The sequence below is a fragment of the Sabethes cyaneus genome, chromosome 3 (genome assembly GCF_943734655.1).
Source record: "Sabethes cyaneus chromosome 3, idSabCyanKW18_F2, whole genome shotgun sequence".
In the NCBI taxonomy this organism is placed as follows: Eukaryota; Metazoa; Arthropoda; class Insecta; order Diptera; family Culicidae; genus Sabethes; species Sabethes cyaneus.
In genome coordinates, this window is record NC_071355.1 from 17,042,380 (window position 1) to 17,186,558 (window position 144,179).

The following is a 144,179-nucleotide window of genomic DNA, read 5'->3' on the forward strand; positions in this document are numbered from 1 at the left end:
CCCTTGTGTATTTTATATCTTTACCCGATTTCATTATCTCTTTTTATTTTTGCTCGCGTGCATAGTGTCTAATATTTTCTATGCACCGGCCTTCGCGTTTTTCGCGGATATATTTATTATTTACTTACTATCTCTTCCCCGTTTCAATCTGTTTTATATTTCCCGCTCCTTCACGTAGTGTCCTATGTTTTCTATGTGGGGCGTTCGTTCTGAAATTTTTGTAAGTTGTCATATGCCCTTTCGGTCGTGACAGTCTTCCATGTTTATTGCCTTTTTGCAGAGAGAGAGAGAGAGAGAGAGAGAGAGAAAAAAAAGGTAAAATTTGGTAGTTCTTTGCTGCTTATATATCATATTAAAAGGGAGGAGTTTTTCCACACTCTTTCGTCTGTCCGTTTGACTTGTTATATTGTCAAATTTCTTTTTTTCTAATGAGGGTACTCGTATTTTTCCTCCTTATTTATTACTTTTCTTTCCATTTTCTCAAGTGAATAAAAAGTTATTTAGTATTTACCCTACGTGTACTTTGAGTTTTGAATTAAAATTATTAACCAACATCTTTCCTATGAAATAAAAGAGAACATTTTTTTTTGTATAAAGTAGGTATCCCTAGTACTAATAGACATCAGTCAGAGTCTGCAGCATGGTTAAAATCGCTGCTTGTGCATACACATATGCTGCTGGATGCCGCTGGCTGTCTCCACCGCCGCTGCCAGCTTATCAGTTAATCACCTCAACTTAGCATCCCTACTCGGTTTCACTTGAAGCAACACAAGTATTAGCTGCATTCTTATTTGGTTGCGTTTATGCGGCCCATGACCGGGCAGTAGCACAATAAAAGCACAATCATCATTTATCATTTCCCCATAAGCTGATCATTTACATGTACTGATACCTTACTTAGGTCACCCAACTGCTGATCAAAATGTCAGGCTGTGTGTGTCTGTTTGTTGTTTGAATGGCAATCTTGGCAGGGTACTCATTCTCAGTCACCCCACTGCAATTAATTCATTTGTAGAACAGGATAGTTCAAAATTCTATCTACTGCTGGTTTTTTCGCTCTCCAGCCATTGATTGTATTTTATTAACTCACACCACGTCATTAACGCCGCGGTGTGGATCTAAATTACTAATTACTTTTGAAATTTCTAACGGCTGCGCGCCCGTGTGTTAAAATGAAGGACCGTGCGGTACGGCCACCGCTGTCACCATAAATCGAGGGCCCCCTCGATCCTAAAACACCCGCGCGGAAGGAAAAATGAAAGAAATAATAACACGCGGATTAACCTGTTCCACCGAACTTAGCCGGTCGGTGGTCAAGTCAGAGTTCTCCCGTAAAATTGACAACGGTTTCTTCGTCTGATTCGTCGTCAAATTCTAATTCTTGGTTATTAATATGCTTTTTGTTTAATGTTAAACGACTCTTAATTAAAGGGTCGATTTCCCCTGGTTTCGGGAATTGTTTCTGATTTTGTTCGTTAGACTTGATTTCCGACGATGTGGTGGCCTGGTTGAAGTTTTTAAATTGTTTAAATTGGGGGTTGGTTTTCTTTGATTTATCTGCCATACACGCGGCAGTTACTTCTTTTGACTTACATTTACAGAGAATAGCATTCGAGTCTTCTATATCTGTGGGTCGCGCAGCTTGCGTGAGCCACATTATTTCGTTATTTCGTTATTATTAATAATTTTTCTATTTAGTGTTAATCTGCTTCTTATGGATGGATCCACTTCCATAGGCTTTGTAATTGGCTGTTAAGAATTTGGAGAATTTATTAATTTATTGCTAGTAAATTTTTGAGTGGATTGTTTGTTATCAGTTTGTTGTTTAGTAAACATTTTATTAAACTGTGCCGTCTCGTTAGATGGTTTTTTGAATTGTTTAGATTTTTCTCTATTAGCGGTAACATTCCTAGTTACTTCGGTGGACATAAACTTGCACAGGAAGACGTAAGCGTCTTCAATGCTTTTTGGTCCTCTCGCTTGAGCGTATCCGAAGCATGGTTTTTGTAAACCACTCATGTATGCAGCGAGTGTATATTCATCTATGAAGCTATTAATTGCTTCTCAGTGAGCGTTGTAAAGGCTGTTTTGTTTGGCCAGTGTTTTAAGGGGGAACTTTTTAAAAAATAACTATTAGCTACAATTACGTGGTATACACTACACGGTCTACACCTGACTGACTATCCAAATTTCTTCACTGGCTCAACTGACCCTACTTGATTGGTCCCGACGTCTCCCATAGATCGTGGATCCATGAGAACCCACGGTAAAAATACCGCACGGCGCTGCACTCCCAGTCTAAGCACATTGAAACAACGGTTCGATCCTCCACATGTGGCTGGCCCGGCTACTCCAGCGAGGAGGTGTCCGAATTCGACCGGGGATTCGAAACATCTCCAGAATTATTGTAACAGAAAGAAAAAAATCCCACCGCTGTCACCACGATGAACTACAACTCCCGGCGATGGAGCGCAACTTCTGATTTTCTTTTAAGAAAAAAATAAAAGATATGAATACACTACAGACAATCGACCATACGGGATGACGGGTTTATGCAGGCAACCGTTAGACGCCAATTCCTAGCGACTTGGTTGCGATTTTGTTACAGCGTGTTTAAATTTCGTCAACCCCAAAGGTGCGCTAAATCAGCACTCTGATGGCTTACGTTTATCAACAGTACGAACGCTAAGTCGTTCGCCGTTCTGAGAAATGTAAATTACCGCCTTAATTCCGCATGCGCATTTGATCGTTCTACTTTTCCGAACCAACGCGGCTGGTTTAATTTTACCTTAGCCTGACTCATCCGGGATTTCGCATCTGGATCGGGAAAGGTAGCGGGCAGGGTCGCTACAATAGATTGACAACTTGCACATCGACCGGCTAAGTACGGAAGAAAACTCGAACCAGAAATATCCTCCAAAGAACGGAATGGTTCTCTGTCTCAGTCAACTCCACACTGCTCAAGCTATAAGCTTCAGGTGGATTGCTGTTACTGCTTGACCAACAATGTTGAAAACGAAACTTTAACTACTGTTCATGGTGCAATTAAAAATTCTAACTAAGTTGTGTTTAAATGGTGATTCCTTAGAATTAAAATAAAAGAAAGACATGACCTTCATTATCTAAGATCTGAAACAGACCAACTATTGGTGGAATTGGTGAAATGGTTCGAAGCGTTCATAAATGAAACGGGAAATAGTTTACACACACCTCCCCTCTTAAGAAGAATGACGTTCCGCAATGAATTAATTAGTGGACGGCATTCTTATGTTTCCTGAACAGCTAATCTATTCTTATCTCCTATTCTTTCAGTTTATGGTAAAAATATCAGTGGGTTTTGTCTCCAATTTTCTATGTAATTATATGTTGCCATTCGCAACTCGGAACTTTTCTGGAGAAAAAAACTGACCCAACCCAATGGTACTATCGAGGTCATTTCTCACCGCTGTGCCACCACTGTGAACTTTTTCGGCAGCACATCTCGCGAACGCCGAACCAATCTCAAGTACCTCAATGATACTGTGGTGAACGTGTCTCCTCACGCCAAGTCAGCTAAAGCCTCACGCCAAGTCAGCCTCTTACTTAAAAAAACATAACTTGCTTGTGTTGACGAAACATTACATTTAAAAAATGAAACATGTGGTATTGGTCATATTCCCTACATATGGGAATGTTTCATTTCCTTCTTAGTGCAATTTTAAGCAACAAAATGCGCACAGACAAAATACCTGCAGGATCGCCATTGTGGGATTTTCAGTGTAATGTTTCTATAATACGCTTCTTATATTCTTGGTTGGTATTTATATTAATTTACTCAATATTGCTAACACAATTCACACTGAACGACCTTCGCAAGGACCATAAAGTTACCATGTATTCGTTGAAGAATGCATAAGTTGCATTCATTACATCCGTCTGATGTTGGATCGCGTTTTTCTCTAGTTCTTGATTCGATTGTAGACGGTCCATGTCACCATCGATTCTTTGTCGGTCGGCGGAGTCCATTGCGCCTAGCGCGGATCATTCGCCTCTACGCGATCTCCGTTTGTGCAGGTTTTTTAGCAACCTGTTTTTGCTTTCTATCTGCTGAATTTTTTATTGTAAATGTTGTGTGGATTGTGTACAGTGAAGCGGGTTTATCATACCTTGTAATTCTTCCTAGTGAAGGTGCCTTAAGGGCCGACTGGTGGTCAAGTCAAAGAACCCCGTATATTTTTCGTACATTCGTGAAAAGTAGATGTGCCACCCTTTCTACTGGGCAACCTTTTCTTTTCCTTTTTGAAAATAAAAATCCGTATTTATTCCCACTACCGACCAGACGGGTCGGCGTGTCATAGCGGAATCCTCTAATTTATTCAACTTATCTTACAAAGTTATTTCTTACTTCCTAAAAACGCTCTTCGCCCTAAGGAAACTCCTCCTTCTTGAGGTAGTTCCGTCCTATTCTGCCTAGCGGCAGACCCTCTCACGCATACATTTTGGCCCCTCGCGCGGGGACTTTGTTTCGTCAACAAATGACATATTCATATGAGCGAGTCTGGCACGTTCCGAGCATATAGCTTCGCTGAGCGGCCAACCCTTTCATGCCCATACGCCACCACTTAAGTCATGTGGCTTTAGTACCTCGAACAGTTCCGCGCTCCATTGTTTACCTTAGTCGGCAAAATGCAACGGCGCATTTGTTTTGGAAACTGTTCGTTGCCGCAGGTTAAGAAACCTGCGCGTTCGTTCACCTAGAATGTGGTGCAAACGCAACGCTTTTAATGTAGGTATTTCTCCCTACCGACGTTTCCGTCACATCGTGAATCCATGTGAATCCACGATATAGGTATCATACAATTCAACAGCTCCGCCTGGATGTCCGGTATGAATCCATGCACATAACCCCACAGGGTCAAAACTAAACGGCGATAACTCGCCAAGTACGATGACGGCGCTGCCGGACAAAAGTGCGCCATGGTCATAGCCCCACGTCGCTGGCTGTTAACGAGCCAGATGCTGCACTCAACGTTTTCCAGCCAGTCTGTGTTGAGGGGAATGAAAACGGTGGAGTCCGACGGTCGGAGGGTTTTGAAGCACGAAGAAGTGTGTACGTGGTTTAGCAAGAGCGACTGTGTCCTTATTGTATCGGACCAGATGGTTCCAAACTACTTCTTTAGACTGGTTTGCGTACATACCCAATGAGTATCCATGAGTTGCTGCGGCATCATTAGGAGGGCTCTCATTACAAACGTTGAATATTTATTATGAAACATGGAGTATTTTTTTTAATATAAAAGTTGCAATATTCAACGCAGGCCGGGCTTTATGTCCCAGGTATTAGCCCGTAGCTGGCGACGAACTTCGTAGGGGTCGGAGACTCGTAGATACCTAGCTAAAGCCACGGTATACGTAGCGCTGCAGGCGGCGGAAAAAACCAACCGGCCGGTAGTTAGTCTAGAATATCATCTATCCTACGTAAAGGGAATTTGTCCGCAAGAATCTTCTTGTATGATTGTACTAAAGTCCACCTAAACGCCGTTTTTTTTGCATTTCTGCGTTGTTGACTACAATGTTTGCGTTAGTTAATTATTTGTTAAACATACATTGTCGTTGGGTCCATTGCGGAGCTGGGGCAAATGTATAAATCTTTGATTTTAGAGCACGGAATCTTTGATATGTAGGATACATGTGCGTCGAGGTAATAATTTGCCTCGAGTTGGCTCTTAAGATCCTTTGAAATTAATGGTTCAAGGTAGTGTAGTTTGTACGGCGTAGTTTTGATTCTTGCAATTTTCAATGTGTATGTGATCGTCTCTTTACTGTAGATGGCATACACACTGGCAATATCGAGAGCAGTATCGACAGTAAAACCCTCTAGGGTTTCTGAAGTTATATTCTGTTGGTAGTTTATTAAGTAATGAAGATTCTTAGTTCTGTTACTAATTATTCTGGCGTCTCCTAAAAGTATTATTGCTAGAGGGTTTCTGTTTAGATTATGGATTGAAATTTGGCAATTACCGGTCGTCAGAATCAGTACTGCCATCACGAACAGCCATGGTCTGTAAATATACATGGCCCTCTACTATCTTTCTGCCTAGTTTCTTTGAGTCAAAGCCTCTATCTGCTCACACCAGAGTTGCTCCGGTTTTAAGAATTCGATGAGCTTCTCCAGTGTGAGCGTTGTGCTGTTCAACCCGCTGATGAAATGCCATTTTAAATTCTTCGAAGTGATCGACTCTCTGTCATCCTTCGAGGGGTCAAAATTTTCGACCTGCTCTTGTAGGTGTAGTGCTCTACTAGCAAAGGCTCGGAATGATTCTCCTTCTTCTTGTTCTAAATTGTCTAATTTAGCGATTATTTCATCCAGTTTGATGGTGAACCCGAAAACATTATTTAGATTTAGATTTTCCTTGACGTCTTCTTATTTTTCGGCTTTAATACGCGCCGTTTCTAACACCGCTTTCTTCTTTAACTTTATTAATTATAAGGCGATGGTGCGTTACAAAAAGGCACGCAAGTGTCCACTAGTGCGGCGGCCGGGTCGCCTGGGCGATCCCACCGCTGTCACCATAAATGTAACGATCTAAATTCACCGTTCTAAACTTCGATATAAAGTAAACGAACGTTTGAATATTACAACAATGCTGAAAAATAATCTTCAATCGCGCGCAGACTTTTTGACCGATTGAGCGATCGTCTCACTGGCTTTTTGGAGCGGCACAAATGTGCGTGCTCCGTTAGCGTAAGCCATGAGAACATGGCTGCGCGAAAACCAAGATACCCAGCTTGGTGTCTTGTCTTCTCCGTGTGCCGTGGGTGCCTTCTGCGTTCCTTATTTATTAGGCAGCAAAAAGATTGACTACTGCTAACGCGTCTTTCTTGCGGCGGCCTCATCTTCCGGGGTTATCTGTTCGTCTATTGGTATCAGGTTACGTTGTATCTCCATAAATCTCGTTTTCTTTTTGAAGCCACGACTTATCCCTTTGCGATTTGCCAGCTTGCGCAAGCTCACTGTCCTGCAACCCCCCTAAGAAATGTCTTTTAAGGGCTGCCTTTGGATAAGATTCTTCGTTTTCGTCCTGACTATGTACCCATTCGTACATCTCTTCTGCCCTGTGTTTATATTTTACAAAAGACTCATTCGAACCTTGAGCCAGTGTTTCCATTTCCTTAATTAGATTGCCAATGTTTCGTTTTGCACTGAATTCCTTCAGTAAATTTGTTTGGCCTCCGGCCATGTGTTCGCTCTTCATTGCGGAAATCGCAGTAAAGCTTTTCCTTTTAATTTGGTGTCCTTTTAATTTTACGGTCCCTTCTAATATACCCAATGAAACCCCGACTAACCTTTTTAGGTGTATTAAGGTGTCAGTTAAATTGTTCCATGGTTTATTTTCGAGAACTTGTTCAAGAGATTCCGTCAAATGTTCGAACTCTTGCAGGCTTTCTTCGAGGAATTGCCTTTTTAATGCTATTCCCTCCGCAGTCCTAACTCTATATTTGCTTTTTATTAAGTTCGTGTATTCCCGTTCTATGTTTTCTTATAACTCCTCTAGCCTTGACAGTTATGCTAAGCAAGGAGCTAGAGTGTTTCGTAGAGAAAAAAAAGTATTAACTTAATTACTTTGATTGACTCGTATGCCGACGGTGTTTCATTTTCACTCGAACGGCTAAGTCCAAATTAGTTTCCTCCGACGGGTGTATAATATTTTCGCCGACGGCAATTTTTTGCTTAACTTGCGTTGCAAGTACCTTTAGCCAGTTCTAGCAATCACAATTGCCTCGTAGGCATAGTAAACACAAGCAAAAGCCCATCAATCATGGCCGCTAAATCGACAACGCCCCTAAAGCGCGCTTCGTGTTACTTTGACGCCGCCGCGTGTAAACAAATACCGCACCCTGTTGTGCGCTCGAGTTTGCTAATACGCTAACTTCTCGCAATTATTCTCTAAAATTCGTGTTGAACTTATGTCGCTCTTTCTATTTCAAGCCCCTGGTCTCAAAAAAAACTTCCTAAGGCTAATATAACGCCTTACGGTGAAACGTGAAACTCAATTGTACACAGGTATCATTAATAGTAATGAACTAAAATGTATTGGTTTATGTATGTATGTAAAAAAAACATCCGTGTACGTATTTTATCGTTTCGATTTTTCCTCTTTAATTCATGTGTCATTCTCTTTGTCACATGTTAAACCCCCCCGATAATCAGCATAATTTTTCGTTTTCCCTCACACCTCACTCTGCATTAGCAACGAGTGAATGATAATTAAGCACATGACCGTATGGCCACTGTTATTGCTTTCTACTGCGCTTCACCTTACCGCTGCGATTACGGCCGGTGTAACTGGCGCCAATTCTATTCCAAAGAAAATTCTAAACAAAAATCCATATATACTTCATAAAAATACGTAGTACGTAGCCGCAGTATACGTAGCGCTGCAGGCCGCGGAAAAAGCCGATCAGACGGTAGTTAGTCTAGAATATCATCTATCCTAGGTAAGGGGAACTTGTCCGCGAGAATCTTCTTGTTTAATTGTACTAAAGTCCACAACTAAATGCCGTTTTTCTGCATTTCTGCGTTGTTGATAAATCTTTGATTTTAGAGCACGGAGTCTTTGATATGTAGGATACAGGTGCATCGAGGTAATAATTTGCCTCGAATTGGATCTTAAGATCCTTTAAAATTATTGGTTCGAGGTAGTGTAGTTTGTACGGCGTAGTTTACTGTAGATGACACACACACTGGCAATATCAAAAGCAGTTTCGATAACGTTGGATCCTAGACCATTAAGTGAAAGGAACTGCTTGGCGATGCTCAACTCATTACAACTGATAATGATGGGTATGTTAATAGCTCCCTCTATAACTTCTAATTGATAAATTAATTCATCTAAGTTGAAAATTATGTTTACCGAATCAAAACCCTCTAGGGTTTCTGAAGTTATATTCTGTTGGTAGTTTATTAAGTAATGAAGATTCTTAGTTCTGTTACTAATTATTCTGGCGTCTCCTAAAGGTATTATTGCTATAGGGTTTCTGTTGAGATCATGGATTGAAATTTGGCAATTACCGGTCGACAGAATCAGTACTGCCATCACGAACAGCCATGGTCTGCAAATATATATGGCCCTCTACTATCTTTCTGCCCAGTTTCTTCGAGTCCAAAGCCTCTATCTGCTCACACCAGTGTTGCTCCGGTTCTAGGAATTCGATGAGCTTCTCTAGTGTGAGCGTTGTGCTGTTCAACCCGCTGATGAAATGCCATTTTAAATTCCTCGAGGTGATCGACTCTCTGTTATCCTTCGAGGGGTCAAATTTTTCTTGTAGGTGTTGTGCTCTACTGGCATAGGCACTGAATGATTCTCCTTCTTCTTGTTCTAAATTGTCTAATTTGGCGATTATTTCATCCAGTTTGATGGTGAACCCGAAAACATTATTTAGATTTAGATTTTCCTTGACGTCTTCTTATTTTTCGGCTTTAATACGCGCCGTTTCTAACGCCGCTTTCTTCTTTAACTTTATTAATTATAAGGCGATGGTGCGTTACAAAAAGGCACGCAAGTGTCCACTAGTGCAGCGGCCGGGTCGCCTAGGCGATCCCACCGCTGTCACCATAAATGTAACGATCTAAATTCACCGTTCTAAACTTCGATATAAAGTAAACGAACGTTTGAATATTACAACAATGCTGAAAAATAATCTTCAATCGCGCGCAGACTTCTTGACCGATTGAGCGATCGTCCCACTGGCTTTTTGGAGCGGCACAAATGTGCGTGCTCCTTTAGCGTAAGCCTTCTCATGGCTGCGCGGAAACCAAGATACCCAGCTTGGTGTCTTGTCTTCTCCGTGTGCCATGGGTGCCTTCTGCGTTCCTTATTTATTAGGCAGCAAAAAGATTGACTACTGCCAACTCGTCTTTCTTGCGGCGGCCTCATCTTCCGGGGTTATCTGTTCGTCTATTGGTATCAGGTTACGTTGTATCTCCATAAATCTCGTTTTCTTTTTGAAGCCACGACTTATCCCTTTGCGATTTGCCAGCTTGCGCAAGCTCACTGTCCTGCAACCTCCCTAAGAAATGTCTTTTAAGGGCTGCCTTTGGATAAGATTCTTCGTTTTCGTCCTGACTATGTACCCATTCGTACATCTCTTCTGCCCTGTGTTTATATTTTACAAAAGACTCATTCGAACCTTGAGCCAGTGTCTCCATTTCTTTAATTAAATTGCCGAGCTTTCTTTTTGCACTGAATTCCTTCAGCAAATTTTGTTTGACCTATTCGATACGGTCACTCGACTACGCGTGCCCGAGCGGTTCAGGCTTTCCGCTTGTCACCACGATGTAGGGGGTAAATAATAAAACGGTTAATTAAATCGCACTACCGACCAGACGGGTCGGCGTGCCAAATCAGAATCGCTTTATTCAAAAATCACCAAGTTCGTTCTTACTTGCTAAAGACTATTTTCCCTAAGGAAACTCCTCCTCCTCGAGGTAGTTCCGTCCTATTCTGCCTAGCGGCAGACCTCACGCTGTCCGTTGAGCTTCTCTCTCGCGCATACATTTTAGCCCCTCGCGCGGGAACTTTGTTTTTTTGTCAACGAACCGTTCCGCGCTTCGTTGTTTGCCTTAGTCGGCAAAACGTTCGTTACGGCAGGTTAAGAAACTTGCGCGTTCATTAACCTAGAATGGTGCAAAATGCGCTGTTTTTCATTGAAGTATTTTGCCCTACCGGCGCCGTCGCTCGATCGAGTCACTGGCCGGCGCGGGTAATCGGATAGAATGCGGAATTTATGTTCTTAGCCGACCGGGGTTGATTCATCCGGGCTCGGCTAGATGAAAATGCGTAAATATAGCGTTACAGCGGGAAATGAGGGTCGCTTCACATGTGTTCGCTCTTAATTGCGGAAATCGCAGTAAAACTTTTCCTTTTAATTTGGTGTACACTACATTTAACAATGGGGTGTGATCACCGTTTTCTGGTATCTCGTTTGCGAAATACTTAACCTGCATGAGGAACGGTTCTAGTTCTTCATGTCTCCCCGAAAAGTCTGGTATGCACTGAATTGCAGTGACCATAGGGAATACATAGCCGTTTGCCATGTCTTGACTTTCCTCTCGCTGAGTTATCATTTTTACTTTGTCGATTGCTTCTTGTATTTTGAAACTGCTGTCTTTGAAATCTTTAATTTCCTCAGACCTGCTCGTAATCAATGAATTATTTTTCAAGCTTTTGTCGCGTATTTCTAATATCTCTGATGCTTGACCGGCCTCTTCGGGATTTATAAATGTCGAGCTGTCTTCCAACTTTGTTTTCTCTAACGATTTTGCCCCTTCTTCGGGTAAATTCACTTCTACGTGGTAGTCAGAGTTCAGCCTTTTTCGCCTTTTATCTCTGACTACTACGGTCCCTTCTAACATACCTAATGAAACCCCGACTAACCTTTTTAGGTGTATTAAGGTGTCAGTTAAATTATTCCATGGTTTATTTTCGAGAACTTGTTCAAGAGATTCCGTCAAATGTTCGAACTCTTGCAGGCTTTCTTCGAGGAATTGCCTTTTTAATGCTATTCCCTCCGCAGTCCTAACTCTATATTTGCTTTTTATTAAGTTCGTGTATTCCCGTTCTATGTTTTCTTTTAACTCTTCTAGCCTTGACAGTTATGCTAAGCAAGGAGCTAGAGTTTTTCGTAGAGAAAAAAAAGGATTAACTTAATTACTTTGATTGACTCGTATGCCGACGGTGTTTCATTTTCACTCAAATGGCTAAGTCCAAATTAGTTTCCTCCGACGGGTGTATAATTACGGCCGGTGTAACTGGCGCCAATTCTATTCCAAAGAAAATTCTTAACAAAAATCCATATATTCTTCATTCAGTCAATATTAGGTAGGTATTTGTACTTAAAAAAAATCACTATAAGACAATTAATATATTTGTGGGAAAAGAAAATTCAAGTTCAACTCAATGAACTGTTTTTGGTAAATATTACTTCAATATTAGGTAGGTGGGTATTTAAAAATATTCCCTATTAGGTAGATGTATAAAAAAATTTCTTTAGGTAGGTGTTTATACAAAAATTTCAAAATAAGGGTTTATTTCTAATTTTGCACGTGTCGATTATTTCTAGTAGGTCAATTTCGTTCATTTAACGAACAAGTGACAGATGGGGAGTGAGAAAAAATAAGGAATAAAATTGACTCACCCTATGATCCCACCGCTGTCACCATATGTAGCTTATTGCACCGTTAAACTTTATTTAACTACTAAAACTCTACTTACATCACTAATAAACTAATCAACCTTTTTCACACTAAAAGAACTACGTTAACTCTACGTTTTCAACACTGAAACCCTGATCTTAAAACGAAACGAACGAACAACTCCCTTTCTACATTTTAACACTTATCTCTCCCCCACCGGGGGATAAACTTTCTGCATTTTGAATCTGAATCTCCCCTGCTCGTGGCATTGCCGCCTGTATTTATAACAGCTTTTAATTGTTCGTAGTAAGAAGTACTAGAACAGCTGCTGAGGAAAACAAAGAGAGAGTAGAGCGGAACTTAAGTTCTATGAGAGTTTCAGTTGGCGCGCGAAACCTCTCACACATGTGCTAAGCTAACTCCCATCGCACGTTCGACGTACAATGTTTGTTATGTTCCATGTGCAAACGTTTGCGCTTGCCCCTGAAACGGTCAGAGAAATAAACTTTACAAAAACCGCACCGAAAGGTAAAACTTTCCCTGTCGCGGAAGCTTCGGTCAATGTTAACCGTCAATGCTAGCGTTTGTCAATGTTACCCGTACGGGCACGCTTCTGGGCACTGACGTTGCACTCCCATTGACTCCGGCCATCATGCCAGATGCGTGTCGGCCCTTACTTACTAGAGGACGCTTTGAATATCCGTAAGAATCACCGGATCGGATTCACCGGATCCCACCGCTGTCACCAGATGAAGTGCGGACGTAAATAAAATACAGTATTTATTCTCCACTACCGACCAGACGGGTCGGCGTGTCAAATCCGAATCACTTAATTTATTCAACCTCTTTTACAAAGTTATTTCTTACTTGCTAGAAAAGGTTCTTTGCCCTAAGGAAACTCCTCCTTCTTGAGGTAGTTCCGTCCTATTCTGCCTAGCGGCAGACCTCACGCTGTCCGTCGAGCTTCCCTCTCGCGCATACATTTTGGCTCCTCGCGCGGGGACTTTGTTTTGTCAACTCGAACAGTTCCACGCTCCATTGTTTGCCTTAGTCGGCAAAATGCAACGGTGCATTTGTTTTGGAAACTGTTCGTTACCGCAGGTTAAGAAACCTGCGCGTTCGTTCACCTAGAATATGGTGCAAACACAACGCTTTTAATGTAGGTATTTCTCCCTACCGACGTTTCCGCCACAAGCCGACAGGCTGGTAGCGCACAACTGCGCACTCCCAACCCAGTGTCATCGAGAGAAGAGCTCGGTCTTCTAGAGTGGCCGGTCCTGGTGTCCCCGCGAGACGCCAACGCCGCAAGTGCCACATAAACAGCTCCGCCTGGATGTCCGGTATGGATCCGTGCACAAAACCCCACAGGGTCAAAACTAAACGGCGATAACTCGCCAAGTACGATGACGGCGCCGCCCGACAAAAGTGGGCCATAGTCATTGCCCCACAACGCTGGCTGTTAACGAGCCAGTTGCTGCACTCAACGTTTTCCAGCCAGCCTGTGTTTAGGGGAATGAAAACAGTGGAGTCCGACATCGGAGGGTTGGTGGCGCGAAGAATTCTATTCTAGCTCCTAATGTGCTCCGATACTTTTCATTTTGTTTTTAAATAACAACTGTTTATATGGTTGGTATGCGGCTTCTGTTTCCCGCGATTTACTTCTACTCCCTTCGATTTGACATCCATTTTCTTCCCCAAGTCTTTAAGTTCTGTCTCCTGCGAGGCGCCAACGGCGCAGGTGCCACAGGAATACCTCTGTCTCGAAGTCCGCCATGGATCCACGCACGCACCCCCACAGGGTGGGCCATCGTCATGGCCCCACGTTGCTGGCTTTATTTCTTGTATCACTGCCAGGGTGTCGTCCTCGTGAACAGGACGTGGTTTTCTGCAGTGCTTGCATTTCTATTTCTATGGTTTACTCTGCTCTGGCGCTTGTTGCCACTGTATGGGTTCCTCATACAGTGCATCATTCACCCTGACAATGTTACTTTTTGTGACATTTTGTCTAAAGATATTCTAACTTGTGGTGCGATTATTAACGTTGATTTATAGTATCAAACAAGTTTCTCCCAAGGATTCGCCTCCGGGTGATTTTGTATGACTGTTTTCTGTCTTGTTGCCTTTTCGATATGTTTTCAACATACACTCATTCAGCCTGTTCCGAACGGCTGCACCAAATACACGTGCGAGTTATAAAACAAAACTGCAGTTGCTTTTTATACCATGCACCACACCACCCCCTTTTTGAGAGAATGATGCAATCATTCTGACTTCTCTAGCTTTACACTAATATTACTCCATAAATATTGAATATGGTGTTTTAAGTTTGCTTAGTACCGTTTGACTCTGCGACGATTAGTTTGAGCAATTTGTCTACGAATGTCTATGAAGCGAGCTTTTTCTGGATTCTATCCAGAATCACCTGTATTGCTATATTGGTCCGTGATCACATGAATGACACTGTCCTACCACCCTTATTAGTAGCTTCAGGTTCTTGTTCGCTCGTTGACAATATATTGATCAACTTAGGTAAAGCTTCTCGTTAGCCGTGCTGAAACTAGATTTGGGGCTTGGAGCCATCGTTTACGGGTAGAATGAGCATTTCTTCGAAAGAGCATGGTGTGCTTGACGACAGTTTTCAGATTCGATTTCCTCTGCAGTTTTCCTTCCTTGCTGTGACCGAACTGAAGACAGTTAAAACATCTCAAAGGAGATGGAATCTATATTGTTTCACTCTACAGTTGTAGACAACGACGTTGATCGGTAACGGCAATCGTCCGAGGTTAAAAGTTAGCTGCGGCATTTAACCTACGGTCCTTGCTGTGTTCCTCGATTCGTCTGATATCAACCACTCAGATCTCTTCGTCCTTGTGGTACTTGAAGTTTCGACTGTTAATTACGTCCTCGATGAAATAAGGGATTGGATGTTTCTCGATCTTCATACTACACTTGAGTCCTTTCATTTCTACCACCCGTTGAGATCGAAGCTCTTCTAACAAACACAATCACTTTGGGTTCCAATGAGGTCATCAGTCAACTTCTCCACATGTATGCAACCATCCACACATGTGTCGTGGATGTCTCCAATGCAAACCAAAAATTTCACAACCATTGCGTGTATCCAGGATGCCCGGCAGTAACTTGTGACAACTGTTTAAGCGTTTAAGCTTTCTGACATGTCACGTTCAAATTTAGAGGAACAGACCGATACCAACTTCGCGTACGTCCACTGAAGAATCAACACAAATACGTATATCGTAATGCTTATCGACATTAAATTGTGTTAACTTTTCGTCTATTGATTTACTAATGTTCTTCATAACATTCAATTTCTTCATCGAATGAACTCTTACATTTCACTAATGTTCCTATTGAACTATAATGTTACTTTCTTATTTCTCTAAACGCAAATCGCTCACTTTTCGTGGGTTTCGATTTACTATCGGGAGTCATTCCTGTTACTCTCCCTCCTTTAATTATTTCTTTAACTTCCAATGTTTTTAATTTATGCTAACCTTCTAATTTTTTGCCAAAACTACCAAACAAAAAAATAAATTGAAAAACTAAAAAAGAAACAAATTTAGCTTAAAAAATTATACTTTAACTGACTATTACTCTATCCATAAACACAGTTTAAACAAACAAAACTATAAGGGTTCGGAGAAAAATAAATCTATTTGTATTAAAAAGTTCGATTATCGTACTGTGAGTTTTTTCGATTTGACCATTAGACTCGGATGAAGATGAATATTCTATTTGGATTCCCAAATTAGCTAAAAACCCTTTCAATTGGATGCTGGCAAATGATGCTTCGTGATCACATACGCTTGTGCGAGACGTACCGAAATTAGCGAAGTATGTGGTAAGCACATTCTGTACCTATATCTATTGTGTTTCTAGTTTCGATTTTTACAAGTTGATAATGTTTGGAGAACGGACAGATAAGGGACAGCCCACATAATTTCCAAGGCTTCTTTCTCTGTTGTGGAATAATTAACCTCGTGTTTATTTAAAGTCGTTGATGCAACTGGATCACTGGGTGGTCCTTTCCTTCATGAATTTGGGATAGTACTGCTACGACAGCAAAATTTGATGCATCCGTCGTGAGTACAAATGGTTTTTCAAAGTCTGGGTAAATAAGTATAGGGTCGGTTGTTAGAATCTTTTTGCATTTTCACATATTGCGGTTCATTCAGGTTGAGTTCTTTGTCTTTATAGTTACTCATTGGTTGTGCTAGTTTTGAATAATCTTTTATGAACTTTCTGTAGTAACCCAAGAGGCCCAGGAATTGTTTAATTTCTTTTTGTGATTTAGGCAGGTTCCATTTTTCGATTTCTTTTATTTTCTCTGGGTTTGGTTTGATGCCATTTCCCGTTATGATGTGCCCTAAAAATTCGCAATCTCTCTTCAGGAACTCGGACTTGTCCAATTGAATCTTCAAATTAGACGAGGCCAACCTATCAAGAACTAAGTGCTCGGCAAATAAATTTCGATTACGAAGTTGCCGAGTAGGTTTATAAAAGTTCAGTTTTGATAAAAGTGTTGCTGAGTCAATATGCTGCGAAACGATATCGTTTACAAATAGGACCATTGCATATTTACGACGCTCTTTTAATGATTGTATATTTATAAGCATGCAGCGTGCTTCGTATGATGGAAGAGGAAATGTTGTCCAACCTATTTTACGAAGGGCATATAAGAGAAATTGTTTTTGTACTGATTCTATTCTCTCTTCGTGCGTGATGGAAAAAGGTGACCATACAATGCTGCAGTATTCCAATATTGACCTCACATAGGCAATGTATAATGTTTTGATTGTGTATGGATCCAAAAAATTGTAACTAAAACGTTTAATGAAACCTAGCATGTTATTTGACTTGTGTATTATTGCGTTATAATGGTCGATAAAATTTAGCTTGGAGTCTAAGATAATTCCTAAATCCCTAACTTTTTCACATTTTTCTACTGTTTGATTTCCTAATCTGATTGAGACTTCCGGTGTAGTTCTTCTTCGGGTAAATGATATTAGATTGCATTTTTTACATGAAGTTCTAATAGGCTTTTTTTACACCATGTGTAGAATTTGTGTATTTCATTCTGGAATACATTGATGTCTTCTTCGTTTCTTACTTTCAAAAAGAGCTTCATGTCATCGGCATATATTAGCACTTTAAGTTTCTTGAGAATGAAGGAAATGTCGTTTACATACAAAATAAAAAGAAGAGGTCCCAAATGAGAGCCTTGAGGGACCCCAGAAGTAACTTGAATTGGATTCGAGTTCTTTCCGTTAAATTTAATTATTTGTTGACGATTAGATAAATACGATTCAAGCCATTTCAGGAGCCCTGGTTGAATTTCATTTTTTTGCAATTTGAATTAGTAGCATTGGTATGTCAATGCGATCAAATGCTTTGCTAAAGTCCGTATAAAGTGCTTCTACGTGGTTTCCATTATCCATTGCATTCAATAAATAGTCAATAAATTCCAGTAAATTTGTCGTAGTCGAACGTCCTTTGAAGAAACCGTGTTGCATTTCTGTAATTCTGTTTTTAATTTGCAGGAATAATTTTTCATTAATAATTGCTTCGAAAAGTTTTGGAATGCATGAGATTGTGGCAATGCCACGATAATCACGTACGTCAGATTTCCGACCTGATTTAAAGATAGGTACTAGAAAAGAGCTTTTCCATATTTTTGGAAAGATTCCGGATTCCAGTGATAAGTTAAATTGCTTCCTGTAACATGTTTATTTCAACAGACAGCTCAACATGATGTTCTAGACAACATTTTGCACATAAAAGAGGAACATTTTTGCTCACGACTGTTTTGCTTTTTCTGCATTCATTAATAAGATACAACTGTTTTTAGGTTAAAAACCGTCTGATGAAAAATGTGTATATTTCCTAGGGTGGTGTCTTCGGAGAAGTAAAATAATAAAATATAGCGCATCTTCCTGTACTATTAGGGTGACCATGAATTCACCTATTAGAGTGATACAAACTTTTGTTTTCTCAAATAATTTTAAAAAAAGTTTTTTTCTCCAAAAGTTACAGAACATACTAAAATAAGCAACTTTGCTGAATAAAGTAACTATCTATCTCTTACCGGTTGCGAAATAAAATGATGTGAAAAAGAGCACTTAAATATCAATTACACTCAATAACTTTGCACATTATTATTTTATTGCTTTCAAATGTTCTACAAAGTTGTTCAGTATGTTGAAATACATATTTTCTGTGAAGATCGTTTGACGCTAGGACGCATATTTATTTAGTTATAAAATGTATGAAAAAATCCGCACTATTCCAAGGTATTCCCAGGTATTCTCTGAAATACACATTTGGGCAAATAGCATTAATAATTCCCTACAAATTGGTGTGCAAACTAATTTCAGATACTTGCAGATGGCTAAGATATTCGGATTTTTCATCAGACGGTTTTTAACCTAAAATTACTTATATCTTATTAATTACTGCATATAAAGCAAAACAGTCTTCAGCAAAAGTATTCCTCTTTTATGTGCAAAATATTTTCTAGAACATCACATTAATCTGTCTGGTGAAATAAACATGGTACAAGAAAAAATGTGATTTGAGGGGTCGTTTATAAACAAAGGTCTATTGCTGAAAATGGGTAAAAGGTAGCAGTTTTATATCTTCAGAAAAATTACTTGAAATTGGTTTATCTTTAATATTTTGAAACCAAAAAGATGAAAAAAAGTTTACTCAAAAAGTTATTACTTAAATTGTTGTTTAAGTAGCGCTTAAATATTGGACGACTCCTTCAAAATATGCATCAATTTTTTATTCAAAAAGTGGCCGAAGACTACATTGTGCTGAGACATGCCGTTTAACCGTAAATATTTTTGTCCCGAAATTTTAATTTCTGGCCCATAGTGCATTGTGTGCTTGTGTGATTTGGCGTAAGTTGCTTTGACACTCTCAAATTTCATTTATTATTGCTATTCATTCATTCATTAGTTTTACTTTCACTTTTAAAAAAAGCACCGGATTCGATAAAATTTTGCCGAAATCTCAACAGCAGACATTACTTTTCGGCCAAACCCTGTACCCATGTTGAGTTGCACTCCACGTCCGACGATTATCCGGCAACTCCTCCGCAAGACATTCTTGATTGAACCCAACGACTTTTTGATTTATTTGCTCCGGAAATGACGTGGATTGTCAAGAAAGTGACTTCCGAATCACGGCCCAAAGCCTTCATCCGAAATTTTAATTAAAACTACCTTGATAGCTTTATTTACTGTTTTCAAAAGTATTTCTCACTCAATCTAACCGACAATTATATTCCGCTCCCAAATAGATTAGAAACCAATCAACAGTTACTTAGTTTACAAAGCAAGCACAAACGACCATCTCAACATTTCATTGTCAGTTAAAGCTACCGAAATTAAAGCTCACTCCGCTCTTCATCCGAGCGTCCGATTTGAATTCTTATTCTCAAACCGATTCCCTTCAGCACAGGAATCGTTTTGTAGCAAATGTAAAATGTCGCGAATGTTTTCCTCGGAAAAAGGCTCGTAATTTTTGAAGGGGGAATTGATTGAGAATGAAAGTTCAATTCAAGCACCTGTACAATTCCTTGGTGGCGAAACCAAAGAATTGAACGCGACTAGTCGTGCTGAATCGCACATACAAACACTTACAACACATATAAACACACACACACACACCAAAAGCACATTAACACCACAGGTAATCAATGAATATACATAACTAAGTAGGTATTGTGATGGAAAGTTCGTTTCGTAAAAGCAGGCTGGTTTCAAAATTGTGAAAAGAAAAAAAAAGATTAACTGTAATTTGCCGCAATATATCAAAGACACTTAACGCAGTAAGCGTAGCATAGAAATCGAACTGTTCTCCTGTTGAGATTCAGATCAGATATGATATTTAAAAAAACATCAATGTATCTCTTGTTATCTTTAAAGCATTTCGATGTGCGTTTTTTTTTGTTGCTAAATAGTTTTGCGGGAATAGATGAAAAGAAAGCCAATGTAGAAATATATATAGAGAACTATAGTTTATTTAGTTTAGTTAGTTCGCTGATGCTAAAACATCTGATCTTAGTCTTAACCTGGTATTTATTCTTTGCGTTATGTTATGTCACGTCACGTTTCCCTCAGTTTGATATGAGTGTAGAAAAGTGACCGGACTGGTTCATTGACCCTCAAAAAAACCCAGGTTAAAAACTGGACCCTTGCTGAGGATAAATGTCAACCTTTGTACGATTAAGTTGGCAATCATTAATTCAAGTGAACTTGGAAAAAACATGGCAAACGAAGCGCTTGATGGCTCAAGGCAACAGGTAAGTGGACTTTACATCGAACTTCAATCCTACCTACCTACCGGGAGAAACTTTTTCAATAACCGACCAACAACCCAAACGATTTATTTTCCGGTCAATGGAGCTAATATTCCGTCGAAGAGCTTGACCCGCAAACTTGACCAAACCGCGTAGGTCAGCGATGTCCCTAGCTTGCTCAATCAAAAGTTTTTCTCTTTCCAGTGAACTACGGCGACCGATTTGATTTATTTCGCAGTAACGGTCAGTGACGTGAAGCGAGCAGCGTGAGAAAAATCAGTCAGGTTTAGTTCGACGGGCTAACCAGCGACGATGCTCGAAAGGTATGTACGCAGGTCACGTTACCAACAATTGGTTATTTTCACTATTGGCACCTGAAGTTGGTCACCCTATTGTGGTGGTTATTTTTATTCGTTCCAATTGTAATCTATGCCAATAGACTGGTCAGAGTAGCGTTATTGATGACGAAAGAGCATGTAGCGGGTTGATTGCCCAATATTTTCGGATCTCAATTGGTACCACGAGTAGGTAGCCTGTTCGGTAGCTAAAGAGGTGAAGTTCACTTAGTGGGAACTACATTGCGCCTTGAATCCTGTCATTCGCCAACAAAATTTATACGCATTGTCCCTTACCATAGCAAATATTTAGAAATATAGCATGCTACTGGTAATACAATAAAACTTAATAATATTGAAACATAAAAAAATAAGAAATAAAACAAAAAAAATTAGAAACAAAACAAAAAAAATTAAAATCGAAAAGAACGAAAAAACATTCAAAATACAAGAATATAAATTTTTTGAAGAAAAAAAATCAGAGGGGTTGTGTATAAGACACGACCGCATATTCAACGTAGGACTACGCAAAGTTAATGTAAAGGTGCGTTTAGAATGGGCAATTTTGGCTACGTTTTTGCTCAATGTTGCTTCTATCGCCACCTGCACGTTTGTGGTACGTCGCCATATTTACTTGGAAACATCAGCAACTGTTGGGAACAATTGCATACCACTAGTTGTCAATCTTACTAAATTACCTTACTTACACCTTACTAAAAACACTTATGAGAAAATTGATTGCTAATGGAAATTACAATACTCTTCATTGACAGTTATGATGGTTCTGAAAAGAACCATTTTGAAAGTTTAAAATTAACTGAAACGATTGGATTGGCTACTTTATGCTGTAGAGAAAAAGCATAGTGTTAGCATTACAAAAGCATTACATTACATATTGCAGAACTTCGCATCGTGTAAATTATAAGCAATCTGGCACATGCTAAACCGTTATTTAGAGCTTCTACATGCGCCAGAGCGGTCACCTCACGCAGCACTTCTACGTTGGAGGGACCAGCTATTTCGTGCGATGCACCATCTAACGATGTATTGCCCACTTCAGAATACATTGAATCACTACGATTTTCTTTTCTTCTCAAATGGTAGAATTTACAGTGCTCTGCCACCGTCAACCTGGCCTCTTGCTGGTCCAGTTAATAATGCCTGCTCACGGACTCGCTTGCGGTATTTATTTACGCATATATTTGGCTTGAAGCAATTGACACATTGTAGAATCAGATGCACAAAATCACTCACTTCTCACTTAAATTGATTGTATGTTATTATTAACAATTTCATATGGTAACTATGGCGACGATTGAACGAATACTGTTGGGAATTTGGAAAAATTGTTCAACTTTACGTGAAAATTCCAGAAGTTACATACAAAATACAATCTTCTAATAAAAACTATACAAAATGCTGATATTTTGTGATTCGAATGGTATGCAAGCCATAAAAATATATTCCGAATTGGCTGAGCTATAAGCGTTCAAAATCTATCACTTTGTCGTGTCGCGGTCATTTTTGCTTCTTCAACGTGCCACCCTATTAAAGTAAGACGTAGTCCTATGTCAAAAACACAAAATAAAACGAAAATACATATAAAGGGTGAACACGGAATTATTGCAACACCTTATTTCCTATATGACCTCATCACTGCTATTGAATGAGCTTATTAAATTATTGCTTATGAATTGCTTATAGTCATCATATAGAATTCGGCATGCAGAAAGGGTAATGAAGGCCTGAGAATCAACCCTTGCTATGGTCACTTGACATCGAATGGTCTGATCCTACCAAGATTCGCACCAACGACCACTCGCTTATCAAAGCGGACTCGGTAACCTTGCGACTACGTAGCTCCCCCACTACCGTTGCAACTGGTCATAACTTTTTAACCAAATTTGGTACAGTTTCTCTTTAAAGTGTATTGTGTACCTCCTGCAAATTTCGTGCTTTGAAAAAATAACTGGAGATCTGTAATTTAACCATCTCTAGAGTGTTGAAAAGGTTCAAGAACGGAGAACGGATTGACATTGGATTGCAAACCGGGAGCTGGAAGAAAACCAGCAGCAGCTTGCAGGAAGACGGATGGAAAGGTCGAGGCTTATTTCGCCCGAAATTCCAATATTTGCTGAAATAATTACATGCATACCTACTTGCTTTATTTTTCAGTGACTTATCGAATCTAAGCCGAATTAAGGAGTCGTCTCCACGCTTCTCGGTCCTGGGCTGCCACTCTCTAGTCGCTTCTTATACCCGCTGTTCTAGCATTCTCGTCAACAGCACTCATCCAACCGGGACGGGGTCTGTTTCGAAGTCGCCGGCCTCTGTTGGGTTCTCTGGTGAATATATTTTTCGTTGGTCTATCATCCGGCATCCTTGCTACGTGGCCAGCCCACTGTAGTCTGTCGTGTTTTAAACTTGGTAAATCTTGTGGTTCATGCGCCTGCACCACACTCTCTTCTAATATGTCACCAATATTTGATCTTACGCTCGAAAGCACCTCGTCGGTCGCTCCCTTTCAACGTCTACGCTTCGTAGAGTTCCAGCGAAAGAACTAGCATCTTATAGAGCGCGAGTTCCGTACGAAGTTGTAGGCTATGGAACCTTAGCTTGCTTCAAACTAACACTCTGAAAAAATCGACGTCCCATCCACGTGAAAAATCATGTAAACTTCTGTATAGCAGTTTACATGGACATCAGGTGCTAGTTAATGTGAAAATTGATCAAATTTACTGGGATCGCACGTAAACGGGTCAGTATGCGTGCAAACCACCAACAATTCACCTGAACGTTGCATAGAAAGTACGGTTGGATGGGAAATACCTATGCTTTCACATAAACTGGGCGTACCGATTTTATTGAGTGTGCCTAATCAGCCCTATTAGCAGTCGCTTTCCGATTTTTTACTTCACCGCACACATCGTTTTCACATATGTTACTAACGTACCAAGTTAAACAAATTAGTCGACCACTTCAAAAGTATCTCCAGTTATCACCACCGCAGTTCCAACACCCGAAGTAACTTCGCAACCACCGTGAGTGAAAAATTTATTCTCTACTGGACTACCATAGAAACCCTCACCACTTGGTTTTTTTTTACATTTTTCCAGCTACGCCCTTTAAAAAGTCGGTGATTGAATCATTGAATATCAAATCAAGGAAACAAGAAAGGAGAGGAACTACTCGAAAATTACTGAACCGATCGGCGTGAACATTTGCAAATAGGGGTTTTTGGGGCCTGGAAAGGTTCTTATGATGGTTTGAGACCCCTCCCCCACTAAGAGGGGGGTTTCTGCATAACTCGAGAACTAATCAAGCAAATGGAACCAAATTTGGCATGTGAAGGTTTTTGGAGGCAAGAATTTTTTGTATGGTAAATTATGACCCTTGCCCACTTTGGGAGAGGGGGGGGGGGCTCCTATACAAATGAAATACAAATTTCCTCATAACTCGATAACTAATCAATCAAATGGAACTAAATTTCGCATGGGAAGCCCCAGGTAACAATTCTAAAGCCACTTGGTTTTATTAAGGTATTGATCATTACCTCTGGGTTTATTGTGGTATTGCGCAATACCAAGAGGATACGAGTCCAAACACAATTATAGCTAGCTAGAAAACTATAATAAAACTGCTAATAAAGCAAATTTATTATGGTTACTTATAGGTATTACCACGTTAAAACTTGTTGGCTGCATTACGTCTCTTATAAACTTACCATAAGTGTGGCGTGGCAATACAAAATGGCACACCAATCAAAATTGATCTTATCGCGGTTACTTGTCAAACTTGTCAATCTGTTAGTTTTATAGAGCTATTGAAACGGTAACACCCTAACCAAACAGTTTTTTTGCTGCTATTATGAAGAATACCAAAGTTCAACACCAAAAACATTTTTATGCGATGCTATATTGCCATATTGTAGTATTTTGTTTTAGCTCGCAAAGTTCATCAAAGCAAAGGGTTTTGCAGAAAGAAAGTTATTATCAATCGGATTTCCTGTCAGAGGAAGTAACTAAAATGATTTGGCTAGAAATTGAGATTGACTAACTGAATATTTTCAATTTGTTGAAACAACCAGTTTTCGAAAATTGCAAAATTTCAATGGCGCGCTGATTATATCGACCTATCATATCATTATGCACGATGAAATTAAATGCGCACATGCTGGAAATCAAAGAAAGTGCTTAAAATTTAATAAATATTCTATGGGATATTTTATTCTGGTCGCTATAAACCAAATCGTTCAGAATGATCTGGCAGTAAAATTTAAACTTTTCTACTCACGGATATATTTTCAAGTCGACAACTTATTTAGCTTTTGCCAGAAACGTGAAAAGCGAAAAACTTTTTTAAATTATCGCGATGGCTGTCAAGCATCGAAAGCTTAATAGGATTTATTGCTGCCTTCAGCAGAGTATGATACGACTACTTGAGCTTATAATCTGATTCTAATAGCGGTTATGAAAACATTCTGAGGAGTGGGCCACTTGGTCAGAAAGCAGTTTTATAGTGGTCATCAGAAAGTTCTGGTGGAGCTCATAGTTTTATTAGTGGTTTTATGAAACTGGTCATGAAAACCTCTATACGAACGTAATAAAACTTGGAATTGTTACTCGGGGGTTTTTGGAGGCCAGTTTTTTTTTCTATGATGAATTAGGGCCCCTCCCCTTTTTAGGACGGGGGGCTCCCATACAAATGAAATACAAATTTTCTCATAATTCCAGATCTAATCAAGCAAATGGAACCAAATTTGGCATGTGGGTGTTTTTGGAGGCGTACTTCCTGATACGGCACGAGCGACCTTGGCACTTCCTCCAAAAGTGCCGCTAATACAAAGTTCCCACGCATCATTAATTCGTGGACTTCAAAGTTAGAGGTAGTCGATGAATCTGTCTACCTTGGCTTACTGGTAACGGCAGAAATGACACCAGCCATTAGCCATAAGATAAATACAAACGTTTAGACTTATTTTCGTTTTTTTAATCCATTCTATTAACGTTAAAATTGTAATTTAGGTAAGTGAAACGGCAATTTTTACTTCATTATTCACTATGGTCTAGCAAAAAAGGACCGACCTGGACCGATGCGATCTCAATTATTTTGGTGGCCAATATATTACGAAACACCTATTCAAAATTTGTGGCAAGATTTGTGAGAAATAAACACAAAAGTAGATATTAAGAAAAAACGGATTTTTAGGTCCACCCCGTAAAAAAAACTTTAAATTACTCCATCCTATCAGCCATTTCTTCAGCAAAGTAATTTAAAATTTAATGTTCTTTAACTTTGCTGAACATTTTATTCAACTAACTTAAGCCATAAAAAAGTTTATATTTTGCACTCGCCTACTAAGATGGCCACCCTACTGTCATATACACCAAAAAATGCAGAAGTTGAAATAACAAATTTTCTCCGAAGATACTATATATCTAGGACTAACGGTTTTAACGTAATTACTTTTGTCCACCTAGATTTGGGTTTCATCCCACGGTACGCCGGCCGTGGCAGAGTTTGTACATGATTCTTTCAAAACTGCTAAAATATAGGGGTGAACGGTGCAAAATGGGCTACTTCCCGTCGGATCCGTGCGTTAAGACCATCACCAATCGGTTTCTCGTAACTTTTTACATAGGGAAAGTCACGTTTTACCCCTTTAAAACAGCGGCAACAAAAAGTTCCGTTTTTTCGGTCGATTTTGCCCACTGTGCACTAATAGACGTCAAAGAAGCGAGGTTATGTTCGCCCGTGCAAAACTTTATTAATTCAGATGCAGATAAAATATCATTATTTTTGACGTAGAACTACGTCTTATCGCAGGGTGTCAATCCAAAATTTGGATAGAAGCCAGCGTCACGAAAGAATGAGCATTTCGAACCCTAATGACTCTTCCAATTTAGAACGGCTTTTGATGGTTCGCTTACCATTCGATTCATAGAAGATGTAGCAATTTTATAGCTTTCTTGAAAATATTGTTTTACAATCGCTACATAGTGAAAATTAACGAAAACTTTCAAGTCAAAAATTTCCCATGCATTTTCCGTGTCGACAAACGATAATTATATTCACCAAGCTTGTGGTTGTGGCTGCTGCTGCTGCTTGCAGACAGAGAAGCAGAATAAACTTGCGGCGGTTGCGTAGTTCTGCCTTTTAAAGACATGTAAAGACTATTGAAATGATCTAAAAAGAAAAGCATTGCCATTATCGTTTGGCCTTTCGCTAGCTGGCGTTGGCTAATGTAAATCAATTTTCGTGCCTTAACGGTTGTAACCGATGAATGAGAGACTCGAGAAGTTTGTGGTTTATTTGTTGTTTATTTAAAATTTTCCATCTGACAATGATGTCTTAATGAATAAAATTAGCTAATATCTACGACTAATTATCAACGACCTAATTCTATTAATAAAATTCCTACTGTGTGACCTGACTCAACTGCGAATATGCGTTGTGTTCGCGGGGTCGTGTTGGTTTGAAAGGTTTCGAAAAATATCGCTCTTGTATCGAAAATATCGGTAATTTTGATCACTAAAAATAACGTTCTTAAACGTTATATTTCAAGTGCCAGTAGTACGCAATGATTGTATTGTGAAACTGAATTGTTATTTAAGCAACTTTTTACAAATTAAATTCACTAACAAAAGCACAACTTATAAAAAATCGTTTGTTATCGATATTAGCTGCATATGTGTAATAAACGAATAAAACGTATGGTTACGTTTTATTTCAATAATACGTATAGTCGCGGTGAGTCAGGTAAAACAGTTTTTTCACGATCAACCGGTATTTTTTGCATGATCATACTCAAAACAACTCAAAAAACTTAAATCACTGATAACACTTTTAAATTATGGGGCGAACTAAATTTCATGATTGAAGATTCTACAAATAATAACTCAATTATGTAATTCTTTCAAAGAGAAACCCCCGAAATACCCCACCGCTGTAGAGCCGGAGTGCTTTGAGCTTTTTAAGCAGTCGTCTCCATTTAACTCGGTCCACTTCATGGCCCACTCATCGCCAACTTCCCAGACGTCTCAGACGTCACAAGTCGCTTTTGATCTGTTCGAGCCATCTTGCACGTCGATCCCACCGGGTGCCGGAGGGCTTGTTGAGAACCACTTTTGTCGCACTGTCATTCGGCATCCTTACGATATGTCCGACCCACCGTAGCCTACCGACTTAAGTCAGCTGTACGATAGCAATTTCTCCAAGAAGTGTATGCAGCTCGTGATTCATAAAACATTTCCGCCATTCCCCGCTTTCAGTTTGTACTCCACCAAATATCATCCGCAGCATTTTCTGGTCAAACATGACAGGGGCGCATATTTCCACCCTGAACGACATCACAGCTTCAACTCCGTAAAGAACTATCGGTTAAATAAGGGTTTTGTACATTGTCAGCTTCGTACGGCGGAGTATGCTTCTTGTTCTTAGCGTTTTGCGAGCGTTAGGTCCGGTTTCATGCTTAAATGCACCAATTAATTAAGAATATTGCGCAATATACGAAATGTGCGATATACAGTTCAGCTGTTCAGAAAATCTTCAGTTAAAATTAACGGATTACTCTAGAGAAATGTCAGAACACACCACGGGAGAAGAATTAGTTCAGTTGCTAGTACAAACTGGAATAAAAATTTGGTTAGTTAGAATAGCCTGTTGGCAGGGCTAAGCCAATTATACAGGCTCTAATCATCGCTTCGAACGTCTCTGTCCGATCTTAGAAACAAGCATACGCTTTACTTAAGCGAACAAAGATTTTCCTACGCCACATATCAAATTTACCGGTGGGAATTGCACTTCCTTTTTCTGTGGACACAGAATTCTCTACCTCCGGAAGTTTATCTTTAAAATTTAAGATTGCACAATAAATTCTCTTCGCGTTCCTGAATATTATTTTTTTTATTAAACTAATCAATTAGTTATGTCAAAAGAAATTGAATACCATTGATTATAGAGAGATTTTCTTCAAATCATATACCTAATTTGTAAATGTTGTTTTTAAGAATTAACTTTTACCGGTTTTTACCGGTATTGCATTTATCAGTACCGAAAAACCGGTTTTCGAGATACCCCCCGGTATTAGCATCTCCTCTAGTCATAGCGAATTGCGAAAATATCTAGTGAATTTCATGTTCAATTATTTTAGCGTTGCCGTGGTTACGTGTTAACAACTAGTGCCGTGAATTCGAGATAGCAATCGAAATGAATTTAAGTTTTTTTTTCGATAATTCAGGTGCAGACAGATAAAATATCATTATTAACATAAACAACTCGGACGATAAGTTGAGCTTTTATGTGGATCAAGAAAACATTTGAGAGTGATTCGATAAGTGGAAGATTTAAAAAAATCTTTAAGAAAACCGTCGTGAGTGGTGAATTTTATCTGATCAACAGCACTTAGTGAACCTGGTGAACTAAACAGCAATGCAACCTGAAGGTCTTATTATGAAATCCGAAATTTTTCTGTTTGTACCAGATTAGTTGTCTTAATTTTTAGTTTTTTTTGTGGTGACTTTTTGAGGCAAAGTGAGTATGTTGGTAAGCGGAAAAAGGGAAGGAAAGGAACGGGAAGGGTGAAATTGGATGACGTCCTTGTCTTAATAAAATTACGATCATTTCTCTTACTTTAATATATAATTTTCACTGGTCCGAATTAAGAGTGCAAGTGGTTCACTATTGCAAGTTTAGAACAAATGCCGAGGCCGTTCGGAGACGACTTTACCCGTTAGAAGATTAATGGTTGTTTGATTTTACAATTGATGGTTATTAAATATGCAAACAGACCACGTGTGAAGTTGTGTAGCAACACATCGGATACAGCAACACGTGCGTCGACTCCAATCCACACGCAGCCAACAGAAGTGACAATTTGAACGTAATGATAGAGTATCTCTATGTCAGTTGGTATTATATGTGCAGCAAAAATACGACTGCGATTTGCGAATCCCGTTTATTTCACACGAGTACAAGAAACGTTTGCAAGGATTTTCCGGCAACGTTTACACGTGTGACACATTGCTTATTCATGATTTGTCAACAAAGAGCCGAAAGCTCTGAGGGTACAAATATCGGATATACAACCCCGACCGAACGAGTCTCATCATCGTCCGCATCATCGGTGCAATTTTACAAAATGGTGCTGCACAAATCCATCACGTGGGAGGACAACATTGCCATGCGTAGCAATTTACGAATCCTTAACGTTTACGGAATGATCGGCCGCAGTGGCCCACAAACGGTTTTGGCAATGGTCAGTATGACCGTGATTACGGTTCAGATGTTTTTGCAAATAGTGGTGAATCCCGAAAACTTGCAGGTCTTGTGTTCTCTAGACTAGTTTTCAGTCACGTACCGAAAATCGGGCCTCTCTTTGCAGACTGCCATATTTGATGCCCTGTTTGCTATTACGGCGCTTAGCGTGCTCATCAAAGCTGCCATAGTGCTATGCTTCGAAGCAGAATATCGTACCTTCTATGTACAGGTCCAGCAGATGACAGATGACATTAATAGGGAAAAGATCGACGCATTCACGGCTCACCTGGAACGTTCGGTGCGATTCGGTGTCATTAATGGACACGTTTTTAAACAATTTTTGCAATCATTCTAGAAACGATCCGGACTTCTGTACTCGAAGCTGATGAATATTTGTTGCATTATTGGTGCTTTAGTCTTCTGTTCCTTCTGTTTCCTGTTCCCTAACGAAGACGGCAGTCGTCGGATGATCTACGATACGTGGGCCCCATTTGATCAGCAGATATCGCCAAACTTCGAACTAAGCTGTGCGTTCCAAGTCTACGTAACGGGAGTGTGTTTATTTTTTCATTTGGCCACTAACAACCTATCCATTCAGACACTGATGTTTTGCGGTGCATTGTTTAGTATTCTAATCGAGAGACTTTCGATGGTTTTTGAAGACGTCGAAAAGCTGTTCAAACTTCGACAGTCGTCTACGGCTGATGAAGCAGAAATGATTCAATTAGCGGAGGATATTGACGTTAAAATGGGTAATCTAATTGCGGAGCATATTAGTGCGATGCATTTTTTGAACCTAGCAGCACCGAATCTATCCTACATCTTGGGAACAGACTTTGTTTGCTACACTTTAGTCATCTGTACACAAATGTTTACGTTCTCGCTAATGGAAGAAGTCGGCCAGCAAATCACCATACTGTTTATAGCCGGACTTTCCTGCGCTTCGGCTTTTCTGTGGAATTACCACGCCGAATTGGTCCGTACCAAAGTAGGTACCAACTAGACCAACTTTGGAACACCAACTAAATTTGGATTTGTTTTTACGGCAGAGTGAAGACTTTTGCCGCCAGCTGTATGCAGTCCGGTGGGAGTTGGCTAACCGGAAGGTACGAAAGGCGATTCAGTTTATGATTGCCCGCGCTCAGCAACCAATTCAGCTCAACTTGCTGCATATTCTGCCCATCGGAATGGGTCGAATTGTGCAAATGATGAACACTTCGTATACTTATTTTACGCTACTGAGGACACTTTACGATTAGTTTTGTCTGCGGATTTGGCCGTAAACTCCGTATCAGTGCTGAAAATCATTTTAACGTAGAATTACGTTGTTGTTGCTGGATTGGAATGCACTTTGCAAGCACATAAATTTAAATATGTAACGAAAATTGGTTAGATTTTGCACGCTTGTAGCCCAGCAGTTTCTTAATAGATTTTTGACATATTTGCAACGATTAATTCAATTTATTTTTACGTACTGAGAAAAAATTTCATCGTTTAAGGCTTTATGTGTTTGTCATCAATTCACATGAATCTGATAAAAACATGATAAACGAAGTTAGAGCAACGTAACAGGTAAGTGTACCTCAGCGCGAACTTCGTTCGTGCCTAAAATCTACCGTTCCAATAACCAACCAACGCAAACGATTTATTTTCCAGTCAATAGCAAACCGTTTCATCGAAGAACTTGACCCAAAAACTGAACCAAACCGAAGCTCAGTGAAGTCCCTAACTTGCCCAATCAGAAGTTCTTTTTTATCTCACCAGTGAACCTCAGGGGGCCAATAAGGTTTATTTGACTGTTTTCCGTCGATAAACTTTTACCAGACAGCCAGAGAGTTGAACGTGACGGAACGAGCGACGCTCGAAAGGTACGCAGATCACGTTCACATCAGTCGGTTATTTTCACTATCGACACCTGATATTTATTGGACAGACTTTCAGTACGTGGGGGTTATTTTTCTTCCTTCCCGCTTGTAATGGATGCTATGAGACTGTTCAGGATAGTGTTATAGATGCGGAACGTAACCAAAACACAGTCAAAGAGTGTAACAAAAGCTGTGAGAAGATGCAAAATGATTAAGGTCGGGATACAGTGTTGTACGTGTCACAGTTACAGGTTTATTGAATAACTAGGTTGACCCGTTGTGGCTAGCCACGATACCAAAAGCTTTGAAACTGTAATTTAGCCTCATAATTTGAATAAGAAATAGCTGCAAATTTGTAACTTTCTGCTATTTAAAACATATAAAAGAAATTTTTTTTGTTGTAGAACGTGCTACTCGAGGGAGAACATTTTGAAGTATTCAATTTTAGATCCGAAACAAAATTTGGATTCGGTCTCGCCAAAGCTATGGTTGCAGAAAAGGTTCATTGCATTATACTGAGCAGACGCGTGTTGTCTGACCCGCTACCGCTCGCTACAGCTACAAAAAAACCTTCGTTTCGATAACCCGAATCAGTGATTTGCATGGACTCTGCCATCTGCCATCGATTTAATGCAACGGAAATACTTCGTATATTGGAGATCTTGACGGCTTTTCTCGTCCCAGTCTCTTATAAAAAATACTTTACCGGAAATGTCTACTTAACTCTTAAATTCAGAACCTAAAATCTGGAAGATTCACGCCGCATGACTCTTCGTTAAAAATTATTGTAGTTCACGGCATCCGACTTTAATTTGCAGACTTCAAGTTCTTATATTCATTTGTAGATTTTTAATAATTTGGCATTTTTTTCTCCTCGCACCTGAAAAAAAGCTTTTATTGCTTGGACTTGTTCAGGTTTATATTACAATTAAAGGTTTAACGAAACCTTTGTTTCACGAAACAAAAATCAAAGCAACAAATCAGAAAAAAGCATGCATTCGTAAGTCAAATTAGCAACAAAATCATAAAATAACACGTTCCGCGTAAAACAAATTTGGATGAATTCTTTTTTTATCATCAAAGTTCTACATACAATTGAGTGTGTCCTTGATAAAACAAGAAAACACGCTACATCACCACTATGTGATTCAGATATTATCCCACATCTGACTCGGGATGGGCTTTAACTTTAACGCACCAGGATATGCGTTTTCGCACGTTATGTTGATTCTGTGCTACTTTGGCAGTTCCTGTTCTCCTTCTTTCTTCCTCTGTTGGGTACTCTCACCACTGCGTCCATTATTTTGAACTATTGTGGTATGCCCCATTGTCTCTTTTGCTGTACGCTTCAGGCTTACCTATCACTTATTGAAGAAGTGGTAGGCTGGAAGCTGGAGCGAGACAGGTGCCAATCAGGGATGACTTGGTTTATAAACCTTATAGTCCTGATCGGCGACGCAAACCAGATCTCCCTAGGCTCTAGTAGGGCCTTTTTGAGATACTGCAGTCTGCGTCCTATTAGTGCTCCACAATTGCAGAGTAAGTGTTCCGAGGTTTCGCTCTCGGTATTGCACAGGCGACAAATATCTTCTTGCACGAAACCGAGATTCCGAAGATGATATTTACTCGGGCAATGTCCTGTCACCAGACCGGTAAACGTGCTGAGGTCTCTCTTATTGAGACTCAGTAGCTTCTGAGTAACCTTAATACTAGGCATTATAAATTTCTTTGATTGTTTGAGCGACTGTACAGCCATCCAATTGGCCATAATCATTCGGCTCTCCCATTGTTTCAACCCACTTTTCATCACACAGTCCGAGATACCGCAGAATGGATCCGGACCTGTGAATGGAGAGTTAGAACCACATTTGGCTAGTTCGTCTGCGACTTCATTTCCATCTATTCCGCAATGACCAGGGATCCAGTACAGGTTTACCGAGTTTACCTGGCTCAGTTGCCGTAAGAGACAAATGCAATCCCAGACAAGTTTTGAGAAACACTTAAAAGCTTTAAGCGCTTTTAGTGCCGCTTGACTGTCAGAGAAAATGCAGATATTGGCATGTCTGTATTTCCTTTTGAGACAGACGTTTGCACATTCTATTATAGCTGCTATCTCAGCCTGGAAAACTGTTGGCCAATCTCCCATTGCTATAGATATTCTAGTTCTGGGGCCGTACACTCCAGCACCCGTTTTGACTCCCACCTTTGATCCGTCGGTATAGAACTTGATTGAACCACTGCGGACGCTAGGTCCCCCCTCGTCCCAGACCGAACGTGATGGTTCGTTCACCGTGTATGGGATGTCGTAGTTGGTTCTAGCTTCCATCCAATCACTGTTCATTTCCGCAACTGGGCCAACAGGTAGAAGTTTCAGGATACTCAAGTGTCCGATTTTATCCCCGTCGAGTATTGTTTTCCATCGTTTAAGTGTTAGGGCGCTTTTCTTAGCCTCTAACTGAACGTGTTGATTCAGAGGTAGCAGGTGGAGAATAGCTTCTAGAGCCTTCGAAGGTGTGCTTTTCATTGCTCCGGTTATGGCCATGCATGCTAATCGTTGAAGTTTGTTTAACTTTTTAATAGCCGTGGCTTCTGAGGTTTTTGGCCACCATACCAACGAAGCATAAGCTATCCTAGGTCTCACAATGGCGGTGTAGACCCACAACACCATTTTTGGTTTGAGGCCCCATGTTTTTCCCACCATTTTTTAACATACCCATAGGGCAGTGTTTGCCTTGCTGATTATTGAATCTAAGTGTGCGTTCCAAGATAATTTAGCGTCTAGGATTACTCCCAGATATTTAACTGAGACGCTGCATTTAATTTCTTCTTTCCCAAGGTGCAGAGACTGTAACTCCAGTTTTCTCTTCCTAGTGAAAGGAACAATGGTTGTTTTTGAAGGATTAATGCCCAGGCCTTCTTTACTACACCAAGATAGTGTAAGGTTTAAGGCCCTTTGCATTCTATCCGATATCACGTCGTCGAATTTTCCACGAACCATGATGACTAAATCATCAGCAAAGCCCACAACTTCGAAACCTTTTGCCTCTAAGCTTCTCAGAAGATCATCAACTACTAATGACCAAAGAAGGGGTGAAAGAACCCCTCCTTGTGGGCAACCTTTGGTTGCAGTCACCGTTGTTGAGAGCCCTCCTAGCTCCGAGGTGATTTGCCTATGTGTGAGCATACTGTGGATCCATTCGACTATACAGTTATCAAACTGTCTTTTCTTCATCGCATTTACCATTGATAAATGAGAAGCATTATCAAACGCCCCTTCGATGTCGAGAAACGCGCCTAATGCTGTTTCTTTCGTTGAAAGAGACTTTTCAATTTTTGTCACGAGCGTGTGTAGTGCTGTGATTGTAGATTTCTCAGCTTGGTAAGCAAACTGGTGTTTCGATAATGGATATCTGATCATGTATTCAGACTTAATGTATTCATATAATACCTTCTCCATAATTTTCAACAATATTGATGATAAACTAATTGGTCTGAAGGCTTTTGGATGTGATTTGTCACGTTTTCCTGGTTTTGGTATAAATACAACTTTTACCAATCTCCATGTAGACGGAATATGATTTAGTATCAGACTTGCCTTAAAAATCTCGATTAGAGATGGAATTAGCGCTGATTCTCCATTTTGAATCTGCGCTGGGAAAATCCCATCTGCACCTGCCGATTTAAAAGGTTGAAAGGATCTCACTGCGTTTTCCATCCTAGCCCTAGTGAAAGCCATCCCTGCGACTCTGGTTGCAATCTCTTTTGTTCTCTCAGATCCCGAAGAGTTTCTTTGAGAACATCCTATGTCACAATCAGAGTCCGAGCTGGCAGCAGCATGAGCTGAGGAAGATCCCGGAAAGTGAGTCCCCATCATTAAGTCTAGTACTTCAGTCGGAGATTTTGTGAACGAACCGTCATCTTTCTTGAGAGTACCGAGTCCGTTCGAATGATCCTTAGCAAGAGTCTTGTTAAGTCTTGCCACAATTGGAGTACTTTCAATGCTTTCACAATTGTGTACCCAAGATTTCCTTTTTGATCGTCTTAGTTCTTTGCTATATTCGGTTAGAGCTCTCCTATATTGAGTCCAGTCCGAAGTAATCTTTGCTCTATTGAACAGTTTTCGCGCCATTTTGCGAAGCCGTTCGAGCCTTCTGTTCCACCAGGGAACATTCCTAGTTGAAGTAACCCTTTTAAGTGGACAATTACTGTTATAAGCAGAGACTATCGTTTGGTTTAAGACCTTTGAGGCCGACTCAAGTTGTTGAACAGTTCCTGTTAACTATATAGGTATAGCTTGATTAAATCGCTATTTTTATTATCACGTGCCAAATCACTCGTTTAGAGAGGTCTATCAATCAGAAGCAAATTGATGTTTGCTTCAAATATTGTTTTAAAATCAAGTACTTCTCGCATATCTTTTCGAAAGGACCTAAGTAACAATGAGAGATTCGTTTTGTGCCTCCTCTTTTTCACTTGCCACAGCGATGCAAATGCACTTTAAGACATCAGCTTCGCATAAATCGGTTGCTAACGTCACTGTTCACCCGAGCAGGAACGAAGAGTAAAATAATACAAAAACAATATCAAACTGTGTTATAATGGTATATTTTGTTATTGAATAGATATGGAAATACATTGATAACGCATTTTGTTATTGAGTAGATATTTAAAACAGTGGTTGTAAGATGAGTTTAGTAACTGATTTTGTTATCATATCTTATTTCGGTCTTAAAATGACATTCGTTATATTTCATATAATTTTTTTTATTGATTGAAGAAATTTTAGATTATAAATATTTTTAAAAAGGATTTTTTAATATCTCATATACTACTGCATTTGTCATTCATTACCTTAATAATACTAAAACATGGTATTCTAAATTTTGAATACAGTCATGTTATTGCTTTGTTAATCAAATAACACAAGTAGTTATTCTTTTAGCCTTAAGGACAAGATCGTCAGAGTCCATTTATGGCAGTCAGTATGACACCGAATATCACCCTTACCTTCCCTTCTTCAGTGTATCAACATGCTCCCATAAACTCGGGAAACCAACACATAAAATGAAATAAGTTCAACTAACCTGCTAGCCGTAATCAGATCTTGCAACTCGAAGCACTAAACATTGCATTCTATAAGTTCTATTACTTTTTGGGGCATAAATTACACTAAATATTGAGATGTCTGCCCAACTAAAATTCATCACTATATTTTCACTTTTCCGCCGTCGATTTTTCATTAAATTTTTTCGGCCGTTCCATTCGTCACATCACTCGCGAAACTTAACTTGAGGCTCAAAAAACTTGAATTTACCATCCGAACAGTTATCTGGTAAGATATTATAATGATTTTGCCCAAACTGTTCACTTGAATTGATAGGAAAAACCCGAATTAATCCACCTAGCGGCGTGACCTAGCCTTTCTACTGTCACAATAATCATCATTTAATTTCTCAGGAACATCTATGTATAATTAACTTGACTATATTTTAAAATATCCGTTCCGTATTCCTCAAAATCCTTATTTGCCAGTAAAATTCACAACGTATTGCGTAGAATAATTAAATTTTCTTTCCTTGTGTGCGTAGATACTTGTAACACCTTATTTAGTTTTATAATCGGTCGGCCTAAACTTTCGGGCTTCAGAGCCACATAGGAAACTTGTTTTGAATTGACAATATGAAATATGTGTTCAGAACAGATTTGTTGCTAATTAATTAATACCATGTGTTCAAACGTTAGCATCTTTGAAAAACAAGAGTTCAGAAAAATTATTATTATACTTCGCCTTTGAAGACAAAGAATATCGACAATAAAATGATTAATCTCAAAATTTTACTATTAGTTTGCTTGGCTTCAATTTTGCAATATATCTGAATTAGAAAAAATAACTGAATAGAGCATTAGATATGAAAAAGAGAAATTGAACTTTTTCTTAGCTGGCGCTCCTTCAGATAATTATTTTTGCATGAAAATCAAAACTTATGCTTTTTTTGAATGTACTTTCATGAAAAGATAGTCATTAGCTTGATCGCATCGTTTTTACAATGTTGGAGGGTTAGGAAAACAAGAGGGTTGCAAAAGCTGCGCCTTAAACATGCTTGAGAATGGGAAATATGATCGATATGATTTTCAGTGTTTGTCATTTTTGATTTATTTGTTGAAACATGATACATGACATAAGACATCTGTCCTTTAAAATGTCATTAACGAAAACAAATCTTACAAAATTACTACCGTGCATCGTTTACTTCCTATTTTTCATATAACATTTCTAAGCTCTAGTATCTATTGATTGAAAAGAGCATCTATTGATGCGCAAAAATTGTTTGAAATTTGTATAAATTTATTTGGAAAAATCAACTCATTTTTAATCCTATACACCACTATACCTACATGCTTAAATTAACTGCTTTTCTTCGCTGTTTGCTTTTCGTGTACAATTGTGAGTAACAGCAAGTGAACAAAATGACAATTGAAATCTGAAATCAAAGAAAAGAAAAAGCTTTTCGATTGAATCCCACTATTTAATATTTATTTGCAACAGATACGTAGTTCGCCTACGACGTGCAGGCTTCATCAGTGTCTTATTTCAAAGCGTATACGTATCTGTCGCGAATAAATATTAAATAGTGGAATTTAGTCGTAAAAGTTTTTTCTTTTCTTTAATTTCAAATTTCGTATTCCACTGAGAGGCTTCAAAAATTTCAGACAATTGATTCAGAAAAGTGAGAAACATCTTTTCTTGAATTTCAATGCAAATTTAAAAATTGCAAATTGTCATCCCAAGTAACAATTTGAATTTTATTAAACTCTTATGATGGTATTCAAGACCAAAATTGGTCATGAAAACCACCATAAGAGTACAATCAAACTCACATTGTTGCTTGGGATCACATACACACACATACATACATACATATATACATACATATATACATACATATATACATACATACATACATGCATACATACATACATACATACATACATACATACATACATACATACATACATACATACATACATACATACATACACACATACATCACACACATTGAATACAATCAACATTTGTTTTGAATTCACACGTTTTAACGGTTTAATATACGGTGCTTAAATGTTAAAGTTTAAATAACTTTTGAATGAACCGTCCGATTTTAAATAACTCGGTTCCGTTTGATAGATCTCAGTAGTAATTTTCAAATAATAATAAAATGTGTGATGTTTTTCATTGAATTAATGCTTATATGTTACAAAAATATGTTTTAAATACTATTTTTTCACATTTCTTTATGTAACTTTCAAATTACAAGCCCAATCGTCATGAAATTTGGAAGTTAAGGGTTTGCAATGCTCCTCTTTCATATGCAATCAATTTTGTTCAAATCGGCTAAGGGACCTATGAGATAATGAAGTCCCATATTTTTCATATTTTTATACATAACTTTTGAACTAAAAGCCCAATTAGTATGAAATTCAATAGCGACCAATGGGACACCTAGACCTTTCATTTGACACTAAGAACATTAAAATCGGTCCAGCCATCTCCGAGAAAAGTGAGTGAGATTAAAAGCGTCACATACACACACACACACATACACACACACACACATACATACACACACACAGAAAATGCTCAGTTTTCGAAACTGAGTCGAATGGTATATGACATTCGGCCTGCAGGACCTTCTTTCCATTTCCGGTTTTCCAAGTGATTTCTATACCTTTATACTATATATTTATATAGTAGAAAGGCAAAAAGACAAGCACTGGGAATCATATCGATCGTATTTCCCATTCTCAAGCATGTTTGTGGCGCAGCTTTGGCACTATTTTTCGACCTCATCTTGTTTTCCTAACCCTCTAACATTGTAAAAACGATGCGATCAAGCTAATGACTATCGTTTCATGAAAGTACATTCAAAAGAAGCTCAAGTTTTGATTTTCATGCAAAAATAATTATCTGAAGGAGCGCTAGCTAAGAAATAGTTCCATTTCTCATTTTCATATCTAATGCTCTATTCAGTAATTTTTTTCTAATTCAGATATATTGCAAAATTGAAGCCAAGCAAACCAATAGTAAAATTTTGAGATCAATCATTTTGTTGTAGATATCCTTTTTCTTCAAAAGCGAAATATAATAATAATTTTTCTGATCTCTTGTTTTTCAAAGATGCTAACTTTTGAATGCATGGTATTAATATCAAAATATCAAAAAATCTGCTATGAACAAATACTTCATATTGTCAATTCAAAACAAGTTTCGTATGTGGCTCTGAAGCCCGAAAGTTAAGGCCGTCTGTAGACCCGTTAGAGGGTTAATTTCTAATTTTCTATACATATTCATTCAAGTCTGTAAAAATTATCTTTTGTGTTTACATTATTTTTCTATAAATATTATAAAACTAAATAAGGTGTTCATCAAGTAACATAAATGACGCTTACATATATTTACGCACCCAAGGAAAGAAAATATAATTATTCTACACAATACGTTGTGAATTTTACTGACAAATAAGGATTTTGAGGAATACGGAACGGATATTTAAAAATATAGTCTAATATAACATCTATACATCTACAATTAAGTTCCTGAGAAATTAAATAATGATTATTGTGGCAGTAGAAAGGCTAGGTCACGCCGCTAGGTGGATTAATTCGGGTTTTTTCTGGAGAACGACACAACTGAACATTTGCTAATGTTGAGCATCATTCTATTTCCGTTACACCACCTAGATAAGTTCTCTAGTTGCTGTTGCGGAAACATGGCGTCTTCTACTTTTTTGACCTCGTGATAGATCTTGAGATCATCAGCAAAAGAAAGCCGGGGTCCTCGTAACGAAAAGTTTACATCGTTGAAGTATAGCACGAAGATGAGCGAACCTAGATGACTGCCTTGTGGAATACCGGACGTAGTAATAAACTCGCTGGATAACGATTCTCCGATTTTAACAGCCACTCGCAATTTCGGCATGGTATCCGTAGCATAAGCAGTAAATCAAAGAACATTCGTCGTGGTTGATCGTCGTGGCATGAATCCATGTTGAGAATCGTCGATAAATTGCTAACAATGGAAGAACACTGGTCCATGCCAACTGCGAGTTGAAGGTCATTCGCGAAGTCAAGGTTGATCCCAACATCACGGATTATGCTTTGGCGAAAGAACTGAATACTGACTGCTGTACTATGTTGTGACTTGTGAATCCGGAATGGCCCGAAATGTAGGGAAATTCCGCAAGATTCGTAGCACATTCGAGTTTCTTATCGTGGATAAGTTCGCAAAAAAGTCATGATTTAGCGAGGAATCTATTCCTGTTGGAAGAAAACCAGTGTTTTTGTCACGGATAAAAGAATGAACTCGAAAGTATACAAAAATGAGTGTCTCAACATAAAAGTTTTTTTTTTTCAATTTGAGCGGACGCGAGTTGTCATTACAGCAAGAACGTAATAGGATGGTACAACGACAATGGAATCCACTGCGTCGCAAAAGTCCACCGAACTGTCGCTATGTCCTTCTATTTGGTGATAATGTAGAGGAAGCTACAGACCTCGAAGCCCTCTGTGTGATTCAAATGAACTCGACAATCCACCCGAAATCCGAACACAGCACTGTGTACTATCCATCGGAGGTTGTATCCGTTTGATGAGCTTCCTGGAGAAGCTGTTCTCGTCCATGATTTTCCATAGCTCTTTCCGGTCGATGGGCGGTATCATATGCGGCTTTGAAGTCAACGAACAAGTGGTGCGTGGGGACTCTGTATTCACGGCCCTTATGGAGGATCTGTCGCAGTGTAAATATTTGATCCGTTGTAGACCGACGTTCGACGAAGCCGGCTTGATAAGTTCCCACAAATCGCAATTGGTGATAGTCGGCGGAAAATGATTTGGGACAGCACTGTAGGCGGAAAAATTATCGGAGATATGCCTAATATATCCCTTCTTTCTGATATTTTTCGGAACAAAATAGCTGGTTAAAGGTTCCAGAATGTTTCCAATGTGATGGTATAGGGATGTTACTCCAAAATTTTGACAGTTCCATTGCTGGCGTTAAAATCAACACTAAATATTACATCGATAATGTTTTGAAGAACCATTTGCTTCCCATCATCAAAACATAGTTAGTACAAGAATGCACCATTTTATTTCTTCGGAAGAGTTGAATCCTCTCGACTTCTATGCATGGGGTTTACATGCTAGTCGAACTAGGGAGCATCAAAGGATTGCTTGTGAATATTTTCAAGCAACATTTGGAGAAGATTTGGGATGGAATGCCTCAGAATATCGTGCCTGCCAGCTGTAACGCTTTTCATCAAGGATTGCAACTGGTAATTAAAGCAAAGGGAGAATGATGTGGACTAATTTCAAAAATTGACCTCCTATAAAGTATTCAGAATCACATTGGTCATATACGGAGACGTTCTGAACACACTGAAAAGCGACAAGTTTCTGAGTTGAACCAAACCCCATCATACGACTTCACTATAAGCTCCAAATAACAAATTATAAATAAAAGGAAAGGCTAGAAGGAGTTCTCAATCAAAACAGTGCAAAGTGAAGTTTAGATATAATTTAAAAGAGTGATACATTTTATTTAAATCCAAACGTTAAAATTTCGGAGAAATTACTTAACTCAATCTTCGTTACCGACATCATCACACTCCTTCTCGGCCAGGTTCTCTAGGTGAATAACGTTCAGCAGAGTTTTCTTTCTGTCTTTGTCGATCCCGGTATTTGTTAGTGCATGTATCTCTCTCAGATACATATCATAGATATCAGGTTGTGCACCCACCCACGGTGTCGGTAGCCGGAGATGACATTTCTGGAAACTGCTTACCGGTCGGCTCAAACTACGAGTGCTCATCACCATCCTTCAATATATTGAATCTCTACTGGAAACTGGAAATTTATCTTCGAAGCTGCCCTCACTCCCGTAACATTTCAGATAGTCCAGTACAGCCATCCGAAGTGTTGTATAACAGCTTATTAATTGTAGAGCTGATTCTCGTGCAACAAGTACTTGATAAGCTACTATACAACAAAAATGTTATTTGGGATTTCAAAAAGATTAATTGAACGAGCACGTAAATTATCAAAACAAGAATGACAACTGACAAGTGGTCTTGACAACACTGCCGTATCACCGCACCGGCAACGCAAGTGGATCAAGGCATGCCGTGACCGTCGTGCGTTTATTCTTGCTTGTTCAAGCCCTGTTACTGATATTATGAAGATTTTTACCATTTGTTTCCAAAATCGACTCAATATCAATAAAAAAAATTTAGTAGCGATTTCAACAGCATTTTTCGCATTTGCTCGTTTTTGCACATGTGGCTGACTTTCTATGGCTAGAATACAACTCAATTAACCTTGATCAACGTTTTTGATCAAGGTCAAGCTCATACAAGAAACATGTTTCTAACTATATGGAATTTACTTTTGAGGACAATAAGGCTGTAACAATTAACAAAAGAGATCAGCAGGCAAAGGGACTCTTTTTCATTCGGACGAGTAATTTTCGATAAAACACCTGATAGATTAAAATGTATCAAATTTATTTATTATATATTTCACTTAGAAATAAGGAACCCTTAAAAGAACGCGGTAATACACCTTTACTCAGAGTTACACCACTTATACGCTTCGACGAACATCGAGTGCCACGGTGAGATCTGCGGTTGGAATCCACTGGAAACGTAAGGCCACTGCCACATTTTCGTGCACCGTTCCGGATGTGGCATCATCGCCAGATGTCGCCCATCGGGCGAGCATATACCGGCAATACCTTCAACGCTACCGTTCGGATTCATCGGATACACCTCCGTAGGCTTTCCGCTGTCGTCCACATAGTGCACGGCGATGCAATTATTGCTCTTCAACTGGCTCAGAACGGTCGGTGATTTAAACGAAAATTGGCCTTCGCCATGGGCGACCCAACAACCGAGCACACTGCCGGTTAGTTTGTTCAACATTATGGAATTGCTGGGGGCAATTTTCAGGGTGGTCCATCGGCATTCATAACGTTCGGATTTGTTGTGCAGCAAAGCAACATCCGGAATGTCAACGGAGTGTGTCGTCAAATCTGCACCAACCCAGCCAATCAAACTCATCAATTGGCAACCATTGCAGATACCCAGCGAAAAGCTATCTTTTCTTGCTCGGAAATGCTTGAACTGAGGCGCAAGGATTTCGCTGAACAAAACACACGCGGCCCAACCTTTAGCGGAGCCAAGCGTATCTGCGTAGCTGAATCCTCCGGGGAATATAACTCCTCGATAATTATCTAGAGCGGTTTTTCTACTCAATAAATCACTCATGGTGATATCGTACACGTCGAAGTTAGCCTCGTATAATGATGCGCGCATTTCGCGGTCTCCATTGGTTCCTTCCTCACGAATGACGGCTACCCGTGGTTTGGCTCCAATCAGCTTAGCAGCGTAAACCAAGTCGGGGTTGAACGAGCAAGAATAAGTTGGGCCACATCGGAAGTCCAAGCTGGCATATTCCTGAATTGCACATTGTTCATTCATCTGGAGCTTTTCTAACTCGAAACTTGTTCGCTCCCATTGTTTGAACAAGCTCAGCACACTCGTTTTCAGTAGCTGTTGACCTCGCATCACCACCGAGACTGAGCCGTCGTCGTGAATGTCCGTTTTGTAGGCTTGGCCTAATACGAAACAAGGGACGCCAGCGGAATGATACGCATCGCTTACCTCTGCAACCAGGTCGGATTTCACCTCGACAATCCAACCGCACTCTTCGGCGAACAGAATGTGCATCGCTGCTTGGCCGGCATTCGGGCCGAATTGTTTGCCACATTTGCTGAAGACTTCAGTCAGATCAAGCTTGATGCCGGCCAAACCGGCAAATGCCATCTCCAGGGCGCACGTTAACAGACCTCCTTCGCTTACGTCGTGACCGGATAGCAGCTTTCCGTTCTTCAGCAGTGATTGGGTTACGGTGAAAGCTTGCACTAAAACGTCAGTTTTATCCAAATCCGGAGTTTCCATTCCGAGTTGACCGAAACACTGCGCCAGCACTGATCCACCGAGTCGGAATTTATTCTCAATGTTGATGAATAGTAAGGTTGTTTCCGTTGCCAACCCTGCTGCTTTCAAATCCGGTGTAACCTTAACCCTCACATCGGGGCAGGGCGCATAAGTAGAGATGACAAGAGTTCCCGGACTCTTGACGGTTTCATTCCGCACCCGTGCGGCCATCGAGAGCGAATCCTTGCCACCGTCGATCGCAATGTTCAGTTCCCGCATCACGGCACACATCGCCTTGCAAGCGTCCACCAGTTTGGCACCTTCGCCTTCCAGCTTCGCTGCCCACATCCAATTGCCGGAGCACTTAACGTCGGCCAGTGTGCTGATACCGGCAAACACCAGATTCGAAACGGCTTCCGCTACCGACATCCGTGCACCGGCCAGATTGTTCACCAGCCCCTTGATGGGTTGCGTTCCGATCGAGCTGGCGATACCCTCCAGGCCGAACGGCGATACCGCCGTTATGGCACAATCCGCCAGTGGTGTGTGCAGCGGACCGACGCATTGTTGTTGTGCTACCAGACCGGTTACGCAGCGGTCCACCTGTTGGGAGGGAAGAGAGAAACAAAATAGAAGTTAAAATCCGATTTCCAGTTTTCCTAAAAAAGATTTTAAATAACTTTTGACCAGTAAGACAGTTTGAAATGAAATTCAGCAGTTATATTCGTAGCGTTAAAATCTATCGTTTTGGACTGAAAATTATCAAGTAATCGTAGGTTGGTGTAATTACTTTATTCATCGCTAAAATTTCGATTAGCATTTAGATTTTAAATTTGAATTTGAATTCGGGTTTGAACTTGGACGTGTCTATTTAAAATTGAACTGAAAATTGGCCTTCAAGCAGGACCCGAATTGGAAGTAAATTAGACTTGAAATTGAACTTTCAGTCAACCAAAAAATTGGAATTAAATTAGCCTAGATGTTGAACTCACAACGGGTTTGAAATTAAAGTTGAAAATTAGAATTGAATTCGACTTGAAATTATACCTGATATCTTATATATAAAAATGGATTTGTGTCTGTCTATCGGGATGTTTCCTATAGAATCAAAAATTTGCATGTAGAGGTTTTTTTGGGCCAGGAAAGGTTTTAATTATGGTTAGAGACCCCTCCCCCCACTAAGAGGGGGGGGGGCTCCCATACAAATGAAACACAAATTTCTGCATAACTCGAGAACTAATCAAGCAAATAGTGTTCTGTTTTGGCATGTGGGTGTTTTTGGTGACAAGAATTTATTCTATGGTACATTGAGACCCCTCCCCTCTTTATAAGGGGAATTATGACTCCTCTCCACTTTAAGAGGGTGGGCTTCCATACAAATGAAATGTAAATTTCCTCTTATCTCGAGAACTAATCTAGCAAATGGAACCAAATTTGGCAAATGGGAGTTTTAGATGGCAGAAATTTTTTCTATAGTGAATTACGATCCCTCCCCCTTTTAAGAGAGGGGGCTTCCATACCACTACGGACCAGAAATTAAAAAAATTTTGAAAAATTTAAAAAAAGTTTTTTTCTCCAAAAGTTGCAGAGCATACTAAAATAAGCAACTTTGCTGAATAAAGTAACTATCTATCTCTTACCGGTTGCGAAATAAAATGATGTGTTAAAAAGAGCACTTAAAAATCAATTGCACTCAATAACTTTGCACACGGTTATTTTATTGCTTTCAAATGTCCAACAAGGTTATTCAGTATATTGAAATACATATTTGCTGTGAAGACTGTTTGACGCTAGGACGCATATTTATTAAGTTATAAAATGTATGAAAAAATCCGCACTATTCCCAGGTATTCCCAGGTATTCTCTGAAATACACATTTGGGCAGATAGCTTTAATAATTCCCTGCAAATTAGTATGCAAACTAATACTAATACAGATACTTGCAGATGGCTAAGATATTCGGAATTTTCATCACACGATTTTAAACCTAAAATCAGTTATATCTTATTAATGTATGCATATAAAGAAAAACAGTCTTCAGCAAAAATATTTCTCTTTTATGTGCAAAATATTTTCTAGTACATCACATTGAGCTGTCTGTTGAAATAAACATGTTACAAGAAGAAATATGATTTGAGGGGTCGTTTATAAACAAAGGTCTATTGCTGAAAATGGGTAAAAGGTAGAAGTTTCACACCTTCAGAAAAATTACTTGAAATTGGTTTATCTTTAATATTTTGAAACCAAAACGGTGAAAAAAAGTTTACTCAAAAAGTTATTACTTAAATTGTAGTTCAAGTAACACTTAAATATTGCACGACACTTTATATCGGAGTTGAAATTGGAATTAAATTCGACTTTGAATGGGCTTTAAAATGGGCCATCAAATTGAATATCAAAGTGCACTTAAAATAGAGCTGAAATACCGCTTCAAATTAGTGTTTTGATATTGGACTTCAAAGCGGGATGGAAATTGGCATTAAACCAGACATAAAAACGGGATTTGAAATTAGTCGAATGTTCGAATCTTGGCTGGGCGCGGTGTAGGATTCAGTAGGATCGTTGCACCAGCCGGGCCCCGTAATTGTCCTAATAGTCGACTGCGAAGTCTCTCGTTAGAAAAGGAAATTGTCTTAAAAACGGTTTAAGCCCAAGGCTTTGCTTTTTGGGACTTGAAGTCGCTGGTAAAAATTGAAATTTAATTAGAGGTTTTCTAAAAGGACATTAAAATTGGACCTCAATAGGAATTCGAAATCCCCTTAAAATTAGATTTCAAATAGGATTTTAAATTAGACTCAAGCACTTGAACTTGGACTTAAAATCGGAGGTGAAAATAAAACTAAATTAAACTTGGAATTGGACTTAAAATGAGATATTAAATTGAACAGAACGGATTGGACTTGAAATCGGAGGTGAAAATGGAACTAAATTGGACTTAAAAAGAGGCATTAAATTGAACACACCAGACTAGATCGAAGATCAAGTTGGAATTAAATTAAACTCGGATCGGACATCAAATTGGATTTAAACTCGGAAATATCCCATTGGGACATTAAATTGGATATGAAATCGGATTGAAACGAATATTGAAATTGAACTTTAAATTTCGGCGAAATCGGTGGTAAATTGAAAGTAAATTAGACTAGAAATTCGCTCTAAAATGAGTCATTGAAATCGGACCTCAATTAGAATTAAAATTGCCCTTTGAAATTAGACTTCAAATCAAATCAAATTGGACTTAAAATCACACATCAAATTTCACTTGAAATGGGACCTAAAATCGGAGGTGAAATTGGAATTAAGTTAGAATGCACTTCAATTGGACTTCAAATATCACTAAAAGGTAGCCTTCAAGTTGGACTTAAAATTGGGCATTAAATTGCCATTTGAAATGGGGCTTCAAATCGGAGGTGAAAATGGAACTAAATTGGACTTAAAACGAGGTATTAAATTGTACACACCAAATGTAACTTAAGATCGGAGATGAAGTTGGAATTAAATTAAACTCGAATTGAACCTCAAATTGGATTTAAACTCGGAAATGGGACATCAAATTGGATATGAAATCGGCCTCAAAACGGATTTTGAAATTGAACTTTAAATTTGATTTGAAATTAGATTTCAACTTGGACTTCAATAGGACTTTAAATTGCGCTTGAAATCGGTGGTAATTCGAAATTAAATTAGAATAGAAATTCGCTCTAAAATGGGACATTGAAATTGGACCTCAATTAGAATTAAAATAGCCCTTTTAAATTAGACTTCCAATCAAATTGGACTTAAAATCGCACATCAAATTTCACTTGAAATGGGACCTGAAATCGGAGGTGAAATAGGAACTAACTTAGACTTGAGATTGGACTTAAAATCGATGTTGAAATTAAAATGATTTTAGATTAAAAATTCGCTTCAAAAAGGAGATATTGAAATTGGACTTCAAATTGCATTTGGAACTAGAAGTTGAATTTGTCCTTAAAATTGGACATTAAATTGCATTGCACTTGAAATTGGATCTGAAATCGGAGCTGAAATTGGAACTAAAAAGCAAAACATTGGGCTTAAACCGAGGGGCAAGACACTGATGAAAATATATTACCCTTCCCTATGGAAATATTTTTTCAACCTTAATATATTTACCGTTCCCGCCATAATATAACCTACAGCTTTAATAGGGCCTAATATATTAATATATGATAATATTACGAAATGTCTTACCACTCGGCTTAAACGTCCTTTCTAAAACTTGACCCTTCTTTATCGACAGACTACAAAGCAGGCTATTAGAGTACAGGACAGTTACGAGCTTATGATTGGACATAAAAATGAACGGGAATGTAAACTTCAAATCGGTCTTTAAAATTGACTTAAATTGGACTTAAAATGAAAGTTTAATTTGGACTTCCGGCTGAATCTATTCTTACGCAAAGCCGGAACATCACATTGTGGCGCCCTTGGCGAAGACCCGATTTAGGACTCCTTCGTTTCTTCCTTCTAAGTTTATCATTTTTGATAAGATTTCAACCCACCAACCAGATTCTGACCCTCCACTAAATTCTGAACCACATTTTTTATCACAATATGTTCCAAATTTTGCAACAAATTTTGGAACACATTTGGACTAGATCTGGTCCATAGATTTTGGTCCACACTTTTGATCAGATTTTGGGCCAGATTTTAGGCCTGGAGCACGTTTTGTGCCGCAGTTTTTTGATCAGTTTTTAATCCGCCAACGAAATTTTGGATTAGGTTTCGAACTAGATTCCGAACCTGAACTATGTTTTGGACCTGGGCTAGATTGCGAACTGCATTTTTTTATCAACTTATCAACTTTTATCAACTTGGACCAAATTTTGAACGACATTTTTGATCAGATTTTTGACCAGGTTTTGAATCAAACGTTGGATAAGATTTTGGACCCTGATTCAAGACCGAGTCTGAACCACATTCTGATTTTAAATAAGGTTTTGGACCACGTTTTATCACGTTTTGGACCTCAATTATCGATCAGATTTTGGATCCGATTCTGACCTGAACAAGATCTTAGAGCTGCATCAGACCTTGATCAGATTTTGGACCACACTTTTATCAGATTTGGGCTTGAAGTTTGGACCACATTTTTTATCAGATTTTAGACCAGATTTTGCATCAAATTTGGGTCCATATTCTAGAACTGTACAGGAATATAACCCACATTTTAAACCACCAACCTTAGTTTGGGTCAGGTTTTGAGCCAGATTATGGACATGGACCGTATTTTGGATCTGGACTAGATTGTGGATCTCGTTTTTTATCAAGGGTTTGTAACAAATTAAGTCACATTTTGGACCACATTTTTATCACATTTGGACCAGGTTGTGGATAATAATTTCGACCACATTTTCGGTCAGATATGGAACTAGATTTGAAACCACATACAGGACCAAAATCAGATTTGAGCCTGGACCAGATTCTGAACATTTCTATGACTTCGAATCATCGAATCGGCCAGATTCTCAAACCAGATTTTAAACCACTTTTTTATCAGATTTTTCAAGCCAGCAACAAGATTTTGGACCAGATTTTAAACCAAAACCTCCACCATATTTTGGACCTAGACTATATCGTGGACCATATTTTTTATCAAATATTTTTTCAGGTTGCGGGACAGACTTGGACCAGTTTGAGGACCATGTTTTGGGCCATATTTTTTGTCAGGTTTTGGGTCAGATTCTACAAACTTAAATTTCATTACCGAACAGCGTAATTTTTTGACGAAATAAGAACTGCTGAACGCTCGTTACAAATTTAGGTGTTACCAAACGTTACAGAAGATCCGAAAACATTGATATCTATCATCGAATTTTTTACTGAACGATCAGCAGTTTTAATTTTGTCAAAAAATTACGGTGTTCGGTAAAATGTTTTAGTGTAGACCTGGTTCCAGATGATCGTAACGTGACATTCTGGAGGCCTTGGCGAAGACCCGATTCGCCACGCTCCCCTCGTTTGTTGTATCAATGTTCCTTCAAAGTTCATTATTTAGTTCATTAATTGCACTGTCATACTTGATTCGTACACCTCCTTATGTTCAGTACTTCGCTACGCTTGAAAGTGCCTTATGAGGTTCAGACCGTTTTTGGCTCCCCCTAGATCTAGCGCTCTCGGCGGGAGCCAGTCTGGCCAACTACATATTACGGCGCTGTTTTTACGTAAATAATTTTCTTATCGCTTATAATTCAATATCAGGCTATTGAATTAACAACTTCGGTTGTACTTTGAGAAATTGATTTGTTACACATTGAATTTATTATAAAAGTTGGGGCACGTGCCCCAGCCTGGGCCCACCAGCAGTGATGCCAGGTTTTGCTGAAGAAAAATCCGTAGTTTTACCATCTGTGTTTTAATCACAGAGGAAAGGGTTACAAATTATAAAACTCAATTAAATTTTAAATCAAACTTTTGATTTAAATGGAAGTTTGACCGACATTTGTTCTTCATAAAAAGCGTTTCTCAGTTTTGCTAACAAGTGACATTCTTTATCGCATAGATTTTCTTGATTGCATTTGAAACAAATTAATACTTTTTTGAATCGAATCAGTTCATGATACATTTCATATTGCCTCTATATTAACGAGTGGCAACTAAAATTTTGGAATTTTTTCCTCAAGCTGTCAAAAAAAGACAAAGATACATGAAGAAGATCTGATTTATCGAAATTAAAGATGCATTATCATTGACGTTTGACATCGGAACAGGAGCGTTGTACGGCCGTTATGTCAACTTTACGAATGCATCTCTTGATTCTACCAATCAACTGTTTGCAATTCGTGGCTCTCCAGTTATTTTTGTACACCAAGGAACTCAAAATTCCGAAGAAATCCTCGATTGGTCGCACTGAGACAGATTTTACGGGTCGTGGTCTTCGGGTAAAAATGGGATCGAATGGGTATTCAGGAACGATTGTGCTTTTTTGGCGTAATGCTCTATCCGGCCAAAACACGTATTGTCCATCTGCATGATGTTTTTGTAGAAACAGGGTCAAAATTTTCTTCAAACATTCGTCTGGTGCATCTTAATTGATAGCCAAACTAGATGGCTTGTTGTTGAAGAAACGAGAAAGTCGCTCTGCGTCTATAATTTTGGTTGGTCTTCCACTACCTTGCTTGCGAATAGTTGTTGGACATCTTAGGATATCGTAAACAGTCGAAGCCGCAACATATTTGCTTTGTAAATGTTATACCGTATATTTTTGCCGAGATTTCTGTTGCATTTCGTAGAAATGTACAACGCACTCCCGAAATGCTTTTTGTTTCGACGCCATTTTTAGCAAAACTGGGCCAGCATAAACAAAACAGAAAATACTAACAAAAAGAGGAGAAAGAGGGCTGATACGTGCATACTCTCATTTCTCTTTGGGCCCGTTTGTTGTTGAGCATAAGGGCCGTTATTCAAGAACGCATAATCTTGACTTGCGTCATTCGCCTTTTGCCGTTATTTCTCCGAATTCTTTCATTTTTCGCCGTTGAGTTATTTTGTATTTTGTCTTTAATTTTTCGTTTTTTTTTTTTGTTTTGCTAAGTGTACTCCGTCAACGTTTCCGCCATTCCTGTCATCTTCTTGTCGATTTTTGTTTATTTTAATGTGATTATAGTCATTTTAACAGCTTGGGTCATTTGTGGTTTCTGTGGGACTGGAATTTGAATCCTAGTCCTCGGCGTGAGAAATGTGAATGCTAACCACTACTCCGTGTTGACCCCTCGTTTTTTTGTTGTCTTTTATTGTTTTCGGGTCGTTTGTTTTGTCGCTGTTTGTAACGTTTTTGCCGTCTTTTAACTGTATTTTTGTCGTCTTTCAACTTTTCGCCTACTGGTCTTCACTTCTTTGTCATATCTTTTCGCAGGCATTTCACTCGTCGCTTATTTACTGTCGTTTCATCGTTCTTTCATCATCTTTTCGTCACCTAGCATTGTCTGTTCGTCATATTATCGTTGCATTTTCGGAACCAACTATTCATCTTTTTGATATCTCTTTACTGCCTTTTCTCCGTATTCGTCATCTCATTGTCATTTCTTACATTTTTATTGTCTTTCCATGGTCTTTTCGCAAGCATTTCACTGCTTGTTCGTCGATTATTTGCCATTTTTTCATCGTATTTTCGTTTTATGAAATTTTGCCGCCTTTTCTACGTTTTCATTGTCATCTTTTTATTATCTTTCGTCCTGTTTGTTGCCAGGACAATAAAATTGTTGAACTTTTCTTGTCTTTTCGTTGTTCTTTCGACGTCTTTTTGATGACGTATATTCGCCATCTTTTCGTAGTTTTTTTGCATATTTTAACGCCTGTTTGACAGTTTTTAAATGTCTTTTTCTAATTTTTTGTCGTGTTTTTTGTTGCAGTTTTCTTGTCGTCTTTTTATCGTATTTTTGTCATCTTTTCATTATAGTTTCATTGTACTTCTATTCACATTTTCGTCGACATTCTGCTGTCTTTCGCCTTCTCTTCGTTGTCTTTTCTGTTTATTTAAGTCATCTTTTCATTTCTTTCTGAAGGATTGAATGTCCGAAAGTTTTTTTTTGTCGCGTAAAAAGAGTATATTGGACATTAATGCATATAGAACAATCTATTTGATTATAAAGAACAACCTCATTCGTTTGGCTTTGAAGTTCTATCGCACTACAGAAATCATACTATGGAACTGCTTAAATGTGGGAAAAGTAGCAATGAAAATATTTAGCCATTTTGCCGTACTCCAACCAGGAAAATATCAGTATTACTACAAATATCTGCCGTAAAAGCGAAAAATTCTAGTTTGTATTGACAGAATAACAGCAATAAAGCAAACCTTCAATTTTTAATACACTTCTCATTAAAGAAAAGTATTCTATTCGCGTCTTTCCCTCAGAAGGAATAAAGTTCTGCTTTTCGGGGTATTATTCATACTTTTTGTCACTAAATGAAACTTTCAATCTTTTCCGCAAAGTTTATGAAAATCCGTAGATTTGAGCACTTGATCCGTAGGTCCGTAGAAAATTCCTAAATCTGTAGAACTACGGATAAATCCGTAGATCTGGCATCACTGCCCAGCAGTGCTTTTAAATTAAAAGACCAATCTAAAAACAAATCAATGGTGACCTACAAGGCTACATTACCTTTCAAACAAGACTAATAGTCCATAAATCGGTTCGGCCATCTCTGAGAAACGTTCGACTAGTTGACAAAACTCTCTCTCAAAAACTTTGCAGTGGTAAAACCTTTCATTTGATACTAAACTTGTTGAAATCGGCTGGTTGGATTCGGAGGAATCGTGTCACGTGATTTTTTCATTTCTGCTCACAAACGACGAATGAATTGGTTAAGTCATCTTCGAGAAACAGACGACTAAATTTGAACATTGCTTAATTCGTCGAACCCTATTGATTGGTATAAATGACTCGGCCCTTCGGGCCTTGGAACAATTTTGTGTTTTTCGACCAATTCCTAAACCTTTGTTATAATGTGACGAAGATTTTTAGGTTAAACTATCCCTGTGTGCTATTTTAACAAGGATTGCTTTGTTAATTTTGTCTTAATCGGTTAAGATGGTTCAAAGTGATCGGTGATCGAAGCAAACTGAGAACAGAAGGGTGAATGGAGAAAAATATTTGTACGCTGATATTTTCTCGTTATTCGCTAAAGTATAAATTTAAAAAGTGTGAATTTTACAGTCTTTTGATGGGTGAAAATTATTACTTTCAAAAGTGTTGTGTTTTGGAGAACTAGGTAATGAGAGTATCAAAAGGAGGCTTCAAAATATTGCGAATATAAATGCCATAACAATGGACTAAGGTAATGAGAAACAATTTTAAAAAGCTTACCTTATTTGTCAAAAACCGCTTACTGCCGACGGTAACCGTAGACAGCACCCGGTTGAGTGCCTCCGTCAGCGAAAGCTTGCTGGTATCGAATTCCCGTAGCGTCATCGTTTTTCGCTGCAATCTGAACTCCTTTTGTGGCATTTTACCGAGCACATGATCCAAGTGCATATCGAATGGCAGCTCGCCCCATTCTTGGCGCTTAGACCGATCCCGGTAACGGCTGAAATCGCCAGCCGGTTCGTCCACCAGTGACACGTATCCATTCCCGGTAACGACACCGACGATACTAAGCGGGCACCGTTCACGTTCGCAGAGCTCTTCCAGCATGTCCTGCTGCTCCGGAATCACCAGAACGGCATTGTTCTCCTGATATTCGGCACCCCACAGTTCCATCACGTTGATGGTCGGATCGCCCAGTTGGAATTCTTTCGTAAAAATCACCGCCCCTGCAGAACCCGGCTCAACCAGCTCCTTCAGAACATTTCCATTGCCACCGGCACCTTGGTCGTGAATCGCCTGAATAGGATTCCAATCGCCCATTTCGACGCACGCTCGAACCACACGGTTCAGCTTATTTTCCATCTCCGCATCCCCACGCTGAACAGCATTGAAATCCAATTCATTATTGTTATCACCCTGAACATCAACCGAACTGGCAGCACCACCTCCCACGCCAATCCGATAGACCGGACCACCAAGCTTAGCCAACAGCATGCCGGGCTTTGGGTTCAGTTTAGCAGTCAGACCCGAATCTGCCGTCCCGATTCCGCCGCTGAACAAAATCGGTTTCACATATTCCAACCGCTCGCGGTCCTCCGTCACAGCTCCGAACGACATCGCAAAACCGGAAATAACCGGTTCCCCAAACTTATTACCATAATCGGAAGTTCCATTACTGGCTTCAATCAAAATCTTCAGCGGGCTGGCAAACGAAGGTGGATACTCAAGCTGCTGTTCGTACGGTAAATGATAGCCCGGAATGTTCAACATACCGACGCAGTAACCAACGGTTCCGGCAATCGGCAGACCTCCTCGGCCGATGCTCTGCACGTCCCGGATTCGACCACCCGTTCCGGTCGTGGCCCCACTGAACGGCGATAGCGCCGTCGGCATATTGTGCGTTTCAGCCGTAAAAATCAAATCCGAACACACTGTTTGCAATTTCAATGGCCCCGATACGTTGAATTGATCTGTTCGCAGGTCCTTATGTATGTAGCCTCTGATTGCACTGCTGTTATCGCTAAACTTCACCGTGTTATTTTCATTGGAATGGTTCTGAGTGTCAATGATCATCTCAATCAACGACTGACGCTCCTCCTTGCCGTCCAAGATCATTTTTCCCTTGAAAAACCAGTGCCGAGAATGTTCACTATTACACTGAGCACAATCGAACAGTTCCACATTGGTCGGGTTCCGTTTCAGCACGTTCTGAAACAGATTTGTGTAGTACTGCATGTCCCACTCGTCGAAGGCGAGACCAAGTTTTTCATTTACTTCCTTCAGGGCGGCCTTACCCTTTTCCAAAATGGGAACCACATACCACCGTTCGGTGGGTTGATTAAAGCTCTCATAAAAATCATTCTTCGGAATGTTTGCCTCTGTGTACTGACATTGCGTCATCCGATCGCACACCGCGTCGATCAGCAGCTCAAGCTCTGCTTTTGAGCATAAGCCCTTCTCCAGCGTAAGCAAATATCGGTGGGACACTTCGATTCGATCGATAAAAGTCAAGCCAACATTTTGGCAAATGCTGACACTGTTGGTTGAATCAGCTGTTGAAAAATTAAACCGCGGTCCGACTTCAAACAACTCCTGGTTTGCTTTCGCCTTCGATAAACGTGGCCCACTTGAAAGACGGTCTTTCGCTTCCTGTGGTCCCTTCAGTATCCACCGCAAGCGTTCCTCAACCTCCGCTGGGAACTGTTTATACTTCGTATTTTGCACGTGGTAGCATTTCTCCACCTGCAGATCCGACACGCTCGCGTTTACTTTACGGAAACTCTGCAACAATTGCTGCCGTTTTTGCTCCTCCAGTGGGCAGTAGTAGCGTATAATCACCATTTTCACTTAGCTAAACTTCTCTGCTGAACGATCCGAATGAAACTGATTAATCTAATTGATTAGCCCTACTATAATATTCAATCAAGAAAACACCATGCGTCTTATCGTCAACTCGATGCTGGAAATTGTTTACTTGTTTGTGTTAGCAACTATCACTCGATCGGTACTACAAGACTACAACAGACGGTAAGCAAAAATAACACTGCACTGTAAACTGATTGTCACAATCACGACAAACATATTCCGGTTGAGGCACTCGCGCATACTCTTTTAAATGTCCAATCGGTATCAGCGCGGCGTTCCAGCTTTTACCAACACTATAACCATCGGTCGAATCGTTCGTTTGTGTGGCTTTCTTACCTACACAAGGCGGGCTAGCAATTTATGCTCGCTATACCTCCCGTTCGCTGGAGGTAGACCGGTTATGTTTTAACATGCCACTAGCTTTACCTAGCACCCCAAGCACATTGCCAACGGCAAAGCAACGTTGTATTTAACAAGAAAGTACCTGAAACGAGCCGTACCTACAGGAGGACAGAATTTACTTACATTGTCGGCCAAAAGGAAAAAAACAAGTGATGATTTTTCGAAATAGGTAGCTGAATACATACATAGGTCTCAATGTTAGTATGGAACAACAAAAAACATAAATATGTTTGAATTGAAACTGGAGTTGGCCGGGCTCATACGATACTACACATATCTTAGGCGTTCAACAGGCGAAGTTATTAAGATACACGCGCCACGGAGGATGACCTGGACCTGGACTATACAATACAAAATTTGCGTCATAAAATAAAGTTCAAATTGTAAATATGAAACAGATACATCAAACAGCAAAAATTGAGCTCTCTTGCTTGACTATGGAAAAATTTGTTCTGTACATGAAAGTACATGTCTGGAAAGTACATCTTTAGACTAACTTTGGCTTCACTGGCGTGCCCAGGCATAAACAAAAGTTGGGGCACCCGACCTTCCAAGTAAACGATTTTGCCTGGAAAAATCAAGTAATCGTAGGATGGCGGATCTATTATTACTTATCACAAAAATATGAACCAATTATGTTGAAAACTAGCAAATTAATCAAATCAAATCAATTGGATGGGATTAAAATTAAAATGTTAGAAATAGACTAGGAGCAGCACTAGAAATTAGAGTAGAAATTGATGTTGAAATCGGATTTGCTATCGGACTTGCTATCGGACATTGAATTAGACCTGAATTTGAACAAATTTGGGCTCGAAGCTTTACTTCCAATTGTTGTGGAAATTAAACTTAAAATTGCATTTGAAATTGGACAGAAATTAAACATGAAATCGGACTTACAATAGAATTTGATGTTTTCATTTGAAATTGCAATTGAAATTTTACCTAAAACTGCAATTGAATTGAAGTTGAAATTGGACTTAAAATTTGCAAGTTTTTACCTTTGTTATACTATAACAAAGGTTTAAAAATTGGTCGAAAAACACGAAATTGATCCGAGGCCCGGATGGTCAAGTCACATATACCAATCGATAGGGTTCGACGATTTGAGCAATGCCTGTGTGTGTGTATGTATGTAATGATTTTTTCTATCGCCTGTTTCACAGAGATGGCTGCACCGAATCGTTTGCTATCACTTTTGTTTGAAAGGTGTTATTGTCTAGTAGATCACTATTGAGTTGTTTCGTGATACGACGTTTCGTTTAAAAGTTATAACCAAAAATGTGAAAAATACGTGACACGGGTTTCTCCGGAACTACATGACCGATTTCAACGATCTTAGTATCAAATGAAAGCTCTTACTAAAGCTAAATTGTTCAGGAATTTTTAATTGAAAACAAACAAGTAGTTTAAAAGTTATGCTTAAAAAACTTGTTTTGACAAGGTAATAATTATCGCCTGTTTCTTAGAGATGGCCAAACCGATTTATGCGCTATTAGTCTTATTTAAAAGATAATAGGGTAGTTGATCCAGTAGTTGTGGTAGTACCAATAGTTGCGCTACTATTCATTATTAATGCATATTTTCGTCACCGTAGCAGTTTAGATAAAACAATTACATTCATTATATAAAACAGGTTTTTAGAAGTATTGATAGTTAGACTACACCATTTAAAATTGAAGCATTATTTGCTAAAATGCCAATTTTCCAAAATCTAACGCACAGTTGGAGCGCACAACTATAGGCGCTCATCTATAGTTTTGCTACGATGTTTTTTCACTTAGCAACCTAGCAATGTATATGGAATAACACAATTAAAGAAACATCAAACTTAATTAAGGAAACATTCGCGCAACTGTTGGTACAATATAATTGAATCGGAGAATCCATTTTTTCTTTATAAAGCTTCTCGTACAACGAAAGCAATTGTTTTGCCTTGTGACAAATACCTTGTATTTGATAAATTTATATCTCACAAGCATTAATTGAAGCATATACCTCAATAAACAAGCAAAATGAAGGTATATTGTGCTTAGTGGCGCAACTAATGGATCATCTACCCTATATCGTGATAGATCACTATTGAATGATTTTTTGATTGGACGTTTAATTTGAAAGTTATGAGCAACTGTATACACCACACCAAAATTAACAATAATTTATAATGATTTTAGCCAAGATTATTCACCTAATTTCAATTATTTTAATATCAAATGAAAGGTTTTGACACTACGAATATATATGCAAAATTTCATAAAAATTGGTTTCACCGGTCAAAAGATATTAACCCTCGAACACTAGCGCCAACTTTTGTAACACAGTTACTCGCGCGCACAATAGCCCTAAACCAAAGAAAACGTGGGTTTTGACACTTGGTTTTACGTTTATCGAACCTTTGGAAGAGTTTCTTGAAATTAAAAGCTCTATCGTCTGGTGGAATCCAAATTTTGATTAATCCCCCTAAAAGTGAAATAAAATAAAATGTCAATTGTCAATATTCAATGTCAATATAACACATTGATGTGTTCTGCAAAGTTATAGAGCATATTATTACAAGAAATTTTGCTAAAGACAGTAACCTTCTATCTCTGCAGCGAAGATAGAAAAATCTTATTTATTGTATATAAATTTGTAAAATCAGTTTTTCTATTTTTGCTCTTTTTGTAATTGTTGTATGACTTTTTCGTGTACTACAAAATTGTACAAATAGTAAAAATACACAACTTTGCTGAAAATAGTATACCTGTATGTTTGCTTGTTTAGGAACTGTGGAGCTTTGATTATAAAGAATACCCGAATTTTGACTCCGAATTACTCGACTATCAGCAAACGGATACATTTTAAACATTTTACATTTGCTAATAGTTTTGCTGCATACATTTTCCCAACAATTTAAATTATTCATGCTTTGAATAATTATGACATTTTGCTCATAATAAGTTTGTTGAAGAATATATGTTAGTTAAACAACGATTTGTAACTTTATAACAATATGGCGTTGAAAAACCTACACGTGTTGTATAAAATACAACAGCGTGAGTAACCGAAGGGTAATAAAAATTGATGAAAATTATTCAAGAAAACTCTATTGATGTAAATCAAATAGAATGGCATTACAGGAAATTATGCATAGTTCAAAAACCTATAGACCTTTACTAGGCAACGTATATGTTAAAGAATAATATTTCCTCTTACAACTTGCTTTTACTTGCACTTACTCAAATTAGTAACAACCAACTTAACCTTACTCAGTAATTTAATGAAAAAAGGATCTATCAAATTTTAAAAGTGTTCCTATTTTGTTCGAATTTTGTAAACTTATTCAATTTTCAAAAATTTTATGTAAACGAACGCACTACGCAACGATAACCAATAGATGAATTATGTTCTGAAGACGTGTCGATTTCTATCTCAAATAGCAAGTAAGACCGTATAACAAAGGTTCCTTTCACCACTAGGTGGATTAAATCGGGGTTTTTTCTGTGCCCAGTTCAATTGTTACGTTTTTTCCGCAGCCTGTCCCATTTTTATTATTTTCAGTCTTGTTTTTCCTCTTTTTTGCACTTTCTTTTTCTTATTTTTCCCCGTTTTCAGTTGTTGTTTCGCTTTTTTTATTTCCAGATTCCGTCTTTTTCTAATTTTTTTTATCTCCTGTCCATCTCGTTTTTCGTCTTTTTGATATCAAGTTTTTACTTCTTTTCTCATATTTATTCTGTTCTTGGCTTTCTTATTTCCCTTTGCTATCCAGGTTTCCGTTTTTGTTTCTCAAATTTCGTTTTTTTTTCTCTTCTTAGGGGCCGTGCACTAATTACGTAAGGCATAATGGGGGGAGGGGTATTCTGCGAAATCTTACAAAATCTTATTTGGGGGGAGGGGGGTTTAACCATTTCTTACGTAAGATTTTCACACACGAAAAAATTCACATTTTTAATAGCAACTCATATTACTTGTAACAAAAAATTTCAAATTGATAAGTTGTGATGTGTCGAAATCCTTCATACTGCAAGGAAAGGCGTAGCAACCTGCTGAGTATTTTAGCCTCGCCCACTCAGGGAAACAAGAGTTGGGCTACTTGTTCATGAGCCATCTGATGTCATCGGTTTATGCTATCCAGCTTTCCACGAGCGATGAGGGTGGCTGATGGGTACAACTTTTTGAAGGGCACAGCTCGGTTTTGACATTCAATGCAGGACCGGTTACTGCGGTTACTATGGAAACCACTACGGTTGTTTGCTGGTTGAGTGGAAAAATATAAACATTGTTTAGTTTTCGCAGACCAGCCGAAAAGGAATTTAATTATACGGAAGCGCAGTTTTGTAACTATTCTTTGCTGAAATATTGTCACATTGACCCAATGCAAAGACTATTTCACAAAATGATAGCTAAGAAAGCACAAAAATTCGATTCTCTTCAACTAAATTCCTCTTCGGCTGGTCTGCAAAAACTAAACAATGTTTACCAATCACCAAACAACCGTAGTGGCTTCCATAGTAACCGCAGTAACCGCTTCTGCATTTAATGTAATAACCAAGGTTAGTCAAGAGAGGTTTTCTGATGTTCAAATTTGTTTTTCACCCCCGCTGGGTTACCCTTGACGATCACCGAAATTTTCAAAGCGGTAACTATTGAATGTATAAACAACGTCGATGGTTGCTAACCAATCTTTCCGCGCACTTCTGTTCTACAAACTGTGAAAACTAGATCACCTATTTTAACTCACCTTGGTAATAACCTAACTGCGCCCTTCAGAAAGTTGTACCCATCAGCCGCCATTATCGCTCAAGGAAAGCTGGATTATTCCAACATATTTCGTTGCAATTGCTTATCTCAATCCCGCAAGGCAGCCGTAAAATCCCTTATGATATCACGAGAAACATTTTTGTTTAAAAGTAGCTTATTCAACTAATGTATAGCTGTACCAATAGAACTAGTGCTAAGCTACCATACAACAAAAATGTTTCTTGGGATGTATTGTTCTTCTGTTCCTAAAGATCTTGAATGCCGCATGTGACCAGAGTGGGGTCAATATTTTGCTTCAAAGGAAACCGCGGTCATTACAGATCTGTACATTAGACGCAACGCAGTGCCAATTCCAACATAAGACCATGTCGCGTGTCATCTAGAAGAGGCAAAGAAGTTCTTTGTACGCTACTTGACGAGGACACGTGTTCAGACGATTTAGAGTGGATCAATGCCAATTAAGTGAACGCTAGTGAGTTTCTGAGCATACACCATCATTTATTGACAACCTCAATGCTGAAATACGTTCTGTTCGTGAGTGGGCCATAAAGGGATTTACAACAGATAATGGATATTGCTTTTCTATTATTTTTTTTGAACTTTGGTTTTTATAAACTTGTTAACACTTTGTTGAGTGTTTCAATGTTCTTTCAATGTCTAACTTTTTAAATAAAAGTTTTGATGTTTTAAAAAATCTTACTAAGATTTTTTTATGGGGGGAGGGGGGATTGGCCAAAATCTTACAAAATCTTATATAGGGGGGAGGGGGGTTCAAAAATGAGGAAAAAGCCCTTACGTAATTATTGCACGACCCCTTACTTACTTAGGTGGCTTGCCGTCCTAAGACAAAGCCTGTTGAACAACCTTTCTCCATGTAGCTCGGTTGAGGGCTACCGCTCTCCAATTCCTCGGACACCGAGTACTGTCCGCCAGATCTCGCTCCACCTGGTCTAACCATCTCGCTGCGCTCCTGGTCGTCTTGTTCCTACCGGATTTGAGGCGAACACCATCTTTGCAGGGTAGTTGTCCGGCATTCTTGCAACATGTCCTGCCCATCGTATCCGTCCAGCTTTAGCCACCTTCTGGATACTGGGTTCGCCATAGAGCTGTGCGAGTTCATGGTTCATCCTCCGCCTCCATACTCCGTTCTCCTGTACGCCGCCGAAGATCGTTCTTAGCACTCGTCGTTCGAAAACTCCGAGCACTCGCAGGTCCTCCTCGAGCATTGTCCATGTTTCATGGCCGTAGAGAACAACCGGTCTAATAAGCGTCTTGTACAGGGTGCACTTTGTACGGGGACTTAGTCTGCTCGACCGCAATTGCTTGTGGAGCCCATATTAAGCACGACTTCCGCTGATAATACGCCTCCGAATCTCACGGCTGGTATCATTGTCCGCCGTTACCGGTGAGCCAAGGTAGACAAATTCATCGACTACCTCCTCCAATTCATCGCCTCGTCGATCAATATACTACTGCCCAAACGGTGTCGTTCGGCCTAGGTTCCGCTGGCCAGCATGTACTTTGTTTTATTTTTTCTCTTCCGGTTTACCTATTTACACTCCCTTTTTCCCGAATGATTTTTTATCTACCCATTTTCCCGTTCTTTGTTCTAACTTCTTCTTTTATATTCCGTTTTCCCACCTTTTCTGTCATGTTTTATTTTTGTGTTCTCCTTTTGTTTTTTCCTTCCGTTTTTCCTCCCTTTCTGCCATCTGTTTCTTCGATTTCTGTTCCGTTTCTCTTTTTTTCCTATTCTCATTTTCAGTCCTGATGTTCTTGTTCCGATTTACATCTATTTTCCTTTTTCGGATCCGCTTTTCGCACTTTATCCGTCTGGTTTTCCGTTATTTTCCGTCCCGTTTTATCTTTTTTTTTACTTTTTTCGGCCTCAATATTTTTTTCCTTTAAATCCTTTTTCATCCCATTTTTCGTCCTACTTTTCCTCCTTTTCTGACACATTATGTTTAACAAAATGAAAACAGAAGATAAACGGGATAAAACATTTATCTTCAGCTTTCACTTTGTTTCCATTTTTTTTTTGTTTTTCTGTCGCGGTTTACCTCATTTTTTGTTGTCTTTTCTTCATTTTCCTACACCTGTAGTTTTTTTTCATGTTGAGTATTTTTATCACTGAGTAATTCTCGCTGAAACGGGGCCACTAGCGAGGCGAGGTCTCCAAATATTGGAACTTTTATACTTAATTGGTTGGAAATGGTCAAAAAATAAGAATTACATTTTTAATACCTCGAAACAGTGGATCCCTCGTTCGTCAAGGGGCCTGACAGTTTCAAAAAAAGATCAATTTTTAGCAAACCTTGAGATCTATATCATGTGATATTTCATAAATTGGCAGTGAAACAACTAACAAATTGCCCGGTTCTGTAAAGAAGAAGAATATGGCTTTCAGTTAAAAAAATTTATGGCGGTCGCCATATTAGCCATATTTTATTATTAAATCGCCGTTTTCGCCATGAGACCCCCAAGCCCCAACCGATTTTAGTTTTAAGACCTCCATTGGAAAGCTGAGCAAAAATTCTACAAAAAAACACTAATCAAATTAGATGTGCACTGGCATTAACTAAATGAAACAATTATTTTTCTGTTGTAACTGTAAGATATACGATTACATAAGAATTGTAAGCCTAGATACAGATAATCAATTGTTTTATTTAGGTAATTGATGCGAATTGATATTTGCTCAAATGGCTAAATATGATGAATTTAAATGCTCATCAATTATGTTTTCCATTGTTTTTAACAGAACAGACAATAAGCTTATCGGCCTGAAGAATTTTGGTGAAGTTTTATCCTTCTTATTAGTGTTCGGGATGAACGTGACCCGTACTTGTTGCCAAGCTGTTGGCATGTGGCCTAGTATCAGACTTGATTGAAAAAGGTTTGTTAGAATAGGTGTTAAAAACGCCTTGCCCTTCTATAGTAGTACAGGGAAAATTCAATCCCTACCCGGTGATTTCCCGGTCTGTCGTGGTTCCAGATTTACAGTTCAGTGGGATGTAGGTATCGCGACTCCGGTAAGGTAGTATACCGAAACTCTCACCACGAAAAACAAAGAAGGAAATATAGAACGGATCAATCGGTATTGGACACGGCAAGAAACAAGGAAACGAGTAATGGATAAAGATTGGAAACTTGGTAGCTGGAATGTTCGAATTCTCCATAAACCGGCACGAGCCGGCATGATTAGTCGAGCGCTGCATCGACTCGGAGTGGAGATCGCTTCTATATACAGGTAGTTCTATGATCAAATTTCGGAGAAAGGGAGGCCCGTAGATGACCGTATATGTGTGTTGAGAATTAAGGGAAAATTTTTCATCTACAGCCTAATCAACGTCTACCAACCGACAAACGATAATTCCGATGTTGCTAGGTACGAGTTCTACGACAGGCTGCAGAGGACCTATGAAGAATGCCTAAAACATGACGTGTAAATCATTATCGGAGATGCAAATGCGCAGACCGGGAGGGAGGAATTCTTCCGTCCAGTCATTGGAAGACATAGCCAATGACCAATGGTAACAGTCTGAGGAATTTTTGCCGCGGCCAGAGGAATGTCCATCTGCAGCACCTACTTTCCACATTTGAATATTCCGAAACACTCCTGAAGGCATCCAAATGGTGACTAGCTTTCAGATCGATCATGTCTTAATTGATGGTCGAAACTTCGAATGTCATCGATGTACGATCTTTTCGGGGACCAAATATCGACTCTGGCCACTATCACGTAGTGTGTAAGGTTCGCGCAGGCCTGTCAAACACGGCAAAGGCTCGCACTGAGAGGACGCTGCGTTTCAACATCCAGCGGTTGACGGCAGATGGCCTAGCAGTGAAGTACGCCAGGAAGCTAGAGCAACGAATTGCAGAACAGCAGGTAGAAGGCGAAGATATAAATGGGCGGTGGAGGAACATCCATGATGCCATCGAAACGGCTGCGAGGGAGGTGGTAGGTACGACGCGTGGAAGACAGCGCAACAGTTGGTTTGATGCTGAATGCCAGAGAGTGACAGATGAAAAGGACCCGGCCAGGAGTCGCATGCTCACTGCGGCAACGCGTTAAAACAGAGCGAGGTTCAGAGAGATTAGAGCCGCGGAAAAAAGAACCTTCCGTCTAAAACATGCGGGTACGAGAAACACGTCCTCGACGGTGCTGAGGAGAGATTCGCCAGCACCGGACACACGGAGTTTCTACCAAATGGCGAGGTGCGGAAATTTTGCCATGTGTGATGTGCAATGATAGCGCTGGTCTTCTGCTAACTGACAAAACGGCGGTAGCCGTCAGGTGGGAAGAGTACTGTTGTTGAAAGAAGAGGTAAACAGGATAAGAGTTGTTGACGATAGCCAAGTTGTGGAGTCACCAACACAGAAGGAGGTTAAGAAGGTAATCAGTGAGCTGAAAAACGGTAAGGCTGCTGGGAGGGACGGTGTCCGACCGAACTTCTAAAAACAGGGAGCGAGCGGATGTACGAAGCAAATCATTGTCATGATTTAGAAGGAAGAACCAAAGTCGGAAGTGTGATAGTAAGCGGAGTCGTTCGTCGGCGAGCACCAAGGAAGTTTTCGTGAGGGTCGCTTCACGACGGATCAGACTTATCATATGTTTGTGAACTTTAAGGCGGCGTACGATTCAGTCAAAAGAAATGAGACGTGGCAGATAATGTTAGAAGATGGTTTTCTGATGCGGCTAATTACGCTAATTCGTGCGACGCTGGATGAATCAAAATCATGCGTCAGAATAGTGGGTCAGACCTCTGCCGCATTCATGACGATGGATGGAAAACAAACTTTAGTTGTATTATACATTGGCGGAACTAGCGCTCATTTCTAGGGGGGGCTATAGCCCCCGGCATTTTTTTCGACCATTTTATTGGTCGACCAAGTCAATTTTTCTAGGGGGGGCTAAATCTCTCCTAGGGGGGGCTAAGCCCCCCCTAGCCCCCCCCTAGTTCCGCCAATGCGCTTATTAGACCGGTTGTTCTCTACAGGCATGAAACATGGACAATGCTCGAGGAGGACCTGCGGGTGCTCGGAGTTTTCGAACGACGAGTGCTAAGAACGATCTTCGGCGGCATACAGGAGAACGGAGTATGGAGGCGGAGGATGAACCATGAACTCGCACAGCTCTATGGCGAACCCAGTATTCAGAAGGTAGCTAAAGCTGGACGGATGCGATGGGCAGGGCATGTTGCAAGAATGCCGGACAACTACCCTGCAAAGATGGTGTTCGCCTCAAATCCGGTAGGAACAAGACGACCAGGAGCGCAGCGAGCAAGATGGTTAGACCAGGTGGAGCGAGATCTGGCGGAGAGTACTCGGTGTCCGAGGAATTGGAGAGCGGTAGCCCTTAACCGAGTTACATGGAGAAATTTTGTTCAACAGGCTTTGTCTTAGGACGGCAAGCCACCTAAGTAAGTAAATGGTGGTTAATTAGGTGCGCCAGCAGTACTTCGTGCCGCGACTCAAAGTTGCCGTGAAACCGATTTTGAAAACATGATTCATAAAAAATTTATAAAACAATCGAAGATTCCCCGGATAGTTCCTTTACTTGCGTCGGTTGAAAGACCATTTACGCACACCGGGACCAGTGTTAGTGAAGATTGGTAGGAGCAGCGCGGAACTCACTGTGGAAGTCGTCCATAGTTTCAACACCAGTTCCTGCGTCAAGGTCATACACCGATTCGTTGTCCGTCGGGGATTACCAGCGACGATCTATCCAGAGAACGGAACTGATTTCCGTGGAACAAATTGACTGCTACTGGAGCAGATTGAGCCGCTAGCAGTCACGTTTACCAGTACCACGACGAAGTGAGTTTTCCCCATATGGGGGATCCCTGGGAACGCATGGTGCGCTCCATAAAAACAGCGATGGACGTTGCCTTCAAGAGTCACAGCAAGTTGAACGATACGGCGCTAGTAACATCATCCCAACTATGCAAATCAGTTGCTATTTCATCAAATCCCTCGCACTGAAGAGGAAGATAATGTATTTGCGAAAAAAATTGGTAAACAGGAAGCAGTTCACACAGTAAAAATGGGTGTGTGTGCCGTAACGCTGCGCGCTGGAATGTGTCAATTGTGGAACCAGAAGAACGGGTGAACTTTCGCCCGCTAACGTATTTGGCCAGCCAGCCAGTCGTAAAACCGAAAGACACCGTAGCCTGAATCATCCTGAGAACAGATATAGCTTTATCAGGATACCTTTTGGAGACGATGGGTGCGAGAGTACCTGGCCACTCTGACTAAACGTACGAAACGGTTTGCAGATAAGAAACCGTTTGCCGAAGGTAACCTTAAAGCTGTATTGTAATTACAGAACATCGATACGCTGGTGGCTTGCGTACTGCTAAAAAGAAATCGCTAGTTCCACGGTTCGAAACACCGTTAAACCCTACTTGGATATGCTCTATAGGAAGTCCTGTCCTCCCCGTCATATACCCCAAATATTGCGCCCTCCAATAATTATATGTTCCGTTCGGTGGCAAACGATCTGGGTGCTCAGCAGTTTCGTTCATATAAGATATCAAGAAATGGCTTGATTCGGGGATAGCCTCAAAAGAAGGAGACTTTTACATATTATATTTTTAGAAAGATATAGCATCAAGTCAAATTCGAAGAAATTTATCAATTTTTTTTCTTTTTTGTATGTAAACAAATTTATAATTTGATCTCGTTTATACGTAGATAAATGATAACATGACTCAAAACCACGTTGCTAATTTTATGGTTGGCGTTATGTCCTTATATCTTAATCCTTTAATTTCAACCAACATCGACTAGAAGTGAAAAAAAATCCCATTAAAGGCAATTCTAAAATACAATTCACGTTATTGAAATCAACTTTATATTTTCAATGAAGTATAAATGTTGTATGAATTGCTTAACCAGAACTAGTACCACCCTCATCTTTATCATCGATAGGTTTCCTTCGAAGCCGATAAGATAGCGAAGAAAGCTCGCTCGAAGACAATCAATTAGTAGATTACAGGTTCTAATGGCATTTGCTATCAGAGCTTATTGCCATCGGTTAGTAAGTGTAATCAGTGCGTGGTTATATTGTCACTTTCGCGTCAAATTGTCATATTTATTACCATTGATTTGAATTCGTTTGTTATAATCTCAGTTGAAAAAGTGTTTCAATGTGATTCATTCATTCTTGAAAGAAGATAACAACAAAGACAAAATGCCACCAACAATGCAGCGCCGTAGCTCAATCGATGACCGCACAGAATCGGAGATGGCGTTTCCGGAATTCGATAAAAGTTTGCTCCTGTGATGTATGATTCTGAAGTTGGTAAAACAGTCTTTATCATTTTCTAGAACCTGCTTGCATCCACGTACTGCTGCTGAACAAAACTATTCGACTATTTTTCGTGCTTGGAATAGCAGCGGTCGTAATTCCAGCGTTTGCCTATCTATTCTTCTTCTCGCAGGAAATTGGCCACGCCCCAAAGCAGCAATTGGTTGGAACATGCGGTCATCCAACCTTATATCACATACAGTGCGGTTTCGTTAATATTTCCCAAGAAGAGTGTCACTATCTGGATTGTTGCTACACGAGTTTAGCCACCTGTTACCACACCCTACCGTCGGAATACCAGTACCGACTGGACGAAGGTGACTGGTATGATGGGGCAATCCTAACACCTACCCAAAACAAGACCCCATACTATCTGCCACCTTCCAGCAAAATTCAAATAAAACTAACCGTACTCGAACAAACTCGAATACAACTCTCGCTAGACGTGATTCGGGATGGTGTCAGTCAACCGGACAGTACCCAATCGCAAAACACGGTAGAGACGGCAGAACTGCAAGCCCAAATCTACGCACCAACCTTCTTTGTGGAGGTAAAACGTAAAGCAAATGAGGAGATTATATTTTCCTCCGCCAGAGGGCCTCTGGTTGTGACGGACAGTTTCCTCGAATGGACCCTGTATCTTGGAGTGGACATACTGTTCGGTCTGGGTGAAGCCGTACTGGAACCCGGCCGAAAATACTTGCTGCTCAACAATCAAAATTCTTCCACCGTTCCCGTTATCATGGGATACAGTGAGTTTTCTTTGTTAGGTTATGTTAAACTTAGTTTGAACCTAATTTTTAATGATTGCAGACGCAAAAACCAACCAATTCAATGGGATTGTATTCAACAGTCCCGGGATGATGGAAATCGAAATCGTTCGTTCCCGGTTGATTGTGGTTCGTAGTCAGTTTACGGGATTTTTTCAGCTGGAACTACTGCCGGGACCGAATCCGGTTGACCTGCACCGTCAATTGAAAACGATAACTCACAACCAATATGTGCCGCCCTTTTGGTCCTACGGAGTACACGTGTGCGATCAATCGCGGACGGGCAATCTGACGGCAATCCAGGAGGACATCGAAGCCCTGCAGACGAATCGAATAATCTTCGATTCACACTGCATCAACGATGATCTGTTTTGGTTGTCCAACAGCATGTCGATAACCGGTCAGCTGGAGGGTATAATGCAGCTTCTGTCCGACAATGGAAAACGTTTCCTTGCGTCCGTTGTGATGGTATTGGAACCGACGGGAAATACAGTCTATACAACCGCTCGGAATTACGGACTGCTGTTGAGGAATTCTTACAACATCGCACCCTATCGAGGGGTAGCGCGCAATCGAACGGTGGTCTACGTCGATTGGCGTACGGAGCAAGCGAAACTGAGTCAGTGGTTGAGTCGAACGTGGGAACGAGTTTCCAACTTGAAGGCATCCGGCTATAGCTTGAGAGAAACCGCTTTGCGGGACGACGGAAATAAAACCTACCCAAATGCAGGTCAACTGGCGTATCTTCCGGATGAGTTAAACAGTTCGATTGTCGATCTGATTCGTTGGGATACCAAGCTATGCGATAGTATGGAGATGCTGATCAAGAGTCAGAACCGAATTGGTCCGGCGATGGTGAGAGCAGTGCAACGGGAAATAGGCGGTGAAGGGACATTGCTGATCACCGGAGCGTACGATATTAACCTCAAAGCAGCCATTTTGGCTCAAAACGTGTCGGCAAATTGGATTTCGTTGCGAAATGAAGTGAATAGAGCGATCGGTCTCTCGGTGGCTGGCTTTAGTTTTATTGGAACACCTGTTTGCGGAAACGCCGGTGATAACGTTACGGAAGAGCTTTGCATTCGGTGGTACCAGTTTGGGTCACTTCTACCGCTGTTCAAGGTTACCGCCGACCGGACCGCAAACCGATTTAGTCTATTCGCACAGCGAATTATGCTGTCCACCGTACGAAAGCGCTTCGCGCTGTTGGAATACCTCAACACGCTGATCGTAACCGATTCGGCCTATTTGCGTCCGATGTTTTTCCACTACGACGAGGCCCGAAACTTCACCGTAGAACTTTGGGAGCAGTTCATGGTCGGTAGTGCTCTGCTGGTGGCTCCGGTGCTGCTTCCGCAGATGACACAAATTGACATTTATTTTCCGGAAACGTTCTACGAGCTGTGGTCCGGTGAAGAGCTTCCGACCAACGACGTTCTACACTACTCGGTTGTGGAGTCTGATTTGCCGATGTTCCTGAGACCCGGCCATATGGTAGCTCTACGGGAGGTATCCGACGATGTTCTGGCAGTCGAAGAAGCCCGCTTACAGACGATGTATCTGATTGGGGCATTTGGATGCAACCTTCGTAGGACACGTTGTGAATCAGTCGGTTCGGTGGTTTTTACTGTGGGGCTAAAACTTGACTACAGTGCTGTTTTGGAAGAGGTTGCTTGGATCTGTAAATGACGTTTAAATATTGCTTGATTTTGTCGTTTTTTTTTGCAGGAGCTTATCGTTCGCATCCAGCTGACAGCAGACAGTGTCAGTTTAATAGAAATGGCATGTTCGTCAACCGCAAAGACTCTTTCCGGCGAAATAAGTTTCGTTCAATTGTACGGACATCCCAATCGTACCGAACCTCTAGTCGAACAGTTGAGCTTCGATTTGTGTCAGTTAGAAACCGGCGAACTGGAAAAAGTCTATCGTTTTCCAAACACAAACAGAAATGAAATCGTGATCAATAAATAAACGCAATTTCACCATGAATCACAAAACAGACAAATACGTCATAAAAATAGTACGGAAAATAACTATCACTTTTATACACGCGGGCTGGCTGCAGGCACGTCTTATCAATATTTTCCTCTCTGTTGTGTTATGGCTCCTAACACTATAGTGCGCGCGCTACGGTTTACTCGGCAACAACTCGTTTTGCGAAGGGACAGCATTGTCCCCAGCAATGGCCGGCAGCAAAATAAGTTTTCTAACGGCAATCCCACGACTGCCATCGGAAAATAAACTTCCAGTTGATAACGTCCTTCGTTCGGTGTGCAACCGGTCCGGGAGGGGGCTAGAAGGGGCTTCGTAAATAACAAGGGACTATACAACATTCATCGACTAACTGCAAGCTGACATCAAAACAAAAACAAGCAAGCAATAATCGGACTGCTGTCGTCAGCCAGCCGCTTCAAGGGTGGTGTGGTCCGTCCGCACTCTTCTGTGATGATGGGCGGAATGGTTGGACGCAATGAATTAAAAGTTTCATTGGGTGCAATTGCAACCTAATACCTCACTCATGTTTTGTCAAATTTGATGTGAAAATGACTTTGTTCGAATTAATTATAGGTCTTCGAACAAATTTCACTTTGAAATGCGAGTTAGGTATCTATACATTATTCTAAAATAGCAATTTATAATTTGATAATTTAAAATCAACTTGTCGTACCTACCATTGTCCACGCGCAATGCATTTGCCAATGCAGAATGTAAATTAGCATGGCTTGATGGTGCCTGTAACTGTGTCTTTGATGTAACATTGGGACTGACCAGTTTTTATTTCCTGCTGCGGTATAAATGATGACCTAAGGACATTTCTTTGATGTTAGCTTATATAATTAGCAACTCGACGATATTTCTGCAGCAAATTGCAGTTGCAAAAAAAAAAACATCGAAACGTTTGAGACCATGAAAACTTACAGTGCCGTTTGAACTCTTATAACTCATTTAGTACTAATTTAAAATGATTTATGTTTTCATGTGAATTGAAACGATGAACATTACACAATTCATTGGTTAATTGAATGCAAATTTTTCATTCAAGTATCAATTCCTAATGGCATTCTGTTGCGAATTCCTGAAGTTTCGTTTCAGAATGTACGACAAATCTGCCGTCAATAGTCTTTCTGTTTTTAAAATTCTCAACCGCAGACTGTACATTTTCTCTATTCGAGGGTTTTTGGGTATGAAATGGGGAAGACAAACGAGAAAGCGACCAATATAGCCTTTGCCAGCCCAAGCTGTTACCTAGTGCCTCCACGCGGCTATACCCGGTAATACTCTATTGAGTAGCTAAGCTAGGGGGTGCGATGCTGCGTGGTTCCCAGATGCCAGACCTCAAAATTAAGATTTTGCGCAGACGGCTGAGCCACCCGGCCTTGGCAGCAGGTAAGTCTAATATGTTATTATAATTGTTTGTCAAATTCGCTTATTTTTTTGCTTATATCTTCTTAAACATTCAATTTAGAAAAAACTTAGTTCTACATTTTCATGGGAAATCATCTGAGGAATCCGACAAAAATATAAGTTTTTGCGGCAGCGCTGCCAAATACTTTTATTTTCGATCTGAAAATTTAATTTGTATTTTTCTCTCAATGAGTACAATTTGATCTCAAAAATTTCAACACCATCGTGTTCCTCAGACTTTTTTAACATAAGAATCACTCAAAACCACGAGGTATTCCGTCTCTTTCTCGAGATATAGCGTTTTGAAACAAACAATTCCCAATTTTTCAAGTAAAATCCTAAATAAAATTAATGTGCTTCCTGGCAATAAGCAAATAACAAAACAAAGCAAAATTATTCTGGTTTAATCTAAAGCAACATTACGCTGTTGTCAAAGCACATAAACAGTATATAATACCATTGGCGGAACTAGGGGGGGGCTAGGGGGGGCTTAGCCCCCCCTAGGTGAGATTTAGCCCCCCCTAGAAAAATTGACTTGGTCGACCAATAAAATGGTCGAAAAAAATGCCGGGGGCTATAGCCCCCCCTAGAAATGAGCGCTAGTTCCGCCAATGCCAAGCGGTGTCGTTAGGCCTCGGTTCCGCTGGCCAGCATATACTTTGTTTTAGACGTATTTACCTTTAACCCAATCTTTTCTGCTTCGCGCTTTAGTCTGGTGTACTGTTCAGCCACCGCCACAGATGTTCTGCCGATAATATCCATGTCATCGGCAAAGCAGACGAATTGACTAGATTTGTTGAATATCGTGCCCCGCGTGTTGATATCCGCTCGGTTCATAACACTCATAACATAACAATCATAACAATCCACCCGAAATCCGAACACAGCACTGTGTACCATTCATCGTAGATTTAATCAGTTTGATGAGCTTCCTGGGGAAGCTGTTCTCGTCCATAATTTAGGCTATATATTAAATATTGACCTCATTTCTAAATACGCCCGTTTGAAAAATTACGCTTGACGTAAAAAATAAGTTTTATGGAAAATGAATCCTTGCGTGGTATCCAACATATCAGCAAGATTTTATTTCAATCAAAAATAGTCGAATCTAACCGTTTGGTTAGTTAAGCTGGAATTGCTCTTCATCACTTTTCCTGCATTTCAATGATTTCAATGCAAATTACAAAACTGCAAATTGTACACACATACATCATATATACACACATATTTATACGCACATACATACATATACACACATAGATACATATACACATACATGCATGCATATTGTTTAATTGTTGAATTGTTTATTTGTACATCAACAGGCCTTGTGGCCCAAATGATAATTTAACCTAAAAACTACGCGCTATTGATAAAAAACGATTTTTCAGCACGTTACGGCTGACGTCAAATTCGAAGCTGGAGTAAAAACGGTTAAAGTGGCGTAGGAGACCGGTAATCGTGCTGAAGCTGCTGTAGGTAGTCCGTCGATTCGGCACGTGTAGAAAGTCTCTATTGCGCAATATACGACTCGGGACGTGAATATCAAGGTTTACCAATATGTACGGGAAATCCACTCGTGAGGTCAATAAATCAGAGACAATTGTTGCTCTATTTACATCGCGACGAACATGAAGGGGGTCTAGGTCGATGAGCCTACAGCGTTGTTAGTAGCTTGGCAGCTGGAAAGGGCTATTCCACGGAAGTCTCCGAAGTGCAAAACGAATGAATCTCCGCTGCACTGACTCGATTCGGCTAACTCAATTTTGATAGTATGGACTCCAAACAGGAGCGCAGTATTCAAGGTTGGAGCGGACTAATGCACAATAAAGAGCTTTCAAGCAGTAAACATCGTTGAAGTTCTTGCCGAAGCGCATAATGAAGCCAAGGTTCCTGCAAGCTTTGTCCACGATGTGCTGCTTAAATGTAAGTTTAGAGTCGAGCAGTAGTTCTGGAAAATGTAATGACTTTACACTTGTTGGGGTTAAGCAGCATGCGGTTGTCGACACACCATTTGGCAAAGATCGATAGTTCCTGCTGAAGGACAGCGGCGTCGGATAGATTTTCGACTTTTGAGTATAACTTGAGGTCGTCAGCAAACAAGAGTCGCGGACCTTTAAGCAGGTAGTTGACGTCATTGAAGTAGATAAGGAATATTGGAGGACCAAGATGGCTGCCTTGTGGTATTCCAGAATGAGCAGTGAACGATCCAGAGAGACTGCCCTCAACGTTCACCTTTAAGTGGCGATCGGATAAGTATGACTGGAACCAACGCAGCAACGGATCACCTATGCCAAGCTTATCCAGTTTAGCAATAGCGAATTGGTCTTGGTGGTTCAATTTATCGAAAGCTGCGGAAAGATCAGTGTAAATGACATCTGTTTGCGACCGGGCATCGAAACTATCACGTAGGATGTAAGAGTCTATGTTCGTTATCAGAGATATACTGTTTAAAAAATACAAATACTGGTTCAAACAGGGCGAGCTCCAACAGTTTCGAAATTGAGTTTAGAGCAGAGATTCCACGATAGTTATCTACGTTTTTCCTATTTCCCTTTTTATGCATAGGGAACATGTAAGCCGATTTCCATGCTGAGGGAAAGATACCTGAGTTAATGGATAAGCTGAAAAGATGGCTCATTGGAGCAGCGATAGCGTGGATGCATTTTTTCAGGAACACAGGTGGTATACCGTCCGGTCCAACGGATCGAAAAAGTTTCAACTTCGCGGCGGCCGATGTAACCATCACTTCGTCGATAGTGAGGTTGTTCAATGAATGACCCAGAAAAGGAACACACTCTGTCGCTGTGGATATCTCTGCAATCGTCAAACTTTCATCAGTAAATACACTGAAGAATTTCATCGAGAACAGTTCAGAAATTTGCTCGGAGTTGCTCGCCATTTTATCACCCAGGAGCATAACCGAGGGTAGACCGTCATCTTTCCGTTGCTCGTTGACATATTTCCAAAAAGATTTAGGGTTACGCTTCAATCTTCGCTCGACATTACTCGGGTAGCTTCGAAAGTAGGAACGACTCAGGCGTTTGTATCTTGTATTAATCGACCGGTAGTGGTTGCGGAGGGGTAAGGTCCTGTACTTCGAAAATTTCTTTAGAGCAACTTTCCTTTCGGATTTGAGACGTCGCAACATAGTGTTTAGCCAGGGTATCTGATACTGAGCGGGAGTAGTTCTTTTGGGAACGTGACGATCGATAACGTAGTTCAGGATATTGGAGAAGGTTGTGGCAGCAGTGTTTATATCGTCATTATCTAAAACTGTGCTCCAGTTGTTGCTGCTTAAAACATTTAAAATATCCCCAAAATCAGCATGGGCGTAGTCGTAGAAGACGGCCGGAGGCGCAATATTTACGTCACGGAAAATTTGATGGCTGGTAGTAATTAGCAGAGCTGCATGATGCAGAACATGCTTGACAAGCGGGGTAGGCGCCATCGTCACTTCCGGGACCTGACTACGAACACTGGCAAAGCATAGATCGAGGAGGCGCTCATTTTCTTTAAGTATATCGTTTACTTGTTGAACGGTTGCAGTACTATAGCAATCGAGCAATTCAATATTGATAGGCGATAAAGTTGATGAACCCATGTCAGTGTACCCGTTGCCGCGTTCACGCCATTCAATGCTTGGTAGGTTGAAATCGCCCAGAAAAATAATGTCATCCGACGCAGATGTCATCGATTCTATTAGGTTAACTGAATTAATATGTGCATTTAGAATAACCGGGTTTCGGATGCGGTCAAGAGGTACATAGGTGGCACACAACAATAGTCTACGATCTGAAAGTTTGATATTTACCGATACTTGCTCGACCGGCAACCACTCGACGTTTTCGATGACGAAGATCTGCAACTGGCGGTGAACCGCAATCAAGACTCCGCCTCCCGTAGCTTTACGGCTGTTGAGCACACTTCGATCACAGCGAAAGACTTCGTAGTTCGGCCCAAAGATCTGCCGAGAGCACGTACGGTTAATTCCATCTACAGTGCGTCCCAGTATCACGTTGGGCAAGGAGACATGCAGATGTCTGAGGTCACGGTCAGCCACGTAGCCAGAAGGGGGGCCCGGGCGCCCAATTTTGATTTTAACTGTTTTATATGCACATTTTTGCGTTTAGAACTACAATACATTAAATGTATTATAATGTATTATATTTATAAGCAGTAGATATGCATATAATGTATTAGGAGCCAAGATAGGGCTCCTGACCCCCACCTCTGGCTACGTGGCTGGTCACGGTCGTTCTGGTGGAATGTCAGTTCAGCAGTTGGAGTGTCGTCATCAACGTGTCGTTCAGTAAGGACCGATGTCGGATCCTGCAAATGTGTAGTACTGGAAACACGGTACGAATCAGTCGCCGGATGTATACTAATAAATGTGTACTTGCCGTGAAGAGAATTTTGGAAGCCCCCTTCTCCACACTCACGCGTAGGACCAGAATGACTGATGAACGCTGGCGGCAACAGCGCGACTACGGCGGGGGGGACGGGGGCATCCATAATACTAACAACAATGCATCCCAGTATTCCCAGTGTCATGTTTGGTGAAATAATCGGTCGTTTGGAGATGGCAGTAGCGTCGGGTTGACAGAAGTCGGCCAGTAGAAACTCGGTGCAGTTAAGTATGGTCGGCAGGGATGCCACATATAATTCTGTGTTTTTTGTTGGAAAAATCTGACAATCTGCACGGCGAGGAAAAATATCTGTGCAAAAATCTGTCCAATACAAAACAATGAGAGTGAAAGAGATAGAGAGTCATTTTGCTGACTATTTCTGTCCCTTTCACTCTCTTGTAAAAGCTCAAAAATCTGTTTAATCTGTGTAATTTGGCGATAATCTGTATTCTATGCATACAGATTCTGTTCAGGCGATTTCTTTCAAATATCTGTTAAACACAGAATAATCTGTGCATGTGGCAACCCTGATGGTCGGTGTTACGGGATGCATGTATACATGCATAGTTACATACATACATACATACATACATACATACATACATACATACATACATACATACATACATACATACATACATACATACATACACGCATGCATATATACATACATTATATACAATCGACCCTTGATTGATATATTTCGACTTTGCTCGTTTTGCAAGTTTTAATATACAGTGCTTAAGTGTTAAAGTTTGAATGACTTTTTAAGGATTCCTCCGATTTTCAATAACTCGGTTTCGTTTGATATATGTCGACAGTAATTTTTAAATAATAATCAATTGTAAAGTACAGTGGACCCCTGTTCGTTTGAACGATTCCTCATGCAAACTACGTTTTTAATTTGAACAACTGGTAACCCTAAATATGCTGGAACTAGTGTGAACTGGCTGCCCTGCTGTTTGTAATTGTTTTGGTGGTTTGATTCAGTTGGCAGTTGCAAGCAGCGAATATTTCATTCTCCGATCGGATTTCTACCATAATCGTTGGGAAAACGCAATGTGAATTACATTAAACACGCTTGATCAGCACAAACAAATCGTGTTTATATGCATTGTCTGCATAAGCGAATGATGTCATATTGAGAATGACATTTGAACCATTTTTAATTTGCTCGTCGTGCAAACCAACGGGGTTCAAATTAAAATGTGTTCAGATTAAAAACGGTCAAACGAACGGGGGTCCACGGTATTTTCAATTGAATTAATGCTAATATGTAACAAAAATATGTTTTAAATACTTTTGTAGCACATTTCTTTATGTAGCTTTCAAACCATAAGCCCATTTATCATTTAATATAAAGATAACGACATGCATTTTTAATTAGCTTGCATATACGAATTCAAGTTATTCGAAATTTAAACAATAGCTTACGACGCCATAGCAAAATAAATATGACGTTTTTTTTTAATTTAAAAATAGATTATTTTTTGGCTGTATAAAGGTTGATGAGACGCTGATTAAGCGACTGAAAAAGCATTGCAAATCTATGTCTCGTTCTCGTTCGTTATTTAAAGACACCCGAAAGCATCTATTAAGCTCCATTGCAGCTTTGAATGAAAGCAGCTACCCAAGTAACAATTTCTGGCTGATCAAACGCTTTTATAGCTGCGCATTTTTCAACCTGTGGCTGAACCATGGTTGAATTTTAGAAATAAAAATCTTTTATCAGCTCTTAAACATCTAAATTTGGTGATTTTATCAAGCTTCTGGCTTGCTAATAACTGATTTCGAAGCTGCAATGGAGCTTAATAGGGGCTTTTGCGCGTTTTTAAATAACCAATTTGCGCAAAGCTGGAAACAAGGCGCACAGCGGTTATATAAAGGGCGATATAATTGCTTAACCAGTGTTTTTCCTGCCTCAAATGAAATAGATTGTATAAGATCTCTAATTTCGACTAAATACGCTATTCAGCTATGGCAGAATAATAATGACTGCTAAAATGTTTAATCAGCGCATAAATGTTTCTTGGGGGTTTATTAAGATGACAAACCGTTTATTCCGCTAGTATAGCACAATTATTGAGAATATTGACGGATTGTGGAGAGGTTGAAGATGCGCCTAATCTGCTTGTGACACTATTATGTGAAGCAGCTGATTTACAGCGCATTCGTTGGCTACTTAAACACTTATAGAATACAGGGGCCTTTGCTTAAATTTATTCAGCGTCTACCAGAATTAAATCCGCTGTTAGAGTCAATAGGATCGTAGCACTGACCCCGCACTGTCCTGTATTCTAACCACCCCATAGGCACGCAACCATGTTTTCGCTGCCAACATCTCGTGTGTGCGAAAATGAGATAGCATGTCAGCACTGCGTTTCACTCAACTGCCAGCAGTCTGATTTGGGCCCGCTGTCAAATTTTGAGCCCAGGACATGCTGTCGCTGACGTTCACTGCAGCTCGTTATAGAGATGTCAATGGGGTGATTCTAACAGCTGGTTGCGAAGTCTGTCGTATAAAAACAGAAGGTCAAATTTCGATAACGGAATTAGCACCCAGGCTTTGCTTTTAGAATTAAATCCGCTGTAACCAAATCAGAAGCATTTTAATTCAGCTTCGGTGTTTGTTGAGCGAGTACGATGCACGTTTTGCCGGTTAAATAAAGTGAAAGTAAAATAAGTAATTAAGACTATTGCAAATTATTTTTAATATCCCCTGTATGGGATATGCCAGATATATCTATAGTTAATCTATAGTTAATATGACAATAAGAAATTCATTCATTCATTCATTCTTACAATAGGCTTTAAAATGAGGGAGCAAAAAGATTTGTTGAACATGTGTAAAAATTTTTAATATAAAATGAATTGTACGTTAGCTCTAAATATAGCCTAAATAACTCGAGAAATAAATTGCCGGAGTGTTAATGGTGGTAACGCTTTTAGCACGAAGCAGACAACAGAATTTTTTTAAAGTTTTCCAAGATTTAAAACATTTTTATTTAAAGTTTTCCACTGTTGTGGAAAGTTTTTTCCGATTGATATTTTTTCTCGATTGTTAAGAATATTTTCTTACATTTTTATAAAAATAATCTTTGTTCTAGGACACTCGGTATCGCGAGTAATCTATACCTATAAAGAAGGATTTCTGTCTGTCTGTCTGTCTGTCTGTCTGTCTGTCTGTCTGTCTGTCTGTCTGTCTGTCTGTCTGTCTGTCTGTCTGTCTGTCTGTCTGTCTGTCTGTCTGTCTGTCTGTCTGTCTGTCTGTCTGTCTGTCTGTCTGTCTGTCTGTCTGTCTGTCTGTCTGTCTGTCTGTCTGTCTGTCTGTCTGTCTGTCTGTCTGTCTGTCTGTCTGTCTGTCTGTCTGTCTGTCTGTCTGTCTGTCTGTCTGTCTGTCTGTCTGTCTGTCTGTCTGTCTGTCCTGTGTTCTTTATAGAATCAAAAACTACTGAACCAATCGGCTTGAAAATTTGCATGTAGAGGTTTTTGGGGCCAGGAAAGGTTTTAGTGATGGTTAGAGACCCCTCCCCCCACTAAGAGGGGGGGCTCCCATACAAATGAAACACAAATTTCTGCATAACTCGAGAACTAATCAAGCAAATAGAACCAAATTTGGCATGTGGGTGTTTTCGGTGACAAGAATTTATTCTAGGGTAAATTGAGACCCCTCCCTCTTTATAACGGGAATTGTAACTCCTCTCCCCTTTAAGAGGGGGGGCTTCCATACAAATTTCCTCATAACTAGAGAACTAATCAAGCAAATGGAACCAACTTTGGCATGTGAAGGATTTCGAGGGCAAGAAAATTTTCTATGTTGAATTAGGACCCCTCCTCACTTTAAGAGGGGGGGCTCCTGTACAAATGAAATACCAATTTCCTCATAACTCGAGAACTAATCAAGCAAATGGAACCAAATTTGGCATGTGTGTGTTTTTGAAGACAAAACTTTTTTCTATGATGAATTAGGACCCCTCCCCACTTTAAGAGGGGGGGGGGCTCCTATACAAACGAAATACAAATTTCCTTATAACTCGAGAGCTAATCCAGCAAATGGAACCAAATTTGGCATGTAGGTGTTTTTGGAGGCAAGAATGTTTTCTATGATGAATAAGAACCTCTCCCCACTTTAGGAGGGGGGGCTCCTATACAAATGAAATACAAATTTCCTCATAACTCGAGAACTAATCAAGCAAATAGAACCAAATTTGGCATGTGGGTGTTTTCGGTGACAAGAATTTATTCTATGGTAAATTGAGACCCCTCCCTCTTTATAACGGGAATTGTAACTCCTCTCCCCTTTAAGAGGGGGGGCTTCCATACAAATTTCCTCATAACTAGAGAACTAATCAAGCAAATGGAACCAACTTTGGCATGTGAAGGATTTCGAGGGCAAGAAAATTTTCTATGGTGAATTAGGACCCCTTCCCACTCTAAGAGGGGGGGGCTCCTGTACAAATGAAATACAAATTTCCTCCTAACTCGAGAACTAATCAAGCAAATAGAACAACATTTGGCATGTGGGTGTTTTTTTTGGTGACAAGAATTTATTCTATGGTGAATTGAGACCCCTCCCCTCTTTATAAGAGGAATTATAACTCCTCTCCCCTTTAAGAGGGGGGACTTCCATACAAATTTCCTCATAACTCGAGAACTAATCAAGCAAATGCAACCAAATTTGGCATGTGAAGGTTTTCGAGAGCAAGAAAATTTTCTATGGTGAATTAGGACCCCTCCCCACTTTAAGAGGAGGGGCTCCTGTACAAATGAAATACAAATTTCCTCATAATTCGAGAACTAATCAAGCGAATTGAACCAAATTTGGCATGTGTGTGTTTTTGGAGACAATTTTTTTTTCAATGATGAATTGGGACCCCTCCCCACTTTAGGAGGGGGGGTCCTATACAAACGAAATACAAATTTCCTTATAATTTGAGTACTAATCAAGCAAATGGAACCAAATTTGGCATGTAGGAGATTTTTGAGTCTTGAATTTATTTTATGATAGTTAGAGACCTCTCACCCCTGTGGTAGGGGGATATGGACTCTCATACAAATAAAACAGAATTTTTTGCGAAACTCAAAAACTAATCCAACTCGAGAAATTCGAGACTCTTTCATAAAACATTAATCAATAACAAGACCACAAAAACTATCTATAGTAACACTAGATCATTCAGGACGAGCCGGTCGCGAGTGTTGCCGGTGACCCGCCGTCGGAAGCGCCGCCCACTGGGGGGCTTGCAAAACTCGAGAAGTGACAAAGATCATCCGAGATTCATGATTTATGTACAACACAGGTTAATTTGTGGCAATACGAAGTTTGTCGGGTCAGCTAGTGAGCTTATAAAATAAGCAATATCTGAAAAAATCAAAATATTGCCTTTGGTGTTTTGTGGGAAAATAGAAGAACTTGATTTTTTAGAATTTTGTTTTGATCAGGTAATATAATATTATGTTAGTAAACCAACCTGTGTAAAAACCCCCAAGCTCAGTTTGTAAAATGCCGATGTTTTGGCCCACTTACGGACAATGACCTTTCGTGAGCATCTCAAGGATGGTATACTTTTTTTTGAGCTCGGACGTGCGTGTGGTGAATTCTGAACCTATTGTGTGGTCGACATGAAGTTCCGAAATAGAGTTGTAAAATTCCATGAAATTCTGATATTCTTCGACGCATTTTGTACGGTATTTTTTAAAAATGCCCAACTCAAAACTGTTATATACAGAAAATATGCCGCGTGAAGGCGGTGAGCATTCTGTTATACTGGATATTTAAAGCATGCAACTTTCGGCATCGCAAAGCACGCAAGATGGCAAAGCTTGGACGCAAACCAATAATATGACAGTCGCTGTGGCTGTCAAAGTAGCTGTCAGAAAAAGAAAGTCAAACGGCGCTCGCTGTCATCATGCTGCAATGTTTGCTTGCGGGGTGGTTTGCATAAACACACATTCGCAGCTTTTATGATGCGTGTGCATCTTTGGCCTGCACACTTGCACGGTTGCCTGCGTCGCATACTGTGCCGCTGTGTGTATGCGGCGTTCGTGTCAAAATAGATTGAAAAAGTATTGGTTCCGCAGTGGAGTTTTATGCTCGTTCGTACAGGGAAAAAAAGCAGTACATGAACTTTTTCCTCCGCGAAACCGATTACGACAGCGACAGCGGACGTTTTCGTAAATATTTACACCGATTAGTCGCACCCGAAAGTGGTCAAAGTGAGCAGCAAAGTGGTCCGGAACTGGTGCCGCGTCGGGAGTGAGTGGTTTTCGCTACTTTGGAGTACTTCGGAGGCAGTAAAAGTGATTTTTTTTCGCAGCCGACGGCCCACTAGATAGTGTTCGCACTAGTGCCGTCTGGTAACGCAGCGACGCCATTTTAGAATTTTTATTTTGCCTGGCTACCTTGGATGAAGGATTTCGCAGTGCCGTGAAGTGAAAATTTGGTTGCAAATGGATGCAATTGTTTCGTGTGTAATTATTGTGCACCGATTTTGGGAATAGAAGAAAAGTGTAGTTTTAGGCTAGATTGGTTCGAAAAGCTTCCACGCAGCGGGAATGCAAAATGCATTTGGATTGGTGGCTGAGGCTACCGGACGCGGATAGAGAGAGCCAAGTGTGACAAGGTGAAATGGTAATTTAGGTAAGAACCATCAGCGACGAGCGAACTCGCTTGCAAGTGACCTGGATTTTTGCTTTCCGAAGTGGAATTTTTATTAGCAATAGCAACTGTGGTTTTGTGTATAACCCGTTCGACTAGATAGTTTGGGTACAGTTAATCGAGAGTGGGAAAGTGCGCTGCGGAAGAGTGAGGGAACGATTGATTATTCGATTTTACGAAACGGTGGCTGTCATCAGCGGAACCGAAAAGTGCCTATCTCATTAGGTTGAGGTTATATTCCAATTAAAACTTTGTCAATCAATATTCTGTCTGTCTGTTATTCAATTATTACTTTATCAATTCTGTTCTACAAATAGATTCATATCTGAGAGCATCGAATTGAATTGAATTCATTGGTCTAGCTACGGAAGAGTATGACCTCCTTTTGATTTAGATACGCAAAAGAGCCCACGTAGGTTGGTATGCAGAACAGCGCTCTCATTGAACTTTGAAACTGAGTTGCATTTACGATTTACCTGTGGCATATTTTTATAGTTAGTTCAGTTAACTTTGATTTACTGAACTCTTCTGGTAGGCAGCCCCTACCCAACATTGCGGTAAAATCAATGAAACAATTTCCCTTGAAGACCAATTCAAGCAATTTTCAAGAGACTCTTGAAAAGAATTTCCATCCGCATTTCTTTTCCATTACCGCGGTTTAGAGGGGCCAAACAACTGCTGCTTTTTCCATTAGTCTGCATTCCCAACCCTTTGCTAGTGTAGGTTCCGGTATACCGCACCTGCACCGGTGTTGGTGTGAACTTTCCTTCTTGGCAGATCGCGATAAAACGTGTACGTCATCAGCACACTTGTGGGTAAATCGTTGGTGTTTTCTTCGGGTTTCCCCTTTCGGGTTTGCATTCATCGGCGGTGGGTCCAGCGGTCTGTCTGGGGGCGATGCAACGGGTATGCGTTCCGTCCAACAGATGAAGCTGCTCGTTAGTTCGTAGTCCGCGCCAAAGGGGGAATCGACCGAACTGGCAGATGTTGATTGAGTTATTGGAAGGCGGGAAGCGAAGGCAAGTCGTGCGAGTGGGTGGATAGGGGGGGTAGATGCAGGCTTTAAAAGTGCGCGCGATTATTTTAAGATGGTACGCGGCGCAGTACTGCAGCCGTTTTGGTGTAAGGTTTCATTGCGCGCTTTCACGCGTCCGATTTGCCCCTGGTGGGGGTTGCACACACTTTATTGTGCATTGAAAAAATGATAGTCCCAGCCGAACGATCGGCAATAGAATTTTGATCGATGGAATCCTTTTTATTTAATTTTGATTTCTTAAATTATACAAAGTAGAAAAAATATCAAGTTTCTTAAAAATGTAATTATAAATGAATCTACCAAATGATCCGTATGCCTACCGCCTCTGAATGAGCAAGGCAAACAAAAGGAAATGGAACCGAAAACAGCAGAATCAAACACAAAAGCTATGATCTCCAAAAAAAAAAGAAAGAATGAACAATGAAAAGGTCTATCGCGCACTGAGTGAGATGGAACCGAAAATTATAGACAAATGTGATCTGTTCCGCCCCATGTGGCACCGACGACGGGAATGTGTATGTAGGACAAACAGGAAGGAACCTGGAAGTACGAATAGCAAAGGGAAACGGTGATGACACCAAAAAAAAGAATGCCAGAACTGGACTATCGCAACACTCCATCCAAGAAGGACACATGTTTCGATTTGACAATACCCGAATAACCGCACGTACTGACGACCAGGCTGACGGGAAACCGCGGAAGTGTTCCAAATCGGTTCATTTTTTCGAAGACGCGTCTTGAGCTGAAGATCTTTCAGGAAGTGAAAATTTTAATTTTTATTACATTTCGCGATAAATCTAATTGTTTGGACCTTGATTCGTCAATTGAGTACTATGAAGTAATTCGAATATTGTTTGCTTTGAGGAGTGAATTAAATAAATTCTAGTGTCTAGTTCGCTTTGCCTAGCAGCTCTGGACAGGTGTCGAAAAGCGGCCATCAAGATAATCTAAAAGATGTGTATTTGGAACCCCACGACTTAGAAAAACCATTTCCCTCCCACCCAGTAGCTGTAGGGAGAATTTTTTCTAGTGCTAAATTTCACGGATTTAACGAAATAACAAATCGGCAATTTCAGATTCAAAATCGAACTTAAGGAAAGCAGCCAGTACTCCAAGCTTAAGGGCATAAACTTCGAACCACATAATCTAAAACTCTCCATTGCCAAATTCTTTAAAGAAACAGTCTTACTAATTAAAGGCGTTCCTCTCGACTTCGACGAAAAAGAATTGCTAGAAAACGCAGCGAGCGATTATCAAATCAATAAGGTGGAAAGAATATTTAGCAAAGGAAATACAGATTTGATACCAACACCAACATCAAAATCACTGTGGAAAGAAAACAAGTGCCGAAGCCTGTCTACTTTTACGGGTGTGCCTTTCGCACCGAGATCTACGTTTTTCTAGTAAAACAGTGCAAAAACTGTTGGAGATTTGGGCATACAGCGAAACATTGTCGCTCCAAACAGCGCTGCCAAAATTGCAGCAAGGAACACAACGCTGAAAACTGCACACAGTCGGCCCGCTGCCCAAACTGCCGTGGCGATCACTCAGCTGATAACCGTAACTGCGTCGAACGCCAGAGAAGAGTACGGATCATAAACCAAATGCGAAACCAAGGCTCAACATACGCCGAAGCAGAGCTAAACTTCCCAAAACTAGAGAATAGATTTCAGCTACTAGAAACTGAAGAATTCCCTGAGCTGGTTTCCGTCTCACAAAACGGTATACCAGACAACGAAGCCAACACCCAGAGCCCTGTCAACCAGAGAAACTGGAAAAAATCTTCACAAATACATAATACTCAGAAGGCAAATAGACAAACGAACGTCCAACCACATGATCCAACAACATCCGATATAGAGAACCGATTGGGCAAGACTATCAACGCCACGGTGGACGAAGAATTTCTAGCCCAAGTTCGTATTGATCTACTGCGACAGCTTCGTTTAAGAACGTGGTTGAAGCCGCTTTCTGACCTTCGAGACCAGCTAGCTGAAAACATTCAAAATCCAAGGACAGAACTAGACTCGGAACTACTTATTCAAGCTTTTGGCAAAATAAACGACATCCTACAAGCAGAAACTTTTAACCTCACCACAGAAGACGCAAGAATAGCAACACCAATGAGCAATGTCTCGTAAAGCGCTCAACATACTACAAATAAACATTACAAGCATACGCCCAGATCAAACAAGAGAATCACTATATGCCTTTCTGATCGAAAACAACATTCAAATAGCATTACTCCAAGAAATTTGGCTGAAAGAGAACGAACCCTTCAGAAAACTTTGAATTTATTTCCAAAGGGCGACCCAACGGCTACGGAGCTGTCGGGATTGTTATTGGCTCCACACTCATGTGCAAGGAAATTGACGTGCCAAACTTCAAATTCCTAGAGTTAGTCGGGGTACATATACCTAAAGGTTTCGATCCACTTATCCTAGTTTCTGTGTATTTACCATCTAATAATAACAAGGACGCACTTGAAGATCTCAAACAACTCTTCAACTGGCTGGACACGTTAGACCAACAGATCTATTACTTTAAAAAATGGTGGAATGAGGAGCTCTCAGCCCGGTATCAAGATAAGCGTATTGCCTTGAGGCAATATAATCAGACCAAAACAAGGACAAGTTACCTAGCCCTTCAGAAGCAAAGGGCAATCTTCAAAAGAGAATTCAGGAAAAAGAAACGAACGTATATCAAAGATTTATCACAAAAAATCGACGAGGGCACTCCAGCCAAACACCTTTGGAACATCGTTAAGGGGGAATAGATACCTCTCTAATGGGACAAGTAAGGAAAAACATTTCACTATCATTACAAGACGGAAAAAAACCATGCACTATTTCGGCAATAAGCAAAGCTCTATTGTGCTCCCATTCGGAAGCTCGGAAAAAGATCTCGACGGATACGAGACACCGTTGAAAGCAGAAGAAATCTCAAAAACATTAAATACTAGAAAGAACCACTCAGCCGCAGGAGAGGACGGGATGTCCTACGGTATATTAAAAAAACTCGAGCCAGATATCTTGTTTAAAATATGTGAAATGTTGAGCAGAGTCTTTATTGAGGAGAACATCCCACCAAGATGGCGTTGCACGGAAATCCGTCTCATTCCAAAGCCCAACTGCGACCAATCGCTTCTAAATTCCAAATGGCCTATAGCCCTAATGAACGTCAACATCAAGTTAATCAACTCCGCCGTCAAAAACCGAATCACAGAAATTGCAGATCTGAAACAACTAATACCGAACAACTCCTTCGGGTTCAGGAAGCATACCTCTTCAACATCCTGTGTTAATTACGTCGTCAACGCTATCGCGGAAAACAAGCTCAAAGGGAAGGAATGCATTGTAGCCTTCCTGGACATATCCAAAGCCTTTGACTCGGTAAAAACCTCTTGCCCTCTCAAAATATTAGTGATACTGAAAACCGAGGAAGGAAACGTCAACATTAATGTTAGCGAAGGCTTACCCCAGCTATGTCCCCTTTCCCCTATTCTTTTTAAGTTATATACTGCAGAATTGCACGATATGAACGGAGACGAGGGAGAATTAGTCCACTTCGCGTACGATTTCGCGGTTATTGTGGTTAATAATAGCACATTAGAAGGCGCGGCGTCTAGATTAAACAGAATCCTCACTAAATTGATCGAAATAATGGACAACCTAGGACTGGCTATAAATCTCAAAAAGAGCGCAGTAATCCCGTTCACAAGAAAGCAAACTGACCACCTGCGAATTTCTATTAAAGGAGAAAGGATTACCTTGGTCAACGTCCATAAGTATCTTGGTTTCACTTTAGACAGAGAACTTAGACAGAAAGCGCCCAGAAAGCTGCAAAAAAAAATTCCGTTAATAAAATTGCTAAGTGGCAGGAAAAGAGAAACCAACCTGGAAACGCTGGTCAAGATTGGTAACGCCTTAATAAGAAGTAGGTTGGAGTACGGTGCATCGATATACGGCGGAGCGGCTGACACCAATCTACAAAAATGACAGACAATCCAGAATTCCTTTACATATTAGAATTTCGATGAGTTACCTTAGAACTACCCCCATACATGTAATGCTCTCTGAAACTGGCCAACTCCCCTTAGACGTAAGGAGGGAACTTCTGACCAAAAAGGAAATTATCAGATCCGGATACTTTCAGAACCAGCTAGCAACATTCGTACAAAAAACGCTCTCCAGGGGAGAACCAAACGGAACGTATCTTACATATGTTGCAGACAAGCATATTGACGTGATAATGCAAACCCACCCGAAAGACAAAGAAATAGCGTGGCTTGCATGGAACCGGCTTATACCGGAGATGGACATCACGGAGAGAGTAAAAACCAAATTAGTTCCCGACCAGTCAAATAAAAACAATATGCCAGTGCCACAATGGCAACTCCTATATAATGAAGCGATAAACACAACATACTCGAATATTTACTGATGCTAGTAAAACGAAAAACGGCACTGCCTTTGCCATCTACGACGAAACCGCAAATATCTTCAAAGCTGAAAAAGTAAAAAAAAACCACAATCACTAATGGGGAGCTTTTAGCGATGTACGAGGCAATTGAATGGAGCTCCAAACAAAAATACGGCAAAACAGTCATACTCACTAATTCTGCAAGTGCCTGCAATCTTCTTATAAACACTCACAAAGTCCATGAAACTTATATCGTAAATTCAGAAAAACAAGCGAAATGAAGGGTCAGTGGTACACAAAAATACAAAAAAGTTCAAAACAACATATATGGTTTAAAGGTATGACTCTCAAAACGACAGAAATAAGAGTCCTCAACAGACTTAGAACAGGTCACATGATGACCAAAGATAGAAGAGCCGCATGGAATTGGGAAACCAATGATTGTTGTGATTTATGCTCAGAAACGGAAAACATTGCACACATTCTGTTTTATTGCCCAAAATATAACAACATTCGAGCAAAATATCCAGCTCTAGAATACTGCAAACCTTTAACCAGTGTACTTACCGAAGAATGCGAACCTGAAATGACTCAAATAACTAAATTCCTAAAAGAAACCAAAATCCAAATATGATCAAGACCACCCTCGGTTCTTAAACTACACATACGTACACCACTTTACTCCACATATCAACGGATAGTCAATTTGGCAAGATGGACCAACGATGGTCTTAGCCGTCTCAGTGACAACACAAATAAATAAAAAGTATTCCATATCAGAGTCCTCGGCGATGAAAGAACAGTAGAACAGTTCAACGCAGCATATGACGGTTTAATACCAAAACTTCACAACATTGAGACTAAGCACAATACAACCCACGAGAACTCAACCCAGCGGAATACTAACGAAACTGTGTAATTAGTATGAAACGCTCAGAAGTGAAAATTATGATTGTAAAAATTCAAATTAGTGTAATGTTTTTTATTTAGAATACTGTTAAATCACAAAATATTTTGCTCGTATCAAATCATAAATCCTAAAATATGTGATTCTACTTCCGATAGGCGTCCGATGGCTAAAATATACATAGTAAGTTGAAACGCATAAAGCATAACCGAGTTATTCCATCATCGACAATCGCACGATTGATTCAAATAGGGAAATGAAAATGGTTGTTTCGTGGTTTCATCTCTCGGAAATGTCATCTCCACCGTCATCGAGGGCCAAATGAATGGAATCTCCGAACTCAAAGACTAAATTGTCAGGAATAACCACCAGGTTGCAAAACTCGCCGACAAGATTAATGCTGCAACCCCGATGCGGATACCTGACCGTGATCGTCCTTCAAAACGCCGCCGAAGTGACTCAGTGAGTCCGAATAAACCGGCCACCGGAACGAAACCCGTCGAGAACCATGACAAGCCTGTGGTCAGTTCTCCATCCAATTTATTTTGGGTTGGCGAAGTTCGCAAGGCAATCCCAAGGAAAAGAGTTCGTTGGCCAGACGAATGAACTTCAAGCCCCAGTTGACTGTTTGCTGGAAAAATGGCAACAATTGAATCTTATTGACGCACTTCGACTAGAGTAAGGGAATTATTTTATACCTGGAGACGTCGTCAAGAACGGTCACGTAATCATATATTGCTTCCATGAAAATTCGTCAAACAATTGCGAAAGAACCATGAGTGAATGACTATATCTCAAAAGGATTTCAAATAAAGCTGTCTTTTGAAGACTGATTATATGGTACCGTGAAAGCACCTAATTCCGATCACCTAAGGCATGATTCATCTATGAGTCCCTACTGAAAAATATTGCTTTGATATTTTTTAACACAGTATGTGTCTTTAGCAAGTATTTTCAATTATGTTTAATGGAAAAATACTAAAATGCCTAAATTATTTACCGAAAGTTATAAAAAATGCATCATAGTATGATGCATCAGTGCACCTAATTCCGATCATCAATTATAAGGGGTGATTCTAATTCCGATCACAGGTGTATCTAATTCCGATCACGTCATGATGAGCTGTTAAAGCAAAAAACTTTTGTCAACTCGTACGAAATGGATCTAAAATGTATTGCTTTTATGCAGTTTGACGACAATCCCCCTAACAGTCATCTTCTGCTTGCGTTAATGATCATTATTATCATTAGCTTAATATTCATAAAATTTGTGTACTTAAAAGATCGACAAGCGGATTATAAAACTTTCCTCTTCTTTTATCTTTGTTCAACTGTTACAATTACAATAAAATTGGGTCATTTCGACGTTTTCATAAAGCTTTGATCACAAATAATAGTAAAAATCAAATCAGAAAGGTTGTGTTCCAGACATGACCGCGTAGTTGGCGTAGAACTACGTGAGGCTGGTTTTCGCGAAGAAACCTCGAATATTAAAGAAAACTTTTTACACCATATTGGTATATATATGTGTAGCGTAAAATAACGTAAAGTGAGAAAAACACACAATATAATAATATTATCTTGCTGTACCGTATTTATGGTAGGTGAGCTATTTTGTGATATCACAAACGAATATTTTTACCAGTGCCAAAGTCGGAGTATTTCAGTATAGAAATTTGCCTCACGCGTCCAGCTATTAACAAAGTTCTAGGAGAAAACTTAAGTTCTCAAAATAATATGTTATTGTTATATTAAAAGAACATGCATTAATAAGATAGTTCATAACTGCGCTGTCGCTTGTTTGCAGCGTTAGAAAAGCAAAACGTCTGAGCCTTTCAGTTGGTTTGGAGGTACGGCGCTGGTTTAACAACCCGATCATATGAATATATCAAATTTATAACAGGATGAGTTCTAGATAATAAGTATTTTATAACAAAGTCTCCTTTGCGTTTTGTTATAAACTTGGTCTCGTTACCAGTTGAAATAACTAAAATTGTAACAAAATTTGCTCAAGACATATCACAAATATATCAAATTATGATATAATTTATCTAGTTTATATCCATATGAGTAACGAAAATCAGTATTCTGTCTTGCTGTATAACCAAATTGTAGCAAAGCGATTTATAAGTAACAGGATGAGATAGAATCTTGGTAGAAACATTTATAACAAAGTTTGATAGAAATATCAACTTGAGCAACAATTCTGTAAAATTTTTGCTAGAATCATCTGATCAGGAAGCTAGACGTCACATGTTCGAATCTCGACTGAAAGAGTCAAAGGATTTGTAGCACAATTGTCCCGTATTCTTACAGGCTACGAAGTCTGTCGTATAAAAACAGAAGGTCAAAATTCCAAATCGGAATGTAGCACCTAGGCTATGCTGTGCTCTGTAGTAAATAAAAAACATGCAAGTTTATTTTGCTTCTTTGTCTTGAATCAGCAGCAGCCACAAGCTTGGCGTCTGTATTGATCAGCACGCAGGGACCTGATAAGGTTGCACAAACAGGAACAGTGCGCTGTCCTAAGCATGCTTTTTCTAGCCATCATTTTGTAATTTTCATCGGTCCTGGTCAATAACGGAGTAGCAGCACACGTGCGGAATCCTATGCTTGTGCCTATGCTTATGCTTGCTTATGGCAATCAGTTCCAGCCACAAGCTTGGTGTGTGTAATGGTCGTCCGTGCCTGGGAAGCAAGACTATCATTTTTAGCAATTTTTAGCTTGAAAGCTTTCATTAATTTTCACTATTTAGCGATTGGCAAACAATCTTTTCAAGAAAGCCATACAATTGCTGCATCGCTAATGATCAAAATCCGTTTTAAATTGGAAGAGCTATTCGCGTTCAACATCTTTCATTATTTCGTGACCGTGGTTTAACTCCAAATTTTGATTGACACCCTGCCGTAAGACGTAGTCCTACGTCAAAAAATTTCGATAATCCTACCATGTTATCACGTTGCAATCAATCGTAAAATCCAAATAGTAACTTCGTTAGCTTACATTTTGCCAGTTTATAACTTTGATATAGTGATCGGAATTAGAAGCAGAAAAAAAATTATGTCCATAATTCCGATCAATTACTTTAATGGAATAAATTCCGCAAATTAAGCATTTTTTTAGCCAAATTTGATATAAAACGGTTATATATGCTTGTATCTATTAGTTATCATAGAACACCGAAGAAGGTAATATGTTTTCACGCTGCTATGTTCTTAGCAAATTTGATCGTGCGCTTAGCACTTCGGCTAAGAAAATACATTTTGATGGCGTTTTTTGTTTCTGCCTGTCGAATTTGATTTATTTTGAAGTACATGGTGGCCCAAAGACAGTCATTTTTCAACAACTGACACATAAACACATAGCACAATAACTAAGCGTGCTCATTTACTACAGATTTTGGCTCAATATTCTAAAAATTGACCATTTAGGTTGAGTGATCGGAATAAGGAGCTGATCGCAATTATGTGCGGTCAGTCACGGTAGGTCTTTGCGGATTTTGGCATTGAAGGACTGGTTTACAACTGGCTAATGATATACCAGAGTTCAATATGCGAAAATTAAGGGAAACATTTCCAGCTCATTTGTAGTAATGAGTGCCTCAAGGTAACCAGCTGGGTCCATTGCTGTTTGTGAAATTTCCGGCTATGTTGTCCAATGCAATAACTGTTTCAAACTACAAGTTGACATAGGTAACCGTAGTCTTTTGCTCGGATAGCGACCTAAGCCAGTGTTGTGAAGCCCACAGTCGTGTGGTCTAATTTTCTTACACGCGTACTCACTCTAACGAACACCTCGGTATAAGCATCCCTCTAAAGCTCCCGCTTTTATTTCTTCATGCACCGCAACGAGTTTTTGCGAGTGTGCGTTTAGCTAACAGCTACAGTCATCGCTCATCGTTCGTCTTTGCAGCCCGATCTGCTGATACCGATTACTCGCGACGGCTCGTGCTCCCACCCGTGAGTAGAATCGAGGGAGAAGAAGAAAAAGTAATGCAAAATTTGTATCCCAGTGCGCCACCAGCCTCAGGGGCAGCTGATTCCCAAAGAGTTTGACTCGGGAATAAGCAACGCAGGAAGACGATCCGATGTGAGGATGTGCGTGCGCGAGTGTGGGTAGCAGAATATCTATATTTCTCATACTCTTTCGCATGTGAGTAGGCATGGTTGACTCTTCTCTCGATTCGCAACATTGACCTAAACGTCAACTCAGAGAAGTTTATGATTATGATATTTTCTCTGAAAATACGACAGATCTGAGTATTTTCTCTGAAAATACGACAGATCTGAGTATTTTCTCTGAAAATACGACAGATCTGAGATCGGGCTTCAACATTCCTATAATGGAATTATCGTGCCCCATAAAGAAATAGTTTACGACCTAGAAATTATATATGATCGCTCGCTTTCTATAACAAATCTCTAGACAGTTTTATCAAAAAATGGCTTGAAACTGTTCTTTATTATGAATCAATATGGACAAAACCTTTATGATCCACATGCTTTACCAGCAATACATGCGGGAGTTGTACTGAGCAAGCTTGACTGACCAAGAATCCAAAACGACCCTGTCCCACAAGAGGTAATATACACCACATGACCAGCGGTGGTCTGAACTTTGCGAGCGAACTCCGAACCAGAGCTGTTTAGTAGTTTTTCCACAGAGAACAGACATTTATGTTCATACAAAATTTCATTCAAATGGTGTGTAAAATTTTGAATATAACACTAGCGACATCTATCGCATGGTGCACCAGTTGCGCTGCTTCAATGTTGCCATATTCAATATATTTTCTTGCTACGTTCTACTTATTTGAATAACTGGCAACTCCAATGTCAGTCACTGTAGCAACGACTGGTGTTTGTTTATTGAATATCAATAAGGATAAATTTTTAAACGATTTGAATGTGAATAAAAACATTTGGTGTAAAGCAGGTAAAAAGAGATATTTTGTATACTCAATAAATAGCATTTGGTTTTGCTATTACAGATCGAAACATTTGAGCCTTTTTCACTACGTGCGTTCTAATGAAAGGTGGCTGCTGGATGTGCCAAAACCGAACTGTCCGATTCCGTGCAAAACAGCATCAGACGGTGAAGTTAGAAGCGTCTGTCGTTGAGTTTAACGCAGACTCGGCGTTAAGCTACAATTGACGCTCGTGGACAGTCTTAGTGCCAGTATTAAATACATCAACGGGCAGTACGAATTCTCTATTAGACGGAAGTGATCTTAATCGAAGACTACTGAAGGTTGTGGTAGCATTAGACGTGTGTGGTTCGATCACCATATTGCAGATGAAAGGACACAAATTGCAAAACCACGTGCATGACCAAATGCAAGATCTGCAAGAACAATGAGATCACTTTGCTAACCATTTTTTTAGAATTAATTTTCTTGCCAAATAAACAGTTCAAAAGAATGCTCATATTGTTTATCTATTTTGTTAAATTTAGATTGTAGTTACTGTAGCAACGCAGTTAGTTTTAATGTTTCGGTGAGCAATTAAAGCCAATCAAAGCAATCAAAACCCGTTCCATCGATACGAGCGCCACGTAGCGGGAGCATTACCACATACATTCAATATGACGGCTTTGGGTTTTACACAGCCCGCGAGATTAAGATGAATGTCTGTTCTCTGTGGTTTTTCTAACGATTAGTTTCCCAGGGTTGTGTCATGTTTTGCGAGGTCGAGTTGTGGTTTCTGAACGGTTCAAGCGCGTTCGTTCACTCTATTGTGGAGAGAGCATAATCTAAAATTGCCCTAGAATATTCCTGCGCATCATAATTTCAAATAATTTAATAACGACTGGAATGCTCGTCATGCCTCGATAGTGGCCAACGTTCGGATGGTCACGTAACGATGCAGCTCTTCAAAGTAGCTAGACAAGTCAATATTAAACCATTAATTTTCTCTCCGAAACGGCCTTGTTGCTAATCGGTTACCACAAACACGACCTCCCAGGGAAAAGGGCGTGTTGTGATTTACGTTCACACTTTATCTTGAACCGCCGCATTGCATATGCGAAATCTTGTCTCCGCAGGGAACCTTCTCCCTGTATTTGTAGTTTGGGGAGTTTTACCGTCACACCCTTCGATCTGTTTTCGGATGTTACCTTTTCTCTGCTCGTTTGCCCACAAACATGTTTTACAACCGTCCATCAATCACACCTTCCATTTCGACCTATCGGTAGTGTGTGCTATTGCTACCGATGTTTGAAACTCCCAACTGCAAAAGGAAAGAAACAGGTACTTGGTAAATGAGCCATAAAATCTGTCACTCAAAAACCGTGTCTTATTATTTGTTTGACAGGTAATGAATAGAGGCGAACGTTTAGAGGGCTTCGATATTCAATGTTTGACTCAAGATTGATTTACTGAATTATTAATCGCCTCGCATAGCGGGTGGTTTAAAACTCGTAAAATAATTATTTCTTTGCACCAATTCAATTGCTTGATCTTGAGTTTGAGTACAAGGCTTCAACATGTTTTATGACTTTATTCATTCAAGGGTCGCAATAAAGCTTAGAAAAACATTTACTGAACACCTCAATTACCGTTGAATGTTAACGACAAATAACGCTCATTTTTTTCCTTCGCAGGACCTTTTGCACATCGCATGTCCCCATAAGACAAAGAGAAAGGGTTCTTCGTTAGGCAAACTTAGCGGAAACGATTTTCATTTGTTGAATGAAAACAAAGAATAAATACAATAAACCGAGCAAAACAGATTAATACCACGAACAACGGTCAAGCACAGCAGTCGTGTCGGCAGTCTAGTGCGTGCCAGTCCGTCAGCAAACATGACGACGGTGAAAACACCTCCGGTGGAATCGGAGCCACCCGGCAAGTCGCCGCTGTCGTCTTCGTCCTCTTCGTCATCCTCGTCGGACTCGGACGATGGATCGGATTCGTCGTCCGACTCCGATTCTTCGTCGGTGGCCTCGACAAGCAAAACCAGCAGCAAGCAGAGCACCGATAAGCAGCAACATCAACAGCAGCAGCAGCAACAACAGCAGCAGCAGCAACAACAGCAGCAGCAACAACAACAGCAACAGCCACAGCAGCACCATCAGCCCCAGCAACTACAGCAGCAATTTAGCGTTATGAGGTAAGATGGTTTGAGATATTCAATGATATAAGATATTTTCATTTTTGTGACTGCAATGCTTCAAAACCGGCAATCTGATGCCAACTAATAGCGAACCGTATCTGAATTTTCGGTTACATCGATGAAAATGTTGGCAACCGGCGAAATAGAAGAACTTTAGTGAACTGGTAGTTACGAGAGGGGAACTCTCGAGCTTACATTGACTGCACAACCTAACGTGGTTTTGATCATGAGAATATATTTGATGACAACCGAGCTTATTTTCCGGCTTGAAAATGGCATGACCTGGCAAAAATGCAACTGATACATACGCTGTTGCCAGCACCGGTGGAACAAACTTTTACAAGCATATGGAACGAGGTACACCTCAACAAGAAGCAGCTAGAAAAGAAAAACTTCAGAAGCAGTTAAATGATGGCGTCAAAGTAATGAATGCAATCAGCATGCTAATCAATAATTCTTAATAATGTCATCGGCTTGGAATACGCTAAAGGCGTCATAGACGTCGTAGTTGAAACATACCAGAAAGCTGGTAGAGTCACAATGGTCGACATGAGGGCACAACTCTGCGAAATAATGGGCTTAAAACTAGACACGCTGGAGAAAGGATTCAGTGAATACGATTCGGTTCTCGCGAGCTGGGTTATATGGCGGCCACAATCACGCTTTTGCTTTCTGGGTCTGCGACAGCAAGTTTATAAACTTACAATTTTGACTGCCTTGTTTATAGAAAAAAGTGACAGAGTTTCCCCGAAAAAAGTGACCGAAATGAACTTGATGTCCTGAACGTAAAATATGTTCATTAGCTGTGCTCCTGGTCTTCTTGTTTCTGCCATTTTCAAAGCAAACTAACTTCATTTTCGCTGGGCAACTGTCCGCCATTCTTGCGGCGTGCTCTGCACATCGTGCCCGCCAAGCTTTAGCCGCCTTTTGAATATTGGGTTCGTCGTAGAGCTGTGCGGACTCGGTTCATCCTCGAACGACTTGATACAAGGTACAGTTTGTGCGCGAACTTTCAGTGTGTTAGACCGCAGTGGTTTAAGAAGTCCACGGTAACGGGTGTCAACTTGACAATCAGAATGACTCCAATATTTTTCTATCAGAACAATCAGCGGAATCCTTACATCCTTCAGAAAATTGTTACCTACATACATTATTTTGCTCTAATATGGTCCGTCATGTTCAAAGTGTCGTCGAAACAGGAAAAGCTGCGTGCGTGGAACATTTTAAGAAATAAAATGTCCAAAAGAAATTGGGAAATAAAATCCCAATGCCGCCGAATGATTCGATAGTACGCCGAAAAGTCTTTTGTTCTGTATGATGAAACATACTTTCCTCCATCTAATTCCCAGATACCTGAAAACGACCAATTCTACACTAAAGACAAATCTACAAATCTTCCAACGGCGATGTATATATTAAGTCTATGTTCAAGCACAGGTTTGAATCGAAGGTTATGTTGTACGTCGCAATATCCAATAAGGAAATTTTTAAGCCGTGATTCAAGCTATGCGGTTTGGCCATCAACCAGAAAGTGTACCAGAAAGATTGCATAAAATACTAGGCTATTTCTTCCATAACTTACTCATGTTCCTGGAGAACCAAAACATACCACATGTGTCAAAAGACCGGAATCTGAAAGCCAAGGATACCAAGCAATTCATCAACAGGATTCTTTTCATTCTCATTTTGTAGTAGACACACGACTTCCGTTGGTGATACGCCTCCGAAAATCACGACTGGCGTCAATGTCCACCGTCATCGACGTTCAACAATCGGCGCAGATATTCTCCCGGCAATTTCCATGTTATCGGCAAAACAGACAAATTTGTTGAAAATCGTAACGCACGTGTAGATATCCGCTTGATTCAAAACACTGCTATGTAGCGTCATGTTGAACATCAGTCATAAGATACCATCACCTTGACGAAACCCTCTGCGGGATTCGGATGAACCCGACATTCGACCCGAAATCGGCATACAGCTGGCTTTACTTCTTGTTCATGATCTTCTACAGCTCTTTTTGGTCAATAGTATCATATGCTGCTTTGAATTTAACGAGCAGTTGGTGCGTGGGATCTTTGTATTCAAGCGCTTTTTGGAGGATCCTTACGGCATAAATATTTGGTCTGTCGTTGATTGTCATCCTCTAACGGAGGCGATTTGATAGTTTCCCACAAATCTGTTTGCAATTGGTAAAAATCGACGAAACATGACGTTAGCGAGCACTTTGTGCATTAAGAACGGTGATCGCACGATCAATCCAGTTTAGGTAGTTGGGTTTTAAATTCGGCAGATCAGATAACCCTATTCTTCCATTGCTCCGATAGCTGTTTAGTTTCCCAAGCTCCTACAATGAGGTGGTGCAGACAAGCTACCAGCTTTTCCAGGCCTGTCTTAATAAGCACCGCCCCGAGCCGATTTATTGTTCTTCAGCTATTACAAGGCGTCCTTAACTTAACGTCGAAATTGCTTTTCCCTCCGGTCTCCGCCATAGTTCTCTGCTTAAGCACCACTCAGATGTTCGTCGAAGTGATTCCACCTTTCGGTGATCTCACGATCGTTCGTCAAGATACTGCTATTTTCTTTTCCCGACATATTTCGGCTGGCAGTTCCCAAGGCTTTGCGGGGTGCGTTCAGTTTCTGGTAGAACTTTCGCATTTCCTGAAAACTGATACAGTTGCTTCAACTTCGCATGATCCGGCACTTCCAGGGCGCGCTTTTTCTCTTCAATATCCGGAAGATTTGAGTTTATACCTGTGCGTTGCACTCTGTTATCTTGTTGATGGTTTTTTTCGACCACCCTGGAGAAAGGTCTCGTCCAGTTCGTCCTCTTCCAGCGGCGTAGCGTAGGATGGCCTTCATGATCCGTGTGGCTCTATCAGTCTTGTTATGTACCTCCATCGGGCGTTGTCAGTTTACTAAGATATTGAAAGGCGTCCACCTGTTCAACCTGTTGTGCCGCGACTGTGATATTGGTGGAATTGTCAGTGTTCACTTCCATTGACTGAGACTTGCTGTCTGGGAGCTTCCGGAGAGATCGTCTAACTTGCTCTGCATATCGTTTCAGCATTGTGCGAGCAAAACAATATCGTCGGTTGAGGTCATTTAGATGCTCCATCGTTAGAGGATTTTAAAGCAATCCTCGGTTTGGTCATTCAACAGACACAAACACCGTCTACACATGATCGGCCAGCACGGAATGCAGTTTGCCTTAAGGATTGTAATGTTTGCCTGTAAAGATTACCTTACAGAGTATATTGAGAGTAATACAGAGCAACGTGATACCGTGCCTGCATCACGCAGTCAGTTAGGTCTCATTTTTAGGGACTTGGACCTGTGGACTTTGTATGGCACGGCCATGTTTTTGCAGGCGGCATAGTTAATACATCAGTCTTATGTCCATTTCGTTGGTCAACTGATGTGCGCTGATCTCTCAAATCACCGATTTGTATTTCTCCTCCTGCCCGATCTGAGCGTTGAGTTTGTCTGGGCGTCGTGTTTTGGGCAGTGGTTATATCCATGTTCCAACTGCGCGTAGAAATACTCCCTGTCGTCGGAACTTCCGAGCTAAGGTTAAATGCGTTGATAATTCGGTTATAGGTTCGGCCCGGCCTTTGATTTAAACCTGAACATTCGAGGATCGATTGACTAATCACCCGTTTCCGTATCTTGCGTATCACTATGAAGACTGTGTATTAACGCAGCTGTGGTAAATGGTAAAGCCTCACAGATGGCCTCGAGGTACGACGCTGATGTAACAAGTCAGTCGTCGTATGTTCGAATTTCAGCTTAGATAGGATGTTATACTCAATAGGATCGTAGCACTGGTAGTCCCGCAATTGTCCTGCAATGCAACAGCTGGCATCGAGGTTTGTCAAATAAAAACAGAAGGTCAAGTTTAGTAAGCGGAATGTATCAGCATCTTTGGCTCGAGCAGCACGTTCCTCACAATGTAGCACAATGCGGAATGCAGCACCTGGGCTTTGCTTTGTTTTGCTTTGGTAAATGATGATGGGATGGGCAATCCCTGGCTTTATACAACACAATTGACTGTTCAGAAATATTTGTATACTTTGTGTTGTTTCCTTTCCTCTTTTATTCAAATGTTGAGTGTAAAGTGTAAATGAAATTAAGGTGAAATTAGTCGTCATCGATTCTGCAAATTTCAAAAGCAGATTTTTTGTTTTGAAACAAAAATTTTGTTCATGAAAATATATTCCCCGTGTTCAGACTGGCAAGTGAATACATTTCTATAAACCTGAACCCCGTTTTTGGGTCCAAAAACTGCTTTCGAAATTGGGCTCACCGACGAAAAGTTAATGACTGCTAATTTCACGTTAAGCCTCGCTGCTTTGAAATGTGTCGTTACATAATATGCCAAACGACTCGGCTCTGCTTGCACGCCGATTGCTTTCGGAGGATTCGATCAAGGAGGTACTTGACGCTTTTGAACCAACGAAATCTCCAGATGTGCATTACTCTGCGTTGTGACGTTAATTGAGAAATTGCTCATATATCAAGATTCGGCACTTTGGGTTTTCCTTGATATTGAAAGCGCTTTCGATAACGTACCCTTCGCTTCAATTTTGACGGCTCTCTCTTTCAAAACGGAATCGACTAAAATTAGCTAGATTCTAGGAATGCTTCCAAGCAGTGAAATTACAGTCTCATTGGGACATACACCGCTTAACATTTTTGACGCATTTTGGCGCATCTGCTCTGCAATTGCAGGCCTGTTGTTTTATCTAGGCATAACTTCTTCGGAAGTTTGCTGCTTAGTCCATACCGCGTATTATTGAACCCAAGTCCCAAGAGGGCATTTACGGCACAAGATTATTTATAACTATCTAACTCAACTTCATCAATGGGTATGAGTCAATCCGGGAACTGTGTACAGCAATCGAAATTTGCACCAAAAGACAATCATTAAAACTGTCACAATGGCCTTTCAACCCAATGCCTTTCTGGCATACAAAAAAGGGCCTCGCTGCCTAAGCTGCACAGTGCCTCGCCCGCTGTAACGCCGGCTCTGCGAGTGGGGTTAACTTAGCGGCTTGCAAAGCCGTCGGTTCCAACCCCCAGTTCCGCCGGAAGACCATTGTGCACAACTTTGTTTAGAGCGCCACATTGGCACGAGAACGATGATCGACCGCGCCTAACATGGAGATCAGACACTGTTTTGAGTTGGTCATTCATTATGTAGAATAATCACTTCGAAGGTCAAAAAATCCCCTTTCCTGCTAGCATAGGGCCTTGGTTCCAACGGAGTTGTTCTTCGATCTGCACAAAAGTAGCCCGTATTCCCGTTGGAACGCCACGGGGGTAGAGATAAGAGTTGTTAAAGGCTGAAACCCCCGGTGGGGTCTATTTAATGCTTACCGGCACGCGAGGCCCCGACGACATGTATAATCTGTTCAGCCGTAATAATACTTGTGAATAGAACTTTTTCAAGTTCCTACTGCGGCGATAGTAACCCAAAGCCCGATTGTCTCGCAGCAACGAAAAAATAATCGATCAGAAAACCACATACGTTTTGATAATACATCAGCAATTTTCCTTATATCCTCCGGCCGCACAGCCCACGAGACCGGATTCTAACCTTTGTTTGTTGTTTGAGGCTTCTGTTGGATTTCACACTTGCTCGGTAACACTTGTAGCCATTCCGAGACGGATTCGCCGTACAGTATTCAGTTTTTTCGCCAAAGCACAATCCGTAAAGCTGAGATCAACTTTGACTTTTCGAATGACCCTCAACCGCAGTTGACGATCAAGAGTTCAGGTCCAATGGCTGACCTGCGCCTTACGGACAACCCTGAGAGTTTCCTTGTACCCTTCAATTACTCACACCACAGGTCTTTAAGGATAATCCGACATCCACGGCCACTGGGAGCGCCGCTATCGCCAAAATGTAGTGCCCAATTTCTAAATGATCCCATCTTTACTACCAAACCGATTTAGCAAATAAGCCATTCAATATGTCCCGCATTCATTCAAAAAAAATCTGGTCACTTTAGCTTAGTAGCTACCTGAAAAGAAACCAACGCGAGAAAAAAATCTTAAAATATTGCTTTCTTGAGCATTTCCTGGCCTAGTTTTAGCCTATATTTTTTTTCAGCTGCATATCCCGCTTTATCAAAACAGTATCGGGATTTTTTTTTTTTTGGGTTTGAGTGGTGATGGCCCGAGGAGCGATGCCTCATATTCGCCAGTGACCGTAGCGTTTTAGTGACGTCTAGTCGTTAAACAACGATATGTCCCATGTCCAGAAATTGAAGAATTTCCTTCAGCTTGCCGATGTGTAATTCGCTCGTGTTGTTCTTTAGCAATTCCGATATGTTTTTAAAGTTTCCCCAGTCGAAGTGGTTTCTGACATGTGTATATTTAATACAACGTAATAGTGCATGTTCTGTAGTATTTTTTTCACCACAAAGTTCGCATTCTTCAAAGTTTTCTATTTGCATTTTAGAGAGCCAGTAGTGTGAGTAATCGTGTCCTGCTACAATTCTGTTGAGTTTCCTGGTTTCTTCTCCGTTGAAGCTTGTGAACCAAAACCAAGGTTTTATAGGAAAGTGCTCAAACAGTTGATGGAATTTTGTTCCCTTGTTGTTTTCACGTGTATATTTATTGTACCACAAATCTGTGGCCGAATATAGTTGTTGCTTAAGCAGTCGTATCATGTCTTGCCATAATAGTTTGTTTGAAATCATGGCTAAGCTATTTACTCCGTTCTTTGCAAGAGAATCTGCTTTTTCGTTTCCGCTCAAGCCTACGTGACCCGGAATCCATTGAAGAACCGTACCAGTTGATTGTAGGTAGTTACATATTTCACCGGTTAATCTATCCCATTTCTTATTTGAATGGTGCGACTTTAGTAACTTGCAGGCTGCTAGTGAATCCGTTAGAATTACAGTTCTTTCTGGCTCAAGTTGTTCTATTTCTTTAAGTGCTTCCCGAATGGCTAAAAGTTCTGCAGTCATGATGCATGAGTCTTGCTCAAGCCTGATACTAACGCTGACATTGTTGTCTTCCCCGTAGATGCCGATTCCACATCCTGCTTCAGACCTGGAAGCATCTGTATATACTTTTCTCCAAAGCTGAAATTTAGTGTTTATATATGCATTGCATATATTCCTCATAACTATGGTATTCATTTTTTTCTTGTTTATTGGATAGTCCTCTATCTGAGTTATTATTTCAATGGCCTTAGGGTTTTCTATTTGTATGTTTTCGTAAACTTTGGTGACCTCCACACTATTTTCGATATAGACCCATTCCATATAGGAATATTTTTTTTCTTCTTGTTTGTTTTCCAAATCTAATTGTAGGAGTTGGTGGCAAATTTGATCACCTTGCTTGAAGTGGCGCATTATTTTCTTTTTTGTGTGATAATATCTTTTTAATTCCAAAGGTTCCTCATTGGCCAGAGCGGCCAACGTGTTTATTGGTGTCGTCCTAGTGCATCCTGTGGCTATTCTCTGACATTGTCTATGTGTTATTTCTAGTGTTTGCTTGTATGTATTTGATGTTTTTCCGTAGATGGAACTAGCGTAGGCAAGATAGTTGCCATACAAGGCTTTGTGAAATAAGACCATAACTTTGGGCGTGGCACCTTTTTTTATGCTGCTAATTATTTTGAGCATATTTTGTCGGTGTTTTACATTGTCTCTGAGTTCTCTAACCTGACCAAAGCCCAGATTCCGGTCCATATAGATACCAAGATACTTATGGTATCGCACACATTCAATTTGCTCACCCTGTATGTGTAACCCTACATCTGTTGCTTTGTGGTGGAATAGTATCACTTTAGTTTTGTCGGTATTTACCTTTAACCCCAATTTAGTGCTACATTCTGTGAATGAGTCAATTGCTTGTTGAGCCTTGGATTTAGCTTCTGATAACGTTTTTGCTTTTATAATTTTTAAGAAGTCGTCGGCGAATTGGATAGTTGTTACACTATTTCCTGTACCATCGGTGTAGTGGAGTTGGCAGGTATATATATTGAATAGAGTCGGTAAAAGCACATCACCCTGGGGCAGTCCTGACGAAGATGTTTTTTGGAGCGTTCCTTGTTCTGTATGTAGTAACAGAATTCTGTTGTTCAAGAAGTTATGAATCCATGTGACTATATCATCTGGTAGATTCATTTCTCGCAATATAGTTATTAAGGTTGTTGTATTCACTGTATTAAAAGCATTTGAGAAGTCGAAGAAAATTCCGATACAAAACAGTTTTTCACGCTTCGCCTGCATAATATGATTAGTGGCATAATTTAAGGGGAAACCGAAAGTGGCTCAAAGATGGCTGGATAAATGGCTACCGTTCGAAGCATGTATTGTTTTGCACCTTAAAAATGCATCTGTATTGGCAGAGCACGCTTTCGCCACGGAATCAGTGCTTCCAGTGCTGTTACAATTTCCTAAAACTTGTCATTCCATTTATCGATCTGCTATTTATCAACAAACGCTCAGAAAAACATAATTGCTAATGGAAAATAAATTTAACTGATCATATCGATCATTACGTGTTCATAAAAGCGACCAATGTATAATTTGGAATTAGTTAATAGATATTTTGTTGCGCACATATTTCATTGTACTAGCGGTTTCCGAAAAAGCAGCAACACAGTATCAAACTTTCGTCACATCAATGAGCTTTTAAAGAGCTTTCAACTTTCGCCGCATCGATAAGCTTAGAATGATGTAAATAAACAAAACGCAAACGCAGGAATCAAAAACGCAATCGATGCAAGCGGATTAATTAAACATCCTAGTGATCCTACGCATTATTCAGTTGCTGCTGTTAATTTTGATTGAATCGGAATGCCTTGATAAAGAAAACAAACCCTTTTTCGGGATGTTTATAGTCAGTGCGGTTGGCTGCGGATCAGCTGTTTATGTTTGCAAGCTCCGCTATTTGACATATATTACCAATACTAATGCAATATTCAAATAAACGTTTAGGTTTTTAACGAGCACATGAGATGTACAGTACAGTGTTTGTCGCACTAACACAATAACGTTAGCCACTTTCGGTATCGCCTTAAACAATCTTCTGTAGATTTTCCTTGACGGAAACCAAAGGATAGTTCTGGTAAGAATTGGTGGTTTTGCCAGTGCTTACATATCTTTTCGAGAACAGCTGTGTTCATCGCTTTAGTTATCGTGGGTAAACACGATATTGGTCTATAAGATTTGACATTGTTTGGGTCCTTATTCGGTTTAAGAATTGGAACGACTTTGATTTTCTTCAGGCTGTCCGGGAGATTTCCTTCACTGTAGAAGCTGTTAAGTTCATCGACTATTTTTTTCTTGACCGTTGTACTGAGATTTCGTAACATTTCGTAAGTGATCTTGTCTGGCCCTGGCGCTGAGTTTGCTTTTTTACTGCACACAATGGTATTGCATTTTTCCAGTGTAAGGAGTTGACTTTGGGGGGTTGAATCCACTCTTATTGGCTGTATGTTGCAGGAGTCTTCGAAATTATCGTCCATGAATTTCGTAGCGATCTGTTTGTCGGTTGCTATCATATTGTTTTTGCTTTTATCCTCGCTGTTGTACTTTAATCTTCTAACCAATTGCCAATTTGCTCTGGTGTTAGTAGGATCTATATGTTTAGTAATTTCGGCGAGTTTATTTTTCATCAACTCCTTTTTCTTGCGTATAAATTTGGCTTCAGCCTTTTTCATTTCAATGAGATTGGCGATGTTTGCCAGCTGATTGAAATTTTTCCTGCAGTCTTTTTTGGTCTTATACAATTGTGTGAGCTCTTCGTTCCAGTAGTACTTGGGTTTATGCTTAGATAATCCAGCATTATTTTTAACAGAGATTTTTATTATTTCTTCCAGTGTGTTTATTGAATCGAAATCTTCAGGATGAATACTTGCTACCTCTTCAAGAATTTTTTTCTTATTGTATACTACTATTTTTTCTGTTTTTGTTTTGATGTTGTCGATTTGTATTTCTAAGAGCATGTGACCAGAACCGCCTAGGCTATAGTCTAATACCTTCCAAAAGCAATCATTGAAAATATTTACGGTGCAAAGAGTCAAATCAATTGCACTTGGTTGACAATTTAATGTGGCGGGTATAAAAGTTTTGCTTCCGTCATTCAAGATTAGGAGATTCGATTGGATTAACATTTCGTAAATCAATTTTCCTTTATCGTTGTCGTTCCTGCAACCCCAGGTGGTATTGTGAGCGTTGAAATCTCCGCCAATAATTACGTTTGTTAATGATTTGGTTTCGCTTAAAAGTATGGATAATCTTGATTCTAGTTCGGGTGTGCTTATTCTCGGATTTATATACACAGATATAAGGCTAAGTTCATTAGAAGGGATATAGATGCCAATCACTTCAAAATTATCGTTTGTTGTAAGCTGCAATAATGAATAATTATACAAGTCACGAAGGTATATACCTACCCCTCCTGCTGTTCGGTTCTGTCTGGTTTTTAGAATTTTATGGAATCCTGAAATGTTTACCGAGTGTAAACTATCATCATTTAACCATATCTCTGCTAAGATTGCTGCCTCGTATTTATTTTCATGTAGTTCATGCGTCAACTCTGTCTTGTTTTTGCCGAGGCTCTATATTATTCTGTAGAATTCGAAACTTGCCCATCGTTAGTTGTATTCGTATTCGTACCTGTTGCGAGCCCCAGAGTTTGTCCCGCGTAAACTAGTATGTCTTTCAATACAGCATGTCCATTTTCATGATTACCAGTAAGTACATTTGATAGTCCGTTGACGATTGTGGACATAGCGTGTGTTAGCTGTTCCTTTTGATACGTGGTTTTTTTCATTTGCTCTTCCCATCTTTGTCGAAGCTCTAAATACCTTGAAACTGTAATATGTTGTACCTCTTGTGGCTCTGACGGTTTACGTTTTTTATTTTGTACTACCCGTTCCACATTTTCGTTATTCGCAACCTTATCGTTATTGTCTGTCTTGTGTTCATTTTGTGTTTGTTTCGGTGTTTGTGATGGGTTTACATGGTTTTCCTTTCTATTTGTTTGTTTAGTTGGACGACTTTGGGTGTTTTGTTTGGCCTTGATAGCTTCTGCATAGCTTTCATACGGTGTCGGAAACGAGTCCATGTTTTGTAAGATGCTGTATCCGTTTGTTGTTTCTATTTTGCACTGTTGCATCGCTTCTTGATATGTAATGTTTTTCCTTGCCATTAATGTCATTAATGACATGAATAGTCTGTTGTTTTGTGTTGCCCTTTGCAGTGCGCGCATTTCGTTTCATTGGCACAATCTCCTTCGTGTTTTTCTGCGCAATTTGAACACCTGGGTGCTGATGTCTTGCAATTTTTTGTTATATGACCATAGCGGAGACATTTTTCACATAGGACAACTCTAGTGATGAACGGGTCAACTCGAGTCAGTACCCTGAAAACTCTTATAATGTTAGGGAGGACATTATTTCTGAAAACAATGCCGACTTTTCTTGTGGTTATTTTGTCACCATCTGAATCTCTGCGAGTCATTCGAAAAAGTTCCAATATTTCGACATCGGAATCGATATTTTGGTGCAGTTAATCCATTTTCATGTCTTCGGGAATTCCGTTAATGACACCTTTCACGGATAGATAGCCCTTGGGTATATATGCTTTTAGCTGTTTCAAAGATAAGTTTTGGCAATTGACCAGTCTGTTTGCTTCCTTCCACTCATCCACGTAGACGGTAACCTTGGCAAAAGCCGCCTTTTTTATATCCAACACTGTTTTAGTGAAACCATTCTGCTGTAATACTCTGCCTACGGCAATTTTGTTGATTCCGATTCGTCTGTCGCTTGTAGCGAGTTCGTAAATTTTTTCGACTGTAACCTTAAAAGGCCCAACATCTGTTGGCTTGTAATAATAAATTTCTCGCACGTGTCTGGCATCTCCTGTCTTTTCGTGGAATCCGCCATTTTGTTGATCCATCGGCACTCCTATAGGAGTGCCGTTTTCGACGCTCATACTCTTTGGATCGCAGGTGAGAATCCGTAATGCACTTCGAGAGATTAATTTACCTTCCTTCTTTTAATAAAGGACACTTGTTCCAATTTTCGACACCTTCCCAATTTGTAACTTTTTTATACAACCAACGATTCGATAGCGTCCGTACTCCTTAAGAATCTGGCTGAGAATGAGTATCGGGATGAAATTATCGATTTAGCATAATATCGACGTCGTAAGTATCGATGAAATATATCGAAATATCGGCCTTCGAGTATCGATATCGCGTGCATCGAAACGGTATCGCCCAATCCTAACATAAACGATTCTGATTTTCTTGACGGATAAATATTGTGTATTTAAGCAGAAAGATAACATAATTCTTTCGAGTCCGCGATTAAAAATATTAAATATTACAAACTGAAACTTACAATTATTTCCAGCTCCGACACCGCCGGCCTGCGTATGAAGATTGCAATTCCGCGCAATCAATCGAACTCAACGCCCGCTCCGTCACCCTCCGGCAACATCATTCCGGTCAGTGGTGGTGCAGCTCGTCCCGGATCGTCGGCAAGTGATGCACAGAAACACGCTCCCGTAGCGAGCACGGCGAACCCGACCGGTTCGATCGCTTCCGCTAGCCCTGCCCGAACGGCAACACCGGCCGGAGGCAGCGAAAAGGCCGCTTCCGCGAGCGAATCGAAGGGTCGGTCCTCAACCACCGGTGGTCGAAAGAGCAGCAAGAGCGACTCGAGCTCGGAAAGTTCGTCCTGTTTCTCGAATTTCAGTGATAGTGACAGCGATAGTAGCAGTTCGGATAATCACGACGAGCCGCCGAAGAAGGACGGTTCCACCGGAAATGGTACCAAGAAGCAAAAGTTTGTCAAGCGGAAGAAGGTGAGTAAATGTATTATCGAGACGGATAATGGATTAATTTGATGTTACGTTCCAGACCAGCCGCAGTGTGACAACGAGTAGCAGCAGCGACGGTAGTGATGACTCCAGTGGTTCCGATTCCAGTAGTGATGAGAATCAGGATGAAAATACGGAGCAGGGTATTGCGACCGGCTCGATGCCGGTGCCAACTTCAACCGAATCGAATCCTGTGCCGCCGCCCGCTGGTACGATGCCAGAAGCGGATGGCGCTTCCTCCTCCGATAACGAGCTTCCTGCGTTGGTGAACGCAGCAATAATGCGGGTTGCCGAAAGCGGTTCCGATGGCGAAAGCTGTCGGGGAACGCCATCGGCTATTCCACAGTACACTTCCAGCCTTCTACGGGATTTTGTGGCGAAAACTAGCATGCTCGGTAGCGGAGGAGGATCCTCTGAGTCGTCCACTCCGGTGGCACAAACTGCCGAAGAGCAGAAAATCAAGACTGAATCACCGGTGCCAAGCAGCAGTAGTGGTGCTATGAATACAGTGGCCTCCAGCAGCAGTGCTCTTAACGTAAACGGCGTCCCGTCGAAGCCTGAATCGGCGACGATCGTTCCGATAAAACGACGCGGACGTCCACCGAAATCTGCCGCTAATCCGGTGGCGGCTGTAGCGGCGACTAAGGCTCCTCCACCAGCGATTAGCGAATCTCCGGACTCGGGCATACTATCGACGCACAGTTCAACCGGTTCGCCGAAAACGGAAAAGAAGGTCGCGACTGCGGGCAGTCAAAAACGACGAGTAGAACAGCCCGAACCATGCAGCAGCGGTACGAGCGGTAAGAATGCAGCAGTCGCACCTCTCAGCAAGTACACCATTGCTAGTCTTGATCGAAATACGTACGCAACGGAACGCGTGCTGTATCCTCCCAGAGGGAAGAAAAAAGTTGGACGGCCGGCTAAAGATAAACAGCTGCCGGCAATACCGGCTACATCTCCTGCGGAGGATAATCTGGACCCTCTGTGGAAGAAGATCGATATTAGCAAGAAGTTTCACGAGCCCCGATTGAGTGGGTATAAAAGCGACGGAGGTCATTCGACCATCTGCTGCAGCAAGCAGTTGGCTTCGCAAAGTGGCTACATCAGTGATTACGGTGGCAGCCACCGGAGGAGTCGCTTGTCCGGCTACAAATCGGATTGCAGTACGAAGTCGCGGAAAAGTTGTGGCTACAAGAGTGATTACAGTGTGAAGGCGAAAAGCTGCGGTTATCGAAGTGATTGCAGTACCCGGCATCGGAAGCAAGTGCGGCGAAAACGTCGCAAGAAGCTAGCGCCGAATAATAACAATCTTAACAATAAGAACTTCAATCAGAGCAGTAAATCGTCGAGTGTCAGTGAGCAGGACATTCTGCAGCTGGCAGGACTTACGCTTGGCAGTACGAGCGAGGAAAGCAGCAGCAGTCAAGAATCTCTGTCGTCGATCAACACGGCGACCCCGTTCAGTAAGGCTCTCCGAATCTCGCAGGATCTTCCCCCCCAAAACAGCAAGACCAGCATTCCGAGTCTGCTAACGGCGAAAAACCGCGTCAACCATCTGCTTCCGATCAATAATTTCAAGGGAATCTTTTCCTCTCTGACCCGATTTGGCGGTTTGAACAGTTTCGCTTCCAATGTTGGTTCGAAGAATTCGTTTGCCACCTTTCTGAAGAACAATCGCAACCGGGATAATGGGAAGGTTAATGTTAAGAAGCTGCCGCTTTCTAAGGCAAATGTTATTAAAAATTCCGAGGAGTGCAGTAAGCGGTTTCAGAGGAGTACCAGTCAGGATTTGCTGAGTCGAATTACCAACGCCGATATTCCGAAACCATCGCCGGCTAAGTCCGTGTGCTCGAAACGAAGTCGACGGAAGAGCTGTCACAGTGATCGGATGGACAATGTTTCGCTGAAAAGTTGCGGCACTACGATTCGCCAGCGAAGGTTGAGTACGATGAGCCGGTGTAGCAGTAGGTCGGCCGGATCGAGACATCCCTGGCGGAAGAAGAAACGAAAGCGTCTGCGGTCGAATTCCGTCGCGGGGAAATCATCCTCTGATATTAAGCTAGGGTTGGAGATTGAGCGACTGAACGAATCGTTTGGTAGTCAGTGTCGGATCAGTGTGGACAGTCGGGCAAGGGATGGCCTGTTGGGTATTGGAGCGGCAGCTCTGGCTGGAGCTGCTGCAAAAAATCAACAAAAAGGTCGTTCAACAAAGAAAAGGAAAGCTTCCGAACACGTGGAATCCCCTTCAACGACCGGAACGGCAGGAACAAAGCGGCGAAATAAGAAAAATGTTCCCACCCAGAGTCCGGATGACCATAAACTTCCACTGAAGAAGCGTCACTATTTGCTTAGTGAGCAAACGGCGAAGAGTAACGACAGTGGAACCGAAAAGGATGACGCTAAAGGTCATGCGGTGGCGAATTCATCTGCCGTCGTCGGTGGTCGGATGTCATCTTTGACGGTGGCATCCAGTTCGTCTGCGTCAGCTTCGGTTCCGGCCGTGAAAGATCCTACCAAAGCAGTAACACCGAAAAAGCGTCACCTTCTGAAATCCCCGGAGCCGGCAGTTCCCGAGGAAATCGTTCAGATAAAATCAAGCGATTCTCCACTGCCCCTAGAGCCCAGGACTTCCGATCACCACCACGTGGATACGTCGCATGGCCATCACAAGAAAAATGAAGCTATAACGCGGAAGAAGAACCGCTTGGAAGGTCTTGTGTCGAAGATTCAACCAACGGCAACGGTTACAGCCATTCTTGCCGACAATAACATCCTGGCAGCCACGAACCACCGAGCGACGCCTCATACGCGGCCTACGGTGATCCATACGTCCTCCACCAACACGACAACGACTTCCACTGCCAGTGCACCGCCACCGGGAGTGTTCGAACCGACCGTAGACTTAGAACTATCGATACCGGCTTCCATCCCGTCGCTGATCGCTAAAGTGGAGTTGTTGGATAGTCCTCGCCTGAAAGACACCATTTCCAAACTGGAAGGTGAAGATCACGCACGGAAAGGTTCCGAAAAAGTAATCGAACAGTTGCTAACGAAAACCGGAGCCCATCTGCTGCTGAAGAAGAAACGAAAGAAGCCCAACAGGACGGGTTTCCCGACGGTCAAGCGAAAGAAGCGGAAGCTAATCGAGAAGGACCCATCGGATGAAGAGCAAAAACCGGAAGTCGGTCCCGAGCTGTTCGATTCTACCCACCTGACACGGCACGTTCCATCGGAAACGGAGAAAGCGGACAAGGAAGTGCAGCAACAGCAACAGCAGCAGCAGCAGCAGAGGGAGAAGGAAGCAACCGCACGGAATTGTGATCGAGTGCCCAAGGAAGGCGAGCCGACGGATAGTTTTATCGAACGAAACACTCGGCCTCGGCTTTCGGTGGTTAGTTTGGAGCGACTTCAGGGCAAGGTTCCGTTAAGTGGGCGCGACACAACCGGCGGTGCAGGACACGCTTCAAGTCCAAACAGTGGCAGCGGACGCGGTCGGAAGGCAGCTGTTGCAAGTGCTACCAAGGTTGCCCTCCCTAAGGTTGTAAGTCCCGAGCCTGTGGTGACTCCCGAACGAAGACAGCTTCGAGAGAAACCGAAAGATAAATCGGAGCAGCCGGAAAAAGAGGAACCAAAACCGAAGGAACGAAGGGTTCGTGGGGAACCGGAAACAATTGTTAAACTAAGCAGGAAGGAGACTCTTGAAAAAATTAATAGACATAAGAAAAAGCTGCAGGAGTTGGCGTTGCAACCGGAGAAAAATTTGAAGCATAAAGAAGCCGTTCATTCGGAGAAAAACCCGAAACATAAAGAACCGGTTGCGGTTCATTCGGAAAGGAGTCTTAAGCAAAAAGAACCGGCATCGATTCAACCGGAGAAGAATCTCAAACATAAAGATAAAGAAGTGGTTTCAACGGAGAAGAACTTGAAACATAAAGAAGCATTTGCGGTTAGCTCGGAGAAGAATCTGAAGCATGAGGAGGTTGCGGCACAACCACCGGTTGTGGAGAAACCTGCGAAACAGAAGGAGAAACCCGTGGAATCCTTGGCAAAACAACCGGGGCTGCAATCAGTTCCGGAAAAACTGTCCGGTGATAAGCCAAACGATCATCAAATTTCACGTAAGAAGTCTTCAAAGCAGAAAGACAAAATTCTCGAACCAGAACCACCGGCGAGCGTTCCGAAACCAAGCGAAAAACTAATGAAGGATAAAGAGAATAAAAAGCAAACAATCTCACCCGTCAGAAAAACGAGAGTCCTCGCTGAGGAGAACCCGTCGACGATTGTACGCCGAACGCGTAGCTGTTCCATTGCGTTGGACCCGCACGAACTGGCCAAGAAAAACGCCGGACAGGAGAACGAAATTGTGCTGAAGAATGCCGTCATTAAACTGCAACCATGTCTGATATCGAATGACGACTCCGAATCGCTCGACTCGATGCCCTTGCTGAAACGTCTCCAGTCCCGTTCCGTATCGAGACAAAAACAATCCGCCACGCCGGATTCCGCTCCAGTAGCGTCTCCGAAAATCCCCCCGGTTGCGGTTCGCGCAAGAGGACGCCCCAGAACGGCATCACCGACGCCAGCATTCGAAACGCCACCGCCCATTCTCGTCACTCCGACACTGTCTGAACAACTCAGCAAGCTGCGACGTTCGCGTATGAGTGTCATTGACACGGCAAAACAGCATGTTGAACCGGAAACCATAGCAACGCCTCCGCTGAAAGAAACACGCTCGGCAGCTGCTAGAAAATCTTTCACGAAGGATGCTCCTCCGGAGCCCCAGCAACAGCAGCAGCAACCACTGGAAACACCACCGGTCAAGATAATCATTTCGAAAAAAGATCAGAAAGCCGTTGCCACGGCTGTGGCAATGGAAAAACAGTTGGTGAAGGAAAAGAGTCCTCAACCAGTGCCGTCGGAAGATTCAATCAAGGATCGCGTTAAAAGCCGTTGTTCCGTTTCTCAAGCAGTCCCCTTGGAAGATTCACCAAAAGATCGCGTTAAAAGTCGGTGTTCCATTAAGACCGACCTGGCTTCGGCGGACAAAGCACGCAAAGAGCAAAAGAAAGCAGAAGAACCGCCGCCGCCTCCGGCGGTTCCAAAACTGAAACGAGGCAAAGGTGACGAGTCACCGCCGGAGGCGGAAAAACCGACCAAAAAACTTCGCAAAGGACCGGAACCTGCAGCTGCAGCGCAGCAAGTTGTCGTTCCGCTGGTTCCGGTGGACGTCCAACAATTTGACGTCGAAGAATCCATCACTCAGCTGTCGAAAATTCAACCGGCATCGTCGGTGGAAGATTTGGAACACGATCCGCTCCCGGAGGAGGAGGGTCCACCGGATTATTTCCGCGAGGAAACCCCATCGCCACCGGTGGATGGAGTTAAGGATGGCAAAAACAAAAAGGTACCCCGTAAAAAGTACATCTCCGCCGGTTTGTTCTCCGATTGCTACAAGGATGACGGTAAAGGATCCGGCCGTAGTGGTTCGAAGGTACAGCCCGAGAGTCTGCTGCCTCCGCCAGCGTACTGCGAACGGTTTCTACGTCGAACCCAGCGGGACTTTCAGCTGCCGTACGATCTCTGGTGGTTGCACGAGAATGGCAAACTTACCGCTCGGCATGCCGTCGCTAGCTGGAACTACAAAAAGATCCGTACGAACGTGTACTACGACGTAAAGCCGAATCCGTCCACCGATCATCCGCAGTGTAACTGCAAGCCGGATAGCGGCTGCAAGGATGATTGCCTCAATCGGCTTGTCTACGTAGAGTGTGCCACGGAGAACTGCCCGTGTGGCGATCGCTGTCGGAACACGAAAATCCAACGACACGAGTATGCACCCGGACTGGAGCGATTCATGACCGAGCACAAAGGTTGGGGAATTCGCTCGAAAGAAGGAGTCAAAAAGGGGACATTTATCATGGAATATCTGGGCGAAGTTGTTACGGACAAAGAGTTCAAGGAACGAATGCGAACGATCTATCTCAACGACACGCACCATTATTGTTTGAACCTTACCGGAGGTTTGGTTATCGACGGTCATCGGATGGGAAGCGATTGCCGATTTGTGAATCATTCGTGTGCTCCCAATTGTGACATGCAGAAATGGTCTGTCAATGGGCTGTTTCGGATGGCATTGTTTGCCTCGCGAGATATTCCACCCTACGAAGAGCTAACGTACGACTATAACTTTTCGCTCTTCAACCCTTCCGAAGGACAACCCTGCAAGTGCGGAACGGAACAGTGTCGTGGCGTTATCGGGGGTAAATCTCAACGGGTCAAACCGCTGCCAGCTCCTGCGGAAGTTAAAAAACCGGAAGCAGCACCATCTGCGGTAAGTAACAATCCAGCGGTAGCTCCAACGGAACATAGTCCACGGAGCGCTGCGCGCTCTCGAAAACGCCAAGCAAAGAAAAATGCTCCACTGACGCAGCTAAACGGCCAACCACTGCCGAACTTTGTCCCGCCAACCACAAAGGAGCGTGCCCTAATCGTGGAACATCATTGTTTCCTGATGCGAAATCTCAACAAGATACGGAAATTGAAGGACCGTTCGCCGGAACATTCGTCCTCCTCGCAGGCTGGTAGTCCCGCTCCGGGCGGACAAGCTGGGGGAAAACCTTCCCTAGCATCGCAAATTTCTGCTCTGCGTTGCCCACGGAACATGCGAACCCGGGGACTTGCCTTCGTCGAGGATGATCCCGAGCTGGAGAAGATTGCCCGCATTGCCGTTGCACTGAAGGAGATCTGCATTGAGATTGCCAGCTTGAAAGGTACGTTCACGGGTTTTGTACCATCCCCAGAATAACGCTCAATTTCCACTTTCAGATGAACGCGGTCAGCTGTACCAGAACCGACTGGTACTGCCGTCGAAGAAAAAGGTCCCGCTGTACTACGAACGGATTCCTCGTCCAATCGATCTGGCCCAAATTCAAGCCAACATCGAACAGGGAACCTACAAGCAGCCGAAGGTCTTCGAGGACGATCTGCTGATAATGTTCAGCAATGCGGTCAAGTACTACGGCATTAGCTCACCGGAAGGTGTCGCATCCGAAAAGCTAAAGGAACACTACTACATCTGCAAGCAGCGTCAGGTGGACAAACTGATCGCGTACGTTGGCGAACAGAACGAGCTGCTGAAAGGATTCATTCCGAAAAAGGAACCGGAACCGTTGCCTCCCCCGAAGGGGCGTGGAAAGTTTAAACAGGAACAAGCTGAAGACATCATCCGTTGCATCTGTGGCTTATTCAAAGACGAAGGGTTGATGATTCAGTGTTCCAAGTGTTTGGTGTGGCAGCATATCGAGTGCACGAAGGCAGACCCATCGGTTGATAACTATCTGTGTGAAAAGTGCGAACCCCGCCAGGTGAATTATGAGATTCCGTTGAATGACTTTACGGATGAAGGCTACCAGTACTACATGTCACTGATGCGGGGAAACCTACAAATTCGTCAAACTGATACGGTGTACGTACTGCGGGACATTCCAATGTCACCGGATCCTAGCAATCCGGACGGTCCACCGAAGAAACACACGTACGAAACGATCGGAAAGGTAGATTACGCCGAGTGCGATATCTTCCGCGTTGAAAGCCTTTGGAAGGACAAGGAAGGTCGACGGTTTGTGTATGGCCATCACTATCTGAGGCCGCACGAAACGTACCACGAGCCGACGAGACGATTCTATCCGAACGAGGTGATGCGCGTGCCGCTGTATGAGGTCATCCCGATCGAACTGGTCATGGACCGGTGCTGGGTGCTGGACCCGACGACTTTCTGCAAGGGCAGACCGGTCGATAGCTCCGAACCGCACGTGTACATCTGCGAGCTGCGGGTGGACAAGAGTGCACGTCTGTTTTCGAAGATCTCGCGCCATGCCCATCCGGTGTGCATGAAGTCCTATGCGTTCCACAAGTTCGAGCAGAAGCTGAAGATCTCGAAGACGTTTGCGGTAAGTAGAATGCTCGAGAAAGGGTTGAATTTGGACTGTTATAAGAATTCTTTCATAGCTCTGCGATCGATACCCATAATAGCGGTGTCATCCTAAAAGCCAAGTAACACATGAGACCCCGTAATGATGGTACCATTTGGTCATTCTTAAGCTTCATTTGAATCTATCAAGCGTCGTTTAAACCAGCTTTATTAGCTTCGTCAGAAAAATACGTTCAATCACTATCTGACACAACTAATTTTACTTGACTGTATCGTACGTCGCCTTGAAATTATCCACAGATGATGCGTCTGCAAATTGTCCTTTCGGAACTCATCTAGGATCTGCTGCAGTCGCTCGCCGCGAAAGTCTATGCCTTAAGCAAAAAAAAAACAATACGGGAGAACACGACAACTTGAACAATATTAGCATAGTCGTCCTATCAAACCTATGTCCTTGCAGATAGGCATACGAGAGGCCATTCAACCTTCATCCGTTCGACCTTTGTTCTTTCGCCCAGACCTTAAAATGATAGTGAATCGCTCGCTACGCCCACGGTTTCCTCGCTTTTAGAAGTTCTGCCGGAATACCGCTCTTTTCAGCAGCATTGCCGTTCTTCTTCACATACGATCTCGTATGTTGATGGTTCCACAGCTTAACCGTCACTCGTAAATATTATCCTGCTGTCGTTACTCTGTATTTTCATTCCTATGAAACAACGTCTGCAAGTGACTCTTCCATCTGGCTGCAAACATCGTGTTATCAGTAAACAGGTTATCCTTCTCACTACACATTTCTTGTAATGGGGAAATTGCTTCTTCTGATGTTATAGACTATTTCGTAAAAACTCTGAGCGTCGTTCGTAGTGAAACTATGAAGTGAAACGTGCCTCGAAGGGACTGGAGAGTGTCCCTGTGATGCGCACGAAACACATCACTCGATATATTGTAGTTCTGAGCATAGCTGGTTTCCATCGACTGTATCGTATGCTGCTTTGAAGCCAATAAAGACGTGATACGAGGGCACGTTGTATTACCAACATTTCTGCAAGATTTGTCGGACGGTAAGAACTTGATGCTCAGTTGCGCAAGCAGACGTAACAGACTCTGGAAGAGTACCTTGTGGGTGTTTGCCGGTGCTTATTGGCGCTTTTGTAGATGCAAGAAACCACTGCTACTATCCGTTTCTTCAAGCTTAGTGTAGAGCCGTTGCCAGCATTTCTCGGCCATAATTATGAGACTTTGCTGGTAAGCGGTCCTTCTCTTTCTGTAACTTCGCCATTGAGATGTTCATCGAAAAACTGCTTTCATCTGTCGAAAGACTTGCGCCTGTCATTAGCTCGGAATAGTTGTTCTAATTTTTCACGATCTCTATCATTCTGGTGCTTTTTACTCCTCAGAAACATGGTTCCAGAAAATTGGTTCCTTGCTGGTCGGTATTCGGCTAAGTTCTCCCATTTACCAAGCCATTTTTTCCTCTCTATCGCTTGTTGACCATCGAACCAATCATTCCGTATACTCCGGGGCTTTAGCGGGGCGAATGTTTCGTGCATATCGACTAGCTGTTTCAGGGGATGTTCGCGAAATGTTCCTGAAGGTGCATTGTCTGAAATTCTTCTTTAATGGTGGAGTTCCTGGTAGCGCCCCAAAGGTATACGTGATGCAGGCAATGGCCCTTGGTGTGAGAACTTAAACGCAGCACATTTCAAGGACCAGTTCCCGGAAGCTGTGTAGGCGATATGCAAAGGAACGTCTATGGACGATATGCTGTACAGTATCGAGTCGGAACTTGCGCGATTTGTTCGCTCCATCTATGCTGCAGGTAGTTTCGAGATATGTGGATATCGGTCGATCTCCCAGAAGGTGCAGGATTCTATGGACGAAGACAGAACGAATGAACCAGAACGAAGACTTGGGGATCGAAAAAGTACTCGGAATGTGGTTCGTTACAGCCAGCGACACCTCTTCGTTCAAGATTCCAAAGCGGTGTAGATAGAATTTGTTATCTGGACAGCTGATTCCTACCAAGCGAGAAGTGCTACAAACTCTAATGTCAGTTTTTAATCCGCTATGACTGCTCGCGAACATATTGATGTGTCTCGAAGTGCTTCTTCATGGGACGAATCTATAGCCGATGAGCAGCGGCGTCAGATGGAGAACGTGACGCAATGTATTGCAGAAGGTTGAATTTGTTGCCGTTCATCGGTGCTACCGTATGTTAATTTCCTTCTCAGTCGAAACCAACGAGTTAGAGCAGCACGTTTTTGTCGATGGGACGAAGAAGGCTGGCAAGGAAGGCACGAAGTGTGCTTCCGTGACGGCTAAGACCCGAGTTGCCCCGCTGAAGTATATGTCTATTCCTCCAGGCGGCAGTGATCGGTATGCGGTTAGCGAATAGCACTGGAGAAACCCACCGAATAACGCCAAGGAGAGGGTTATTTTGGTCTGATTCGTGAGACGTACTGTGTTGGTTGCGTTCGGATCATGGGCGATACAGCAAGTTTGTAACGGCAAGTTTGGAGTATCTGGAGGAAAAATCTACGCCTGGCTTGCGTGGACGTTTATCGCCGGGTTTATCTTGCTATCGGTTGATCCATGATTCGCCGGCTACGCTGACCATACCCTCTGCTGTTGCTTTTTGGCTGCTGGCGAGTGCGACTACGATGTTATTGTGTTGATCGAGACATGGCTACAGTGCGCAACTGTTCGGCAATGGCTTTACTGTCCATCGCACCGATCGTAACCCCTTGAACAGTAGACAAACCCGTGGCAGGGGTGTTTGTTGTTTCAACTCGATGGAACAGTTATATCGATCCAACGCCTGTGTCCAATGCTATAGAGCAGCTATGGGTCAGAATCGCTACGCCTCGTCGAGTTGTGAGTGTGGGTGTCATCTATTTGCCCCCGGTTCGACGTAACGATAATAACAGCATTCATGAGCACGTGGACTCTATCGGTGCTGTTTTCTCCAACTTGGACCTCAGTGACTATGCTCTGCAGTTTAGGGACTATAATTAACCTCAGCTCCGGTGGTGCAAGTCGAGCGACGGGTCTTTCCAGATCGACTCCCTAATGGCTTTATCTGCTGCCAGCTCTACACTTATCGACGGTTTTGCCCTACATGGGTTGATGCAAGTCAATGGTATTGCCAACAAAAACACCAGATTTCTTGATTTAGTCTTGAGTAACGAGGCCGCAACGCTGGTCTGCAGCGTTTCGGAAGCAATTGAGCCTTTGATCACTCTCGACGCAGACCATCCTGCTTTGGACGTCCTGTTGAATATCCCAACGCCGATCATTTTTGAGGCTGCCTTCGGGAATGATGGTACACCGGACTTTCGCCAAGCTGATCATGATGGAATCAGATCCGCTATCTCTCGCGTTGACTGGCAGACAAAAAACTCTGCTACATGTATTGACGACGCCGTCGATTATTTCCAGCGAACAATCGTAAACCTAATTAGTGAATTTGTACCCGACGCCCACCCGCCTTTAAAACCTCCTTGGTCGAACAATTGCCTACGCAGACTAAAACGGCTGAGGGTTAGAGCTCTACGAAGATGCTGCCGGAATCGTTCTCACCTTACAAAACAAGAATTCAACCGTGCGAGTAACGACTACAAGAAACTGAATAGATTTCTGTACCAACGCTATGTTCTCCGTACACAGGCATCTCTGTGCAGGAATCCAAAGCGATTTTGGCATTTCGTAAATTCGAAGAAGAAAGAGGCTGGTCTGCCAATGTCAGTTCACCTTGGGGAACATGTTGCTAACTCTGAACTTGAGAAGTGCGTTCTTTTCGTCCAACACTTTAGGAATTCGTTCAACGAACGTTCTGCCTCACCTGCACAAGTCGCCATTGCCATCAACGACTGTCCTAGCGATACTTTTGAGTTCCGTCCATTTCACATTAGTGAACAAATCGTAATGTCTGCACTCCAAAAGTTAAAGCTTTCTTATGCTGCTGGTCCCGATGGCATTCCAGCGTCCATTCTAAAGTTGTGCTCGGAGGTGTTAATTACTCCACTTACAAAACTGTTTAACAGGTCACTGCAAGGGAACAAATTTCCTGAACTATGGAAATCCTCATTTATGTTCCCTGTTCACAAGAAAGATGATAAGAGAGGCGTTCGGAATTACAGAGGCATCACCTCCTTACGCTGCTGTCCTAAAGTTTTTGAGATTATTGTCAATGAGGCGCTTTTCTGCTCATGTAAGAATTACATTTCAACTGCTCAGCATGAATTCTATCCCAAGCGGTCTGTTGCGACAAATTTGACCGAATTTGCATCACTATGCGTTCGCACAATGGACTACGGTGGACAAGTTGATGCTGTCTACACTGATCTCAAGGCAGCATTTGATCGAGTGGATCACGAAATATTGTTAAGGAAACTAGAAAAACTTGGAGTCAACAGATCCTTAGTCGCCTGGTTCAGATCCTATCTGATAAACCGATCGCTTCGCGTTAAGATCGGAGCTTCTAGTTCCGAAGTGTTTACGAATGTTTCTGGTGTTCCCCAGGGTAGTAACCTTGGGCCACTTTTGTTCTCATTATTTATCAACGAACTTTCTGTCATACTGCCATCTGGATGCCGCCTGTTTTACGCCGACGACGTCAAAATATATAACATCAACAGTACTAATGATTGCGGCTACTTGCAACTATGTGTAGATCGTATGCAGAGTTGGTACTCCCGGAATTTTTTGACACTTAGTATCAACAAATGCAATGTGATAACCTTTCACCGCAGACAGAAACCGATCATGTTTACTTATTCAATTGCTGGACACAGACTTGAACGGGTCTACCAAATTAGAGACTTGGGAGTTACTCTTGACTGTGAGTTGACCTTCAAACCTCACTACAACGACATTCTGACGCAAGCCAACAGACAACTTGGCTTTATATTCAAAATCTCCGAAGAGTTTTGCGACCCGCTGTGCCTACGGGCGTTGTATTGCGCACTAGTTCGCTCAGTTCTTGAGTTTAGTAGTGTGGTATGGTGTCCATACCAAGCGTGTTGGATAGCTATATTCGAACGAATACAAAAAAAGTTTGTTCGCTACGCACTTCGTTGGCTACCATGGCGTGATGCTACGAACCTGCCTTCCTACACTGATCGCTGTCGGCTACTTGGAATTGATACCCTAGAACGGAGAAGATTCATCGCACAAGCTTTCTTTGCTGCTAAGATCATCACTTCGGAAGTCGATTCGCCTGAACTACTCCGGCAGTTTTACTTCTATGCTCCAGAGAGTTATACGTCAACGCGACTTTTTACACCTCGCAGCTCGTAGTCGACAATACAGACAAAATGAGCGAATCCGTGCCATTGCCAGTGCATTCAATCTCGCTTACAGCATTTTTGACTTTAACGTTCCATTCCATGTTTTGTGAGAAGACTATCATGATCCTGTGTTCGTTTTATTTTTCATTAAGACAATATTTTCTCAGATGAATTTTATTCAATAAATAATAATAATAATAATATTAGAACGGAAGGTGTTGCGGATTATTTTTTAATACAAACGAAGAGTGGAGAGTGGTGTAGGTGTATGAACCACGAGTTGTAGGCACTACTTGGAGTGATTCCCATCGTATACCTGGCGAAAGTTGAGAGAACGGCCCCGTCGTAAGGATGCCAGACGACTTTGCAGTGAAATCCGTTCTCTTCATGACCCCCAAGAATGGAGGGGCTTAACTTGCCATCTATACCTATAAAAAAGGATTTCTGTCTGTCTGTCCTGTGTTCCTTATAGAATCAAAAACTACTGAAACAATCGGCGTGAAAATTTGCATGTAGAGGTTTTTGGGGTCAGGAAAGGTTTTAGTGATGGTTAGAGACCCCTCCCCCCACTAAGAGAGGGGGCTCCCATACAAATGAAACACAAATTTCTGCATAACTCGAGAACTAATCAAGCAAATAGAACCAAATTTGGCATGTGGGTGTTTTCGCTGACAAGAATTTATTCTAGGGTAATTTGAGACCCCTCCCCTCTTTATAAGAGGAATTATAACTCCTCTCCCCTTTAAGAGGGGGGTTTCCATACAAATTTCCTCATAACTCGAGAACTAATCAAGCAAATGGAACCAAATTTGGCATGTGAAGGTTTTCGAGGGCAAGAAAATTTTCTATGTTGAATTAGGACCCCTCCTCACTTTAAGAGGGGGGGCTCCTGTACAAATGAAATACCAATTTCCTCATAACTCGAGAACTAATCAAGCAAATGGAACCAAATTTGGCATGTGAAGGTTTTCGAGGGCAGGAAAATTTTCTACGGTGAATTAGGACCCCTCCCCACTCTAAGAGGGGGGGCTCCTGTACAAATGAAATACAAATTTCCTCCTAACTCGAGAACTAATCAAGCAAATAGAACAACATTTGGCATGTGGGTGTTTTTTTTGGTGACAAGAATTTATTCTATGGTGAATTGAGACCCCTCCCCTCTTTATAAGAGGAATTATAACTCCTCTCCCCTTTAAGAGGGGGGGCTTCCATACAAATTTCCTCATAACTCAAGAACTAATCAAGCAAATGCAACCAAATTTGGCATGTGAAGGTTTTCGAGAGCAAGAAAATTTTCTACGGTGAATTAGGACCCCTCCCCACTTTAAGAGGAGGGGCTCCTGTACAAATGAAATACAAATTTCTTCATAACTCGAGAACTAATCAAGCGAGTTGAACCAAATTTGGCATATGTGTGTTTTTGGAGACAATTTTTTTTCAATGATGAATTGGGACCCCTCCCCACTTTAGGAGGGGGGGTCCTATACAAACGAAATACAAATTTCCTCATAACTCGAGAACTAATCCAGCAAATGGAACCAAATTTGGCGTGTAGGTGTTTTTGGAAGCAAGAATTTTTTCTGTGATGAATTAGGACCTCTTCCCACATTAAGAGGGGGGGCTCCAATACAAATGAAATACAAATTTCCCCATAACTCGAGAACTAATCAAGCAAATAGAACCAAATTCGGCATGTGGAGGTTTTTGGAGGCAAAAATATTTTCTACGGTGAATTAGGATCCTTCCACACTTCAAGAGGGGGGGCTTCTTCACAAATGAAATACAAATTTCCTCATAATTCGAGAACTAATCAAGCAAATGGAACCAAATTTAGCATGTAGGAGATTTTTGAGTCTTGAATTTATTTTATGATAGTTAGAGACCTCTCACCCCTGTGGTAGGGGGATATGGACTCTCATACAAATAAAACAGAAATTTTTGCGAAACTCAAAAACTAATCCAACTCGAGAAATTCGAGACTCTTCCATAAAACATTAATCAATAACAAGACCACAAAAACTATCTATAGTAACACTAGATCATTCAGGACGAGCCGGTCGCGAGTGTTGCCGGTGACTCGCCGTCGGAAGCGCCGCCCACTGGGGGGCTTGCAAAACTCGAGAAGTGACAAAGATCATCCGAGATTCATGATTTATGTACAACACAGGTTAATTTGTGGCAATACGAAGTTTGTCGGGTCAGCTAGTATATATATAAAAATGAAATGCTGTTCGTGTGTCCGGTATAGACTCGCAAACCGCTCGACGGATTTTGATGAATGTTGGCATACAAACTGCGTATGATGTGAAGAATATTGTTAGCATGGTTTGATACCCCTCCTCCTTCGGGGGGGGGGGCTCCCATACAAATGAAACACGAATTTCTGCATAACTCGGAAACTAATCAAGCAAATGGAACCAAATTAGGCATGTGAAGGTTTTCGGAGGCAGAAATTTTTTCTATGGTGGATTAAGACCCCTCCTTCTTCGAGAGAAACGTTTCGACGTCTTAACGTTGACATGATTGGTCATTCGACCGTAATACGCAGTTGCAAACATATATCTATGCAGTCTGAGGGGACACCGGGGAGCTTGGTAGCGGTCAGTTTTTGGGGTTTGACGACGGACATCCGTTATAAATACTACGCACTAGCTGTTTGATGTCGAGAATTGGAGGCAGGGGCGACTATATGGCTTAAAGCTTCTGTCGACTACCGCGCACGCCCAGGTCATGCTGCGTTCAATTTATTTTGTATGCCTATCTTAGGGCAGTGCATAAATGCCAGGGTGATGGAAGACGAAGATTGTTCCATGGATCAACCCCTGATAAGTTAATAACCGCGGATGGTTCGAGATTTGTTTTCCTATTATATCATTTCTGATCGTTTGTGTTGCAAAACTGTAGCACAAGAGGTCCCGGGCAAAGCACATTTATAAATTTGATTTATCTACCATTATTTCCCTCCTCATCGTCATCTTTAAAATATGACATCCCGGCCTTTGGCAGATAGATCTCAAAGTCAGTTTAATTAGAAAAATACGAGTTTAAAACATTCACGTTCATAACATAGATAGTTTCAAACTAAGATAACATTTTCTCAATCCTTTCAGCCTCACGATCTTGGCTCACTGTCGCATCTACTGGTCGCAAAAGACAACCGAAAGAAGAACAGCAAGAAGGATGACGCAAACTCTTCCGCTTCCGGAACACCGAGCGTCACTTCGAAGAAGATGACACCGATCATGCAGCTGTTGCCACCGCCCCCAAAGGTATGTACAGAATCATCCATCCTTCCTCTAACACGTTAAAAATTAAAAAAACACCGTTTAATGCCATCAACTGCTGTTACCCATGCACAAAAAAAAAACAAAAATAACCGGCCAATTACTCGAGATCATGCTTTAGAGGGAACACATTCTGTCACACCATGCTTCCTCTTCATTATTCACAAGCACGCACGAAACGATTGCTTCCGGCATTGCCCCTAACCGCCCATTTTCACCATACCAAACCCGCTTCACCGCTGCGCCTACTGACCAACCGCTTCCGATGGCAGTTGTCTCTCTCACTCTCGTTCTCGTTGTGATAACAGTGTTTCCCATTTTATTCTTTCTCCTTCTGTTTATTTATATGTAATTGTTGTGTACATAAAGACTGACAGCAACAGTCGTCCCGAAGGAGCGCTCGTACTACCTTCAAACGAGGTAATTCCCTGCTCCCGTTGAAATAAACTGAATTTACCGTAGAAAACCTTTTCAAATTTTGTTTGGTTAAACAAGTTTTACCGAACCGAAAATACTAACTAATTTTCTTCTGTGTTGTACTCCCTCCACATCCGAAAACAGACCTTGGCGGAGAAACGCAACCGGTTGGAAACCGTGCTGGGGAGATTAATGGTCAAACTGAACGCAAACCCGGCCGCCCTGCCGGTGGTCGACATCAGCTATCTGCTGACCGGCCGGGGCGCCCGGTTGCGCCGAACGATCGCCAACACGACGCCGGTTCCGAACATTTGAGAGTGGGTCAAAAAGCGACGGAAGCGCCGCAAATGGAAACGTTACTACGACTAACCGTCCACCCGCGCGAGCCGCTCGCAAACGAGGAATTTATTGTAAATAGTGCCACTTTGAGGCGCCCCGCGAAGGGCCGGTTTGTCTCTAGACTTTCCGGCTCCTTCGCGGGCGGCTCGGATTTTGCTAGACTACTTATAAGGTTATGTTTATCAAGCTGAATTTAAGTTATTTCAATTATTTATGACGCATTCGCAAAGTTTTGTTTAGAACAAATAAACATTGTTTTCGTTTATCCATTTATTGTTTTCATTATTTTTGCTTATTGTCATTATCATTGCTTAAGAAAGGCTTCATACTGTTTTCATTTGTTACAATCGTTTAGTTGAAATGATTTCGGCCCCGAAAAGGTTCAGATCATACACGCAAAAACTATGACAATTTTTCTGCATACTCACTCAAACCGTTAAACAAGTATTAAAACCGAAAGGGAAACATGTAATAATGATAAAAGTTATGGCTTCTAGTTGATTAATTTATTCCTAGTTGTAGACTTTAAACTTTCTATAAATTTCGAAACAAACCGAAAATGAAATCGAAGAAACAGGAAATTCCAACAATTTATGGCAATTGCAAACAAAACAAACAAAGAAGAAAAAACATACACTATCTGAATGGACTGAATAAAGGAATAGTAATTTTAGGGTTTAGGAAGAAAATAAAAAAGGATGATTTAATATATTTGAGCTTGAGCTTGAGGTCGATTTAGGAAACAAAAAAACACTAGAAACTAGTAGGAAAGGGCCAATTTTTTTAGACGCCTCGAAGATATATAGGATTTTGAATTGAACAAACAAGTAAACAAGCAAACAAGCAAACAAACAAGTACTATTATCGAATAAAACACAAAGATGCACACACAGGCAAGATAATGCACTCATACACTCGTTGACAGCAACAATAAAAAAACAACTTCTACTTATAAATGCGACATTCATACCGTGCTGTATATAGGATCAAAAATATGATGAAAAGCTGAATTTTAAACTAACGTTGTTTTACTGTTTCCCAGCGATGCGGTGATAGATGACAACCCTTATAAAATTATTTATTTTTGGATATTAAGGGAGCTTTTGATTCAGTTTCCGTAGAAATCTTAACTGAGAAGCTTCATTCACGAGGACTTTCACCGAATTTGAATAATTTTCTGCTCAATTTGTTGTCAGAAAAACGCATGCTTTTCTGACAACTTCAAGAATTAGCAACACGGGCCTCACCCAGGGCTCTTGTTTAAGTCCTCTGTTCATACTTACCTACTTACTTAGGTGGCTTGCCGTCCTAAGACAAAGCCTGTTGAACAAAGTTTCACTATGTAATTCGATTGAGGGCTACCGCTCTCCAATTCCTCGGACACCGAGTACTTTCCGCCAGATCTGGCTCCACCTGGTCTAACCATCTTGCTCGCTGCGCTCCTGATCGTCTTGTTCCTACCGGATTTGAGGCGAACACCATCTTCGCAGGGTAGTTGTCTGGCATTCTTGCAACATGCCCTGCCTAACGTATCCGTCCAGCTTTAACCACTTTCTGAATACTTCTGAATACTCGTGGTTCATTCTACGCCTCCATACACCGTTCTCTTGCACTCCGCCAAAGATGGTTAGCACCCGCCGTTCGAAAACTCCGAGTGCTCGTAGGTCCTCTTCTAGCAGTGTCCACGTTTCATGCCCGTAGAGGACAACCGGTCTAATTAGCGTTTTGTACAGTGTGCACTTTGTACGGGGGCTCAGATTGTTCGACCGCAAGTGTTTGTGAAGTCCGTAATAGGCCCAACTTCCGCTGATAATACGCCTTTTAATTTCGCCCACGGTACTGCCCAAGCGGGCCCTGTCGCGCTCGGTCCCGCCCGCCAGCATATACTTTTAGACGTATTTGTCTTCAATCCAATCTTCTCTGCTCCGCGTTTTAGTCTGGTGTACTGATCTTCCACCGCCTCAAATGTTCTGCCGACAGCCTCCACGTTATCAGCAAAGCAGATAAATTGACTGGATTGATTGAAAATCGTGCCCCGCACTTCAATCGCTGCTCGTCTTATAACACCTTCAAGGCCATCTCCTTGTCGAAGTCCCCTGCGAGATTCGAATGGGTCCGACAATCTGCCCGAGATTCTCACACAGCACTGGATCCCATCCATCGTAGCCATGATAAGTCTAGTAAGCTTAAAAATAAAATTAAAAAAAAACTTATCCAATTTAATCCTACTATGTGTATTTTATTCACGACAGATACGTATTTCGCCTACGACTTGCAGGCTTCCTCAGTGTCTGTTTTCGAGAGTTCGAATCTTGACAATCAGTTGACAGCCGGCCAACTTGTCCGGGCCCATTTTAATAAGTTCCGCTCCAATGCCATCCTTTCCCGCTGCTTTGTTGTTCTTCAGCCGCTGGATGGCTTCTTTAACTTCCCTTGTCGAAGGGCGTGGCACATCTTCGTTGCTTGCTACACCAATGTGGTCACTTCCTCCGCTATCATGGTCTTCCACCTGCACGCCATTCAGGTGTTCATCGTAGTGCTGCTTCCACCTTTCGATCACAGCACGGTCATCAGTCAAGATACCTCCATCTTTATCTCTGCACATTTCGGCCCGCGGCACGAAGCCTTTGCGAGATCCGTTGAGTTTCTGATAGAACTTCCGTGTGTCGTGAAAGCGGTACAGCTGTTCGAGGTCTTCGCATTCCTTCTCCTCTTGGTGGCGCTTCTTCTCCTTGAAGAGTCGGGTTTGCTGCCTCCGCTTCTATTTGTATCGCTGCACATTCTGACGGGTGGTACCCGTCCGCGGGGGTACCCGCGCTGCGTTTTTCTCAGCCAATATCTGCTGGCATTCCTCGTCAAACCATTCGTTACGTGGATTCAGTGCCACACGACCTAAGACGTTCTCCGCTACGCTGTTAATGGCTGTTTTCACGGCATTCCAACAGTCGTCAAGAGGGGCTTCATCCAGCTCACCCTCTACCGGCAGCGCGGTTTCGAGAGATAACGCGTAGTTTTCGGCGACCTCTGGTTGCTTCATTCGCGCTAGATTAAACCGTGGCGGGTGCCGGTATCGTATATTGTTCACAACAGATAGTTTTTAACGTATCCTTACCATCACTAGGTATAGTGATCCGAATCAATGTTAGCGCCCGGATAGGTTCTGACCGCCCAGTTAGCTTTGAGGTACGATGCTGGTCTAACAAGCTAGTCGTCGTATGTTCGAATCTCAGCTAGGCGGTGCTTGCTAGTTAGAGTCAATAGGATCGTTGCACTGGCCCCGTAATTTTCCTGTACTCTAACAGCCGGCTGCGAAGTCTGTCGATAAAGAAGGGTAATGTCTAAAGACGGTATAAACCCATGGCTTTGCTTTGATAGGTTCTGACGTCGATAATGTCTGAAAAATGCCGACCATCTATCTGAACGTGGTCGATTTGTGATTCTGTCTGGTTGGGTGATCTCCAGGTGTGTACCGATGGTAGGGGTTATGCTGGAAGAAGGTACTACGTATGGCCATGTTCTTGGAGGCGGCGAAGTCGACAAGTCATAGGCAACACAATGACGTTAGCCACTTTCGGTTTAGGGGAGACCAGGTAGACTTGATCCCTTGGGACACTTGATCCATTCATTGTTTCTCAGTAAATACAATGTTGTTTTTATGTAGAAAAAAACAAAGTTGTACATTTCATTCAACTAACAAAATTGCAAAACAAAAATGTAATAAATTTTTACATTGCAAGGAAAATATAATATAATAAGATTTGCAACGGAATAATTCTCTATACTTCTTTTTTTTAGTGAAGTCCAACTTTTTGGCTACGGAAAACTGCCTTGAAATTTTTGAATTACTTTTCAAACAAAAAATTAGCTAAACATGTTTATTCATTGATGCTGTATACATTTTACAATAAAACTTGTGTATATTTTACAAAATTAATTTTCAGTAAAACTTACTACGACAGGTACACTTGATCCACATAATTTCAGTGACACTTGATCTTTTTGTTAGGTAGTGAAGAGCTTGGAGGCCGTTATGTCGTAAATAATAAAATGAACAATTCTCCATGTCGTAAACATTCGTTATGTAAAAATCACGAATAGTCTGGAAATCCAGACACTTAAGCGATATGTGAGAAAGCGAAAAAATGCTTCTGAAAAGATCATTTACCAACCGGACTACGGAGGAGCAACCTGTGCATTTTCCAAGGATGAAGAAAGACTGCTCGAACAAAGAATTCATCTGAACAAAACAGCTCATCTTCTTTGAAGAATTCTGTTAATCAGGTACCAAAATCGATGATTCCGAACAATACAATTATCAAAACACCTGTAAATATAAAACCATTGCCAAAGGCATCACCACGTAAAAATATGCGAAGAGTATGAAAACGAGGAGATACACATCCTTACAGATGCACCAACGAAATAGAAGCTGGAGGCTGCTCTGATTATTAAACAGGAAAAATATAATGCTTCAAAAATTAAAACCCAACGAAAAATTTCTCGTCGCAAATTATAAAAGATGTCCAAAGCTATACTTTTACAGATCGATGCACTTAACGATTTCTAAATACTTTTTATACGTTTGAATTAAACTGTTATACACTAAATAATGATACTATATGAACTAGGCCTATTTTAATAAAACTTCCAAATGAAAGTTGAGCTTTAAAAATATATATTTGCAAATGGATCAATTGTGCCTAAACGGGGGATCAAGTCTCCCGCATATTTTGAATATGTACAATTTTCTGTACTTTCCAAAATATCTCATATCTTTTGTTTAGCGCTACGTATCACTAACTGATAAATTGTAGGTAGTAAGCTGTATTGTACACTGCCGAAAAATTGAAAACCCAGGTTTTTTTTCTAGTAGACTTTTGAGAAATATACAAAAAACAAAATGGGGATCAAGTCTCCCTTGTTTCCCCTACCTTTTAGTGCGTTCTACTATTACATTCAGATCCAACAACTGTGATCGAGAATATGATAGTGAACTAGCAAATATGAGATGATAACATAGGCGTCATCCGGAGTTTGATGTCCGGAAAGTAAAGCGAGTCGGAAGTCCTGTTCATTCTGATCAATTTATGGATCATATATCTATAAGATCTATCAAAATTAAAAAAAATTAAGGTCTGTCTGTCGTGAAAACGTAGTCGATGAAGTGATGCATTGCTTTGTGAAATGTGAAAGCAGTAATCATTGTTGGTGAACCACACTCAATGTTAGCGATAATTTAATCGCAGAGTGGACGATGAACGTTTTATTTGACTTACCACTCCAGCAAGCTGCTGTCCATAGACTATTAGTTTCTTTTGTTCCTCGCTATCGTACACATTTCCAACTCATTTTACTTTCAGGACATTAACCTCCGACTTCTGCGTATGTGTCCTTTTCCGATTTGTTAGCTTCAGTATCAGGTTAAAGCTCACACTTATTGAGTTTTTATCCGATGTTGAGGCACGATAAAAGAAAGAAATATACAGTATAAGGATTATAGAAGCATGAAGGTGTATAGCCGCATATTTTCACTATTCATTAATTGAAACCCCTTTTAGTTCTGACAGAATTAGTAGCGTTCAAAATCTTTTGTTATTTCGTGACCCTCGCATAAACTCAAATTTTGCTGTGACTCACCATGCGACAAAACATTCATGCATGGTCTTACGTTATCATTTCGCACAAAATATGTGGATGCACATGAAAGTGTTTTAATTGTTTCACCAGGTGTGTTAGAGTTTCCGACCGAGGCATATGTTTTACCTGACCTAGCTTGTACAGGCAAATAATTCACATTTTGAGTAGAGCTAACTACCGATTGGCTCACGTTTAGGAAATGTAGGATTCTGTTTACCCTGATTTCTTTGCTGTAAAATTGCGAATCTAGCAGGGCTATTAAAAGAATTGCTTTTATGGTTATTACCACAGTTAGCGCATTTGAATTGATTTTGCTCCTTCCCTGGACAGTCGTCCTTTTTGTGAGAAGGGCTGCTGCAAATCATGCACTTGGAGTCCAAGGGACAATTTTTTGTGCCGTGGCCATATTTTTGACACGAGTTCCCACTTAACACGCACGTGAAATAAAACACGTGCCTTTTCAAAGAATTTTAAACTGTTTACCTGATTACGGTTAAAATGAACCAGGTAAAATTGCTGGGAAATGCCCTCGGTTTCCCGAATTTGATGTTTTTTCTTCATTAGAATTACTTGGGTAGGTAAACGTCTGTTAATTCTAATTTGCGATCATCAACGGTTTGATCGTTTGCGAGACCTTTTAACACAGCCTTGAATGGTCTTTAATTCCGGCTGTCAAATGTATAAAATTTATACAACTTTTCAGTTAAATGCTGAATAAGTAAACCATATGAGTTTTCAGTTTCGGCCAGCACGCGACACTCGCCTCTACGGCCGATTTGATAATTTACTATAGCGGTAGGAACTCGCAAAGAAAAACTCCTTCCGAAAATCCGAAATCCTTCCGAAATTCGGTAACATATACCACGACAGGTGGAATTTTACCTCTTTTGTTAACGACAATTTTATCCTTGATAATATTAGTATCTCCTATTAGACTTGTTGCTCGGAGAGGACAGAAAATTGATTATCACTAGCAACGCTGGAATTTAAAGAGGATGTATCCCTCTTTCTCTTGCCGAGACGAGCTTTCTTACTTCGACCTGACGTTTAAAAGAAATGGACGAGAGCTCGAATCACACTGTCGAACACATGAGATGTTTGTCGCTATAACACAATAACGTTAGCCACTTTCGGTTTCTCCTTAATTTACCTTTTAATGCGTTCGATTATCAAATTCAGATCTAACAACTGTGATCGAGAATATGATAGTGAACTAGGACTAGGAGATGATAACATAGGCGTCATCCGGAGTTTGATGTCCTGAAAGTAAAGCGAGTCGGAAGTCCTGTTCATTCTAATCAATTTATGGATTTATATCTATAAGATCTATTATAATTCAAAAAAATTAAGGTCTGTTGTTAAAACGTAGTTGATAGAGTGATGCATTACTTTGTGAAATGTGAAAGCAGTAATGATTGTTGATGAACCACGCTCAAGGCCAGTGATAATTTAATCGCAGAGTGGACTGCTGGCCATAGACTATTAGTTTCTTTTGTTCCTCGTTCAAACAATTACTGCTTCAAATTTCACAAAGTGATACTTTCTGTGTTGAATAGATCGTACAAAATGTATCGATCGAACGGAATGAAAAAGTACTATCGTAAACATTTCCAACTCATTTTACTTTCAGGACATCAAACTCCGACTTCTGCGTATGTGTCCTTTTCCGATTTGCTAGCTTCAGTATCAGGTTCAAACTCACACTTATTGAGTTTGATCCCAGTATTGAGGTGCGATAAAAGAAAGAAGTATACAGCATAAGGATTATAGAAGCACGAAGGCATATTTTCGCTATTCAATAATTGAAAACAAAATGTTGCCATTGACCTGTTCGACAGAAACTTATGCGCTGACGGTGGTGGTCTTTGGAACTAGTCGAACGGTAAGAAAGTTGACAGTTTGCATGAAGAATCGGAAAAAAGTTCACTTTTTTAATTTTCTTAATGTAGTGAAACAATGTACAAGTAAAATTATTGCAAAATGTAAGAAAATTGAGTACTTTATTTTTGATATATACTTTGTCAGTGGTTTGTTTACAGTATATACGAGAAACAGAATGAAAATATAACACGCCCTCTCCGTAGAAAAATGAGAAAATTTAGAATTGACCTAGTCTACACCAGCCGAAACAATCAGCTCAAAAACAAGTTGGGATCAACTAAAGACCCGATAGAAGAACACAGGAAATCCGGGCTTTATGGAATCAGTTGCCCACATTGCGAAAAGGTTTACATCGGCCAGACTAGAAGGAATCTGGAAACACGTACTAAAGAACACTTGGGTCTAACACATCATTTCAGATCAAAAGTGGCTGAGCGCATATCTTCAACGACAACCATCCGCTGATCCGCCTTGCTGCCTTCCTAAAATACACAAGAACCCTTTGGCAATGAGACCTATCTCGTCTAATGTTTGTACTCCTAGCGAAAAAATAGTCGTTTGGTTAGTAGACGAAATGAGGAAATACCCCATTAGGCATGGAGCAAATGTGAAGATTTCGCTAGAATTAGCAGCACAAATCAAAGATACAGTTAGTTGTACGACCGGGAGAAATTCTGGTTTCGTTCGATTTTAGTTAGCAAATCGGTAATGGTAACATACGCAAAAGCCGCAGTTTAATGTCCTGAAAGTAAAGTGAGTTGAAAACGTGAACGATAATCCTTTTCATTCCGACCAAAACTATGGTTTTTATATGATCTATACAAAACTGGAATTTTGTTGTGAAAACGTAATTGAGGGAATGTAGCAGTTTGTGTAATTCAAAGCAGTAATTATTTGAGTAAGGTTCAAAAGATACAAACCTAAAGGCATTTCATTTGCTTTTGCCAGCTGCTAGCTAGAGTTGATATCTGTTTTGAATAGATCATTTAAAACCTGTAAGTTGATCAGAGTGAACAGAGCTTTGCTTTACTTTCAGGACATCAATCTCCGGTTAAAGCATTATGTTATCGTCTCATATTTGCTAGCTGTACTATCATAATCTAGAACACGATTTAGAGTATGGTAGTACGCGCATCAAAAGGGAAATCAATAAAACATGGAAGTGATATTTTGTGCGAGATGGTAACGTAGGGCCGTGCATGAATATTTTAATGTAGGTCTTCTCCGCATGGTGACAGTGCAAAATTTATGTTTAGATTTTGAACGTCAATAATTCTGTCAGTTCGAAACGGATTTCAATGGTTAGTATACTACCCGATTCACAAAAGAAGTAACACTTGTATGGCAACATTTTGTTTTCAATTATTGAATAGCAAAAATATGCCTTCATGCTTCTATAATCCTTATACTGTATACTTCCTTCTTTTATCGCGTTTCAGTACCGGATCCCGGATGCAAAATAAATAAGTGAGTTTGAACCCGATACTGAAGCTAGCAAATCGGAGAAGGACACATACGCAGAAGTCGGAGTTTGATGTCCTGAAAGTAAAATGAGTTGGAAATGTTTACGATAGTCCTTATTTAGTTATAATCAATTTTCTGTCCTCTCCGAGCAAGAAGCCGGAGATACTAATGTTATCAATGATAAAATTGTCGTTAACAAAAGACGTAAAATTCCGTAAAGTAAATTAGCAAATCGGCCGTAGAGGCGAGTGTCGCGTGCTGGCCGAAACGGAAAACTCATATGATTTACTTATTCAGTATTTAACTGAAAAGTTGTATAAATTTTATACATTTGACAGCCGGAATGAAAGACCATTCAAGCCTGTGTTAAAAGATCTCGCAAACGATCAAACCGTTGATGAGCTCAAATTAGAATTAACAGAATTACTTGGCGTTTTCCTTATTCAAGTAATTCAAATGTAGAAAAAACATCAAATTTGGGAAACCGGTGCATTTCCCAGCAATTTTACCTGGTTCATTTTAACCGAAATCAGGTAAACAGTTTAAAATTTTTAGAAAAGGCACGTGTTTTATTTCACGTGCGTGTAAAGTAGGAACTTTACACAAAGTTTGGAGAAAATATTCCTCATTTAACTCAGTGTCGCTTGTGTCAAAAATATGACCACGGCACAAAAAATTGTCACTTGGACTCCAAAAGTGCATGATTTGCAGCAGCCCTTCTCACAAAATGGACGATTGTCCAGTAAAGGAGCAAAATCAATTCAAATGCGCTAATTGTGGTAATAACCATAAAAGCAATTCTTTCAATTGCCCTGCTAGACTCGCAATTTTACAGCGAAGAAATCCGGGAAAACAGAAAAGTTCCTAAACGTGAGCCAATTGCATCGGTAGTTTGCTCTACTAAAAATGTGAATTATTTGTCTGTACAAGCTAGGTCAGGTAAAACATGTGCCTCGGTCTTAGCCGGAAACTCAAACAAACCTGATATTCCAGGCAGTTCCAAAAAGACCATTAATCCTAGGTTACCAAGGGACGATGGATGATGCGTTATGTTACTATCTCAGATTTTCTAGCTGTACTATCATCTTCAAGATCACGATTGTTGGTTTAGAGCATGATAATAACGCGCACTAAAAGTAGAAGTGGTTAAAACAGCTCTTTTGTGTGAGCTGCTCAGAACCGTTCATTTGTTGCCGCGAACCGATTCAAATGAGCGGCATATGGTTCACGGTTCGTTTATCCGCCGAGTTGACAGTTCGGTAAATTGCGATTCACGAACGAAGCCTCGTATCACCTTCGGGTAGGATTGGAGAACCGTGGTTCTTTGTCAGGATTTCAGGAGCCGTTCTTTTGAACGCTCTTCCTATGAACCGGTTCATGGACGTAAGACCGTGCATGAATATTTTGACGTAGGTCTTATCGCATGGAGACACAGCAAAATTTAAGTTTAGGCGAGGGTCACGAAATAACAAAAAATTTTGAACGCTAGTAATTCTGTCTGTTCTAAACGGGTTTTCAATTAATGAATAGCGAAAATATGCGGATATACGCCTTCATGCTTCTATAATCCTTATACTGTATAGTTCTTTCTTTTATCGCGCCTAAGTACCGGATGCAAACTCAATAAATGTGAGTTTAAACCTGATACTGAAGCTAGCAAATCGGAAAAGGACACATACGCAGAAGTCGGAGTTTAATGTCCTGAAAGTAAAATGAGTTGGAAATGTGTACGATAGCGAGGAACAAAAGAAACTAATAGTCTATGGACAGCAGCTTGCTGGAGCGGTAAGTCAAATAAAACGTTCATCGTCCACTCTGCGATTAAATTATCGCTGGCCTTGAGTGTGGTTCATCAACAACAATTACTGCTTTCACATTTCACAAAGTAATGCATCACTCCATCAACTACGTTTTTACCACAGACCTGAATTTTAATAGATCTTATAGATATACAATCCATAAATTGATTAGAATGAACAGGACTTCCGACTCGCTTTACTTTCAGGACATCAAACTCCGGATGACGCCTATGTTATCACCTCCTACTTGCTAGTTTACTATCATATTCTCGATCACAGTTGTTGGATCTGAATATGATAATATAACGCACTAAAAGGTAAATTAAGGAGAAACCGAAAGTGGCTAACGTTATTGTGTTGTAGCGACAAACATCTCATGTGTTCGTTAAAAACCTAAACGTTTATTTGCATGTGGCATAAGTATTGGTAATATACGTCAAATAGCAAAGCTTGCAAACATAAACACAGCTCATCCGCAACCAACCACACCTAATGGCTTTGATGTCTTCAGCTAAACCTTTTGTTATTAGCCAAAGGACAAAGATGGTTAAAAGGTCTTTAAAAAAACAAACGCACAAACCTTTCGTTACGTCGGTAACTGCTAGTTGCATGGTGTGCACCGCGCATCTGATCAGGTTTACAGCATTTTTAAATTCCTCAATTATTTCAGATAAAGTACTGTGGACCCCCGTTCGTTTGACCGTTTTTAATCTGAACACTTTTTAATTTGAACTCCGTTGGTTTGCACGACGTCCAAATTAAAAATGGTTCAAATGTCATTTTCAACATGACGTCATTTGTTTTTGCAGACAATGCACATAAACACGATTTGGTTGTACTGACCTAGCGTGTTTAATCGGTTTCACATTTCGTTTTCCTAACGATTAAGATGGAAATCCGATCGGAAAATGCAATATTCGCACTTGCAACTGCTAACTAAACAAACCACCAAAACAATAACAAAGAGCAGGGAGGCCAGTTCACACAGGTTTCAGCATATTTCGGGTTACCAGTTGTTCAAATTAAAAAGTAACCCCGTTAGTTTGCATGAGGAATCGTTCAAACGAACGGGGGTCCACTGTATTCCAGTCATCTGAATCTTATTCGACACTGTCAAAATTACTAAGAATATTAATTTCGAGTTCTTGCTGAATTTGGCGCACTGTTGCCACCAGATTGGCGCCATTATCTGCGGTAACTGTGAATACGTTTTCAACGCCCAGTTCGTATTGCCTTAGCAAGTCTACTACTTCCAACTTTAAATATTTCGCAATTTGTTTTTCGTTTAACTGGATCATATCTATTTTTTATAATATAACAATTATGATATAACAATACAATCAAAAGATGTAAATTTATAAGACAAGTCTGCAAAAAAAAAATTTCTGATGCATATTATTATTTGTGGATATTTGTGGGAAATTTTAGGTTTTTCAAGGTATTGACTTTAGAATATAGTCACTAGATATATAGTGGTGGATACAATATCGGGAACAATTTTACACGTCAAAAGCGAAGCCATTTGTTTTTCAAAATCCGAAATGTAAATCTAAAGAAACACATTTTATTTTCAACACCCTCTAGCGATTATTTTCCGTATCTGCATAAACCTGCACATTTCTCCATAATTCTAAATTTAATTGCAAAAATCGGGGTTATATACATAGTATATATACAAGGTGTTAAGTAGCTTAAGGTACTATTACACTTGCATACAAATATGACTAGTTTGCCATATAAATTTGTCATATAGGTGTAATATCCAAATAAATATGGCATACTTAATATGGCGACATACATATGGCGGCGGCCCGTCATGCAGTCTTATGTCATATATATGTAGCGGTGTAATAGCCATATTTATATGGCAATGAACAAATGACACCATATATATGATCAAGATTTGTCATACTATTCGGCGCCAGATATATGTCACAGTGTAATATCAAAATAGAGCCCTAGTCATATGCATTTGAATATATGGTGCCAGGCAGCCATTTAAAAATTGCTGGTTTTTATATGCTACCCGTTTGTCATATTCAACGCGCGTATTTTTCATGTTTATCTTCATAGCGACTCGTTTTATTGAACATATTTGTTAAAATATCTCGTAAATTCTTGTAATTCTGTTCTATGAACATAAAGCTTGCAATGAAATGTTTATGTGGCTTGTTTGTTGTTGTTTAATTTGTAGCGAACCGATTACAAAAATGAGTGCAAAATTTTGTGACCCGTTTTAACATAGTGTTTTCAAATAAATGTTGCTCTTGAAGGATACGTTCTACTTTCTTTGTGTAACTTTAGTAATTTTTCTAGGATCTGAACATCGGGTTGCAACAATTTGCTTTTGAGTGTGTAAAAGAGCAGTCAGATTTCATTTCAAAATTTTATCATGATTTTGAAAACTTTGCTTTTTCAGTGATTTTGACGTGACGTCATTTTGATTATATAAGTAATTTTCAAGATACGATTTTTTGAAAAAAAAAATCTCATTCTTTTGAAGTCTCTTGACCAAAAAACTATGATGAATGAAAAATCGTGGCAAAAATGGTTTATTTTACAGCATATTCAGTTGGAAACGCTCCAAATGACATAAAAAGTATAAAAGCCAATATTCCAAATAAAAATATCTTGAGAATTAAGCCTTCAAGAAACTTCGTGCGAAGAGAAATGGAAAAGGGTCGAAATGAAATTTCTCATACCAAAGGCTTTAAAACACATGCAATACGAAGAAATGATTCGTCTCAATTCAGGTCGATCTTGGACCACTCATCATCAATTTTCCAGGCGTTTCAGCAGCCGCAAATTGCTTTCGAGTTCAGCCTTTTCGCATGTTGGAAACCAGATGTACGATGAGAGTCTTCAAGTAGCGCCTGTAGTTCTCTGCTTTCAGTTTGTATTATCAATATTATTATCCGCAGCACCTTCCGGCATTGGCGGAACTAGTGGGGAGGGGCGGTGAGGAGGGGCTTAGATTTACCCTTCTAGAAAAATGGACCTGGCCGACCAAAAACATGGTCGAAAAAAATACCGGGGACCCCCTAGAAATGTGCGCTAGTTCCGCTAATGCCTTCCGGTCGAACACGGCAAGGAAGGGAATGTCCCGGTGAGTAGCGTCGCAGCTTGAAATCCATAAAGAACTACCGGTCTAATGAGGGCTATGTACATTGTCAGCTTCGTACCGCGGTGTATTACGAAGGGCAAAAGCCCGATTTTCCACTTGTTTGCGCCGCTGGTTCTCCTTGCTAGTGTTGTCCGCGGTCACCAGCGAGCCCAAATACACGTACACATCTACCACTTCTAATTCGTCGCCGTCAACGGTTATCGTCTCCGTCGCAAAGATCCAGGCTATGACATCAAAATCATCTGCAAAGACTAGAAGTTCTATACCCATACTATAAACCGTGCCTTTTGTTCGGATGTCCTGTTTTCAGATCACCCCCTCAAGAGCGATGTTGAAAAGCATGCAGGCTAAGCCGTCACATTGTCTAAACCCAAGCCGCTTCTCGAAGGAAATTGAGAGTGTCCCGAGAGATGCGCGCGCAACAATCACTCGATTCAATAATTCTGATCGGTCGTGTCAGTTTGTCCGTAAACACGTGTTCATACATTATCTGCTGCTTTAATGTCAATAACGATATGATCCATGGGCACGTTGCGTTCCTGACATTTCTGTTAGATCTGTCGGGTGATAAAAATGCTAGCGCTAGTACGACCAGTCGGAGCCGATCACGCTTTTTGAAGATAGGACAAACAACTCCTTCCATCCCTTTTGATCTCGTAGAAATTGGGTACTGCGACACTACAGTCTTCCATAAGCATTCTTAGGTCAACTTCCGTTCTGCCTCCTTTTGCAACTTCGCCATTTTGGCACGGGCGCAGGGGGGGGGGGAAATAAGAGGAGTTGTGACAAGATACGACCTCGTTTTAATAATAGGATTCTTCATACATACATGCTACATACAGCATATATACATGCTACATGCGTTGTATGTAACATTTATCAGAGTATTAACATTGTCTATCTTCAATTCTCAATAGATTTCAGAGTTATTGCTATGTGCATTTGACAATTTAACAAAATCAAAACACAAATTATTGCTTTCCTGTTAACTTAAAAAAATTAAAGATTGTTTATATTGCGGAGTTTCCACCTATTTAGAGTCCCACGCGAAAATTATTAGCGTGGTTATTTTTAAAATTTCTTCGAAAGTTTCCTTTTTACTCCTGAATCCCGCAACGTTCATTAGGTTTATTAACCGCGTAGTACCGAATTGGGGCATAGGATTACAACTATCCGGCTCAACTCCATCAATGGGTATGAGCAGTCCGTAAACTGTGTATAGCAATCGGAGCTTGCCCCAAAAAGACGATCAATAAGATTGTCGCAGTGGCCTTTTAACCCAATGCCCTCCTGGCATGCAAAAAACATCTGAGCGTTGGAAAAAAACATGTCGATTAGATTTCTTTCTTTGTTTCTTAGGACCCAAGTTAATATCTCAAACCTAGCCTTCCCTAGAATTGAGATAAGAGTGCGTTGCGTTTTCGTAACGCTGGGAGGAAAGGGGTTAAAATCAATAACCTTGCCAAGGCGGAGGCCAGTTGCGTTGAACCAGGGACTAGGAACGTTGAACTAGGCTAGGAGGATTGGGCTTAAAACAAATGCGTCGAAGACCAAATACATGAATGACAGAGACTCAAAAAAGACGAACATGCCTTTTTTGCAGCCGGTAATCGTTGACTGCGACGAACCACTGGTAGGGTTGCCAAGTGGCCGGTTTTTGGCCGGTCCGACCGGTTTTTCACTTGCAAAGCCGGTGGCCGGTCAATCCTGCACATAGGCCGGTTTTCCGATATATGAAGCCGGATTTGTACTTTTTGTCTAATTTGTAAATTTTTTGATAAATTTATTAGCAATCCTGAGCAGTGGATTATTGAAGATAAATAGCCAGTTTTGCAGTGACAATACTTTGCTTCTGGCGGTAAAATGTATACATTAAATTGTCCACCACTAGCGCCAGAAGCAAGTAGTTGTCACTCTGATACTAGCTATCTTCTGTAGACAGCTATTTAAAACAATGTTTATTCGAGAGCTTCTCAAATGCCAATGATCGGTTTTACACTCAATGTCACTCTTTATATAAATTTCTACTATAGGTATGCTATGCCTACTATATCTGCTACACTTCAATAATCAATTCAATGTTCGTTCTGGTTTCGACTGTGAGGTCCTACCGTTCGCTATC

At 40.9% G+C, this 144,179-nt stretch overlaps 4 protein-coding genes across 5 annotated transcripts; 3 read left to right on the top strand and 1 right to left on the bottom strand.

Moving 5' to 3' along the window:
* The first annotated feature begins 29,975 nt into the window (after positions 1 to 29,975).
* LOC128739315 (odorant receptor Or2-like) lies at positions 29,976 to 31,353 on the top strand. Its single transcript, XM_053834793.1, has 4 exons — positions 29,976 to 30,134; positions 30,219 to 30,392; positions 30,450 to 31,082; positions 31,144 to 31,353. Exons 1-4 carry the CDS (start codon positions 29,976 to 29,978, stop codon positions 31,351 to 31,353), a joined length of 1,176 nt encoding a protein of 391 aa, XP_053690768.1.
* A 12,161-nt stretch (positions 31,354 to 43,514) lies between these two features.
* On the bottom strand, positions 43,515 to 56,936 carry LOC128739608 (phosphoribosylformylglycinamidine synthase). Its single transcript, XM_053835104.1, has 2 exons — positions 54,782 to 56,936; positions 43,515 to 45,551 (listed from the first exon to the last, which is right to left on the bottom strand). The coding sequence occupies exons 1-2, from the start codon at positions 56,840 to 56,842 to the stop codon at positions 43,575 to 43,577; spliced, it is 4,038 nt and encodes a 1,345-aa protein (XP_053691079.1). The 5' UTR covers positions 56,843 to 56,936; the 3' UTR covers positions 43,515 to 43,574.
* A 12,267-nt stretch (positions 56,937 to 69,203) lies between these two features.
* LOC128739317 (lysosomal alpha-glucosidase-like) lies at positions 69,204 to 72,061 on the top strand. The gene is made up of 4 exons (XM_053834794.1): positions 69,204 to 69,282; positions 69,341 to 70,072; positions 70,134 to 71,758; positions 71,819 to 72,061. Exons 1-4 carry the CDS (start codon positions 69,204 to 69,206, stop codon positions 72,059 to 72,061), a joined length of 2,679 nt encoding a protein of 892 aa, XP_053690769.1.
* A 12,001-nt stretch (positions 72,062 to 84,062) lies between these two features.
* On the top strand, positions 84,063 to 129,151 carry LOC128739222 (histone-lysine N-methyltransferase ash1). 2 transcript variants are annotated; one of them, XM_053834677.1, is made up of 8 exons: positions 84,063 to 84,544; positions 97,529 to 98,037; positions 110,426 to 110,879; positions 110,935 to 117,664; positions 117,720 to 118,843; positions 127,223 to 127,381; positions 127,766 to 127,816; positions 127,958 to 129,151. In XM_053834677.1, exons 2-8 carry the CDS (start codon positions 97,730 to 97,732, stop codon positions 128,126 to 128,128), a joined length of 8,997 nt encoding a protein of 2,998 aa, XP_053690652.1. In that variant the 5' UTR covers positions 84,063 to 84,544; positions 97,529 to 97,729; the 3' UTR covers positions 128,129 to 129,151. The 2 variants fall into 2 exon arrangements, with proteins under 2 accessions (XP_053690652.1, XP_053690653.1); XM_053834678.1 differs by lacking the exon at positions 127,766 to 127,816.
* Positions 129,152 to 144,179: the final 15,028 nt, after the last annotated feature.

Excerpts from the sequence above, each read along its gene's own strand:
- LOC128739315 (XM_053834793.1), top strand. The coding sequence starts at position 29,976 with ATGGTGCTGCACAAATCCATCACGTGGGAGGACAACATTGCCATGCGT. Across the intron at positions 30,135-30,218 it reads TTCAGATGTTTTTGCAAATA|ACTGCCATATTTGATGCCCT; the intron begins GTGGTGAATCCC and ends CTCTCTTTGCAG. Across the intron at positions 31,083-31,143 it reads CCGAATTGGTCCGTACCAAA|AGTGAAGACTTTTGCCGCCA; the intron begins GTAGGTACCAAC and ends TTTTTACGGCAG.
- LOC128739608 (XM_053835104.1), bottom strand. The coding sequence starts at position 56,842 with ATGGTGATTATACGCTACTACTGCCCACTGGAGGAGCAAAAACGGCAG. Across the intron at positions 45,552-54,781 it reads AGCGGTTTTTGACAAATAAG|GTGGACCGCTGCGTAACCGG; the intron begins GTAAGCTTTTTA and ends CCCTCCCAACAG.
- LOC128739317 (XM_053834794.1), top strand. The coding sequence starts at position 69,204 with ATGCCACCAACAATGCAGCGCCGTAGCTCAATCGATGACCGCACAGAA. Across the intron at positions 69,283-69,340 it reads GTTTCCGGAATTCGATAAAA|AACCTGCTTGCATCCACGTA; the intron begins GTTTGCTCCTGT and ends ATCATTTTCTAG. Across the intron at positions 71,759-71,818 it reads ACAGTGCTGTTTTGGAAGAG|GAGCTTATCGTTCGCATCCA; the intron begins GTTGCTTGGATC and ends TTTTTTTTGCAG.
- LOC128739222 (XM_053834677.1), top strand. The coding sequence starts at position 97,730 with ATGACGACGGTGAAAACACCTCCGGTGGAATCGGAGCCACCCGGCAAG. Across the intron at positions 110,880-110,934 it reads AGTTTGTCAAGCGGAAGAAG|ACCAGCCGCAGTGTGACAAC; the intron begins GTGAGTAAATGT and ends GTTACGTTCCAG. Across the intron at positions 127,382-127,765 it reads TGTTGCCACCGCCCCCAAAG|ACTGACAGCAACAGTCGTCC; the intron begins GTATGTACAGAA and ends GTGTACATAAAG.